A 144,179-nucleotide genomic window follows, 5' to 3' on the forward strand; every position below is an offset into this window, starting at 1 on the left:
GACTGGGCCAAGTGGACCCAAAGGCCGGATAGGCCTTAGCCCAAGTTGCTTTGGCCCATCCGGCCGGGTGATGCAGGGAACGACCTTCTTATAAAAAGCCTCCTGGATTTTTAGAAAATTGAGCCACATAATTACTGTTTCTACATTATATGCTATAATTTAATATTTAGGCCCTCAACCTATAAATTAATCGTACTTTCAATTATTTCACTCATATAAACTTATGTGTGAGACCCTCACCACTTAGCATATAGTTAAGTACATTTTATTACACATCTTTGTTCTATCTGACGATGAGAACGTGACACATCAATTATGAAAACGTCTTTAAATAGTACAAACAATGTACATGAAATTAGTAAAACACAAGTAGTTATATTAGATAGTAGATGGAATTTTTCCTTTTAACACTTCAATAAAAAAAAATTCCACTGCCACTCTTCTGATAATACTTGTTTTTCAAATATTAAAGTAATTTATGTAAATAGAAACATATGTATCCATTTCTATTCAACCAAACCAACAAAGGAGACATATGTATCAAGCTATTCAACCAAACCAACAAAGGAGACATATGTATCAAGAGTACCCCATTAATACACATTGTATCGGACAGATTTTTATGTAAACAGAAACATATGTATCCAGTTCTATTCAAACAAACCAACAAAGGAGGCATATGTATCAGAAGTACCCTATTAATACACAATGTATCGGACAGATTCTCAACGAGAAACCCAATATATGGGGCTACCATGCTATAATTACAAGTGACATGATATTTCTGAGAAATCAAGTTCACATCAGATTCTGTTAATTTTAGAAAAGCAAACCAAGAGAACTATAAGCCCGGTACCTCCAACCATATGAATAGGAATTTTTAAAATAAACAGGCTATCCATCAGACCTAACGATATAGGACTATCCGTTCCACAATAATTTTTTTTCAGTTCTGCCGTCAACACAAGATATCTTTATAATTAAAGCCACATATTAATTTTTCCATGGTCAGTGCAGAAAATATCCATGAAAAATCCGCGGTTTCATGCTGTCGGGTCGGAGCAGAAAACAGCGGGGTTGCAGGCCTGGCCCAAGGTTGCATTTGGGCTTGGGTCTTCGGCTATTGCAAATTAACCAGCCCCAATCAAAAAAATTCAAAGGAAATTAAGCTCGCATCGAACAAACTTCATTTTCTACTTAAATCTTGCAAATCAAAACAAATGGAGATAACTGCAGTCCTCCATGGTCTTAGAGCTACCTTTGATTTGGGTATTGGAAATATTATTGTTAAAGTGGATGAGCTGATGGTGACACAAGCGCTGCGCTGCTCTCTTCAACCTTTGATGGTTATTGTTGGGATCGAAGTTTCAAACAAAGTGGACCTTCGCTTATGGAAAATGTCGAAGGGTTCCTGAGATGACATGTGCTTGAGGTAAAACTGTTCTTCGATTCCTCGCTCGGATACAGTATGGTCCTATTTATAGCCCGTACTCAACCACTCCACGTGTGGTTTACAGTTTATACCCTCTTACCTGTTACATTCTTGGAATATTTGAGGGCATTATGGTACAATCAAACATATTTACATAATCACAATTCTGCCCCGGGCAGCTAAAGTGGGCCCCGCTATCCAGTCATGGTCTTCGGTCCTCTGAAATCCGCCGAAGGGTTCTCCACTCCCGCGCCACGAGCTGGTCTTCAGCTCCAGGTCGAAGACACACCGCTATCTTCACCCACTCCAGTCAACAAAACCGCTGGTGTAGCCTTTGGCTTTCGGCCGAAGGCTCGCCACCGCCTTCGCCGACGCAGGAAGCCAGGACTGCGGGCACGCCTACAACCTTCGATCGAGAGTACTTCGCGATCTTCGCTACCTTCACCTGCAGTCTCTGAAACAAACATGCAGTGACAAGAGTGCGAAGCCTCCGGCAGACTTCGAGCTGTCCTCCAAAGGGGGGGGGGGTGAGAGATCATCCCCAACAGCAGCCCCTACGGGTAAGGTTCATCTTTGATGGCCCAAACCTGTAGTCTTCAAGATGCATCTCAACGCCGTCCCCTTCGGCCCGTCGAAGACTTGCGGGGGCGGATGCACTTCGGCGATTTGCTTAATTAATTATTTTTTACAGTATGGCCATGCAGCCCCTGAGTAGCTATTTTTTTGACACGCATTTAATGCCTTCGATGTGTACCCAAACGTCATCTCCTTCGCCGATTCAAATTCCGATGTGCCTCGTTTTAACCGCTGCCCTCTTTGCTATAAATACCGGCCCACGGTTGTTTTTTTTACCACGCGTCCCTACTCAAGCTATCGCTCTCGTACAAAGCCCCTCACTTTCCTCCAAATCTCTCCCCGTCCAAGGCTTATCTGTTCATCCCAGTGGCACCGAAGGCCAAGTCTACTCGCCCAAAGACATACTGGATTGGGCAGTCTAAGGTGGACGACGAAGTGCTGGTTAGCCTCGTGAAAGAGGGATTGATCAGCGATGTATCAAAAGTCAGGCTCCCCGGGAATCAGGAGACACCGGAGCCTTTTGACGACGAAGCGGTTGTATTTGTTCATTATTTTCGAGCAAGTCTTCGCTTGCCATGCGATGACATGGTTGTTAAGGTGCTGAAATTATTCGAAGTTTACCTTCACCAGCTCACGCCCAATGCTATTGTAAGGATGGGACTTCTTGCGTGGGCCGCTTGGTCTGAGGGAGCAAAGGCGTCTGCCAGGGCCTTCGTTGCTGCTCATTGGCTTTATCACCAGCCAAAGCCAGTGTTCACCCGTGGCGTCCAGGGCGAGGCGAATTATGGTTGCCTGAACTTTGCTTACTGCGCTGGGTTATTCACACCTGTCGTTGTGTACAAAAACAAATGGCCGAACGACTGGACACAGTGGTGGTTCTACCACAAAGTAGATCCAGAAGAATTTCTTATTTCAAAATGCAAGGAAGTAAAGGGAAATCACACTCCAGACGTGCGCTTGAAAGCGTCCCAGCGGACAGCTCTCGAGGCATTCACCAGGTGTGCGAAGTATTTATCCACTTATGACCTCGTAGAGGAGTTTGTAGTCGCTGGAGTGTCCAGTGCTGGGACACCTTCCAGCACCTCCAGGTTTGGGCAGCGGAGAATCCTAATCTTTTGCAACCTGGAGAGACCGCTGATCCTCTTGAGCATGGGGTAGTTGAACACGTCAAGAGCCACAACCGAAGGGAAGTTCTCCACATATGTTAGGTTGATGAAGTTGTACAGCTTCAGTTCTCTGAGAGCATGCCTCTTTTTACCATTGGTGAGCCCCGGGGGAAGGCGACTCAATTTGCAGTTACGGATCATGATAATCTCGAGAGCAGGCATGGCCATGGAGTCTACAGTCACATCCTCCCAGACCCACTCCTTCCATTCACTCAAGCCATCCAGTTGCAGTTCCCTCAGTTTAGGAAAAGCTGCTGATGTAGCATTGATGACACCTCCTTCACCCACGGCCAAGGAGGTGGAGCCCAGGAATTCAGGTCCAACACTCTTGATGGCTGGTCCACTTTTAATGATCAACAGTTCCAAACTGGGGAGCTGACACAAACCACTAGGGAGATGGGTGCAGCAAGGTAAGTCCTCCAGTCCCAAGTACCTCAAGCTCTTAAAGGCAGTTGTTGCCGACGCCATCATCCAATTTGGTAGCTGGCGACCAAAGTATCCTTCTAGCATACCTAGATTCTCTATGCAGGATGGAGGGCAGAGGTTATCGAACACCTCCTTGATTGCTCGCTGCCGCTGCTGCTTCTCGATCTCATCCCTCGACCCCATGTATTTGTCTCTGCTGCAATGCAACTCCAAATAGCTAAGGCGTCCCTTGCTGCTGATTGTGGCCTTTTCAGCCAATGAGCTAGGAGACACATTTTCTAGACCACATAAAGTAAGATCCCTAAGCAGAGAAAGAGGCGCTATCTCCTCCAAGCTGCACCAACTGGCCCTATCCATGTCCATGTCCATGTGTACCAGGAACCAATAAAGTGACCTCAAATTGGTTAGCCTACCAAACCCTTTAGGTACAACTTTGACATTCGAGTCAGTCATGCGAAGAGTTCTTAGATGCACAAGTTGTATAATGTCTCTAGGAAGATGGTCCAAATTCCAACAGTAGGCAATTATAATGTGCTGCAGGAACTTCATCCTATAAATATCGTCTGGCAGCCTAGATATATCTGTACCCTCTATGGAAAGGTATCTTAGGTGCCTCAACTCACACAGAGAGTCAATCAACCTATCACAATCTGTACCCCCTATGGAAAGTACTCTTAAGTTAGACAAACTACTCAATGAATCACCAGGCTTAATGTTGATTCTGCACTTTATAATTAAAGTTCTTACTGACTTTTGCTTTTGTAGAATGTCCCATTCTAGTACTGATTTGGTCGATCCTATAGAGAGGTGACGTACAAGGCTATAGCTACTACCACCAATAGCAGCAGCTTGTTCATCTTGGACCACCACCAGTGATTCTTCTCTAGCCATAAATTCAGCAAAGGAGCGGACGACATCGTGCATGGTGCATTCGTATCCAGTCATAGATGCCGCATATGTAGGTTCTATAAGATTCCTCGTGATTACCTCCCGGTAGCATTCGGTTGCAACTTCTTCGAGTCGATCGTCATCCTGAGGTTGAGGTTGGATGAATCCCTCACTGATCCACATGGGAATAACATCAATCTGGTGAATACTTGTACCTTTTGGGAAAAGTGAGCAGTATAGGAAGCACTGCTTGAGCTGGGGAGACAAGTCCTCGTAGCTCAAGTAGAGCCGATTGTCCAGTTCCTTAGGCAATCCAGCTACTGACCATGCAGGATTGTCCAGAATAGCCTCCCACTCCCGTTCACTGGGATATCTGGTGCTTAAGAGTCCTCCCATCACTTTGATAGCAAGCGGTAAACCACCACATTTTCTGATAATTTTCATCCCAACATCTTTCAGTTGATCTACCTGCCAACAACATTCAAGACTAGTTATTGACAAATAATTTATTCATTTTCATTTAACACAATTATGAAACATAATTAATGAGTGCTTGCATTATGAAATAATGATACATAATTAATTAGTGTGGTAATATAAATGTGGGCACTGTGCCAAGTTAAACTTTCAATTTTGCAGTATGAATTAAATGGCGTACTAGGTCTAGGAGTGTTTTCAGCTTTCAAATAGTTATCATTTTCAGCTTCATAGGCATTATTTTTCACAAAATATAGGTGAATGTAATACTCAACCAAATCGATTTGTTATTTATCAAAAAGAAATTAATATCATTTATGTGCACAGACCACTGTATGTGGAGGGGAGTACTATTGAATGAATTAAAGCGGTAGAGTTAATCGATCGATTGCTTAATCACAAAGAATAAAATAAAAGTCTAACATGGTTATGAGACTAACCTGATCAGACGGCGGTGGCAGCTGTTTCTTGAGCAAGGACCAAGCGTCCTCTTCGTCGAGTGGGCTAACGTGGTGTTGGTGGAAGGAGGCTCACATCTGTTGAGCCAGGTCTTCTTTTCTTGTAGTGATTAGGACCCGACTCCCCGGTTGATTATGTGAAAGTGCATCTAGGTCTCCTAAGTGGGTTTTGGTTTATTGATGATAAAATGATTAAGGATCTAATATATTTATCTAAGTCATAAACAAGTCTTAGTCTAAATTGAGAAGACTTATGACGATTGGCGACCTTTGAAAAGAAAAGAGAAGTAACGAGGAGTACTCAATAGGATTTAAATTTTTCTATCTTTGAAATTGAGTCTAGGATAAGCGCTCTATTAAGAGGGTTGCATTTGATTGCTTATTTAGTATCTCAATGCTCAAAATATCCTTTAGAACCAATAAGTTGAGAGACACACTCACCCACGGACACTGGGAAGTTAGACAGAAGTTCACTGAGTCTGGAGTATCCGGTGAGGAGTCTCCGGTACTCAGTATTTAGGCCGGAGTCTCCGAGATAGACTCTGACAGAAGGTGCTCGGTTCTGAATTTCTTTTTGCCCGGAGTCTCCGGTGTTCACCAGATACTCCGGTGTTGGTGAGTTTTTAGGCCAGAGTCTCCGAGGGCGACTCCGCCAGAGGTCGCTCGGTTAGGCATTTATTTTTGTTGAAAAAGACCGGAGTCTCCGGTGTTCACCGGATACTCCGGTAGGAGAAAATATTTTTACCGGAGCCTCCGAGGGAGACTACGGTAAGGGTGGCTCGGTTAATATTTATTCTTTTGTTAAAAAGACCGGAGTCTCCGGTGTTCACCGAATACTCCGGTACCTGGAGAAGTCGGAGGGTCCGGCAAGTCTCCAGACTTTGTCTGAGTGGTAGCCCTGTCAGGACCGGAGACTCTGGTGTTCACCGGAGACTCCGGCAACATAACAGAACCGTAACGACTAGTTCTGATATAGTTCTGTGACCGTTCTGACGCCGTTTTGGATTTTAGACCGGATACTCCGGTGTTCACCGGATACTCCGGGTTAGGTGTGTCAGAACAGTAACGGCTAGTTTTTGAAAGATGGCTATATATACTTCCACACCCCATGGTATTAAGGGCTTGCTGTTGCTGCTGAGTTCTACACTCATAAAGCATTCCAAGAGCATTCAAAGTCCCTCCAACTATCTCTAGTGCCTAGTTTTGTGCAAATTTAGTGAGTTTGGGTTTGGAGTGAGAGTAAGACACTTGAGCATTGGGTTCTTCATCAAGCTTTCGCTGTGATCATTTCTCTTGGAGCTTGTGCTCCTAAACGGCAAGGCGTCGCCCGTAGAGCACCCAATCTTTGTGGAGTGCCACGGAAAGTTTGTAATCGACATTAAATTGAGTAAGAAAATTCTAGCTTGATCTTTGTGATCGCTAGAAGAGGATAGGGTTGGAAAAGATCCGGCTCTTTGTGAGCCCCTCAACGGAGACATAGGCACTTCTTTGTGAGGTGGCCGAACTCCGGGATAACCCCTTGTGTCCTCATTTGTGCAATTTACTTAATTGTGTAGCTTTGAGATTTTTCCATATAATTAGTCCTAGTGATCATCTAGCTAGTATTTATTGTTGTTTAAGCTTTGTGATATCTAGTAGATTTAGTATCAACTTTAGATTCTAACTGTTCGCGTTAATTCTTAGTTATTCTCGAAATCCTGTATAGACCGGAGACTCTAGACTAGACCGGATACTCCGGACAGACCGGAGTATCCGACCTTCACCGGAGTATCCGGCATCTATTTAATCCGCTGTTTAGTTTTAATTTTCAAAAAAGCCTATTCACCCCCTCTAGGCACTTTCATTATGGCTAGCATTCATGATTGGGACACTAAGCACATCGTTCCATGCATTCTCACTCCACACATCATCCATGACCAGGAGAAACCTACCCTTGGACAGGATGTCGGTGAGGGTCCGTGTGAGGAGCGACTTGTCTTGCTCCCCACCATGTTGTCTCCCAGCATGCTTGATTGCTGTCCTCAGCAGATCAGCATCGTCGAAGTGCTGGGTGATGCTTAGCCATATCTTCATTTTGAAATGCTCTTGGATGGTTGTCTCTTTGAAGATCTTCTAGGCAAGGGTGGTCTTTCTCATGCCGTCCATGGCCACGATGGACACCACCTTGATGGTGTGGTTGTCATCGGTGATCAGCACCTGGGCAAGCTCCTTTGTATCCTTCTCGATTTTCTCACCAACGATGCCCGATTCAATGAACTCTGGTGTCATTTTCTGGCCACTAGAATTCAGCATTAGTGGGCTTCATGGAACCAAGGTTGGTAATGAAGTTGAACTTGACAGACTCATTGTGGATGTCGTCCAGTCGCTGATTTAGCTCCTTGATGCGGCTGCCAATCTTGTGTGCGAACACAGGATTCCACAGGCAGAAGAGCAATGGCTTGAAGCAACCAGGCACCTTCTCCTCCATGCTGCCGCAATTAGACTCCCTTCTCTTGTTCGCCTCGAGTTGACACAGGTCTAGGATGTCTGTGGTGTCGTACATGGTGTCCTTGAGCTTCCCCACCCATCCTTGCACGCTCTGGTCGGTGATGCGCCTCCTCTCAGCATCAGCAAGGAAGTCCTTGAGGCTTTCCATGTTTCCCTCCAGCTTCTTGATCTCGCCGGAGATGTCCAACAGCACACGCACCTCTTCTTCAGCCATGTCAGCGATCAACTTCTTCATGTAGGGTGCCAAGGCATCCAGGACGACCGCCATGGCTCCGGCTTACGTCCTACGTAAACAAGAAGTAAATCATATATCACATCTGAATTACTCCAAGCTCAATTAGTCAACTGCTATCACTCATAATCGACAACAGTCAAGATAGCACTAAATCACCTTAAACTAGTAAATCATAAGAATTTGGATTGTCATCGATCACTCTATATATCCAAACTGGATCTAATAAGCGATGTATGAAGTATGATGCAGAAGCATCGGAGACCACCGCCATTAGCTTCAGCCTTGGTTCTTGCCGTCACAAAGTTAAACCAATCAAAATAATTGCCGTCGTTAAATTTAGCTAAAGATTTTTACCAGTGCGCTAAATTGGAATTTCTTGTCACCAATTAGGAAAGAACAATACTAATCAATTTACTAGAAGCTGCCTCTCTATTATTTTGACGGAAAGGCTAGCATTGCTAACAGGAGAAACAGAGTTACACTGTGCATGTAAAATTGCTAAGCCGGTCAGACAAACATCAACACGAAGATGCGAAAAAAAAGGGGGAAAGAAGGGCATAGTCGTTGCTTTGTACCTTGAAATCTTTTCGCCTTAAAGGATGTTATCAAGTAGTACTAGGAACAAACGAGGCGGCGAGCAGAGGAGCCTAAAGGGTTACTGTGCGCGCAGGAGCAGGTAATCGTGAGAAGAAGCTCTCCCGTCCTTGTCTTAATTATTAGGCTGGCCAGGCCAGGCCAGTCTTCACCTACCCCTGTTGCCGCTAGAATTAAAGAAACGGCTAACGCCATAATGCAATGCATTGTACTATTGTATTAGTAGTGCAGTACAACTACTTGGCATTAGTAAGTGAAAGACCAGGACCAGATCTACATTAGCTATTGTGCATGTACTTACAAGTTAATTATTAATTAGAATTCTATGGAGGTATTAAGCATTTTTTAATTACTCCCTGAGACCAACGGGCCAGCTAATGCCACCACCAAGTTATCATTCTCCAGTTGTGCCCGCGATTAGCGCAGTGCACTCGGAAATGGATCCTCTTACTGACACGAGGGAAGCGGAGAGCTACAGTAAAATAAACAGTGTTCTGTTCGTGTATAAACAGTGATTTGTAGTAAAACACTGTGGGCGGGTGATGAGCTACTGTTTTACTGTAGCAGTGCTATGCATACTGCCCACATTACTGTACTAAAGAAAGTCATCGTTAATAGCTCTCTGACATAGCTCATGTAAGTCAGAGGATCCATTTCCAGTGCACTTGTGTGGCAGTGTGGGCTCTCTGCTCTACTTCAGGCTCATGTCTCGTCTGTCGTCTATGCACACCAGTCGCCTTTGGGACAGTAAGTCAAGTCGTGGCCTGTCAGGAGAAGGAACATTTTTATATGTGCATGTGCACATATGACTTTTGCATTTCACACCCTTGGGAGCGAGCTATTGGCCTTCGCGTGAGGCCGCGCATGCATCCATGTGGTGCGTGGATCACTCTCACTTCATACGACCGACCGACCTCCTCGTCGCGATTTGATTTTCTTCTAATTCAAAAGTACACATGGATCTAAGCTATTGCCGGTCCGTGGTGGCTTGCACATGGGTGTAGGAGGTTGAACCATATCGGTACGTCGACAACCGATTAAGACTGTACTAATAAGGTCTAAGTAAAGTTTGGGATAGAGATGTTTGGAATAGCGGGTTATACTTGATCTATGAGCTACACTATGATTTATAAAGTTCGATCTTAATTGAAAAAATGAAAATCTCGACGAAGAATTTTTATTAAAAATAGAATACCAACAATATGGTCAGAAAAACAGTAAAACTGTTTTCATTCTATTTTCATATAAATTTTGAAAATCTAAAACCAGTTAGAAAAAATAGGTAAATAGTAAATAGCGAGCACAGATAGGTGAGGGACGGATAGTGAATAGTAAATAGGAATCAGGTGAGGCACTGCTCGCTATTTACTATTCACTGTTTTTCCTTTTTCTTTTTCTTTTCTTTTTTTTTGATTTCGGGATGTTACAGCAGCTCAGTGAGGGTCTTTTGACCGTTAGGAGAAGAGCAGCGGCAGCGTGCAGGATCGATGCAAAAGCATCCAAGACCACCACATTGCTTCAGCCATGGTTCTTGCCGTAACAAAGTTAATTAAACCAATCAAAATAATTTCCGTCGTTAACTTTAGCTAAAGGTTTTAACTAGACGCTGCTAAAATGGAATTTCTTGCTACCAATTAGAAAAGATTAATACTAATCAATTTACTAGAAGCTGCCTCCCTATTCTTTTGATGGAAAGGCTAGCATTGCTATCAGGAGAGACAGAGCTACATGCACTACACATGTAAAATTGCATGCTAAGCCGGTCAGACAAATTTCAACACGAAGATCGATGGCAAACAGTAAAAAAAAAAAAGGAAAAGAAGAGCATGGTCGTTGCTTGGTACTTGAAATCTTTCCTGTTGAGAGCCTCAAAGGATGTTATCAGGTAGTACTAGGAACCAACGAGGCGGCGAGCAGCAGGGTTCGAAAATTTATTGGTAACGGATTAAAATGTGCGATAACCGGTATCCCTGATAAAAATTCTAAAATCTTATGTGAAAAAACTAGAATTTGATAACCGAATTTGAATTAAAAAATTTATTGTAACCGAATTTGAATTAAAAAATTTGAAAAATAAAAAAATAAAAAAATCATAAAAAAACTAGACACAATTCTTAAGACTTTCTATGAATTTTTTTTTCAAATATAACGTCGTTTGCATCATATTCTATAGGGAGGAAGTTAAAAAAAAACAAAAAAAGTTGAAGCGTGCGGCTCAGTTATTAACTCATATTAAGAAAAAGCTTAACATGCAAACACATATTTTTATTATTTAGAACGTATCTTAAGATGATCTTTAAAATTGATTTCATTTTATTTAGAGTTTTATTAATTTCTCTATAATTTTTACAAAGTTCACAAGTATAAAGTGAATATGTTAAGAAACAGCACTGTAATTAACTTTTTTATATCTACTATTATTTTTCTTAAGTAAATCATAGTATAAATAAACTAATAAAAGTAGTTTCACTAATTTTTGAGGTGTGATGGGTCAATTATGAATTAATCTAGTTGCAACATATTTACACAATCATGCATATTACAATAACTAATTCATGAGTTCATGTATTTTTAAAAGACATAGGATCATGTAAGAAGACTAACAAAATTAGTTTCATGATTTTTGGATTAGCAAAGAGTAAACTATGCATTTAACTGGGTTTAACAAATACATTTTCTCACAGAAAATTTTGAACTTTTTTATGAGTATAAATACTTTTATCATGTAGATTATGTTGCAAGGAAACCAACAAAATTTGTTTCACTTAATTTGAAGGTCAGATGAATTAGTTATTGATTTTACAAGATTGAGATAATTTTTGAGGTTTTTGTTGAACTTCACTGAAAATCGAGAAAACCGCTCGATAAATCGAGAAAACCGAGTGGTTACCAACAATACGGAAAATTCGAGAAAACTGCTCGATAAATCGAGAAAATCTCTCGGTAACTGGTCCAATTCGACCGGTTACCGAGAGGTCAATTTCACGAATTTTTTCCAAATTTTAAATTTTATCAAACGAATTTTATCTGAATTTTATTCAAATTTCGAGCGGTTATCGTGAATTTTCGGTAACCACTGTAGCTCGATAACCGTTGGGCTATCGGTAAGTTCAACCTTGGCGAGCAGAGGGAGCCTTAAAACGAAGATGAGGGACTCGCGAGTGAGAAACCTTATGTGGTCGTTGGGATATGATTGCTGCTGTCCGGTGAGCAGTGATGGATTAAGTGGTGGCCTCGTTCTTTTCTGGTGTTCATCTTTTGGTGTACCTATTCGCTGCTACTCTTCTAATTTTATTGATGTGGAAGTGAGACCTTCTGCTGGAACAACGTGGCGTGCCATGTTGGTTTATGGAGAACCTAAAAGAGAGCTCAGGCATGTGTTTTGGAATCGTCTATGGTTCCTTCGGGCCCAATGGAATGGGCTGTGGATTTGCGTTGGCGATTTCAACAAAACACTGTTTGTTGATGAACATCTTGGTATCCGAATTAGAGGAGAACATCAAATGGATCAATTCCGTGACTGTCTTCATGACTGTGAACTTGCTTATTTGGGATACAGAGGACCTCGGTTTACATGGTCCAACAAACAGGAGGGTGATGGCCATATTAAGGTCCGATTGGATCGTGCTGTTGCAAATGGGGCGTCCTGTCAAATCTTTAACAACTTCGGTGTGGACAACATCATCACCACTACTTCGGATCATTATGCTGTGTTAGTATCTCTCAACTGTGAAGGTGCTCCTGAGCCTATGCATGCCATGCAACAATCTTTCAAATTTGAGGCTGCGTGGCTCCGCGCACCTGATTATATGAATACTGTTAATCAGGCTTGGGAGAAAAATAGGAGCCCGGCTCAGTCTCTTACAGCAACTTGGGATAATTTGTTGAAGCTTTCTAAGACCCTACAGAATTGGAATCGTGATTCCTTTGGCTCTGTTCGGAAGGAGATTAAAGAGCTCGAGAAGAAACTTGCCTATTTTCGTAGGCGCGACCCTCTCGGCACAATTTCAGAACAAGAGAAAATCACTGAACGTCACTTATGTGAATTGTTCGAGCGAGAAGAAATCTTGGCCAGACAACATTCTAGGGTTGATTGGCTCCGGGAGGGTGACCAGAATACATCTTTTTTTCATGCCTGGGCATCTGCAAGACGCCGAACAAATAAGATAAAGCTCCTGCTCCGTGATGATGGAAGCATTTGTGCTGATCATGAAGCCTTGAAAACTATGGCTTATGAGTTTTATGAACAATTGTTTACCACTGAAACCTATGAGTCTCTACATGATGTGTTGGATGCCATTCCACTAAGAGTCCATTCCACTAAGAGTGAATGCAAAAGCTAATGCTACTCTTTGTGAGGATTACTCTAATGAGGAGATCAAATCAGCACTATTCCAGATGGGACCAACCAAGGCGCCGGGGCCTGATGGTTTTCTGGCACTTTTCTATCACAAGCACTGGGAGCTACTTCACACTGATATTTGTGCTGCAATTTGTGGGTTCTTGTTTGGTTCGACCATCCCTGAAGGTTTTTGTGACTCCACCATTGTGCTTATACCTAAGGTGAATAATCCTGAAAGACTTACAAATTATCGGCCAATTAGTCTATGTAATATCATCTATAAAATTGCTTCCAAAGTTCTATCAAAGAGGCTCAAGACTCTTTTGCCACATATAGTTTCAGAACAACAAAGTGCATTTGTCCCTGGTAGATTGATCACGGATAATGTATTGATTGCCTATGAATGCTTACAGTCTATTCGCAAGCAGAAATCGAAGACCCCTTACTTTTCTTTGAAAATTGATATGATGAAGGCTTATGATCGGGTGGAATGGTGCTACCTTGAGGGTGTTTTGCTAAAACTTGGTTTTGCTTCACAATGGGTTACTTCTGGGATGAGATGTGTTACTTCAGTTAGATATGCAGTCTGGGTAAATGGAGATCTATCGGCCCCCTTTGTACCCTCCAGAGGAATTCGTCAAGGGGATCCGATAAGCCCTTACTTATTTCTCCTATGCGCGGAAGGCCTGTCATGTATGTTGCAGCAAAAAGATTCGCAAGGCACTCTACATGGTATAAGAAATGGAAGAAATGGTCCTCCAATTAACCATCTGTTATTTGCTGATAACAGCGTGTTCTTTGCCCAAAGTGATGACAGAACCATCTCTGCCCTCCATTCTACATTGCAGACTTACTGTAAAGGGTCTGGATAGACAATAAACATAAGTAAATCTTCCTTTTTTTTTGGGCAGTCTTGCGATGAGCAGGTAAAAGAAAGGGTCAAGAACAGATTGGGTGTTCATAATAAGACACTTCGGACTACATATCTGGGAATGCCAGCTTGGGTGGGCCGTTCTCCTACTACCTCTTTCAATTTCCTCACCGGAATACTATGGAAACGACTTAACGGATGGTCTGATAGGCCTATCTCCCGGGCAGGCAAGGAAGTGTTAATTAAGGCTGTGGCGTAGGCCATCCCAACGTATGTAATGGGCTGCTTTCATATTCCAGTGGCAATCTGTGAAAAGATGAGAAGACCCATCTCAAACTTCTGGTGGGGATTTGAGGAAGGCAAGAAAATAATGCACTGGAAATCTTGGGATTGGATGTCCACACCAAAAAGCTTAGGAGGCATGGGTTTTCGTGATATGGTGATTTTCAATCAGGCAATGTTAGCTAAGCAAAGTTGGCGACTACTCACTAATCCGGATTCACTGTGTGCTCGGGTCTTGAAAGGAAGGTACTTTCCTAACACTGACTTCTGGAATGCTACATGTCCTAGGGTGGCATCGTATACCTGGCGTAGCATTATGCATGGTCGGGATTTGCTGCGTTCAGGTGTCATTGGAGGGTTGGAAAGGGAAAAAGTATTTCCCTAACACAAGACAATTGGATTCCTAACACACCTATCCATATTATTTTCCCTGTGAATCCATTGCCAGATAGTCAACATGTTGATTTCCTTTTGTCTGATAACAGATATGCTTGGGATAAGGAAAAAGTCTATACCTTTTTTGACCTAAGAGATGCTGAGAAGATTCTATCAATTCCCATCAGCTCTGAAGACTGTCTAGATTTTGCTTCTTGGCCTCATACAAAGAATGGTATCTTTACAGTTAAGTCTGCTTATAACTATGCTCGGGTCTCTAAATTTTGGTCGGACAATAGCACAAATGGCAGGGGTTCATCTTCAGCCATCAATATCACTGGAGCAGGATGGAAGAAATTATGGGCTGTGCAGTGCCCCAACAAAATGAAGATCATTCTTTGGCGGCTTGTGCATGACTGCCTGCCATCAGGTGCACAGATACAGCATCGTTTCATCCCAGCCTCTTATGCATGCTATTTCTGCAATCGGTTTGAGCAAATTGAACATACCGTGTTACTATGTCCATTTGCAATAGATGTTTGGAAAGAAATCAAATCTTGCTTTGCTGTCAGACTGAAACTTAAGAGCTTCACTAATATCAGACAATGGACTTTGGATTGGCTGACTTCTGCTACATCAATTGAAGCTACAATTTTTGCTATTACAATATGGCATATTTGGGCTGCCAGGAACTCTGTCCGAAATGGAGAGCCTGCTCAGCACCTCGTCAAGTCGCAGAGAAGATAAAAATATATGTTGAAATGATTTTGCAGCATTCTTCTATCAAGCCTCCCACCAGGTGTGACTCCATTCGATCAGCTCCTAATTGGAATCCACCGTCGGTAGGCTTGGCCATGCTCAATGTTGATGCTGCCATTTTTTCGGAAATTAACAGTATGGGTGCAGGCTTTGTGCTTCGTAATGATCTCGGTGTGGTATTGCTGGCAAAGTCTATCTTCATCGATCACACCTCTGATCTTGAGGTGGCTGAAACCTTAGCTACAAGATATGCTCTCCAAAGCTCTCACAATGTTGGTTATCTGAGCCTGGTCGTTGCTTCAGATTGTCTAAATCTCATTGCACGAATCAACTCATCTGCTGCTGACCGATCTGTAATAGGTGCTATCGTCTACGACATAAAAACAATGGCTTCAGGCTTCTCTTTTATCAAGTTTATACATGTTACTAGATCTTGCAATAGGGCAGCTCATGTTCTAGCTCGATCGGCGGTGAATGGTGCCGAGTCAGTGTGCTGTAATGAGGTCCCGAATCTTATTCGGACCATAATCTATACTGACTGTTCTTGTTTGGTTTAATAAAGCGCCACCTTTTACCTTAAAAAAAAAGATATTGTGCACACAGCATGCAGGTTATGGTCTAGGTGGTCTGGTACTCTGGTGGTGGAGAAGAAGCTCTACTGTCATCGTCTTAGGTACTTTACTACTACAGTTGGAACGAATTAGTCGTAGGCCGGCCAGTCTTCACCTATCGCTTGCATTGTACTGTAGGTGTGGTGAGGATCGAAGGGAGACCATTCACATTGAGTCAGGATAACTAGGAACCGCATTCTAATCTGCTCGCGTTCGAAGGGCTGGACGATCACGCAGCTCCTGGAGAGTTCCATCCCCTCTCTACAGTAGAAAAGGTGACAGCGAAGGCGACATCGTTTCCGGCATTGTATAGACTCGTGATGTATACCTCTTATATGCAGCATCTACCTATATTGTTGAAGACGCTCTTAGTAGCCAGCCAGCTAGTGCATGCGTGCATTATTTAGACACACAAAATCATTTTGTATACTAGTATATAATATTAATATATACAATTGATGTTATTATCATTTCCTTTTGACCACCTTAATTAATTTTATGAGGCAAGCATCATCCCCTCTCTCCGCTGATACTAGCTAGCTGTCTATATTATTAGCTACTGTTGATATGTATAATATATATATATATATATATATATATATATATATATATATATATATATATATAATATCTATCTATAATGTTAGATACATTCTCAGTAGCCAACCAGCTAGCTGGTGCATCCTTCAAAACACACTATAAAAAATTATTTTTAAAAGTGGGTGGTAACTCGTTTTTATAGGTGTTTAGCGCACCTTCCTGTGATCGAATTCTTATGGAAATAGACGATTTTTATAGGTGCAAAAGAGACCGTTTGTGAAAACCGATTTTCACTGGCTGTTCCTTAAGTGTACCACCTGTGATAATCGATCTCCGAATCGATATTTTTTGTCCGAATTTTTTTTTTGATTGACCAGGCTCGAATAGGTTTTCACAGACGGTTCACATAAGGAACCGTCTGTGGAAACAGAGGTAGTTCACATAAGGAGCCGCCTCTAAAAATAGATGACATATTATCTTAAAAAATTTATAATTTTTTCATACGAACTCGGATTGGGACAAACTTTATATGAAAATTCCTTGATGAGATATACAACTTTATATTTAATTTTTTTTATTTAAGTCATTTAGATATTGAAATAATCGTTTGAAGTTTTAGACATAAGATATCGATCAAAAGAAGTGCATATATTATTGTTATCACTAGTACTTATGTAAGTCAAGTCTTGTTGTTGATAGTGGAGGTCTTTGATCTTCTTTTTATTGATCTTGTTGGAGATGCTGGAATTAGTAGTATTCTTTTTCTTCTTCTTGTTCTTGAGTTTACTTGCATTAATAGGACTTGTGGTAACAATAGCATATGAAACTTATGTGTGAAACTTCAACTGATTATTTGGATACCTAAATAACTTCAAATAAAAAAAGTTTTCAACTGTAAAGTTGTAGATCTCATCGAGGGCTACAATTTTCATATAAAGTCTGTCTCTATCCGAATTCGTATAGAAAAGTTATGAAATTTTTAAGATTACCTGTCATCTATTTTCAGAGGTGGTTCACATAAGGAACCACCTCTGAAAATGGCCCTCCATTTCTACAAGCGGTTCTTATGTGAACCGTATCTGAAAATAACTATTACCACAGACGGTTCCTTATATGAACCGCCTATATTAATCATTTGTAGCATCTAGATCCTTAGGTAAGTGATAAGTGTTTTGGTGATCAATGTCAACCGTATTATTGTAATTAATAATTTGTTTTAAAGGGAATCAAAAATTTACTTCAGAATGATCATTAGGTATTCTTGGTCCCTAAAATGATTATGTGGACAATCAAAGGACATGTATATCTAGATTAAGGATCTTATAGTTCTAAGTGTCACAAAGGAGATAAAGGACACTTAGAGTAGTATATATCTTTTTTTTCTTAGTTTTTTGACCGTACTATAAAGATGGGCTAAGAGTAGTAGCTTGATCTAACGAGTCTAGACTTGGTTTGATGTACACTTGTAAAATTCTAGTACTAGGTAGCTCAGAGAAGCCTATGGTTGAGATGTCGAGAAGTTAGAGCTCAAGAAAATTTGAATTGGATGAGCTCAGAATATTTTTAGTTCATCGGATGATCCGGTCTTGTGAAGAAGGAACCCACCGGATCATGTTTGTTTATTAAGTTAGAAAACACACTTCATACACATGATGGTCCGGTGATAAAAGATGTGGAATCACCGAATTCTTTTCTGGGTGACACATGTCCAAAAATATTAGAAGTGTTACACCGGATGGTCCGATGATAGTTTGGTCAGAGCATCGGACTAATTTCAACAGAGGTGGAATTACCCAGGAAAAATAAAGTTGAACTCACTGGATTATCCGGTGATGCAATGATGAAATCACCGGACTATTTATTCCAGAGACGATTCCAAGTGATGAAGTATGAAGCTCAATTCACCGGATGGTCCGGTGATCATGGTGTGTACACCAGATCAATTCTTGCAGAGAACATTTTCTGGTGGCAGAAGAAAGTTCACTCACTAGATGGTTCGGTGAAGGCAAGGAAGGAACACCGGATCAATATTTCTAGAGAGGGTTGTTTCGGGTGATTTGAAGGAGTTCTACTCACCGGATAGTCCGGTGATAAATAAATATGTACACCAGAGAATTTCCTACAGAGAAGTTTTTGAGGGCAGAAGAAGCTTAACCCACCAGATAGTCCGGTGATGGTAATGAAGGTATCATCGGACCATTATTTCTAGAGAAGGTTGCAGTGGGTAGTTTTGCTAGGTTGTACTCACAGGATGGTCCGGTGTTAAGTGTGTGCTCGCCGGATGATAATACTGGTCTATTTCTCAGCAGTAATGGCTAATGACAGCTGGCCTAGTGGGGATTGAAGTTTGTACTCACCGGATTATCCGGTGTGAGTAAGAAGGTACTCACCGGATCATCCGGTGTTAACAGAAAAAGTGGGTGGTTAGGCAATAGTTAAATTTGGATCTCTAGCCTATAAATACCTCCTCACTTGATCTCATATGGCTCTCTTGCAACCCAGAGAAGTTCATACACTGTGTGTGCCATCAAGAAGCAAGAGAGAGTATTTAAGTTGATTTTCAAGTCCCTAATTGAAGATTAAGGATATCATTAGTGTTTGAAGAGTAGCAAGTGTGCATCTAATTTTAGTCTAGGTTTGATCGTGATCAAGGGAAGCTGTTGGCTTGTTACTCTTGATGATTGCCAATACCTAGCCGGTCTTTGATGATTGGAGGTATCTCGGTAAGCTCTTGGAGTTCTTATGGGAGTCCCGGGAAGATCTATATGCTTAGTTTGATGCTCACCAATTCGGAGATGGAGAAGTGGTAATCATGAGGGAGAACTTGAGTCTTGGTGACTCAAGGTGGAGCGATATCTTTAGTGAATGCTCCAACGAGGACTAGGGTGAGTGTCAACTCCTTGATACATCGGAAAAAATCTGGTGTTTTCTTGACCATCTCCTTACTATTCCACAATTTAATTTGAGCATTTACATTCTCGCAAGCTTTCAATTCCGTATTTTCTTAGTATCTTTGTTTATTTGTTTTGTTATCTTCTCCTAGCTTGTTTGTGTAGTCGTATTTTCTTTCTTCTAGGCTAAAGTTGCTATTTGTTCTAGATTTCGGTAGAAGTTTTATTTGTCCAATTCACTCCCATCTTAGGCCATTCGATTCTTTCATTATCCCATTTCTAGAGGCAATTCACAGAAAGAATCACATATGAAAATGATAATTTTTAGATACAGTTTCTTATGTGAATCGTCTGTGGTACCATTACCGCATATGTTTCATGTAAAGAATAGCCTGTGAAAATAACCTTTACACATGTGACTTCTTATATCGTCCGCCTTAGAAATCGCCCATACAATTTGTTATATGACCTGTATGTAGAAAGACAACATGTCTTAAAAAAATAGTTTTTTACAGTGACATGCCCTATCTAAACATATAGCTTTGTATGCATTTATGATCAAAGTTAAATAAATAAGCGTCCTATGAGTGTGAGTGGAGGAAGCAGATACACTACAATGGACATGAACACTGGTTGAGTTTGTCGTGGTACAAGATGGATAGGAAAGAATGGACAAAGGAAAAGATAACAAATTTGCTATTTCACAAGTAATCGCTGAAAAAGTTTCCTGCTGTGCTGGTGCCCGCTTCCTAGTTGATCCTCTATTTTTCCATTTTCACACCGAATCAATGCCTCAACAAAGCCAAGTAAATTTACACCAATTATTACCACTGAATAATCATATCAATTAAATAGTGCTATATGTAAAAAATTATGTATACGTCCATGGAGATCAAAACATTCTTTACTAGAGTTATATATATAAAGTGCATAATCGTTGCAAAAGAAACTAATCAAATACAAGTATCATCACTTAAACATTTAGTCGAACATCTCACCTACTCGTTATTTAGGAATATTTTAGGATGAATAATTATTGGAAACAATAAAATTGGTTCTATACCATCAGAGAACAGTTTTCATCTAAACATATCATATGTAAAAAATTGATCTTACCATCAAACTTCTCAATATCAAATTTAGCGGATGATATGGTGGAGAAAATTCCATATCAAAAATATACTAGGTTTTCAAAAAAAAAAAAACCTCCGGTACATTGTTATATGTGCGTCTAGCAATTCTCATAAGCCTGCGACTACGTAACGTCAGTAGTGACGTCAGAGACCAGATCAGGACTGAGGACCGGATCTTCAGTGGCGCTGATCTTTTGTGGCTGACTGATGACGTCAGCGATGACATAAGCACGCCCGGATCTTCTGTGGCTGAGCGCAGATCTTCTGTGGCGCGCCGGATCTGCTGTGGTGAGGATGGAAGTGCTCGCTGTGTGCGTACCGTATGCTGAGAAGATAAGGCTAGCCAACCTACCATGCATTTCATTTGTATACGCAGGAGAAAAGATATATATATATATATATATATTATATGAGAGTAGTGAAAGATATATATAGGAGAGTAGCCAGGAAAATAGGGACAAGGACTCGAGTGGGGAATATCTTAATTTAAAGCATGATTGGTAGGAGTACATACAAACAACTGCTAGTGACAAGTGTGGCCATGCAGAGTTATAATTAGTGTCAATTGCGAATCTTGGTAGGGAATGCGCGCGTATGTGCTTTTTCCTTCTGGATCGCACTAAAAAAGGCTAGATCATGATGGGTCCAGCAGACCGACGGAGCAGCAACGTCGATTACTCCAATCAGGTTCCGTGGCGAATTTCATGGCTTGACTGATGAATGGGGAATATTTTAAAGCATGAAGGATAGCAAGATTTAAAGCCACTCCCAATGTTTTGTTTCTGTCAAACGGGCACGTTGTTTGACTTTCCGTCCTCTTGCTACAAGCAAGCTAAAAGTGTTGTAATTACATCGTCGTCTCACACGCGGAAGCAACCCCAAAAAATCACATGTGCACATGCACGCTTCACGTAGAAGCAAGCAATTGAGAAAAAGAGATGCAGATGCCAAGTGAAAACCGATTGAAATCGCAATGATGCCACCTTCTTGATTTCATAATTCGATTACCTCCCTTAAGTAGCTTCAAAAAAGTCTAGGACCTACATGGCAAAATTGATCTTATATATTTATGTTAACTATCTATCATCTTGCAATGAGAGTCGAAAATTTTTATAAGATAATCTACGGAGGTGTGTGCCTGATGTAACGCACGGAGAATTTTGGGCGGTGTACTGTAGCACTGTAGCACTGGATTCTGCAAATTTGAAACCACTGCTGGAGTTGGCCTTATATTGCGTGCTTTTTCTTTGACCGCAACATGAAAAGCTGGTCTCTGTATTGAGCTGGAAAAATTAACACCAAGAATGAGATCAGTCTATTAGCAGGGTTAGTCAGAATAAAACTGTAAATTGTTGACGAAACTAAAGAAAAAGTATCCCCATCCCTTCAACATTGCAGTGGAACCCATCACACACGATATGCCTGCAATGCATGACTGTTTATTTCGTGCAAGTCGGCAGAGCTCACCATCATCTTTGTAACGTTCTTCAACAGCAGCGTTGAGCATATTGCGGACCAAATCAAACTCTTGGGCATCACCGCAAGGCTGGTCATCAGGCGTGCAAAATGATATGGCTGCAGTTCCAGTGCTTGAAAAGACACTTATCTTTACAGGAATCTATAAAACAAAATCATCGTGACTACCTGTCAAGCCTTGTGATTTGGATTGGGTCCGAGTCTACATAACTTTCAGCTGACTTTGGTTGTACAACTTTCAATCCATTGTTATATGCAATACGCCTGTTAACTTGTATAGGAACCTATGGATGAACAGAACAAATTGGAATAAGTACCATAAACATCAATTGAGCAATAGAACACAAATAACTTCTGCAACTTCTTTGATCATACTCTATTTCCAAAAAGAAAAAGGAATTCCTGTACTCATGATTCATGAATGGGAAAGATGCAACCCCCCCCCCCCCCCAAAAAAAGTCACTTGCATTTTGACTTCCCCCCCCCCCCCTCCCAAAAATTGTTCTGTTGCAAAAAAACCTCTAAAGGTTTGATTTTGTTAAAAAACATCCCAAAAATTCAAAAAAATTTAAAACAAATCACAAAAAATTCTAAAAAAAACTAGAGACAATTCTAAGACCTTTTGTGAATTTTTTTTCAAAAATAATATCCTTTGCGTCATATTTCATGGAGAGTAAGTTTGAAAAAAAAAGAAAAACATGCAACTCATATATTAATTCAAGTTAAATGCATAGTTAATTATTTACTAATCCAAAAATCATGAAACAAATTTTTTTAGTCTTATTACATGATCCTCTATCTTCTAAAAATACATGAAAAATCTTGAAATAAATACATGAAAAATCTTGAAATAGTTATTGTAACGTGCAGGATTGAGTAAATGTGTTGCAGATAGATTAATTCATAACTAATCCATAACACACCCAAAATTAGTGAAACTATTTTTATTAGTTTACTTAAAAAATTATTTGTGTAGAAAAAATAATGGTAGATATGAAAAAGTTAAAATAAAATGAGTTAATAAATGAGCTGCACATTTTTCTTTTTTTTTCCAAACTTTCTCTCTATGAAATATGATGCAAAGGATATTATTTTTGAAAACAAATTTCACAGAAGTTCTTAGAATTGTCTCTAGTTGTTTTTAGAATTTTTTTTGTGATTTTTTTATTTTTTGAATTTTTGGGGGGTTTTTTGCAACAAAATCAAACTTTTGAGGGGTTTTTTTGCAACAAAACAACTTTTGTGGGGGAGGTCAAAATCCAAGTGACTTTTGAGGGGGTTTTTGCATTTTTCCCTTCGTGAATCAATGTACTGTTGCTTTCTTGACAAATCATAGGAGTTTTGTTGCTCTGATTTTCTAATTGAGTGGGGTGCACTCGTACGGAATATATATAATAAAACCCACCACGCCAAAAAAGATTAAAAAAAACCCTTCAATATTAGCAATGGCTATTGTTGGACACAAATATTGTCAGCAGTTACAGAGAAAACACAGGAGGCAAATGCACATCTTGCACCAGAAAGCAATGTTAATAGCATCTGATGGCTGGAGGTCAAAACTAATAGTTTCTTCTTCATTCACAATCTGAGCATCACGATGCCACACTTCAGAGTTCAGACTGATAGAAGAATTTTTTATGTGATAGATAATTTACTTTGAAGTGGTGTTACCTTTGCAAGATACAATCGCGAATAGTATGCGTCATGGACTATTTCTGTAATTCACACCAAACGTACCTGAAAAGGAGAGTACATATCCGAAGTGATCAGTGAGACAACATATTGTTAGTGTTCCACGGAAGCCGAAATTTAGTCTGTCCAATTGGACATGTTAGAGAAAAGAGGCGTGTATTGTTGGGGTGCATGATTCAAAAACAGTAAATATGAAAGTAGTAATGCACATGAAAATTCATAAACACCTTTAGAATACATAATTCACAAAAACACTAAACATGTGACTAAACTTTGAACTCACATGAAATTAGGAAAGCAGATTAAATCAGTTCATAAGATTTCATCTTAAACTCACCTCCCATCGTTTCAGTCATCTCCTTTACCACATTGTAAATAGTTGGCCTTGGCTGGAAAGACATAATGTTGGTGCAGTTCAGATACAACAAAATCATTCAAACCCGGAAGCACGTGGATGCTTATTAACATCGAAAGAATTGTTTTGCAACTAAGTCCAGCTCTTACAATTCGAATGTTCCGAAGTGCAGCCAGCAACATAATACTTGGTGTTTCCACTGGACGAAGTAGCATAGACATATAACACAATTAGAAAAGTATCTGCAGAAGTGGAAAGTGCACCCAAGCAAGAACTGATACATGCTGACTATAATCGGGAGCAGAAGGTCGCTTCCATCTTCCATCTTCAGCACAATAGCACGGTGCGGTGCAGAGTCCTACAGTTTTAGTACGCGAGGATTGTTTTGGACACATCTCAGGTGTTTGTCGTCGCGCATTTTATCACAAAACCATCGGATACACTTCTGAGCTCAACAGCAAGGACAAGTTAAACAAGCCATTTAATCATCAGACATGAACAACAATAGCTTGGTATGAGTGACATGTAGCTAATGCTGATCTAGCAAAAGTAGCTTGGATTTTGACTTTCTCCCTAACAACCCCAAAAGTCACTTGGATTTTGACTTTCCCCTAAAAATTATTTTGTTGTAAAAAACCCCCAAAAGTTTTACTTTGTTGCAAAACCCTCCCAAAAATTCAAAAAAATAAAAAAATCACAACAAAATTCTAAAAAAACTAGAGATAATTCTAAGACCTTTTGTGAAATTTATTTTCAAAAATAATATCCTTTGCATTATATTTTATGAAGAGGAAGTTTGAAAAAAAAAAGAAAAATGTGCAGCTCATTTATTAACTCATATTATTTTAACTTTGTCATGTCTACCATTATTTTTTCTACACAAATAATTATTTAAGTAAACTAATAAAAGTGGTTTCACTAATTTTGGAGGTGTTATGGATTAATTATGAATTAATCTATCTGCAACACATTTACTCAATCTACACGTTACAATAACTATTTCAAAATTTCATGTATTTTTACAAGATAGAGGATCATGTAAGAAAACTAAAAAAATTATTTTATGGTTTTTGGATTAGTAAATGATTAACTATGCATTTAACTCGAATTAATAAATGAACTGCATGTTTTTTTTTTCAAACTTACTCTCTATGAAATATGATGCAGAGGATATTATTTTTTAAAAAAAATCACAAAAGATCTTAGAATTGTATTTAGTTTTTTTTTAGAATTTTTTGTGATTTTTTTTAAAAAAATTGAATTTTTGAGGATGTTTTTTTTAACAAAATCAAACTTTTGAAGGATTTTACAACAAAAACAACTTTTGAGATGAAGTCAAAATACGAATGACTTTTGATAGGTTTTGTATTTTTCCCTTCTTTTTGGCAGACAACTTCAGAGTGCGCATACTCTGAAATCTCGTTCAGGGTGACGCTGACATGAAGTTGCTCCAACGATCCAGCGACATTAAGAATAAACAATAACGCAAGAAATTACCAGCCTCGATGACACTGGAGTCGACGAACTCCTCGCCGCTGGCATCGAAGTTCGCAGCCGCGGCGCCGTCACCGTCTCCCGTGCCGCTGGGACGGGGGACCAGAGAACCTACACGTCACGCCGTCGCAGTCCGCCTGCAGCCCGCACGCCCTTCTCCTCAGGCGCACGCGCCCGAGCAGCTGGAGATGGCCGCTGAACCTCGCGTCGGAGGTGAGAACGCCCTTCGTGGGGGCCGCATAGCGCGGGTGAACCGCCCTGGTGATGATCTCCATCCATTGGAATTTTTCACCGCGAAACCTCAGAAAGCAGCGTGAAAGCATAAAAAACAACCGAATCGAACAAATGGCTACGAATCGATATGATCAGCGAAACAAGTTAGCGATCCACTCAGTCTGGAAGGCGGAGCGCGGCGGCCGGGCTCCGACAAACGGCGACAGGAGCAGGAGGACCGACGAGTGGGCCGGTGCGCGATGGCAGCAAGAGATCTCCAGCGACGGGCCGGAGTCGACGGCCGGCGCTTGAAGTCGGAGACGACGGGCGGCGCGCTCATGAACAGGCGTGGATCCGGCCCGCCGCGCTGCGCCACGGATTCGTCTTCTCGAGCTCGGATTCTGGTCGCCGTTTGCCATTGCGTCATGGAGGCTCGTTCGGCGGGGGAGACGGCGTCGACGGCCGAAGGGCATTGACGGCGCCGCCGCTCTGTTTCCGGTCCGCGGCGGAGGACTCACCGGAGACTCGCCGGAATAGGCTTCCCGGCGACCATTGGCGACGGCGAGGGCACCAGGAGGATGCTGCGGAAGGGGGCACCAACTTCGCCGCCGCGCCCTTTTCTGCCGCTGACCCGATGGATGCGCTCGAGGAGGCAGCCCCGCCGGAGGCGACGATGACTGGGATCTTGGGGGGGGGGGGTGCTCGAGGCAACCACAGGGCAGCGGCCATGGCGGCCGACGGCCAGGCTCGGCAGATCCATCACGGCGGCATGAAAAAAGAGGTTACACTGGGCATCGGTGAGGCGGGCACGACGCCATCTTGGACTCCTTTGGAGCGACGTCTTCTCGTCGACGTGGTGGCGGCCGTCCTGCGAGGGCAGGGGGCGGACGAAGGATCGAACGATGAAGCGGTGTTGCGGGTGGGCGAACGAGTTCAGACAGACGACGTGCGGGCGGTCGACCGAGAAAGACAGACAAGAGAACGGGCGGGTAGAGGAATCGGCAGAGGAACATTTTGGTGGACGGAACATAGTTTACGCCTTTTTTTAGAGAGAAGAGATCAAGAGAAGAAGCTCTCACGTTCCCTCTCAAGGTCTGAAAATAACCATATTAATCAGAAAAAAATCTACATATACATATTTATAAATTATCCACCATTATCATTAGAAAAAACAAACCTTAAATACCCTGCTTCCTAGTTACCAACATCTGTCATCTAGTATCTTAGTAATTGAAGCCACCACTTATTTTTACAGGAAATCTAATTGGTATGTAAAGAAACGATAATGCATCGATGCCATCTATTATAATGACGTTGCTAGCCTCTATCCTCTTTATACACCGAGAATGATGACTAAAGTAGGTGAATAGACGTTGTTGGTGTATCAGGAACCGAGGATCCCTGAGTCCCGAGGTCAGGTCAGCCGTCCGCCACGTGTCACCATCCCGCGACGTCCCTCCTGCGGGATGAGAAGAGATGAAGTCACGGAAGAAAGTGCTCGGGGCCACAGTCAGTGGTCCCCGAGCGCCTCAGTTCCTCGATGATCTCGGAATCCCTGCGACAGGAGTTAATCCTCTGACAGCTGACGCGCCAGGTAGGGGGAACATCCCTGAATCTGTTCGTTTGTTTTCTTCCGCAGAAAAAAAATGGCCGGAGGACACCGTCTCCAGCGTTCCGGCTCCACTTCCAGTGAGGAAATGCGGCCCGACGTCCAGGAGGCCCTAGTCGCTGCTGCGTTCCAGCAGCAGCCGTTATCTGCACGCGCGGCTTTCCCCTCCCAAGGGGACCAGGGCGCTGGGCCCAGCAGGGCCGCCGCCGCCGCCACCGGTGCGCCGTCCGACCCCCAGCAGGTAGTCGAAACCCCGGCCGCCAGGTCCGCCTCTGGACAGCGCCGGGTGCCTCTGCGGCGTAGGCTCGCCTTCGGCGAGGCTGGCCCCGGAAGTGCGCTACTTGCGGCGCACGCTCTCAGGCATCCGCCTGTCCAAGCAACACCGAACACTCCGGAATGCCGCTGGATCCAAGACGTCGCCACCCTGATCGGCACTGCTCGCCGCCAAGTGCTGACCGGGAGTTCTCGCGCCACCACCCAGCGTGGCGCTGCCAGAACTGGCTCATCAACGGGCAACGTTCGCACGGGCCGGGGGGCCTCCAGGCGGAGCGCCCACCCTAGCCGCGTCCGAAGCCCAGGACCTCCGCTCGCGCCTTAATGAGCGGAGGGGCCACGAAGATGCGCGTGTCACCCTCGAGCGCCAGCGGGAAACCCGGCAGGAGGCCGAGGCAGAGGATCAGGCTTCCTCCTTCCCGATCCACGATCGCCAGGAACCCCCGGCTCGCCGGCATTCGCCTCCAAGGACTGCCACCCGCACCACGGGGTACGGCACTGGTTGCCATGCCTTCACCACTGAGCTCCGTTGGGTCAAATGGCCCTCCAAGTTCCACCCTGAGCTGCCGGAGAAGTACGACGGGTCCATCGATCCCGTCGAGTTCCTCCAGATCTACACTACGGCCGTCCAAGCAGCTGGGGGCAGTGAAAAGGTGATGGCAAATTATTTCCATATTGCCTTGAGGGGCTCTGCCCGTTCTTGGCTCATGAACTTACCCCCAGGATCTATTATCTCCTGGGATGACCTCTGCCACCAGTTTGTGGCTAATTTTTAGGGCACATTCACGCGCCCCGGTTTGGAGTGCGACCTCCACGCCGTCAAGCAACAGGAGGGGGAGACGCTGCGGCGCTTTATTCAGCGTTTCAGCCAGGTCCGCAACGCCATCCCGCGGATAGCCCCCCACGCTGTCATCGTCACCTTCCGGCAGGGCGTCCGCGACGAGCGGATGCTCAAAAAGCTAAGTACGCACGAAATCGAAACCACTGCGGAGCTCTTCGTGCTGGCCGACAAGTGCGCCAAGGCGGCGAAGGCCTGGGCGTGGCATGCTCCGCGCCCCACCGCCGACCAGCCAAGTTCTTCCTGTTCTGACAGGCGGGAAAAGAAGAAGAGAAGAAGGCGCGAGGCCGCTCCTGTCGAACCGACCCAGGGCCCCGCCCGTAGGCCGGCCAAGAGCCTGACCGCCGGCAAGAACGCCGGGTGGCCGCCGACAGACGGCCCGCGCCCGCAAGGGCCCCGGCCAGGGCCCCTCCTCGGGCCCCGACCCCTGCGAGGGCCCCGGCACCAGCTAGGGCACCGGCTCCCGCAAGAGCCCCGGCACCCGGCCGGGCTCCTGGTCCAGCGAGGGTCCCCGCTCCCTCGGGGCCTGAGCTAGGCAAATGGTGCCCCATACACCAGACCAGATGGCACGATCTCACGGAGTGTCGTACGGTCAAAGGTCTCGTCGAGCAACGCCAGAGGGAGCGCGACGAGTCCCGCGGGGGAGGCGATGCTGAGGCCGCCCCCGGCAACACCGAGCTCGGCTTCTAGGAGTCCGAGCATACCGTCGCTTTCATCGACGGAAGCGCCTACATGCCTTCCTCGCGCCGTGGCATTAAGGTCATGCGGCGTGAGGTGTGCTCGGCGACCCCGAGCGAGGAGGCCGCCAGGCCCCTGAGGTGGTCGGACGCCCCGATCACGTTCAGCGTGGCCGATCACCCCGCGAGTACTGCGGCCGTGGGGCGACTACCCCTGGTAGTGTCCCCCACCATCTGCAATGTCAAGGTCGGCAGATTGCTGATCGATGGGGGTGCAGGCCTCAACCTCCTATCCAAGGAGGCCTTCGAAAAGTTGCAGTTTTGATCATGTTGTTTAATTATCTAAAAGATATCACCACAAAAGTATCACAGTTTCATGATCAATGCAAAGATTAGAGAAACTAGTGTTATGTTAAGTTCAAACTAGGCAACCAAGTTCAACCCGACGGGCTATGCAAACACCCATATATCAATCCAAGCCTTAGTTTGATAACATAAAAAGAACATTCTTAGCACATTAAAAGACACAAAAGTTAACTTTCTCATTTGATCATTTAACTATCCTCAAGTGAGTTTTAAGCAACCATTGGTTCATTTCTTTAGCAAATCACATGAAGCTTTAAGCCACCGTATTGGATTCAATTTTAGCTCAAAACTTGATCATTCATTTTATTAACTCAATATAGAATTTAAGATATACAATTTTTCATAAAGCCAAACCAAGTTGTGCCTTTGCGACACAAAAGAGCACATGCTCTCCCAAGGGTTAATCATGGGCTAAACATTTACATAGACAAAGGTCAAAGACCCCCAATCCGTTGAACTGAATAAAGCGGCCTAGCACAAGTTTTTAACAGAACTAGTCCTAATTTAAGCACTGATTAAGTTAAAGCAAATACTCAAGGATGACAACAAATTATGTTCGCATTTCAAGTTCATTCTTTAGAAAAGACAAGCTTGCTCAACAGATTTTATACCATGTTTCAATAAGAGCCTAAGCTTGCACAGATTGTTATATATCCACTACACTTAGCATAAATTCACAACTAGTACAAAAAAGTACAAAGAACATATAAATGAAATTTGCTAACATGATTATACTACAAAATGCTATGCAATGCAAATGCAATAAAAGAAGGATAGAGTATGTACAAAGGCAACTCCTATCCACACAATATCATAGAGATGGCACACACCAAGCTCACCCCTCAGAAAGGCAAACCTTGTTACATCCAGAGGCTTGGTAAAGATATCGACTAGCTAGTGTTGGGTATCTATATAGCTTAACTCAATGTCTCCCTTCGCATTATGGTCTCTTAGGAAGTGTAATCTCACATCTATGTGTCTGGTTTTGAAGTGTTGAACTAAGTTATTGGCTAAGCTTATAGCACTGATGTTGTCACACAAAAGTGGCACATTCCTGAAATCTTACCTAAAATCCCTCAAGGTAGCAATCATCCACAAAATCTGTGAGCAACAGCTAACAACATCTACATATTCAGCTTCAGCAGTAGACTGCGCAACGCTAAATTACTTGCGAGAAGACTAACACACAAGAGAAGTACCTAAGAAATGATAAGTACTAGAGGTACTCTTCATGTCAATTTTACAGCCAGCAAAATCCGCATCCAAAAAACCTCAAAGAGAAAGCGAAGAGCAAGCAGAAAACCAAAGCCTATACTCAAGAGTGTGCTTGGGATACCTCAGAATGCGCTTCACCGCCAAGCAGATGGCGAAGTGGATGTTGGGTTTTATCACCGTCAGGTACAGAAGGGAGCCAATCATGCTCCTGTACTCCCGCTGGTCCACCTCCTCACCATCTTCATTCGGATCAAGCACGGTTGAGGTAGCCATCGGTGACGCCAATGACTTTGCATCGCTCATGTCGAACTTCTTTAGCAAATCCTTGGTGTACTTTGTCTGGTGGACGAATGTATCTTGCTTGTATTGCTTGATTTGCAGCCTAAGGAAAAAGTTGAGCTCGCCCATCATCGACATCTCGAATTCCCTGCTCATAGTTTCTGCAAATTTGACCACAAGTGCATGAGAAGAACCAAAAAAATAATATCATCCACGTAAATCTGAACAAGTAAGAAATCATTACCATGCTTAAGAGTGAACAAAATTTTATCAGCTGACCCCATCACATACCCATATCCTAGCAAGAAAGATCTAAACTTATCATACCAAGCCCTATATGCCTTCTTAAGTCCATACAAAGCTTTCTGAAATTTGTATACTCTATGTTGACCGCCAAGTTACATCTATCACCTGTATACTATAAGACAAGCAAACACATATCTCTAACTCTAATTCCAATTAGTCCATAATTAATATGTTCAAATGGTATCTTAAATCAATTCAAATCACATCAAAGCCCAAACAAAATCGAAAATCATTAAACCAAATAAATAATAATCTTAATCACTTATCACAAATAAATCAAGACACGTTTAACTTGATTTCTCGTTTTCGATCGTGAAGGTAGCATCGTGAGCGTGCTAATGAATCCGTCGCCCACGTGCGTGACGAGGTGCATTAGCACGTCACACACGTGCCCCCTCGAGCATCATGAGGCCAGCGACGAAGCTAGAACGCGTGTAATCTGATTGATCGATGGATGGATCCATCAATCAGATGGGGATAGCGTGATCTATGAATGTGTCCATGTAAAGGAAAGGAACTTGGGAGGGAGTCCTGGAGTTCTCGCTGGAAGTTGTCGCAGAACCTTGCGCCTCTCTGTTTGAGTCGAGCTCCTCGCCACAACACTCAGACGACGCGGCATCCGATCGAGCTCCCTACCACAAATCGAGGTGCCTACTGTCGATTCAGTGCCCCGCCACTAGATCGAGGTGCGCTGTCGCCAATGGGCTTCAGTGCCGCCGCCGCCGCCGTGTTGGTCTTCCGTGCTTCAGAGACGCCCACGCCATGGCCCATCTCGAGTGGAGGTCGCGAGGTCGCTGCCATGTCATGCATGGTTTACGCGCTCCGTCGCGACCAGCCGGCCACAGACTTCGATGACAAGGATTCCAAGCCCACCTCCCGCTACAGGAGGCCGCACGCCCACGAGGAGGATTGGCAGCCGCGGCAGCGGCCTGGACATAGCGGCGTGAGGCGCTGCGCAAGATACGGTACCTGGGGATGCCGTGATTGACAGATACGAGGACGAGCTGGTGATCAAACAAGGATCGAGGATGAGCAATAATCCTATATGTGTATGCAGGCATGCACAAATCTGTATCCGAGAGAGCTTCAAAGCAAAAGGCAACAGCAAGGAGCCAACAGGAAAGAAGCATGAAAATTAATGACTACGTGCGCATGCAGCCATGCGTGTTCTTCATACGAGACTTGGTGTTTTACAGGCAAGAAATCAATAAAAAAAAGGGGCACGAAAGCAATTTAGCCACACCCAAAACATCGCGAGTAGCGGTGGCGTTATTACCAATACCGAGCAATCCGAGGATAGCGACAGTCGGAAGTCGCGGTGTGCGTCGTGGAGGGGCACAATATATGGTTCGTCGTGCTGCCCATGGCCTTGGGCTACCTGAGGAGGCAGTGTTCCAGGAAACCCCATGAAGAGCAGCATAGCCAACTACATGCAGCGGTAGCATGGGGATGAACCAACGGTGCCGGAAAAAAAAAAAGATGAAATAGCATACGAGCACGAGAAGCTCAGGGTCAACCGGTCAGGGTTCATGCCAAGCAAAAGCAGCTATTAGCCAAAATCTTCCAAGCTTTACACTATGATGAGCCTATGATTGAGTTCTGATATACTTAAAAAAAACTATTTTTCGAAACATCTAAGATATCTTTTCACAGATGGTTTATTTAAAAAATCGTTTGGACAGTTGACGAGAGCCTTCTGCGGTTACAAACCGTTTGTGAAAATAAATTTTCACAGACGGATCCTTATGTGAACCGTTTGTGATAATATATCTATTACAGGCGGTTCACATAAGGATTCGTCTGTGAAAATGACCACCTCTAGAAATAATCATCCATTAAAAAATTTATAATTTTTTCATATCAAGTCGGACGAGGAAAAACTCTATATAAAAATTGTAGCCTTCAACGAGATCTACAACCTTGCAGTTGATATTTTTTTTTATTTGAAGTCATTTAGAGGTCCAAATAATCGTTTTAAGTTTCAAACGATTATTTGGATATCTAAATGATTACAAATGAAAACAATTTCAACTACAAAGTTTTAGATCTCGTCGAGGGCTATAATTTTCATATAGAGTTTGTCCTCATCTGATTTTGTATGAAAAAATTATGAATTTTTTAAAATAAGTTGTTACTTATTTCTACAGGCGGTTCCTTATACGAACCGTCTGTAATAATTAATGGTCATTTCTATAGGCGGTTAATTAGGTGAACTGCCTGTAAAAATAGGTGACAGTTTATCTTAAAAATTTTCATAACTTTTTTCATACGAAATCGAACGAGGACAAAATTTATATGAAAATTATAGCTCTTGACGAGATCTACAACTTTATAGTTGAAAAGTTTTTCATTTAAAGTTATTTAGATGCTAAATAATCATTTAAAGTTTTGGATTGAAAATATCAAAAGAATTACATATGTTAATATGGTCAGTAGTAGTTCTGTGGTGGGATGATAAGGAGGGTTCGCGCGAGCTGAGAGGTTTTGAGTTCGAGTGCCAAAAACCATGTAGCGCATGCATTTCGCACGAAAAAACACTTGACTTGTGACTTGCGACCGCGGGAGGTGCCTGATCGGTAATTATTTTTTTTTGCTTTTTTTTCAGTCAAAAAATATCGATTCGGGGACCGATTATCACAGGCGGATCGCTTAAGGAACCGCCTGTAGAAATAAAATTTTCACAGGTGGTTCGCTTAAGGAACCGCCTTTGAAAACTTATTTTCACAGACGGTTTTTTAAGTGAACAGCCTGTAAAAATCGTTCATTTTTATAAGCATTCGATCATAGGTGAGTGCGTTAAATGTCTGTGAAAACGAGTTACCATCCGCCTCTAGAAATAGTTTTTGTAGTAGTGGATTTCAATATTATTTAGCATGGATGTCAAGTCCGCCGACATCCTTGAAGAAGGCAGTATTGAGTTGCTATTGTGTAGCCCAAATAACTTTCATGTCCTTTGGAATAGTTGGTGAATAAATATGCTTAAATAGGCCATTCGGGCTAGCCCAGCACGGGCCCAGTTCGGTACGGTCCGGCTACAGTACGGCCCGCGGGTCGTGCAATGCCGACCCGCGTGCCTCCCTCTCGGCCCACGGCACGACCCGTCGGTGACTGTGCCGTGCCGGGCCAGCCCGAGCATGATTTTGGTCCGGCGGGCTGGTTGGCCTGACCGGCCAAAATAGATAAAAAAATATATAGAAAATAAAAAAATATAAAAAATATAAAAAATATAAAAATAGCTACAAAATTAAAAATATATTTAAAAAATAAAAAATAACAAGACATTTGCGTGCCGGACCAGATCGTGCCGGGCCGTGCCGATCTGGGCTGGTCGTGCTTGTGCCGGTCCGACTCGGCCGGGCCGTGCCATACCGGCCCGTCGTGCCGCGCGCTCGACCCAGAAACGACCCGTGGCCTCGTACTTTGCTGGTCCGACCCGTCTCGACTCGAACCGTGCCTACAGCGAACCGGCTCAACAGACACAGCCTATTTAAACATCTTTAATGGTGAATATGTAGGTGGTGCCTTCTGCTGACATGAAAGGAGTTACCTCCTCCTCGACACCTCTGCAATCGTCATGCTCCAGAACCATTCTTCTTCTTCAGGAGTTCATGAGAGTGAGCATGGATGTCCAATAAAATAATCCGCGACCATCGTAGAGTTAATTAGGATTTGGTTACGGCCTCCAAATTAATTAGTTGTGCAACATATGAATGTCTATTTATTTGATACTAGTAGGCTTCAAGTATACAGGATTCACATGAGCAAAAAATTGTTACATAACTTGAAACAAAAGTAGTTGCTCTAGATGAATCCTAAAAAATGATCATCCCTTATGTAGCCTTCAGCATGTAACTATATTAGATAGCTCAAGTGAGTCTTTAACCACGGATCCCAAGTAAAAGATGTCGCTTTTTTTTTTGGTTCATATGCTTAGTGGCTTCTTCAACTATGAGACGTAAGAAGACTTAATAATCTTAAAAAGTACTACTGTGGCAGTTATAATGTGCTGCTAGCCGCGTGGGCCACCTTACTAGTTTACATGATGAGGCAATTGTTGGGGTCGTATTCATGCGCCGCCAGCACGTGCACGGGCTGGTGATACGGCAGCATTACCACGGGCACGGGCTTCTCCGGCTTGCTGCACCTGCAATATCTCGGCGTGCCCAATCTTCCTGCGGAGGCTGCTGACCAGGCCGACCACATCAACGCAGTCGCCGGCCACCTCCAGCCGGTCCCGGCCGTCACCAGTGATCGTCACGGAGATCACCCCTGCACATACGGCACCCGCAGAGGCAATGTTAGTACTGACCAATACTCCAACACTAATAGGAGGGGAAGAACATGGTAGAACGCATGCGTACCTTCTGCTCTGGCGGCCAGCCTCATGGCCTGTGACCGGCTCTTTTCGTACGGCATGCTCACCTTGATCACGATCTTTTGCTGCAAAAACGAGAAAGAAGAAGAAACAAGAAACATAATCAGTTTCCGTGCTGATCAACGCGCTGTCCGCCAAGTCTGATGTGTACAGCTACGGCATGACGCTCCTCAGAGCTCGTCGGCTGGCGCCCATACTTGGAGCCCGCAAACGCCATGTCCGCCAAACCAGACCACCGGTGGATAGCAATAAATGAATGAGAGAAAAAATAGAAATGAACACTGATACTTTGACTTGACCTACTAGATACACATAATAATTAGTTTGCCGTGGCCTTTGTTTCCAGCCCTGCCCCTACGATACTACTAATGATATTCATGATACGGGTGGGATGAATAGTAGGGTGTATTGTAGTTGGGTTCAGTTGTAGTTACGAAGTTCAGAATAATAACTCAGAAAACTCAAGATTGAATGTGGCCTATGTATTTGTGAACCACTAAAGGAGCGAAGGAACAGAGGTATAAGAAAATAAGAACTAACCACTCATTGCCAGTGCTTTTGACAGTGAAAAAAAAACAAAGCTTCCGTAGCAACAAGCTAGCCAGAAAATAAAATTTGCGCCCAATCAATATTCGGTTAACATGTGTCATTTTTTAGACAGCTATGCAAAGTGGTGGGAAATAAATAGCATGGCACTCATTCTAGCTTTTTTATTTGGAAGCATTTCTATAAATTGCCCTATTTCACAGCTCTTCTGTCAATTAGTTTCAGTTACCTTTTCTATCACATTGAAAGTTGGAAACCCAGTGGCTACATGATGAAGGAAAAGTCATGTTCTCAGTTTTGTTTTCAGACATTTGAGTTCAAAAAGATCTATTGTATTGCCTTCCTGACCTACAGCAGGATTTGTGAAACTTATCGGCCAGTTCCAGAAATATCTGACGCTCAAAATACTTTACGGGAGAACTCACCATAAAGCCTGCGTCTCCTGGTACATTGCCAGCCTTTTCTGCCTGCTTAACAATCAACGACTTCACATAACGATCCAGAGCAACCAAAATGAAAATTGCGATGTGCAGAAGTTAAAAAAAAGTTAGTGGAAGCATGCTACTTGCCATGAGTAAGCTTACCTCTGCTACTGTAAAGACACTCATACCCTTCTTGATAAGCTCGTCCCTACGTCCAGTTTCAACAAGCATCTCGATTATGCGCTGTGTATCTGGCCTCTTTGCTGGGTCCTCAACCATGCAAGCTATGCTTATCTCAGCGCATACTCTTACTTGTTCCAAGAGTGTGTCTGCCGAAGATGTTGGCAGTCTGTTCCTCCAGCTTTCAAGTACCTGCAAAACCACAGTACTTAGGATTTAAGCAGAGTATACAAGCCACATATATACCGATACTAGTAGATTTGCTCCCTATACTAAATTAGATATACTCTTGCAGGCGGAATCTTCATCTTGGCAGGGTCACATAAATTGTTCTTACATTATCAATTGGAGAACATCCTTTTTGTCCTGTTAGTATCTCTCTGATTATAACCCCAAAACTATATATGTCTGACTTGACTGAGATAATTCCACAACGGGATTCCGGTGCCAAATATTCCCTGCATGAAAATTCATATATTCCAAGTGAACAAATTTAATACCTAACAAAAGAAAAAGAAGAGGCATCAAGAGCTTACATCGATCCAACCAAATGCTTTTGCATATCCAATAATACTTCAAATGGTGGAGAAATTTTTGGTACCATGTTATCATCCAGCAGTATATTGGAAGGTTTGAGATCTAAGTGTAAGAAATGCTTTCCATGAAGATAACGTAAGCCCTCACAAATTCCCATGATTAATTCATACCGCACTCTCCATTCAAGTCCACAAGATGCATCTGTAAAGGCAATAGAAGAGAGGGGGCGGGTGTGTTAGTTTTCAAATATTTTATAAAATCTTTTCTTGTATCATTAAAAGATGATGAAATAAAGGAAGTAACTCATCATACGGAAATGCAGCTCTAGACCTACGCTTATGTAGGTACCACCAAGTTTGTTTTATCATACCAGAAAGATAGTCGTCAAGGCTTCCGTGGCTTAAATATTCGAAACAGAGCAGTCTTTCGCATTTGCCAGCCATGACAGATATTCCATCTTTTTCAGATGGCCTTTCCTCATTATAAGAACAGTAGCCTAAAAACCGTACGATATTTTGGTGCTGAGCCATAGTCTTGCCTTTAACGTCCTGATGAAACACGTGATCATCGACATGGTGGTCCCTGGAAATTAGTCTCTGTACAGTAACACTCCGCAGGATGCCCTGTCAAATTTCACAAGGCTTGTTAGCACGGAGCCACACATAAAGTTCCGCTTTGCAGCGAGGAAACTTGAAGGAGCGGTGCAAACAAAATTACCTTGTATATTTCTGGGTATCGATTAGTACCAATCTTTCGCTCATCAGAAAAATTTTCAGTGATGAACTGTAAAAGTCGATATGACAGATTACTCGGCTTCTTGCTTCCCTCAAGTATACACTCCAGGACATTAAGTTCCACAAATATATCATCAAGTCTGAGTTAACAATGTATTTTCAAAGATATTAGAGCAATGAAAAAGTGGCATGCTTCCTGAATAGAGCAAAGTTTCAAGAATAAACTGGGAGAACACTTAGCTTGGATTACATTAACCTTTTTTCTCAGGAAAATACTTAAAGGCCCGCATAAGTTATTTGGTTTCTTAGTTGGCCCCATAGCTCGTTTTTGTTTATTGGCACCCATAGTGGCATAGTACTAGATTGTTAAAAAACAAGCTCTTTAGTCACCCTAGCTCTCTATTTCCACATAAATACTATTTATTGTGTGTTTTTAAAGCAACAATGTTAAATTGGGTGCAGTAAAGAACCCATTACCACTACAAAATAATTAACAACCGTCGAATGTTTCAATTCTAAATAACTGATGGTGTAGTACATTTGCTTCAAACTTTTTTGAATACCAAAAGTTCTTGTTCTTTACACCTCTCAATTGGGTATAACTGTAGTATGTGAACATGTGCATACACACGCCTACCCCTCACATATGCACACACGCTCATACCCCATGCACACATCCTAGACCTACAGACTACACACAGTTAGACAAACACGTCCCTAGTGAGATCGACGGAACCATCCAAGGCTCCACAGGCAACAACCACCGCAGTCCCTTGTGGCTTCACACATGAGAAGCAATGATTTTTATTTTGGTTCTTTCCAAACTCATTGACTCAACATTTTTTTTCAAGAAATGTTGCTTTAATATATTTTAATTGACTCAACATTTTTTATGTATCCATCATTTTCTTGAATCAACATTTTATGTAAGTGTTTATTCAACATTTTTTTAGAAATATTGATTCAACATTTGCAAAAATGATGATTAAACATTTTCAGAAATGATGATTAAACATTTTTTTTCAACATTTCTTATTTCTTAGCTTAGTTTTTAACTTTTTTGTTGATTCAACATTTCTTGAGAATGTTGATTCAACATTTCTATTTTTGAGTTAGTTCAACTTTTTTTTGTTGATCCAACATTCCCCAAAAATACTGAATTAATATTTTTGAAAAATGTTGGTTCAACATTTATCTAAACTGTTGATCAGTTTTCTATCAATAATTTTCATGTCCTTTGTCGATCAAAGATTTTTTGTTTATCCACCATTTCTTTTTCATCTTCTTCATTCTCATCATTTTCCTTTATTCTTCTTTTTCCCCTTTTTCTTCTGTGTTATTCCTTTCTTCATCAACCTTTTTCTTTCTCCTTTTTTGACACATATAGAAAGTAGTGTCTCAACATTTCCTAGGATACATGTCAATTAAACATTTCTTTTGCGGATTCAACATTTTTTTTGGGAAAATTAGCAAAATACCATCGCAAAAGAGCTCGAGTTGCAAAATACCATCGCAAAAGTCCTGGGTTGGAAAATACCATCGCAAAATGGGGTGGCTGCCGGTAAATACCATCGCCGTTCATTTGGACGCCCAGGAGCTCTGTTAGTGACGTGAAAAGACGATGGTGCCCTTCTGCATATTTTATAAATTCAAAAGGTGAACTTCTGGAGCTCCTAAAATCACACTGATTTTCGTGCTCATAGAATAAATAACAGAGAACCCATTTTAACTAGTTCCAACCAAAAATCTCTTACAAATTTTAAACGAAAATTCCCTAAATTTGACTGTTTTTGTACTTCGCTTGAATTTTAAGGGCATAAATTTAATTTCCAAAATTCAGGAAAAATTCATGAATATTCATACTAACTAATTTACTAATTTCTAAAATTATTGACAACCCATTTTGAAACCTAGCTTCAAAATGAATTTTATCCGGTAAGGATCTCTATGTCCCCATACACTCTGAACATTTGAGGTCTAACAGTGCCCCACTTTTTGTTAAGTCAATTTCCCTCCTTATTGGGTCAGTTGTGAATCCTGACGTGTGCGTGTTTGAATTAATGTTAATCCAACAATGATTAAGAACAACGAAACAGCCGAACATATCAAGGACAGGCACGTTGTTGATCCATAGAACATGTCATATGATACTTTATTCCCTCTTTTTATTTCTTGCACACAGGACAATTGTCAGCCCCTTCTCGGTGCCAGCTAGGTTTCAGAATTTCTTATATGTAAACACTTTTGCATGCTTATCCAAAAACGCAATCCCAAATAAGTTTCAATTAAAATTTTATTGAATCAGGGGGTCTAACAAAAAAAAGGGGAAATTAGGAAAATACCATTGCAAAAGAGCTCGAGTTGTAAAATACCATCGCAAAAGTCTTGGGTTGGAAAATACCATCGGAAACAGGGTGGCTGCTGGTAACTTAGGGTTGTCAATAATTTTAGAAATTAGTAAATTAGTTAGTATGAATATTCATGAATTTTTCCTGAATTTTGGAAATTAAATTTATGCCCTTAAAATTCAAGCGAAGTACAAAAATAGTCAAATTTAGGGAATTTTCGTTTAAAATTTGTAAGTGATTTTTGGTTGGAACTAGTTAAAATGGGTTCTCTGTTATTTATTCTATGAGCACGAAAATCAGTGTGAATTTAGGAGCTCCAGAAGTTCACCTTTTAAATTTATAAAATATGCAGAAGGGCACCATCGTCTTTTCACGTCACTAACGGAGCTCCTGGGCGTCCAAATGAACGGCGATGATATTCATAAGTTACACAAGACACATGGGTATAACTATGGCACCTTAGTCCTAGCATTCTACCTCCCCTTAGTAAGCATGCAAGCAAACTTTCTGTTTTTGGATAAGAGAAGTTTTCTATTTTGGGATGACCACTAGCTAGTTGGCTACCTAGTGGCTCACAAGGAAATAGAAGCCCCCCTCTTGGGCCTTTTTTTGGGGGGGGGGGGGGCGTAGATAGTATGTATACCTGCTGTGGGCGTGTCAAATGAGTTACGTAAGGGGATAGGGAGGGTAAACTGAAAACTGGTGACTTAAGGGGGATTTATGGGGGAAAAAAATTCCCCTTTATTTCTTACTATAGCAAGCCTATTGGAAAAGGTGAATGTGAGTTTGGAGAGCAATTTTGGGAAGACTGTGCATGGAAACTATCTTTAGTCCACATTCTTTGTTTGCCAAGATGGGGAATTGATTTATTATTTACATGACATGCTAACTTAAATGAACATTTAGGGCTGAGACCCATCCATCTTTCTTTAAATACTAGTTTTCTTCCTGTTACCATTCTTTTCCGTGTGTTTGAATGATAGATTGGATCCTGGACTTCTAGTCCATTAATCGTTGAATTTCTTCACAAATAACCAAAAAAGGAACTTAATACATTTAGCGCTTGTTTAGATTTGGGGTATTTCATTGGAAATTTAAGGATCTTGTTCCAATTTGAGCTAAGTACAAATCTTGTCAACAAAATACTCCTAATGCAAATTCCAAACCCTAAATTTACCATTCCATCTAATCAATTACCCCAAAAAAATCAAGCTTTAGGTATCCATGGCGTAGAAACGAGAAAGTGAGGCGATACACGAGTGAACCACATGAAGACATGCCAGGATAGTGTAGCTCATAAAATCGGAGCTCAAAAGGCTAGATGATGGCGGAGTTTCTAAATTGACCTGGGGTCCTCGGCTGAAACAAGAAATGAAACCAGCATGTCATGTGCTTTGTTCTGTTGGAGAGGACTGAAGGAGAGAGGAGGGAGGAGGGCCACTGGCCTAGTTCTAGCCGGCCCTAGGCGTGTGGGAGAGGGAGGGCGGCGAAGGGGCACAATCTGCGCTAGAGAGCTAGGGTTGAACCCTTTTACTTCTTGCTTTATTTGCAATGGGTACAGGGGGCCTTCATATATAAAGGAGACTCGACTTGACCTAACTTAAGGGCTAAGTAACCTAATGATAAGGAAGGGGTGGAGGTGGCGGCGGCTTGACCTAGCCGCGACGCGAGGGTACTGTTCAAGCGTGCTACAGTAACTTTGCCTACATGGGCCACCTGTTGGGCCTGTCCGCATATGGTTGATAACATAGCAACGGGTGTGAACAAAGATAAAATCTTCCACTTGCTTCACGTAAAACAAAAAGAAAATGAATGGACAATATTAAATTCTTAAAACGAAGGGTAGAACACCATAACGAAAAAATATAATTAGTTGTGGAAACGGGGACTGCGTTTGGTCAATCCATAAATTCATATACGAAATGGGGACTACTTCAGATCCTTCAAAAACATAGAACAAGCAAGTGTACCTGGAATTTTCGCGAAGAGTTTGTATGGACAATGCCTGAAATCGTTGCACATCCTGAAACGAAAAATATAAAACATAACTCCTAGGGAATATTTTCAAATTGAATTTAAAATACAAGAAAGGTAAATCAAAATAAACATTTTATGTAACTTCTATAAGCAGTATAGGGTGTCAACATTTGTATGGCAGCGCCGGTGACTTCTACAAGTAACATTTGTATTGCAGTATAGCTTGTCAATAGTATGGCAGAGGTGTCAAGAACAGTACCTGTGGAAAATAATTCAGGCTTTTATTTAACGTGAGATTTCAAAATTTAACACTCAATCCACAAGCTTCACTTACATGACACTTAATCCGCACACCTTTCAAAATATAATATTGGCCCGGAGAATTCTTCTATTATGTACCACTCCTTTTTTATCCCTTTTATTTTCTTTTCCATCCGAAGGGACCAAAATGTCCCTGTCGAGCCATCTTCTTCACCTTGATTTGAGCCCCAAGTAAGAAAAATAGCGAATTGTTCCAATAGCCAATAGGCAACTGAACCACAAGTCCACGACGAACAGGAGTGCCAATCCGGCTGTAGGCAGGCGGCTCCGATAGAACAGCTTGGGCATGCAAAGATCCACCATGGATGCCATCCACCGGTATTTGATGTCACGAGCACGGTGCCTCTGGAGCCGTGCAACATGACGAAAGCGCACATCCTAGGCCTTGACTTCGATGCCAATACCTTTTCCTACTGGAAAATTCATATATCTATGTATCTTGAGTCTATTGACATCGGAATATGGATCGCCGCTAAGGATGGGTATCCTGGAGTGCTCACCAAACAACAGCTAAGTGGAACGCTAAGGTTAGAAACATCATTTTTGAGGTCATTAGCAAGGAGGTTTTTGGTAGAGTTTGTAATTGTACCGATGCTCATAGGATATGGGTCACTCTTGAAGAAATTCATTAGGGGTCCAAAGATGTGCGTGAGGAGTGCTATCATTCTATTCAATTGAAGCTTAAGAAACTTGAAATGTTTCCTCATGAAAATGCTAATGACATGTATTCTCATTTGAATGCTCTAGTGGAAGAATCAAATTCTTTTGGATGATGGTGAAGTTGTGCAGAAGATTCAAGTTCTTCCAAGCCCCAAATATGACAATATCATCACTAGTCTACATCAACAAGATCTTGATGAGATGCCTATCTCCAAGGCTTTGGGCAAGATCATCGCCAACGAAGCCTTGTTGAGTAGATATGAGAAGATCTCTTTATCCTCCAAGAACATCACCCTCAAGGTAAGTGTTGATGAGAAGAAGAAGAAGAAGAAGAAGAAGAAGAAAAAGAAGAAGGTGGTGAAAGAAGAGCCAAGTGATGATGAAAAAGATGATTAAGAAGATAATGCAAAGCTTGCACTTCTCATGAAGAAAACTACAAGGATGCTCAAGAAATTGAACAAGGGCTTCATATTTGATGAAGAAAGTGATGATGAAGAAAAAGTCAGCTATCTCGAAAAGAAGAAGAATGATGATCGAAAAGCTCTTATTGTTGACAGGGCCAATCTTCGAAGAAAGCTCAAGTAGTTCATCCTCAAGTGATGAAGAAGATGAAGAAGCCTCCACAGTTGCCCTCAAGTAATCTCTTCTACCACTTCCTCCGTCATCTTGATGCCTTATTGCTAAAGGTAACAATAAGGTGAACTACAAGTCCGACGAACATCATTGGGTGCTTGATAGTGGTTGCACCCAACACATGACGGGAAACGTCTGAATGTTCACCTCTCTTGAAGAAGAAAATGGTGATCATGAAAGAGTCACATTTGGTGACAACTCCAAAGGGAAGGTTCAAGGTTTGGGTAAAATTGCTATATCTATTGATCTCTCAATATCTAATGTGCTACTAGTTGAATCTCTTAGCTTCAATCTCTTATACGTAGATTAACTTTGTGATCTTGGCTTCACATGCTTATTTAGTGATAATGATGTTATTATTAACAAGGATAACCATGATTTAGTGTTTAAAGGTTTTAGGCATGCAATCCCTATCTCGTTGACTTCACTTCAAATGAGGCTAGCTTGGTCACATGCCTATTCACCAAGATCACCTTGGGTAGGCTTTGGCATAGAAGACTTCCTCACATTGATATGAGTCAACTTAAGAAAGCATTCAAGAAGAGTATGGTTGTTGGATTGAAGAATGTGGTGTTTGAAAAGGACAAATTGTGTAGCGCTTGTCAAGCTAGAAAACAAGTTGTAAGCTCTCATCGTTACAAGACCGTCATGTCAACCTCAAGACCATTGAAGTTATTGCACATGGATCTCTTTGGACCAACAACCTACAAGAGTCGTGGGGGAAATCTATAGTCTTGTGGTGGCGGATGATTACTCAAGGTATTCATGGGTTTTCTTTCTCGAAGACAAGTCCGATGCCACTCGCACCTTCAAGATCTTTGCAAAGTGAGCTCAAAATGAATTTGAAGTTTCAATCAAGAAGTTCCGAAGCGACTATGGTACGGAACTCAAGAACACCAACATTGAGGCTTAGTGTGAGGATATAGGCATCAAGCACGAATTCTCATCCACCTACACTCCTCAACAAAATGGTATAGTTGAAAGAAAAAACCGGACCTTGATCACATTGGTAAAGGCAATGTTGGATGAGTATGGTACATTGGAGCGACTTTGGGTAGAAGCAATCAATACCACATGTTATGCATCCAACCGACTCTACATTCACAGTCTATTGAAGAAGACACCATATGAGTTGCTCAATTGGGGGGGGGGGGAGACTCAATATCTCCTACTTCCGAGTGTTTGGTTGCAAGTGATATATCTTCAAGAAGAGGAAACATTTTGGGATATTTGAAAGGTGCACTGACACTAAATTTATGGTTGGGTATGCACCAAAGTCAAAGGCATATAAAGTATACAATAATACTACCAGTCTTGTTGAAGAAACTTATGATATGGAATTGGATGAATCCAATGAATCTCATGGAGTACATGAAAACCTTGATGATGTATGTGATGAGCCATTGAGAGAAGCAATGAAGAATATGCATATTGGAGACATCAAGTCTAAAGAGGATGATCAAGATGTGCAAGATATACCTTCAAGATCAATGGCATCTCAAGTTAGTGATGATGAGAAGATTAACAATCAAGCTCCTATTCCACCTCAAGAAACTAAAGCTTGACCCCAAGCTCAACCTTCTTCACCTCAAGATTCTTCTTCTTAAGAAAATCAAGATACTCAAGATAATCAAATTCTTCCATCACATGAAACTCATATCTCTCAACAACAAGCTCAGGCTCAAGATATTGGTCCACCTCAACCCGTGCATCAAGAGCCACAAAGGAAGCACAACCCTCGAATTCAAGCACATCCAATCGACTTGGTGATTGGTAGTCCATTAAATGGTATTCGTACATGTTGTAATCAATATAGTGCTTCTTTTTTGTGAACATTACTTTTTTGGAACCTTGAAATGTAGATGAAGCTCTTAACTATCCAGATAAGGTGATGGCCTTGCAAAAGGAGCTCAATAACTTTATTCGCAATGAAGTACGGGGACTTGAAGAAAAGATTTAAGACAAGCATGTGACTGGTACCAAGTGGGTGTTTTGAAACAAGCAAGATGAGAATAAAGTAGTGATGCACAACAAGACTAGACTTGTTGCCAAAGGCTTCTCACAAATTGAATGATTGGACTTTGGGAAGACCTTTGCACCGATGACAAGACTTGAAACCATACATATCTTTCTTTCATATGCTTCTCATCATAAATTAAGCTTTATCAAATAGATGTTAAAAGTGCATTCTTGAATGTTTTCATAAATGAGCTAGTCTATGTTGAGCAATCTCCCGAGTTTGAGGACCCTAGACATCTCAATAATGTCTATAGGTTGAACAAGGCTCTCTACGGTCTCAAGTAAGCTCTAAGGGCGTGGTATGAGAGGCTTAGAAACTTCCTTCTCGAGGAGGAGTTTAAGATTGAAAGGATGGACACCACCTTGTTCACTAAGAAGATTGATGATGATATTTTCATTTGCCAAATCTACATTGATGATATCATTTTTGAATCCACTAATGATTATTTTTGCAAAGAATCGGAAACATTATGTTCAAGGAATTTGAGACGTCAATGATCGGAGAACTAAACTTCTTCCTCGAATTTCAAATCAAGCAACTAAAGGAAAAGCTCTTCATCCATCAAGTGAAATATACTAAAGATGTTCTTAAGAGGTTCAAGATGGATGATTGCAAACCAATCAAGACTTCAATACCTACCAATGGAAATCTTAACTTGGATGAGGAAGGTAAACCGGTTGATAAAAAACTTTACCACTCTATGATTGGTAGTTTGCTTTATGTTACCGCATCTAGACTCGATATTATGTTTAGTGTATGCATGTGTGCTCGATTTCAAGCAAACCCTAAGGAATCGCATTTATGTGCAGTCAAAAGAATCCTTAAGTATCTCAAGCACACTCCAAGTATAGGACTTTGGTATCCTAAAGGTGCACAATTCGTGTTGCTTGGCTATTCCGATTTGGATTTTGCTAGGTGTAAAGTAAGCCATAAAAGCATCTCGAGGGGATGTCATATGCTTGGGCGCTCACTAGTTGCATGGTGCTCTAAGAAGCAAAACTCTGTAACCTTATCCACCGTGGAAGTAGAGTACATTGCGACCGGTGCATGTTGTGCTCAAATTCTCTATACGAAGCAAACCTTACTAGATTACGATGTAAAGTTTAATGAGGCTTTTCTCCTAAAATTGCAAAAATCTCGTCCAACACTCTCGTACAAAGCACATAGATATCTGTCATTACTTTCATAGAGATCATGTTAACAAAGGTGATATCTTGCTTAAGAATGTTAGGTCGGAGGATCAATTGGCGGATATCTTAAGAAAACCCTTGGATGAGGCAACCTTTTGTAGGTTGATGCATCTAACATCAAGTGATTATACTATGTCATGTTTGTTGCATTTCATGTGTATATTTACTACATTTGTATATTATGCCATGTGTAGATGCAATGTCTAATCTTCATAAGATAGTGGTGGATATGGGTTAGAGCTGAAGCCGGTGGTCCTTTGGTTTGCTCAAAGCAAGGGTATAGTCCACCATGAAGAAGCTTGAGAAGGGATCAAATTTGACTTGCTTAGATTCTCTCTTGTGCAATGTTGTTAAATTCTTGCATGCTTCATATGTGATATATCATGTTTAATATCTTGCATTGTATCATATACTTGCATTGCATATGCATTGCGGTAGCTAATCACAAAGGAAAATATCACATTTAGGGGAGTAATTCATTCTAAATATGAACATACATCCCAATAAATGTGTTTAAATTGACATAAATGCTTAACGCCTATTGAACCATGTCCTAGCGAATTTAAAACCTTAATCTTTGAATTTATAGGCAATGTGGTTCAAACATTTTCTTGGTGATCTTGGTTCCCTCAGTGGCTTTCTCCATCATATGGTAGGTTGCTTGTGTTATATTAATGCCAGAATAAATCTTGTTGTAGCAGCCATCATTAGTGGTGATTTTACTCTTTTTTAAAGCCATTAGGGCCATTAAGGTCATCAAAGCCATTAGGGCCATTAAAGCTAGTTTAAGACCATGTTTTAGAGTTGATTTCTTGCTGTTATATAAGAGGAACAGAGTAGAAAAGCTGCTGCAAATTCTTGTGTGTTTCCACCGTGTCTGCGTGTGTTCATCAAGGTTGAGTCCAATATTTAGTACCAGAGCCTGTGTTGTTGATCCAGGTGCAGCTATGTCGTCGTGGGCTCCTGGGGGCGTGAAGCAAAGGCGAGCATCATTCCCCAAGCTGGCAAAGTATCACGCGGAGCACATTCTCCACCTTGTGCACGGTGACCTCTGCGGGCCGATCACGCCAACGACGCCAAGCGACAACCGCTACTTCCTATTGCTGGTGGATGACTTGAGCCGCTACATATGGCTCAGTCTCCTCGCGAGCAAAGACCAAGCTCCAGCGGCAATCAGGCGGTTCCAAGCCATGGCGGAGGTGGAGTCGGGAAGGAAGCTCAAAGTACTCTGCACCGATCGCGGTGGCGAGTTCACGTCGGTGGAGTTTGGAGACTACTGCGCCGAGCATGGTGTTCAGCGGCAGCTCACGGCCCTCTATTCTCCACAACAGAATGGGGTCATTGAGCGTCGTAATCAGACAGTGGTCGCCATGGCCCGAAGTAGGCTGAAGGCAAAGGGCCTCCCCAGAACATTCTGGGGTGAGGCCGTCTCCACCACTGTCTTCATCCTCAATCGTGCACCGACTCGAAGCGTCGATGGCAAGACTCCGTACAAGGCCTGGCATGACGTGCGGCCAGCAGTGCACTTCCTCCGCACCTTTGACTACATCGCGCATGTCAAGAATGTGCAGCCTCACCTGAAGAAGCTCGATGACTGCTGCACTCCAATGATCTTTGTCGGTTACGAGAGCGGGTCCAAGGCATACCGAGTGTACGACCCCATCGCCAGGCGCATGCATGTGACGCGCGACGTCGTGTTCGATGAATTGACGCAATGGAAATGGAGCTCAGAGGAGGAACACGAGGTGAACGATGACGACCCCTTCACCGTAGAGTACGTGATCACTAGGGAGCCAGTGCGCGACACGCGTATGAGCTCCCCGGACCATGGCCGAACATCTTTTCCAGCAACACCTACGGCAACGACAAATCGAACTCCAGTGGCGATCGAACACGTCACGTCACCCACGCACGACTCCAGGCTTGATGCGGCTGCTGAGCAAGATGATCCCCAGTGCTACCGCACTGTCGACAACATCCTCGGTCCGACAACGCCACGAGGGTACGCACTGTGCCAACTCGACCTCGACGAGCTTCACATGGTGAGCGCTGAGGAACCAAGCAGCTTTGCTGAAGCAGAGCAAAGCGACAGCTGGCGGAAGGCAATGCGGGAGATGGACTCCATTACTGGCAATAAGACATGGAGCCTTGTTGATCTCCCTGCAGGTCACCGCGCGATCAGCCTAAAGTGGGTGTACAAAGTAAAGCGCGAAGACGATGGAGACATTGTGAAGCACAAGGCACGTCTTGTCGCCAAGGGCTACGTCCAGCAACAGGGGGTGGACTTCGATGAGGTCTTTGCTCCTGTTACCCGTTTGGAGACGGTGCGGCTCCTACTCGCCATCGCTGCGCATCAATCTTGGAAGGTTCACCATATGGATGTCAAGTCGGCATTCTTGAATGGTGATCTCCGGGAGGTGTACATCGCGTAGCCGCCCGGCTTCATCGACAACAAGCACAAAAACAAGGTGCTACGTCTCCACAAGGCGCTCTACAGTCTCCGCCAAGCGCCGTGCGCCTAGAACGAGAAGTTGGACGCCACTTTGCTCACGCTCGGGTTTCATCGCAGCAGCTCCGAACTCGGAGTGTACACGCGAGGTGAAAGTGGTAGTCGGCTGATTGTGGGCGTCTACGTCGATGACTTAATCATCACCGGCAACAACACCATCGGCATCCACGAGTTCAAGGGGGGGATGAAGAACTTATTCTGGATGAGCGATTTGGGAGCGCTCAAGTACTACCTCGGCATCGAGGTGCACCAGAGCCCAGACGGCATCAAGCTCGGGCAATCTGCCTACGCGTTGAAGATTCTGGAGAAGGCTGGGCTGGTGGACTGTAACCTCTGTCAGACTCCAATGGAGGTACGTCTCAAGCTCAACAAGTCGAGCTCATCCCCGCTGGTCGATGCTACTCTCTACCGGAGTCTAGTCGGGAGCCTCCGGTATCTCGTCCACACCCGACCGGACCTGGCCTACTTAGTAGGCTACGTCAGTCGCTTCATGGAGGCGCCATGTGAAGAGCACCTCATCGCCGTCAAGCGCATACTGCGCTATGTTGCAGGGACAAGAACATTGGGTGTTCTCTATACGGCCGGGAAGAAGAGCGTGTGGCCGTGTCTGTTGGGCTACAGCGACAGTGACATGGTCGACGACTTTGATGATAGGAAGAGCACCTTCGAGATGATCTTCTTCCTCGACGGCAACCCCATCACCTGATAGTCGTCCAAGCAGAAGGTGGTGGCACTGTCGTCCTGCGAGGTAGAATATATCGTCGCGGCCTCCGCAGTGTGCCAGGGCATTTGGCTGGCACGACTTTTGATTGACATGATCAGCTCAGAGCCCACCATGCCGGTCCTGAAGGTGGACAACAAGTCCACAATCTCTTTAGTCAAAAATCCAGTGCATCACGATCGAAGTAAGCACATCAACGCACGTTATCATTATATTCCGGAGTGTGCAGATCAAGGCTTGATCGACGTTGTGTTCATCCACACGGAGGAGCAACTCGGGGACATCTTCAAGAAGCCGCTCGGCCGCGTCAGATTCCATGAACTTCGTTCTAAGATCGGTCTCCATGAAGCTCAATAAGGTGCAGCAAGATTTAGGAGGAGAATAATGCCAGAATAAATCTTGCTGTAACAGCCACCATTACTGGTGTTTTTACTCCTTGTTTAGTGGTGATTTTACTCCTTTTTAAAGCCATTAGGGCCATTAAGGTCATCAAAGCTATTAGGGCCATTAAAACTAGTTTAAGACCATATTTTAGAGTTGATTTCTTGCTGTTATATAAGAGGAACAGAGCAGAAAAGCTGATGCAGCGTTGCAGCACAAAAAATTCCTGTGTGTTTTCACCGTGTCCACGTGTGTTCATCAAGGTTGAGTCCAACATATATCTTATCCTTGGGAAATCTACATGTTTTAACTAGTATAAGTTAGTTTGCGGCTTATGTGTGTTATTTCATATCTTTTATATGCTATGAGTCCAAAATATAGGGAATATTCCCCAATTATCTTTCATGACAATGTGTACATTTCTCACAAGTTATTTAATTACTTGTATGCACAATTTTAGAGGAAACATATCCTATGTTTTGTGATTTTGAGACTAACATGTTTGCTAGCCTATTCTTGTAGTCACTTGGAAATCTCCAAAGGTATGCTATGCTAAATCTTTCTTTGGGACATATCTTTGATACCTTGCTACCTTCCATGATATAACTTCTTCTCCCTATCCCAAAACCCTTTGTAAGAGTGCATAAATTTTGTCTTCAATCCTATATATGCACGCCTCTAGGGGGGGTTTAGTTTATGTCATGGTGCTACAAGTATGATTCACATGCATTTCATATTCAAAGAATCATGCATTGTATCTCCCCTTTATTCCTTTTACGTGTCTTCCTTTCATGGTGTTTGATGACAAAAGGGGAGAAGGTTTACCAAAGAGAGTTGATCAAGAAGATCAAGATCAAGATCAAGATGAGAGAGATCAAGATAGATCAAGATGAGAGAGTCGATCAAGGAAGTTCAAGATCAAAAAGATCAAGATTGAGATGAGAAGATCTAGAAATGATTGTCATGAAGTACACGTCCATTATCAAGAAAAAGACCATGAAGGTGATTACAGTGAGGGGGAGTCTCATGAACAACTAAGGTATGGTAAGTTGAAGCAAAAAATGTAAGAAAAAAGCAAGAACGGTATTATCTATATCTGATTCTATGTCTCTATGCTATGCCTTGTTATTGACATAATTTTAGTTCATACCTATACTATGCCTTATGTTACATGTCATGTGCTCTTATTCATACTCTATAACATGACATATTCCCTTGTTGACATGTGCTTATTCCATATCTATATCATGTGATTGTTTCATGTCATGTGCTCTCATTTATATTCTATACCATGACATGTTGATCATGCCATGATATTATTAGTGTATATGTGCTTCACTCATATCCTTTATAATATACTCATTTAGAATATGATCATATGCTTTATTCTTTAAGGGGTTGTTTGGTTGGTGACCCTAAATGGCCAGGCCAAAATTTGGTCATGCCCAAGAAATTTGACCTTCATTTGATTTAAGGCCAAAATTTGGCTAGCCAAGGAAATTTTGGCCTGCCCAACTCATTACTTCACATAACCTGGGCAAGATCTAGGCGCCCGTTTTTTTTTTTGCACGAGCTTCCCTGGGCAGCCAACGCCCATGCCAGGCTAACGTGGCAGGAGTAGAGAGGGTGAGTTGCTTTGTCTTGCATGGCATTAATTGTTGGATGAAAAACCTTGAAACGATTATATATCTTAAACCGTGGTTCCGTTTCTTAATCTGTTTGAACTTTCGTGCTCCTTATAATTAAACCTACAAATCAAGACCCATATTGACTATGTTTTAGTATTAAAATTTTTGTTGCCATGTAGGGCCCACATCTCATACTCACACCAACATATTTTGACATAGTTACAATCCAAATACATCCTACTTTACCAAAATTTGGCCATACCCTCGTTTGGTCATAGCCAAATTTTGGCTTGGCACACTAGAGTGCTAAACAAAACAACCCCTAATATACTATGTCATATTCATTGTCGAAGCATGTTTTATGTATTTACATATACTTCTATCCTTTGTATACACTTGCTTCATGTTGTGTTGTCATCCATCAACAAAAAAGGAGGAGATTATGAGCATTTAGGCCCCTCATCAAGGATGGTAAGTTTTGGTGATCAATGATAACGTGGTCGTTGTGACTAAGGTGTGTTTTGTAGGAACAATTGGGAGTTAGGTCACAATGGTTTTCTTTGGGTTTCTTAGTGTCTACAGACTTTGTATTTATGGATGGCTCTTCTATGCGACCACTTATACAGAGACCGCAAGTCCATGAACCTGGAGATTGCCTCACGCCTAGGAAACAATGAGCTTATTCGGTGGGTCTCGCCCTACCAACCATTGTTAGCCACCTTAGTAACCTTACTTAGGAGCTATTCTTTATATCCAACGCCTGAAATTAATTTCCAAAAATATGATACTTACTCACTTTCCTTTCGATGCCCACTTTCAAATAAGTAAAAAGGATGAAGCGACTGGAGTGAAACTATAGGTAGGCAGAGGTATATTGATATTAATGGTAACAGTGCAAAGGATATGCATGAAGATTAAGAACTAAACTAGTTCCAAGTGTCATTTGAAGTTGGAAGACACTTAGAGTAGCATAGAACATTCTTTTACCTTTGGACGTACTATAAAGAGAGGTCAAAAACATTAGCTTGACCTAGTTAGAGCTTGAGAGGTGTTTGTGATGCACACTTGATGAGTCGAGAGCGCTAGGTAGCTAAATGAAAGCCCGAAGTGTTGAAGAAGCGAAGCCGGGACAAAGTTTGGTTAAATTGGATCAAGTCCCTATTTTTTAGAGTAGACCGAATCTTCCGGTGAGCACCAGAGGATTTTTCCCGAAGACTTGAAGTTTGGAGATGTCAAGTGATGATATGCACCGGATGATTGAACTTGAGGATTGAAGCCATCCAACGGCTAGTTTTCTGATATCAGTAATTTACACACTAGATCTTCTGGTGGTGTAAGTGAAGGTACCACCAGATCTTCCAGTGTGTACAATTTTCTGAGTGGGGATGGCCTATAAATACCACCCCACCTGTTGAGACACATATTTGAGAGTCAAAAGCCCCAAGAGATACAAAGAGTGATTAGCAAGTGCTTAATTGAAGATTAAGAACTTCATTAGTGTCTAGAGAGTAATCAAGTGTGCATCTATCTACCTCTTTGGTCCTAGCTAGGTCAAGTGAGGTTCTTAGCTTGTTATACTTGGTGATTGGCGTCATCTAGATGGCTTGGTGGCATTGATGTCTTGGTGAGCTTCTTGAAGGATATTGTGGAAGCCCCAAGATGATGATGTAATGGTTTGAAGTCCACCGATCCGAAGCAGACAAGGACTACCACTAGAGAGCAATTGATCCCTGCGTGGATCAAGGGGGAGCAATATCCTTGCGCAGGTGCTCCAACGAGGATTAGGGGAAGCACCAACTTCCCGATACCTTGGCAAAAAAATTGAGTGTCCCTAACCCTCTCTTTCAATTCCGTATTTACTTTCTTGCAATCCATTTTTAGTACTTCAATTTTGATTTACATTCCCAGAAATACTTTGCTAGAAGATAGGGTTTGGAACTAGGTTGCAAAATTATAGGATACTTTTGAGTTGAGAAAATCCCAATTCATCCCTCCCCCCTCCCTCTCTTGGGCATCTAGATTTTTACAACAATCCTCTCCGAGTCCTGGCGGTAGTTCTAGTTAGTCGAGCTCTCATCATGTGTCTGCCGCAGAGCAAGAGGTCCTCGCACTGTTCCACCACCACATAACTACAGCTTCTACTTCAGCACACAGGACTACATAGGACTACTGCTCAGGCTTCTGGTTCCACACCTCCTTCCCACCCAGGTACATCATCCCAATGGTTTCTTGATTTCGGTGCCTCTTTTCACATGGCTCTAGATTCGACTCGTCTGTCTTCCATGTCATCTCTTATTTCAGCCTTCATAGTCAGGGTTGTACCTGAGAATTCAGAGGCCCTATGCTAAATATAAAATCATACCCTCGATTGAAAAAAATCTCAATGGAAAATATTTTCCCCCAATAATTGTCATTGTAAGCTAGAATTTTCTTAAAATACTAGTAATTAATAACATATTGATGCTCAAAGGATGTTGTCAAACAAGCCACAAACCTCGACACAACATACTCTGCACACCTCAACAGAGCAACCGGGTAAAGGGTCCAAAACCATTTAGGATTTGTGAACCAGCACTACACAGCTACCACAATCAATTAATAAATCTAGAGATTATTGTAACAACATAAGATGAATAAAAAATATGCAACTTTGTGAAAAATACAAAGAATAAGTAGAAGAGAGGGATGAACGGATAAACTATCATTTACGTGATTATTTTGGAGAAATAGTGAGTACTAATTGGTAGGAACATAATTGAGGAATTAATTTTATGTTGAACAAGGAGTTATGTGGTAGCAAAGCAATGTGATTCAGCGGGGAGAGACGGAGAGACGCAAGAGCATAGAGAGAGAGATGGTAAAATGCTTGGCTACATGGGATTAATTGGGAATAGGCCGATGGGAGTAGATTTCAACTCTGAGAGTAAATGTTGCTGTTGTGCAGCTTCACATGACCCATCATGCTGCTGATTGAAATCAAACCTATGTACTAATTACACATTAGAAACTGCAAATTGGGGTCTCTGATTTTGGGGGCCCTGTGCGGTCACCCATGTTAGACATGCCAAGATACAGGCCTGCTCATAGTTCAGACAGGAGATGGCACCTCCCTTCCTGTTGCACGACGGGGCACTCTCTCTACTTCCTCCTTTTATATTCCTACTGTCTCATGTTCCTGAACTCATAATGCAACTTTTGTCTATCAATCACAATGCAGCTTTTGTCTGTCGATCACAATGCAGCTTTTGTCTGCTGATCAAATCACTGGTCATGGGTTTTGTAACATTCTTGAGGCTGATTCTTGTTGTGTTCAGGATCTTCCTACTAGGTTTCTAGTGGGGATAGGTCCTAGGCATCATGACTCAATGCCTTCGGTAGCTTCATTGGATACGTCTTCCTTCGGCTGCTTCGGACAACCAGTTATCTAGTTCTCTCGCCTCCATGTTAGCTGCTTCCACTAGCGCCACTTTTGCATATTGGCATCATCGTCTAGGCCATCTCTCAGGTTCTTGACTTTCCAGTTTGGTGGGCAGAGGTGTCTTAGGTCCTATTTTTGGTTACTTATGTTGTTGTTCATTGTACAGGTTGTAAGTTTGGCAAATAGCTGCACTCCCTTATTCTTCTAGTAATTTCGTGTCATGGTGTCTCTTTGATCCTGTACACTCTGATGTATGGGGACATGCTCCCTTTATTTCGAAAGGGGGTCACTCATATTATGCGATCTTTATTGATGATTATTTGAGATTTATATGGGTTTACCTCATGTCATCTCGTGGTCAGTTCCTTTCTATTTACTAGCAGTTTGCCGCTGTGATTCGCACTCATTTTGGCTCTTACATTCTAGCTTTTCGTGTCAACTCCGCTGGTGAGTACATCTCGGAAGCACATCGTTACTATCTAGTTGACCATGGCACTCTTGCTAAGTCTCAGCCTTGGTGCCCATGGTTAGAGTGGTGTCTCTAAGCACAAACATCATCAATTTCTTGAGACTTCTCGTGCTCTTCTGATTTCTTCTGATCTTTCACCTCACTTCTAGGCCAAGGCTGTCTCCACAGCTATTTTTGTCATTAACAGGTAGCCATTCTCTATTCTTCAAGGATGTACTCCTTATGAGCGCCTCTAAAACATACCTCCTAGCTACAATCACCTTCAGTCATGAGCGCACTAAGCTCATTGTTCGGTCAGTTGAGTGTGTCTTCCTTTGATATAGGCCTTGTTTGGTTGGACTTTTCCTGGCTTCTGTTTCTCAGAAGTCAAAAACCCAACCAAATAGGCTGCTGAGAAGCTGGCTTTTGAAAAGTTGGTTTCTGATGAAATGAACTAAAAGCTAAAAACTAGTTGAAATGAGCTTTTCTGGCTTTTGGTGTGCTAAAAAGCTAAAAATTTATTGCAAAAGCCAATAGCAAAAAGCCATCAGCCAGAAGCTAACTTTTCAACCCAAAAGTCAAAAACCTCAGCCCAACCAAACACAGCCATAGTACAGAGCACAAGGATTATTGTTGATATGAACTTGTTGCCCCTCGGATTAGGATTTCTCAGGATGTCACCTTTAACAAATCCCGTTCTTACTATCCTCATTCTTCCACCAGTATTCCCTTCACCACAGCTGAGTCTCTCTTTCCAAACTCTTCCTAGTTCGTATTTTCCGTTGTCACTATCACATCTTCCGCTGCTGTCACATTCCACACATGCGGAGGAAAAGAAAACAGATGGAGATGGGCATTTTGGTCCCTCTAGGTGCAAAAGAAAATAAAAAGGATGGAAAATGGTGAGTGGCACGGGATACAAGAATTATGAAAAGATGTGCGGATCGACTGTCATATAGAGCGAAACATGCGGATTTACTGTTAAATTCAGAAATTTTCCCTTATTCAACGCCCTTCTAATCACCTAGTACCATGCTATTGTGAGTTTAATTGAACTACTGCCTCTCCGTGTTTGATCGCAATCATATTGTTGGCTTAGTATCTAAATCTATACTAGCATCATCAACAATCTCATAGAACATCAAGTAGTATTTACTCGGGACCTTGTGTATCTCGAGTTTTCAGTAACCCATAGGAAGTTTTCTTGTGGGATACACAGATGCACCGAAAGAATGGCATACAAACTAGATAAATCCCTAATATGTAACATCTACATAAAAATAATAATATGATTGCATATTTTGGCTTGAATGATAATACCTGGTATAGTGAAGACTCAGGGTCATTTCTCGGCTCTCTAATAATTGGAGGATCCTTTTGAAACATTGTTTCTGTCTCATTCTGCTTATGAATTATCTCAGTCATAGTAGGCCTGTTATGTGGATCACTGTCAACACAAATTTGTGCTAATTCAATGCATCTCTTCATTTGTGGGCAGTCTACATCTATGGTTTCCTGCCACTAACATATAGTAATGATGAGAGCATGTATATGATGCTAACACATAAAGCAAAACTCAATACATGTTAGGCTCTTCAAGTTAAATCTCGATAACTGGTTCTGTAATTTTCTTTACAATGTATTCGTAAACGCCAGAAGAGTAGGGTCAGTTATTATCGAAAAGTGTCACATTACAATGTCTCCAGTCAAACTGTACTAACTTTGACAGGATATATAATCTAGAATGTATAGGTTAGAGGTGCTAGAATGATGCGAGTAAATTTGTGATGGAATGTACGTTCATCATATAATTACATGACTCAGAATGACTGCCATCTTATGAAAATTGTTTATCAGCTTTTTTCAGGACTACGACACGCCATGGGCAAAATGGATCAAAAGGTGGCACAATCCATTTGGTGCTTATTGCCGATCTATGGGGAAGAAGACTAAGAGCCAGATTCCCTTGTACTGTATTGGGTTATAACTACACTGTTCAGTTGAAAAATAGGGGACCAATTTTGTTCCTAATTCCAGGGCATCCTGAATAATCACTCATACTGCAGTGATCTCGAACTCCTCAAGGACATGCTTAAAGCTAATAACATTACTGGCTTGCTCCCAACACCCAAAATTTGCACCATGCTGCTGAATATACACAACCTGCTTTGCTCATCTAATAGAATAGCAAAAATCACTAAGATTTAAACTTTTTATAAATTAGAACCAAACTACATTTAAATTACATTGGGCAAAGTATCCCAAACTCACTCGGGATTTAAATCTTTCAAATTAAAATTCAAACCATGCACAAAATACCCATGCTGCAATTTGGTTTTAATCTGATTTTGATGGAGTTTTGTGTGAGGATACGAATTTGAATCTAATTCATAATCACAATCATAATCTATACTCTCTAAAATATTTTCTTTTCTTGAAATGAACAAGCAGAAGATCCGCCTATTATATTAAAAAAGATTTGAGCCCAAAAGGGCAGTAAGCCGATCCCAAGGGGATACATCGCCACATACAGCACCACCCTCAAACCACACTTGGGGGAAACCTCAAACGACACCAAACTAGATGAACTACCACTTAGACAGGATGCAAGGGGCTAAGGGAACTACAACCACCATAACTACAAAAACAACATGACAATTTGAAGGAGCACCTAACAAGCCATCATCGAAACACCAACAATGAGGTCCTGCAAAGGTACTACAAAGGTTTGGTAAATTATACTTACATTTTCAATAATACCCCCGTTACGCCCCGTTAATATATTTATCATTGTAACGCCCAAACTGAATATATCTGACTTGAAAGATATTTGTTTCTTCTCTATGAATTCTGGTGCAACATAGCCCCTGCAGGCAATAAGATGGTTTGAAGAATCACGGCATAAAGCTAATTTCACATATTTGATTTCAAGGTCTCAAAGAGATGAACTTACCGTGTTCCAAAAAAGTTTTCAGTGACCATCATGGACTGTTCTTCATCAATGCACCGTGACACGCCAAAATCCGTTATTTTTGGCTCCATGTGAGCACCCAGCAGCACATTTGCAGGTTTGAGATCCAAATGATAAATGCATTTTTTATGAAGATAATGCAAACCTTGACAAATTCCATTAATAATTTGATAACGCACATTCCATTCATATCCATGAGTTTTTTCTGCATTAGTGAATAGAAGAGCACAAAAATGTTTAATGCGTTCATATTCAAGAAAGTTTTGATATTCATAATGTTTGGATGGTAAACACTACCAAGTAATTTTAGTTAGTTTCTACTTTCTAATATATTAGTGACCCTTTAAGAGATGATGCGAGTAACAGTATACATAATATGCCCATTGCAGCATGATAGTTCGAAATTCAAAACCCAGGTATATAAGATGATTTGAGTACATGCTCAAATATTCTAAGAAACTGTTCCAAAGGGTTAGTGTGCATATTTAGGGCACGATAAAACTTTGAAATTTGACATCTCACATGATCAGGTGAATGGATAGCTGAAATCTTGAGGTACTTCTTTTATTACAGATGGGGATGAATAATGTAGCAAACTTTATAATGAATAATGTAGCAAACTTTATACCTTTAAGATAATGGTGGAGGCTTCCATTAGGTACATACTCAAAGCAGAGTAACCTTTGATGTACCTCAACAATCCTAAGCTTTCCTTCTACCTCCATCACTTCACCTTGTGCATCTGCACAATAGCCTAGAAATCTTGCAATGTTTTTGTGATTTACCCTCTTTAGACAGGAGACTTCGTCCAAAAATAGCTTATCAGAAAAATCCTTCAATATGTCAAGCTTCTTCACAGCAACCATCCCATTTTGAAGACCTCCCTGTTTCACATGCCCGTTTAGCATTGACATCAACATTGTGCCTGATTCAGGCAATTGTATGAAAAATTAAAATTTGCAAAGCAATCAAGAACTAAGCATACCAGGTAAACCACTCCAAACCCACCATCACCAATCACTTGGGCAAAGTTTTTTGTAATCTGTTTTATAGCTGCATATGATATCTTGATTGGCTCTGCAGTTGCATCAACAAATATGCGCTCCAGGTCTTCAACATCACTTGTTTGATCACTCATTTCTGTAAGTCACAAAATCATGTCGAATAAGACTGACTACAAATTTTCCTTCCCATACAAAGGATGTACTCTCTCTAAAGAATACATGACTTTTCCAACTAGACACGATCTCTAATAAATAACTTTAATCATGGTTAGCAATATGTTAGTCAAGCACCTTCTCACTTGGATCGAACTCTTTCCCGCTGGATCTAGTTCCATGCAGATTTTAGATTACGTTACTGCTTTAACCAAGATTAGATATCTTACAGCCTAGTAGTACACCAGAAAGAGGGGGAAAAACTTGAAAAAGAAAGGAGCTATGCAAGCTTAAAATCTGCAAGTAGAAAAACGATAGGGAAAAAGGAGCATGGGCTTGCATCACGATTAATAACAAGCTCATTCGAGTTCTATTCAGAACCTTGAATGGTCCAAACAAGTTGATAGGAAAAAAAGAAACAATAGAAAAGGGGGATTGTGCTCTCACCTTGCTACACCAGATCGGCGAAACAAGCGCTCGTGGAAGCCCAAATTGCTGATTGTTGCAGAAGAGGATTGAGGGGATTGACAAGGAAGATCCTGTGGCTATAATTTATCTATAGCTGAATCCTTGTGCTTATGCAGTACAAAGGAACGGATATACTGCTGGGTCCACTGGTCACACTCATCTTCCCACCGCTTCACTAAGTCCACACAGCAATAGATGGTTATTTTTAGGAATAATCTAAGATTTGCCACTGAATAAGTGTCTATTTTACGATATGTCATCAGTGTGTCAATAATACGTAGATCCAGGATAGCATATCGTAAAATAGGTAACTTATTCAGTGGTAAATAGTAGAATCTCCCTTATTCCTATTGGCTTCAATGGCTGAATCTTACTGCTACGGCACATCTTATTGATGCCATGCTCGATTTAGTTGGCTGGCTCCCCCATCCCACCCCACCTCCTCGAATCGCGCCGCACCCCGCCACCGCGCTCCCCAAACTACACAGAGTGGTTACTGATGTTGAAAGTGATGCTGCAAGCCTGCAACCTCTGGGATATGGTAGAGCTTGGCGACGCTGATGTTCAAGAGGACAGGATGGCTATGGAAGCTATCTTGCGCGTAGTTCCCGCCGAGATGATTCCGACCCTCGCCACCAAGAACACCGTGAAGGATGCCAAGAACAACATGGTAAATTTGCTACAGTAAAAGATAGTGACTAGTAAAAAAACAGGGAGCAGAAGGAAGAACCGTTATCACTAACATTTGAAAAAAGATCTCACCAAAAAAGAAAGTTACAGTCAAGTCCAACAAGATATTCTTCTCCACCGTAACTGTGACCACTCCATGCTGCTCCCCATTGTCGTCAACATTGCTGCTGGTAGAAGAAACGAAATCCAGAGAGCCAAGCAAGATCCGAAAGAACCCCAATCGCATAGTGGCTTTTGAGAAACCCAACAGTCGCCCATCTCCGAGAACCGAACCATAACTTCACTTGAGAAACATTGGTGGGGACGCGCCCCGGGCTCGTACCTGATCTGCTCTCCTGCCACCATCCACCAATGCAACATCATCCCTGCAAACCCCAGACCAATCATCGCTCCTCCGCTCGCTTCATGTCAATGACAGATAAGTTTTAATCACCTTAGATATTTACCATGGTTGTTCTAAAAGCTAAAACTAGCTTAGATTTGAAGCAACCTGAGCTGTCCAGGTTGAGTAGTCAAAACCAAACACTACTCTTGTAGCTTAGTTATGAACAGATAAGGAGGGTTGAACCTATCCTAAATCAGCAGCAAAAGTCCTTTAGAATACTAGCTCTTGTACACTATAAATATGTGTTAACAGAAAAGTTGTAAGTTCTGCAGCACCAAAACCACCTTGTCTGTGATATCTTTCTCTGTGTGTGTGCAGCCCAGTTTTGCAGCAAGAGCAGAACCAAATATCACTTTGTGTTTCTGTGTTCCAGCAATAACAGTAAGGTAGAGCTGTTTTGTGCTTGCTTATGCAGTAGGGGAGGTGCTGTCCGTGAGGTGCAGGGAGAGTTTCGCTAACATTTGGTATTCAGGGCTGGGTTACAGAAGATCTTGAGCCATGGCGTCAAGGTCTGCACCACGCGGAGAGGCGTCAAGGACGCCGCCACGCCATGAGCGTCGAGGCTCGCCTTCACCAGTTTCATGCAAACCACGGCGTCGTGACGACGATGTGCGTGAGGTTATCGTGCAACGGACCATGAGGGAGCTCGGTGGCTCGGCAACCTTTCCCACTCTCATGCGCACAAACTACACAGAGTGGTCACTGATGTTGAAAGTGATGCTGCAAGCCTGCAACCTCTGGGATGCGGTAGAGCTTGGTGACGCTGATGTCCAAGAGGACAGGATGGCTATGGAAGCCATCTTGCGCGTAGTTCCCGCCAAGATGATCCCGATCCTCGCCACCAAGAACACTGTGAAGGACGCCTGGGACACCATCAAGATGATGCGCGTCGGCATGGACTGCGTGAGGAAGGTGAAGGCGCAGCAGATGTAGAAGGATTTTGAGTCAATCTCGTTCCGCGATGGCGAGATGATCGACGACTTCGCGTTGCGGCTTACTAGCATCGTTGGCTCCCTTGGTACGCTCGGTGAGAGCATCGACGAGCAGAAGGTAGTGGAGAAGTTCCTCCGCGTTGTCCCGCCCCGGTTTACACAAATTGCGCTGTCGATCGAGACGCTCATCGACATCTTGACCTTGTCGATCGAGGAGGTCACCGGGCTGCTCAAGGCAGCGGAGGATAGACTTGAGCCCACTGCTACGCAAGGCGCAAGCGGCCAATTGCTTCTCACTGAGGAGCAGTGGCAAGCGCGCGCATGAGCGACAGACCACCGAATCTTCGTCGATAGCTGACAAAGGCGGCAGCGGGGGACTCCGTCACACGCGCAAAACTCAGAGGAGGTATGATAGCAACAGAGGCGGCGGCAGCGGCCACGGCAGGGATGCTGTGCGCGATGCCCTACGCTATGCCACCCGCGACGACAAGTGTTGCAACTGTGGCAAAGCCGGACATTGGGCGAGGGACTACCGCCAACCCAAGTAGGAGTGCGCCAACCTTGCACGAGGACAAGGCGGCGACGATGATGAGCCTGCGCTGCTTATGGCGCAGGCTTGCACACTCACGGAGATGGAGACACAAGTACCGAGCCTTGTCCACTTCGACGAGCCACATGCCCAAGTGCACCTCGGCACCGAGGATAAGGCGAGGAACATTAGAATTGGTGGTACCTGGACACAGGCACCACCAATCACATGACAGGGCGGAGTGAGGACTTCTCAGAGCTGGACAAGGGTGTCATCGGCACTATCCGGTTCGAAGATGGCTCTGTTGTCGACATCCGAGGCTACGACATTGTGCTCTTCGCCGGCTGGAATGGTGAGCACAAGGCGCTAAACGACGTGTACTTCATCCCACGCTTGAAAACTAACATCGTCAGCTTGGGCCAGCTCGACGAGCACGGCTCTAAGGTGCTCATCGAGGATGGGGTGTTGAGGATTTGGGATCGGCAGTGTTGCCTGCTCGCCCGGGTCGCGCGTGGGCGCAACCTCCTCTACGTTCTGCATCTGAACTTGGCGCGCCCAGTGTGCCTCACCGCACAGCGTGACGACGACGCCTGGAGGTGGCATGCTAGGTATGGGCACATAAGCTTCGATGCGCTCTTCTGGCTGGCGTGACTAGACCACATTGAGCAACTCTGCGATGCCTGCATCACCATGAAGTAGCGCCACACTCCATTTCCTGCGCAGGCCAAGTATCGAGCAGACAGCCTCCTTGACTTGGTTCATGGTGACCTGTGCGGACCCATTTCGCCAGCGATGCCAGGTGGTCGACGCTATTTCCTACTGCTAGTCGACGACTGCAGCGAAACATGTGGCTTGTGTTGCTGGGATCGAAGGATGACGCACCGATGGCAATCAAGGGATTTCAGGCGACGATCGAGCTGGAGAGTGGACGGCGGCTCCGAGTCCTACACACTGATCACGGCTGCGAATTCACAAGCGTGGAGTTCGCCAAGTACTGCACGGATCGGGGAGTGCAGCGCCACTTCTCCACGCCCTATTCACCTCAGCAAAACAGTGTTGTTGAGCGTCGAAACCAGACAATCCTCGCCACAGCCCGCAGCCTGCTAAAGCAGAGGAAGATAAAAACGGAATTTTGGGGGGAGGCCATTACAACTGCGGTCTTCCTCCTCAACTGCGCCCCTACCAAGAGTCTCGATGGCATTACCCCGTACGAAGCGTGGTGACCGCAAGCCGGATGTCAGCTTCTTATGCACCTTCGTATGCATCGTGTACGTGAAGGATGTGCGCCCGCACTTGAAGAAATTGGACGACCGGAGCGCCGCTATGGTCTTCATTAGCTATGCAGGACGGTGCCAAAAGCATACCATGTCTACGACTCGCGAACACAGCGTGTCCAAGTGATGTGTGATGCGATGTTCGACGTGGATGCATGCTGGAGCTGGGAGGTAGAGGATGGCGGAAATCCCGCACTATCGAGCGACTTCACAGTTGAGTACTTGATACAGGAGCCCCTGCAGCCACCATTGGCCAGAGCATGGGGTGCACCGGAGTTGCATCCACCACCAAGCCCGCCGACGTCCATCGTGCCGCAAGCCACTCTAGCTGCAGCGGCCTCCGACTCTGTTCTAGAGTTTGTTTCTCCACCGTCTCATGACTCTGCCACTTTCGACGCAAGCCACGGTGATAGTCTCATCTGCTTTCGGACGGTGGACAACATCCTCGGCAACGATGATATACCGACCGGATACACACCACGGGTGCTCGACGGTGACCTCAATTTGGTGAGTGGCTAGGAGCCAAGCTGCTACACCGAAGCAGAGCAGGACGAGGCATGGCAAGCAGCGATGCAGGAGGAGATGCGCACCATCGAGGACAATGTCACCTGGAAGCTGGCGGAGCTGCCTCCAGGGTGCCGACCCATTGGACTCAAGTGGGTCTACAAGCTAAAGAAGAATGAGCTCGGTGAGGTCGTCAAACATAAAGCCCGGCTAGTTACCAGAGGTTATGTGCAGCGGGCAGGGGTAGATTTTGACGAGGTCTTTGCGCCCGTCGCTCGAATTGAATCAATCCACCTTCTTCTAGCACTTGCAGCTGATGAAGGGTGGCCTATCCACCACATGGACATCATGTCCGCCTTCCTCAACGGTGACCTACGTGAAGAAGTATACATGACGCAGTCACCAGGATTCTTGATCGCCGGCGAGGAGAGGAAGGTGCTACGGCTGCACAAAGCCCTCTAGGGATTGCGTCAAGCACCACACGCATGGAACGAGAAGTTGCATAGCACGCTGGAGTCCATCAGCTTTGAGCAGAGCGCTAACGAGCACGCCATCTACGGTCGAGGCTCGCAGGACGCGCGACTGCTTGTTGGTGTCTATGTCGATGACCTCATCATCATAGGAGGAGACTCAGAAGAGATCGAGTGGTTCAAAAGCGAAATGCAAGCTCAATTCAAGATGAGCGACCTTGATCGGCTCTCCTTCTACCTCAGAATCGAGGTTCAACAGCACGACGACGGTGACATCTCTCTCAACTAGTCGCATTACGCTCGGCCGATCCTGTATTCGGCTGGGATGATGGACTGCAATCCATGCGCCACTCCGATGGAAGAGAGGCTCAAACTGAGCCGTGACAGCACGTCTTCTCCTGTCGACGCGGCTGAGTACTGGAGACTCATCGGCAGCCTCCGCTACCTCGTCAATACATGGCCGGAACTGGCTTTCTCAGTCGGGTTCGTGAGCCGCTTTATGGAGCAGCCTACCTCCGAGCATATGACGGCCGTGAAGCGCATCCTCCGTTATATTGCGGGAACAAGTTCTTTCAGCTTCCACTACAAGAAGAGAACAGGGAAAGCGAAAGCTCGGTTGATCGGCTACAGCGATAGCGATCACGTCGGCGACGTCGACACACGCAAGGGCACTTCTGGCATCCTCTTCTTTCTCGGCAAGAGCCTGGTCAGTTGGCAGTCACTCAAGCAACGCATTGTGGCGCTGAGCTCTTGTGAAGCAGAGTACATTGCTGCTACGACGGCAACCAGTCAAGGCGTTTGGCTGGCTCGATTGCTTGGAGAGCTCAAAGGAAGGGAAGCTGACACCACGGAACTAGGGATGGACAACAAGTCCGCCTTGGCGCTGAGTAAGAACCCCGTTTTCCATGAAAGAAGCAAGCACATTCAGACTCGCTACCACTACATCAGAGAGTGTGTGGAGAACGGGAGCATTTGTGCTAGTTTTGTCAGCACAAAAGATCAGCTCGCGGACATCTTGACAAAGGCTTTAGGACGAGTCAGATTCCAAGAGCTACGTACGAGGATTGGCATGGTCCAAATCAATGTCAAGCCTTAGGGGGTGATTGACAGACAAATCTTGATCACCTTAGATATTTACCATGGTTGTTCTAGAAACCAAAGCTAGCTTATGTTTTAAGTAACCTGAGCTGTCTAGGTTGAGTAGTCAAAACCAAATAGAACAATACTCTTGTAGCTCAGTTATAAGCAGATAAGGAGGACTGAACCTATCCTGTATCAGCAGCAAAAGTCCTTTAGGATACTTAGCTCTTGTATACTATAAATATGGGTGTATACATAACAGAAAAGCTGTAAGTTCTGCAGCATCAAAACCACCTTATCTGTGATTTCTTTTCATGTGTGTGTGCTGCCCAGTTCTGCAGCAAGAGCAGAATTAAATATCACTTTGTGTTTTTATGTTCCAGCAATAGCAGTAAGGTAAAGCTATGTTATGCTTGCTTGTGCAGTAGGAGAGTGTTGTCTGTAAGATACAGGGAGAGTTTAGCTAACAGCCAGGCCGCTCTACTGTGAGACTCGGCTAAAGCACCGGACGTCGCACACATGAATAGAATCCACCAAGATCAAGGCTTCAGCTAAAATTACAGATCTGACTAATTCCCACCTCACAAGCCCCTTGTTGGTGCTAGATGCCCCGGTCATAAATACAAATACTTGACATTTAGGACAGGACACAGTCCACAACGTGTAGCTTTGACCAAGATTTTGTAACTAGAATACATTTACGAAATTCAAAAAAATTATCACACCATGAAAAGTATATGCTAAAACCAACCTATACACATGATATTTATGTTTGAAAATTAAATATTTTGAAAACTATTGATAATCAAGTTCTAAGAGTTTAACCGGATGTTGTCTCGTCATATATTTATAATTGGAGAGAATATTTCTGTAGTTAGCATAATTAGGAGATATGATCATCGTCAAAATTGTGCGACCTAAGATGGCAACAGCTTCGCATAAAAGGTGATAAAAAATTGCTTGATGGCCATTGATCGGTACTCCACCTATCCAGCTGGTCAGTCGTCCGTTATTATAGGCCTTAACGCCTGTAATTTTGTTTTTGTTTATAATTTCTTTCTGTAATTGGCTTCTTTTTTTCGAGGATGGAATTGCCGCCCCCAACTAACTATTTGTTTTACTAGTTAAATTCTTATGCGTTGTAACGGGATTCGAATATTTTCAGACAATATTAATGATTGGTTAAAACATGTGATGTTTTTTCTTTATGGGAGCGTGTGCATGTTGTATATGTGTGAATCAGTTAAGGAAGCCATGAGAAAGGAAAAATAGGATACAACAAATAAAAGGAAAGAATTAAGCGGTCAGAGTATCAGAGTCCAAAAATTTTCCACTGTCACGTGGAGTTTACTTAGCCGAACCTGGCACAGGGCAGTTGTATGAAGTTTTGGGAGTCTGTGTGTATGTCATTTGGGACGCCCAATTTCCTCATCATATCATGAAATTGCATGAGCTTACGAAATCCACGGATGCCTAACTCATTTTGGCAAGAAGTTATACGACTGTAAACACAGTCATGTGCTAATGATGCATTGACACCATAAAAATAATTTGTAGTTCCAGGGAATAATGATCTTCTAAAGGTAATCAAAGAGAATTCACATGGCCTTTATATAAACCAATAACAGCACATGATTATCTCTGTGACAATAACCGGTAACATATTCAAGGTACATGTTTCAATTGAACTCGCTAAAAGTGGAAAAAAAAGAAATTTAACATAAATAATTCTCTACTACTTAAAAAATATATAGTGATCGTCGTTCCAAAACAAGTAGGATGTTCTGCCCTCCCACCTCAGTCACGCATCCTGCCTACTCCCGTATGGGCCAGCGCCTCCACCTGAGCTGGCCCCACATGGACCACGCGCACCAGCTCCATCTCGCGACCACATGGGCCATGAACCGAACAACTGGGCTGCCTGAGTCTCACGCCCCCATGCGCCAGGCTGCACTGGGCCAAGGCCGATTCCAATACAGTAGCTTTGCCTTTTCTTTTCTCCTATCCGAACAGCATTTGGGCAGTACCCCAATAGTTATACACACATACATACATGAGCTCCTCAGCCACCTACATATAGCTCCATCTTTTTTATTCTTTTTCCTTTTATTCCATAGCGCGCACACACGTATTGTCCATGAAATACTTCCTCACGTCACACGTCTCGTGACGCAATCCTATATGAGGTTATTGTGTGCAAATTTTTAACTTCTGTTGCAACGCACCGGTATTCAACTAGTAAGCCTAAAAGTGAAAAATAATTTACAATTTTAACTGAACTCGCTAAAAGTGAAAAATAAGGATGGTTTCCTTCTCAGCACTCAGGGATCAAACAATACATTTGAAACGAGGCGCGGTAAAAGTACATATTTCTGTGGTTCCAATATATTTTAAATAAAACCGAGGGAGGTAAATAAATTGATTCGGACCAAATGAAATTACAGCTACCATGAGGATGCTAGAATGCAGGATGCTACATGATTCCAAAATTGCTTTGTCCAGTGCATCTACCAAATTAAAAGGTTACAATGGTGCAATAATAATAAGGATGGTTTCCTCCTCAGCACTTAGGGATCAAACAATACATTTGAGAAGAGGAAGGAACAAAAAATTTAAGTTTGACATAACTAATTGAGCCTTTCTATAAACATTCCATTTCAATTCTATAAACAAGCTTGGCGAAACATTAGTGGCTATCACAAATATATGGATAATGAGCTTGGTGAAACACACCTCAGGTAGTGTTTGGGTCCGATTACTAAGCAAACCATGCAGTTTGGAAGATCAAGCTTGTCAGAGATCTCTTTCGAGAGGATGCGATTACGTGTACCTTCTTTCGAGGCGCCAACTTTGGAGGGTCAAGAATCACAAAGTCCCACAGCTCATTTTTCGAGATAGCTCCTTACATGAATGTAGTTGCATCTCCTTTTACGAATGAGATTGTTCCAGGATTTAGCCCATTGAGAACGATATTCTCATTGGCAAGGTCTAGTGCTGATCCCGATGAATCAATGCCTGAAAATGGTTACGCTGGTTGAAATATTTTGTACCATAAAACCAGTAGAATATTACAAGTAGATACTAAAGATGATATCCTAGTGTGAAATTTCCAAATTAATGATGCTATTCAGACACAATGCGCAATTGTAAGTAACTTGAAAAGCATATGAACAGATGGACTAAAAGTATAAATGGTCTCCTAGCTTACTGGATTTTTCCAGTGACATTTGAAGCGCCACCCTTTGCTGCATTTAGAGCGAAACCAACACTGTAGCAGCAAAGGTCAAGGACCCTTTGGTCCTTTGAGAGTAATGATATGAAATGGCGGTTCTCTTAATTGTTGATCTACATAAAACCTTGTCTTCTGACCCTCCAATGAGACTAAGTAGACAATGCCATTTTCCATGACCTAAAAGTAACAATAAAAATCAGCTAGTGTTGGAACCATGAGTGATACAACATTGCAGGAACAATATGTGCTACAATCTGAAAACTCAAACTAATTGCAATACTGAGCACACATGCATCAGTCTCTTTACATACTTGCTAGCTTAATGAGTACGGTAAGGTGCTATTAGAACTACAAATGTTGGAACTAAAACTAAGTTATATTTAACATGAACTATCAAAACTAATGGATATTGAATCATAAACTTGTCTTAGTTGTCTAAGTCAACAGGTTCACATCTGCAAGGAGAAAGAGGAATGCGGGGGTTTCAATGGTTGCCGGCGATCCAGGCAGCACGCCGGAATCAGAAGGCGGTGGCTGCTGAGGTTCTGCGAGAAAAGAGGATGGTGGAGGAGGATCAACAACGTCTCATGTCTGATCATCTGAATCAAGCTTTGAAGGTTGGGCAATTCCGCTCGGCAAGGGCGACAGACCGTGGAACGGCTACAGTGGCTGCCGATGATGTTCCATACACTGGCCACGTTGTGGATCATATCATGCATGCTGGGGGCACAACAATGGAGTTCGCCGGAAACGTGGATGGTCCAGCTCCGGCGATCGAGGGTGTGCGGCAAGGGGCTTCGCGAAAGCCTTGGATTGGGCCGCTGCCCAAGCCTCGTCTCACCCCGCCGAGTTTGCTCAGCGATTTTTTGCTGGGGCATCTAGTCTGGCGGGGAGGGCTGGCCGACGAGGCTCCATCGGCGACCCCAGATCCTGGAATCACGCGATTTCAAAATTCGAAAAGCGAAGCTGGGCTGGCTTTGGTTAATGGGCTCGCTGCTACGTGGGCTCGTCGCTTTCCTGATTTGGCTCGCCTTAGATTTTGCGTGCGATGGTCACCGTCTAAAAACCCTAATTCATTTTTCCTTGCAGACCTCTTCGACAGTCAAGCGATCATACGCAGCGGTGGTTCGGCTAGGCATGGCTGGCAGAGGTCGAGGTTTCGGTGGTGAGGGCGGCGGCAGGGGCTCCGGCCATGGGAACGAGAGCTTCCGGAATCCCCGTTTCCCAAGGTCTGGAACTCATGTTGGACATGCTCATGGTGGTGGATAGGTTCATGATCCGAGTCACCGGGGTCGTGGCTATGGTGCTGGCCGCGCCTCTAGTTTTGGTGGCCGTGGCACAGGTGGAGGTCATGGCGTAGGTGCTGGCTGAGGTGGTGGCCACACTTCTGGACGTGCCTCTAGTAGAGCTGGCCATGGGAATTCTTTTGTTCCACCACCGCCGGCTCAGAATCAGGTGGAAACGACGACATCTGCTACTGCGGGCGATGCTGCAGGGCAGGAAGCCCCTCGGGAGGACAATAGCAAGAAGCGTCATGTAGATGTGGCTGAAGCAAGCGGACTCAACAAGGGCGCTGTTGGGAAGAAGGCCAAAGGGGTTCTATGTTGTTGCATTTGTGATGAGGGACATCTGACTCCTGCATGCCCTCTGTTATGAGCTCCAAAACCGCCTGCGACATTCTGCGGCTTCGCCGGTGATCATCTTGGCTTCTTTCAGATACCTATGGAAGGTGCCTCGGTAAGCAAAATTCCGAAGAAAGACAGTGCAACAGCCTTGATCCGCATCGAAGAAGGTGTAGTACCAGTTGACCTCATAAAGTCTGAGCTGGCACGTCTCATTCCGGTTAAGTGGTAGTGGATCATATAGGAACATGGAGATGGATTTATCGTTCAGTTTCCATGTAAAGTGGAGCTACAACGGATGGTTGCCATCAAGGAGGTGAGGACTGAACATGGGGAGGGGGTGATGACTTTCAAAGAATGGGAGAATAAGATTGAGCCACGACAGTACCTCCAGAAGGTGTGGGTGAATGTGTATGGTGTCCCACACGAGATTCGCTCTTTTCTGCCACTTTGGGCAGTTGGATCTATACTCGGGGCTACTTTGAAGGTGGATATGAAGTACACGAAGAAAATGGGAGTGGTTCGCATCCTAGTTGCTGTCCTGGACATTAAAGGTATCCCGGAGGCCACCGATATAGTGGTGGAGGACGCTGTCTATGAAATTTTCTTCACGGTTGACAAGATCTTAAATGATGGGAAATGGGAAGATCACAATGCGGATGGTAATGAGGATGAGGATCAACAGATGGAGGAGGATGAAAATATGGAGGACCGAGATAGCAAGAGGCCAAAGAATGACACAGAAGGGGACAAGGCAAACACTTCTGATAACACCAATATGAATGATGCTATGCAGGAGGATAGGTCGAATGCCGGGCATGCCAAAAAGATGATGAACAAGTTAGAACAATGGCTGAAGAAATAATGGACAAGGCTGTTGTAAGTTACTTTATGAGCTAGTTGACATGATCATTGCTGAAGATGACACGATGGCTGTAGATAGGAGAAAGATGCTTGAGTCAGGTAGTTCTGAGGTTCCCTTTGGTGCTGTTGCTAATCCAAAAGAGCTCCTTGTTTCTGAACCTGAACAATTCGCTGACGAGCTGGAATGGGGGTGGGAGATGCAGGATATGCGCATGGGTGTTCCGGGAGAAGAATCTGCTGTTGATCTTGCTGGCGGTGTGATCATCAGTACGAAGGTGGAGGAATCTGAGTCTGTTCCTAAGGCGCCGAAATGTCCGATTCATCTTACGGAAATTCCAGACTCTCTTGAACCACAGGTCCCGGGACTGCCATGTGACATCCTGGTCATGGCCGCCGGTGGCATGGTTGCGCCCATGCTAGGTGCTTCTACCGTGCTCTCAGTGCCTGCGGATGTGCTGGCGCCCGAGGTAGTAGCGGCTCTGGCCAGAGTGTTGGAGGAGACCGGTGCAGAGCTCTTGGCAGACGATCTGGGTGCTAGCTCCAGCAGGTTTTCAGTTCGAGCGGCACAGATGACGGCAGTGGATGTGGAGACTTCCGATGTTGCGGGTGCTGAACTGGTCACCACCGACTGCATGGGTGTGTCGGGCGGTTCCATGCGTGGAGTGGCAGCTATTTCTGCTGGGCTCCCGGTGGATGCAGTCTATCCAGTTCTGAGTGCTGATAATCTGGTGCCTGCAACAGGTGTTTTTTCGGATGTGGTAACAGCATCTCAGGCCAGGAGTTTGGAGGTGTCTGGTGATGATAAAGTCTCTGACATGCAGCTCTCTGTTCAAGAGGAAGACACGATGGCTGTGGCGTATGTGGCCTCGGCAGGGCAGGAAAGTGAACTTCCAGTGCTCGAAGATATGGACACGATTTCTTTGGGTGGCAAATCTACACCCTCTGAGTCAGTTAAGATGAATCCTCAAGCAGTACCGGATCTCAGTAAAATTCCTCGCTGGAGGCTGCAGGCTCTTTGCAAGAATAATGGGGTCAAGGCTAATTTGTCTAACAAGGCAATGGCAGCTGCACTTCAGGACCTTCCTCTCATTAATGGATTGGAGATAATTCTTGCTATGACTAACAAAGGGTGGAAGGATAGAGATGCAAACTGCACAGATGAAAAGTCTATCTTCACCATCCTGGATGATAACAAGGGTGGTGTGCGGTCAAGCAACAGAACTGTGGGCGATGAAGGCACCATGATCAAAGCTAAGCGATTGGCAGCAAAAAGTAATCTAGAGGAAGGTACGCATAATTCATCTTTCCTTTCTTTGCCTTTGTCAGTTATTTCCTCCAATGTTATGAACCTAGGAGTTACTATGGGTAGAGATGATAGAACCATCAATCAATATGTTATCTCTATTAAAAACATAGAAGTTGATAGATTATCTGTTTCGGCTAAAACTCCTAGCTCTAAGATTAAAAAGAAATATAAGGGTCTATCACCACCCTCTCATAATCTTGAGGATGATGATATGGACAAAGTGGATGCGACTCTCAGTCACTACCATGATTTATGTGAGTCCCTCGATGAAGAGGGTTTGGATCGATTATGCTGCGATCTAAATGTGGTGACTAGAAAGAAAAAGTACAGTAATAGTAATAGTAAGGGGAAGGTTAATCGCCTTCTTAAGAAGCCAAACACTCCATCCAAAGTAGTTTTATAATGAAAGAATTTTTTTAGAATAGCAGAGGTCTAGGAGACTTGGCTAAACATAATTATATATCGAACTTAGCTAAAGAACAACACCTTGATTTTATTGCAATCATGGAATTAGGTAGAAGCACTTTCTCTACTTCTACTCTTAATCATTTATGTGGAGGTATGGATTATCTGTGGCACACTATGCCTCCAAGAGGTAGATCAGGTGGCATGATTATGGGGGTCAATGCATCGGTTTTTGATATTAGTTCCATTGTTGAGGGAGATTATTACTTAAAATGTCTCTTAAAAAACAAGGACGATGGTTTCACTTGGGCATTGTACGTGGTCTAAGGACCGGCCCAAGATGAATATAAGGCTGTTTTTCTTACGGAGATGGCTCATGTGTGTAGTTTGGAAACTAACCCAATGATCATAGGGGGGATTTCAATATCATGAGACGACCAGAGGATAAGAATAATAATAATTTCAATCCTAGATGGCCCCAGTCATTCAATGCAATCATCGATGCATTGGATCTTCGGGAAATCGAAATGACTGGGAGACAATATACATGGGCAAATGATTTAGTACCACCAACTTTTGAAAAGTTGGATTGTGTCCTAATGAGTATAGAGTGGGAGTTGAAATATCCCAAGGTTATGGTTGAGGCGCTTGATAGGTCCCGATCTGATCACACTCCATTATTACTCAATGCGGGGGTTGCCTTCCACCACGGTAAGCAACTACTCTTTAAATTTGAATTGGGATGGTTGATCCGTGATGGATTTCGTGAAATGGTAACCAATATTTGGCAATCAGAGCAGCGAGGTAATAATTCTATCGAAAATTGGCAAAACAAAATCAGAGCGCTGCGGCAATATTTCAGGGGTTGGGCTAACCATACATCATGCATTTTAAAAAAGGAGAAGAAACAGCTAATAATGAAAATTGATGAGCTTGATAAGAAGGCAGAGCATAATCCTTTAATGCCTAATGAGATAGCTTTCAAACATTATCTTAATGAAAGGCTAGCTCACATTCTTAGAGAAGAAGAGCTCAAATGGTATGAACGAGCCAAGGTCCAAGAGCTACTAGGGGGAGATGATAATACTAAATATTTCCAATTGGTAGCTAGTGGGAAACATAGGAAGAAGAAAATCTATAAACTGGAACAAGAGGAGGGTGCTATTATTGGAGATGCCAACCTCAAGAAATATATCACTAAGTATTATAAAGGTTTGTTTGGCAAACCTGAACATAATAATTTTGCAATGGACGAGTCGATAAGGAATAATATTCCTCAAGTGAGTGATAGTGAAAATGAGATACTGATGGCTTCTTTAGAGGAGGAAGAAATAAGAAGGGCAATCTTCCAAATGGAGCATAATAAAGCTCCTGGCTCAGATGGTTTCCCAGCTGAATTTTACCAAGTTTTTTGGGAAGTCATTAAATATGATCTTTTGGATATGTTTAGAGACTTTCACGTTGGAGATTTCTCTCTCTTTAGCTTGAATTTTGGCGTGATTACGCTACTTCCCAAAAAAATTACTGCTTTGAAAATACTAGTGTACCGTCCAATATGCCTCCTTAATGTCAGCTTTAAAATATTTACTAAAGTTGTCACTAATCGAATAAATATGGTGGTTGCAAAAATAATCCGTCCTACGTAAACAGTCTTCATGACTGTCTGTAATATAATGGAAGGTGTCATAATACTCCATGAGACCATCCATGAATTGCATAGGAAAAAGCAAAATAGGGTGATTTTTAAGATCAATTTTGAAAAGGCTTATGATAAAGTCAAATGGTCATTTCTCCAACAAACTTTGAGAATGAAAGGATTTTCAGAGAAGTGGTGTGACTGGATCCAAAATATTGTGTCTGGGGGACATGTAGGAATTAAGGTCAACGATGAAGTTGCACCTTATTTTCAAACTCACAAAGGACTTAGACAGGGTGATCCCCTATCGCCTATTCTCTTCAATATTGTCGCTGATATGCTTGCAATACTAATAGCAAGAGCAAAAGAGGATGGGCAGATCGATGGAGTTGTTCTACACCTTGTGGATGATGGTTTATCAATTCTGCAATATGCAGATGATACTATCATCTTCATGGATCATGATCTCGAAAAGGCTAAAAATATGAAGCTCATACTTTGTGTTTTTGAACAACTCTCGGGTCTAAAGATAAACTTTCATAAAAGTGAACTATTCTGTTATGGTGACGCTAAAGAATGGGAGGCCCAATACGCACAATTATTTGGTTGTAATATTGGACAAGTACCTTTTTGATACCTCGGTGTTCCAATGATACATAAGAAACTAAGGAATACGGATTGGAGAGAGGTTGAAGAAAGGTTCGAAAAGAAATTAAGCATTTGGAAGGGGAAACTTATGTCTGTTGGGGGCAGACTAGTGCTCATTAACTCAGTCTTAAGCTGTCTTCCTTTATTCATGATGTCATTCTTTGAGATCCCCCGAGGTGTGCTTAAAAGATTGGACTATCTTAGATCCAGATTCTTTTGGCAAGGGGATAACCACAAGAAAAAATATTTGCTAGATGGAACATTCTATGCCAGCCAAAAGACCATGGAGGTCTTGGCATTGTTGACCTCTCGATTAAGAATATATGCCTCCTTAGCAAGTGGCTTTATCGAGTACTTAATGAGGATGGGGTTTGGCAAAGAATGCTTAGAAACAAGTATCTCAGTGGTAAAACTTTAACCCAGGTAGAAGGGAAACTAGGTGATTCTCATTTCTGGTCAGGGCTTATGAAAGTAAAAAATGAATTCCTCAAATGGGGTTCCTTCCATGTCAAAAATGGATGCCAGACTAGGTTCTGGAATGATAGATGGCTAGACGATAATCCTCTCAGTGTGCAATATCTAACACTTTATAATGTGGTTCGAAGGAGTCAAGCCACAGTGGCTGATGTTATGCAATCTTCATCACTGAACCTCGCCTTTCGCAGACCCATTGTAGGGGATAAATTAGTTGCTTGGAACCATATGGTGTCAAAAATTGCTTCAGTTTGATTAGGTAATGAACAAGACATTTTTAGGTGGGATTTGCATGCACATAGAATATTCTCAGTTCAATCCATGTACAAGCAAATGATATCTCAACCGACAATGAGCAATGCCGAATGTCTGTGGAAACTCAAGATTCCGCTAAAGATTAAGGTTTTCTTGTTGTACTTAGGTAAAGGCGTTCTTTTGACCAAGGATAATCTGATCATAAGGAACTGGGATGGAAACCAAAAGTGCTATTTTTGCAATCAAAATGAAACCATTAATCACCTTTTCTTTCAATGTCCCTTTGCTAGATCCTATTGGCAAATAATCTCGATTGCCTTAGGTATTAAAAAACCTAGCAGTACAGGTCACATTATAGATGGTTGGTTAAGAGAAATGGGAATGAAAACTAAGAACAAGATGCTAGTTGGGGTAGCAGCCATCTTTTGGTCAATATGGCTATGCTGAAATGATATAATTTTTAATCATACTCCTAATATATGCTTAATGCAAGCAATTTTCAGGGGAACCTATTGGTTGCGGTTCTGGAGGTTGCTACAGAGGGAGGATTAAAGGGAAGACTTCTTGAGGGCATCCCATGCATTGGAGGTGGTGGCTATGGATATGTTCGCCAAGCATGGGTGGCTGCTTAATTATAGATTATGCGGATAATTCTTATAATGAGACTATGTAATAACGAACAAGAGTCTATTTGCTTTGTAGGATGCAAATATTTTCCTTTTGGTCCTTTAATCGTTCAGATCGAGACTTTGTAATAAATATTATGGGGCTCTATGCATCGGAAGATGCAAAAGGCCAGAAATATTTCCTTTATCTAAAAAAACAGGTTCACCTTCACAGTTGCGCATGATGAAGAAGTAGGCTCCTTTTGTTCTAATATATCTAATCCTTTTTCTTTCAAAATATCTGCTGACGACCTCCACTTTATGTTGTTGACACTGTCAACTTTGCTAACAAGAAACTGGATTTCTTGCCTATATTTTTCAACCCATGCAACAGATGAAGCAATCAAGGCAACATCAATAAAGATGTCCACTATTAAACCAGACAATCTGCGGTTCAAAATTAGTGACTGGAAATTTTAGATACACTTCCAAGAAAACTGTGAGTCAAGAATGAGATAAAAACATTGGAATTCCTATGAAAATGTATTAAAACTAATTATTTGCTGTTGATCAGCATTCAGTGCTCTAGCAGGAGAATTCAAGGAACACTAATAACAATTTATTCTTCGTCTAAAGATTTTAGCTTACGATATTTATTGTTCTATTGGAAAGTAAATGTATACTCTACAAAATAAATAAAAAGTGCTGAATAAATTATACTTCTTTTGATGATTTGAGCATGGTTCCAACTTCCCTTGGTAACTAAAACTTAACATGTACCTATCCCCTTCACTGTCATCAAAAGTGGGATATCTGAAAAGAAAAAAGATAAGTAATATGTCAGCTTGAGCTCAGTGGCGGATCCACCGGGGGGGCTATGGGGGCTCAAGCCCCCCCTACGCTGTGCTGCCCCTGAGGAGGAGAGGAAGAAAGAAGGGGAGCTGGAGGAGGAAGGAGGAGGGCTGGAGGAGGAAGAAGGAGATCAGCCCCCCCTTCCACTCAGACCTGGCTCCGCCACTGCTTGAGCTACTAGAATGTCAGTGAGTGTAAAACTGGTACCTATGATTGTGTCACCTTCTTGCTTCTTCTTCTAGCTGCATCAGCCGAATACAAAACATGGACACAGAGTTATAGAGATCCATCCGATAGGTTTCTCTGTCCCATCAGCTACCAGAACAACATCACCGGATTTCGGAGGAGGTCGACCGATTATTCTATCAACGGCACCTCCCCACGCCATTGTGCTCCCATCTCGGAATATTTGGGCCTTGCCCTTCTTTAACACAACTTTTGCCACACCTAGAAAATAAAATGTTAAAAATCTAGTGTTTACTCTAATTCAAGGAAAAAATGCTTCCAAATGCACCCATCTCAAAATGCTAGGAACAATTTTCCAAGTTTCCAGGTGAGATTGTTCGACAGAATCACAAGTGAATTAAATGGACTAAAACCCAATGGTAATCCCTAAAAAGGTATCGCAAAAGCTAATAAACTTAAGAGAGTATTTGGATGCCAAAGGCAACTGTCTCCCACTTGACAAGTGGGAATCATGCCTAGTCACACGTACTCAAGAGTTCAGCTTGAAAGCATGTAATTAAGTTCAAACTCGAATTCTAGTTTTCCTAAGATCCATTGAGGCGATCTTTCAAAACATATAAGGTGGCTGCAAATGATTTTTTTTTTTTTGCATAACAAAAATGCTTGTGCAGCTGCATCTTGAGTTTAGCAGAACTTTGGATCTGACTGGTCTTTATGCATTGTACTATTTTGCAAGATAAAGCAAGTCATCTTAGTGACTTAGCCTCAACAATGACAGATTCAGTATGACCTGAGTGTTTCGCGGATTCAAAACTCTCGTTCGAATTTGTATTGTAGCTTTGTATGTATGTGGTATTGCAGGCGTGCCAGTATACAGAGTATACGAAAGACAGGAGAATGTAATAATCGAAACATGTAACTTTATTCTTTCAGATCGAAATCATAAAGTACAGCTTCTCTCATATACATTTTTACTCCGCAACGCACACGCTATCTGACTATCTTCACGATCTCGCGATTGCTTTGTCTTGGTTCCCGTGGCCTTGTGAGGCTCTCCGGTTAATTACGCCCGTCTTCGGGCTACCTCCGATTAATTGTGCTGGCGGTCGTCATACCGAGGTCATCTCTGAGTCTGCAAGGCTATAGTCACACGCAACAAAGACCAAGCAAAGTAAGCATTAGCAATAAAATGCAGTAAAATACGGGACAATAGTCTGGCATAAGCTTTTTTAGACTGTTTATATATCCCTGGTCATCATCGGCCACGTAGGCCTCAGAATTGTGTTTGTGTGAAGAGGTGAGCTAGGAGCATGGCACGACGCATAGCTTCTACTGGAAGCGGCAGCATGGCCACCACCAGGAGCTCCGACGCCGTGCCTGACTCACTAACTCCCTCTTCGGGGCCTTGGACTTGTCTTCATCGGCCGTCTTCGAAGGCAACATGACACAAAGGTGAAAGCCACACAGGCGTAGCCACAAAGGCGAGGGTTATCACAGTTGAGCCACGAAGGCTCCTACTACAATGGCACTCTATTATTTGTGATCCGACAGCCACATAGGTGGGCCACACAGGCACTATGCCACAAAGGCGAGAGGGAGATCACCATGAGCCACAAGGGCACCAGATTTCTTTTTTTCTTTATTTGCAATCACAACAACATGGAGGTACAAAGACATCGCCATCAGTTTTCATATTCTATAATCAGCAATCAGCACCATGACCTACTAGAGATAGCATCAGAGTTTGAGTAGAGGAATGCCAAGCCACAAGTGAAGAACTGCTCATCATTAGGTCAATAACTAATCATCAGCAAAAGAACAAAAATAGCCACTAGCCCACCGGCCATAGACCCAGATGGAACCAACAAGGCTAGCGGCAAAACTCCTGGTGAACAACCTACAACAAGAGTCTAGTGACGTAGCAACGTAATCCTCATCCGCTTATGGCAACATAACCAAGTGACAGGGCAAGCTTACAACTAGCCATAGATCAACAGCGACAACAGACATATGGTTTGGCAACAACCAGCCTCAACAGACAACAATCGAGAATCAAACCATATACTCCGGAATCAACTATCAATGAACATTGGAATTAATGAGGCTATAGGAGAATAGCCCACACTCGTCTGGTAATCAAGATAGCAATAGCAACCAGCAGACATATGGCACCAATAGAGGGATTGAAACAACACTAGACAGCCAACAACGAAGGCACTGGGTAAGCAAAAGCAAACCTCAGCAGAGACTGGAGCCAACTCATGGGAAGCCTCACAGCCGGCTGGCCGAACACAGACAGCAATGTGCGGTAGCACACCGACGCGAAGGCTGGGACAAGCGTACGCGAGACAGCAGCATGGCACGATGGCCGACACTGGCATTAACCCCCACGGTGCGATGGCCGGGCTATCACAGAGCAGAGGGGGGGAAGCACAACGGCGCGGTCAGAGCACCGGCTACAACGGCACGGCCGTGCATGAGCACAAAGAGGGGAGGTAGGAACAATCATGCTAGGGCTCACCTCACGGTACAACGATGGTGGGGAAGATTCGGCCTGGGTCCCGAGGCCAGGACAGCACTGTGCCACGTGGCGTCGACCCTCGGGGACCATCCCCCCCGAGGACCCGAGAAGAGCCAAGTCTGGGAAGGGGTGCTCGGGGCTAAGAACAGTTGGCCCCCGAGTACCTAGAGTTCCCCGAGGACCCGAGAAGAGCTAAGTCCGGGAGGGGGTGCTCGGGGCCAAGAACAGTTGGTCCCCGAGTACCCAGAGTTCCCCGAGGACTCGAGGAGAGCCATGTCCGGGAGGGGGTGCTCGGGGCCAAGAACTGTTGGTCCCCGAGTACCCAGAGTTCCTCGAGAACCCGAGAAGAACCAGGCCCGGGAGGTGGTGCTCGGGGCCAAGGACAGCTGGTCCCCGAGTATCTAGAGTTCCCCGAGGGCCTGAGAAGCCCCTTGCCGGTGGACCCCGCAAGGGCTCCACGGTGAGGTGTCAATCGGTGGGAAGCCCGATACTGTATTTAAGGGGGAGCGTGGCTGGTCACATCTAATCACTCCCCCACACCTGTTGTACTGAGTACGTCAGTCCCTGCCACCGCCTGGCAGGAAAGCGTGGGGACAATTAATGCGACAGGTCCCATTGCACGTCACGCCATGGGGCCCATAAAGGAAGACGGCTTGAGGATATTGTCGATGGGCTCAAGGCGTATCGCCTATCGCCCTGCCGCGTCAGACCATGTTAGATCTACTCTGACCAGACGAGCATGCGGGGATATTCAACTGCTGGCCGGTGGGCCCCCCTGCACCTGCTAAAGTTGGGGCGCAATGACCGACGGGACCAACCGAAGGGCGCATTTTCAACCCCTGTAACATCAAACTGTAGACCCATAATGGTTGCTTTCTATTTATGGTTTACAGGAACTTGTGCCCCCGTTCTGGGCATGCGGAGCCTCCCTCCCGGTAGAATAAAAGGTGGGGAGCACTTCGTAGAAGGGACAAGTTGATCGAAGCTCACCTCCACACAAGTTCAGAGAGACCGGCACTTGAAGACTGAAGCTCAAGACTTGTTAGATCGACCAAAAAATCTTGTAACACAGGGATCCAGAGAAAGGCATTCCAAGAGCATTAATAGCACATCAGACACACAGGAGTAGGGTATTACGCCTCCGTGCGACCCGAACCTGTCTAAATCCCTTGTGCATTTACTCCTACTAGCCGACGATCATCCGTCCCACCTAGACCCCATACATTCACATTAATCCCACGTACGAGGTAGATCCAGAATCAGCCCTCGGCCGAATCTCAAAGGGGGTCCCTCAAGATCCCTGCTTGCGGTGTTCATCCACCGATACAGGGCTTCACCGAGGCCTCCCAAAAAAACTCCCCCTCTCCCGGGCACGCCCCTCCCTGCCTTTATAGGGGCGGCCTAGGGTTCCCACGAGAGATAAGGATCATTTAATCGAAGATATCAAGCCCAATCCATTAGGGTTCGGTTGGGATTTGGAGATGGTTGCGGCTGCCGAACTCCAATTCAAACAAATCCAAACCAAATCAAGTTAGGGATAGAAGGGGGAAGTGGTGCTCGGCTCGGCCAGAAAAAAAAATGGCTCAGTGAGCTCGGCCAGAGAGGGAGCGGCACAGCGAGTAGAGGGAGAGCAGATGGCGGAGGCGGCTCGGGCTCCTTGTGGTGGCACCCGCTCGAGGAAGAAGAGGAGCAGGGCCAAGCCCCTGCACCCCCATGCTGGCTTGGGTGAGGAGAAGGAGAGAGCGAAGGGAGGAGAGTGCAGTTCTGACATGCGCATAAGCGGCTCAGGCTGGCTCGGCGTGGTGTGGGAGGCAGCGCGCGCGAGAGAGGCGGCGGGGAGAAGATGAACAGGCGCTAGGCTTTGGGGCACTCGGGTGGAGAGGATAAGGAGGCGGGGGCACTCGGGCTAGGCCGGAGGCTGGAGAAAAAGTGGGAAGAAGATCGGGCCAGCCCAAAAGGCAGAAGGCTGGTCGCGCTGCCCCTTTTTCTTCTTCTTCTTTTTTCTTCTTTTTTTTCTCTTTTTTTCTTCTTTTTTTATGTATATGTACATGTATATAGGTGCAAATATACACCAAAATGGAATCGTACAAATGCTCCCCACGAAGTTGAGCTCGCACGAGAGCAAGGAGCGAGGGCTCGACTAGGTGCTCCTAAACTTGAAGCAAAGAACAGCTGTTGAGTATCACCTCGGAGCTTTTCACTGCATTCGCTTTGTGGAGCCAGCCAGCGATGATCATTTTTTTTTGACTTGTGGTGGACAGACGCACCACTCCTCAAAGGAAATAAAAAACTCTACTGCGGCCTTGGGAGGCACCAGCCAGTATCGTTGAAAAGGATTTAACTCCGCAGCGACCTTGGGAGGTGCTTGCTAGCGTTGTCATAAAAGACAGAGGACTCCACTGTGACCTTGGGAGGTGCCAGCCAATGAAGGACCTCTTGAAAGATTCTATCAACGCTATTGCGACCATGTAGCAGCCACGGTGCCAGCCAATAGGGTTAAAGGGTGTCACAGCTCCACGTGAACCGCACTGGCACGCTTCACTGCTCCCGATAATCCTCAGTTGCGACGAAACTCAGCGCCACTTCCGAGGGGATCCTCGATTCCACTGCGACCTTGGGAGGTGCCAGCCAGTGAAGGTGAGGAATGATAAATGGCTCCACTGTGACCTTGGGAGGTGCCAGCTAGTGAGGGTATAAAATAAATATAAAACTCCACTGCGACCTTGGGAGGTGCCATCCAGTGAAGGCATCAAATAAATATAAAACTCCACTGCGACCTTGGGAGGTGCCAGCTAGTGAAGGTGAGGAATGATAAATCTGTAAACACAAAGATGGTATACTTCTCTGCTTCATCAAGCTGCAATAGCTATGAAAACATGGCTAAATGATAATAAAAATGGAAATGCATACTAACAGGCCCGTTTGATGCATTTGATGTTTTGAAATATGGGCTTTTCTTGTGTCACCGAGCTATGATGTGACCCCAAGATACAGCCACAAGAGACTCTTTCTTCAGGAGACGACGAAGAGTCGTGACAGTTGCATTTAATTCTACGACACATCAGTGTATGTGTGAAGAACACATGTCTGAAAGTGCTTCTGAAAACGATGTGGGTTCCCCAAAATTGCCTCCTCGGCTAGAGCACGGTGACAATCATGTACTCCCTGGAGGCTATATCTGTGTGTAGTAGAGATTGAAAATGAATGGAAAGCAAGCTACAACATTGTTGCCTCCATTTTCTGCGAGCCTGGTGAACAATGGTCACTCTCTGGCATTCGCAGTCTTCATATCACCCATTGATGGTGACTTTACTTGCACATTGCTGGTACTTCTCCCTTAAATTTGGGAGCGCTTTGACTGGATGACACATTCAAATGCGTGTTTTGAACATTGGTTGACCTTTGTTGGGCCTTTGAATTTGCTTGTACTTGAGCTTGATCTTGGGATTGTGAATGCCTTTGAGATCCCATCATCCATGCTCTGTGGTACTAAACCTCGCGGGCAACTTTTGGTGTAACAAGGCCCTTGTTTTGATCACACCGGGGTGGCAAGAAGCTGCACACATACCCACGACTTGTGTTGAGAAGGTAGCCCCCTCTTGCTCTTTTCCTATAGTTGTCCCCGGGTGAATTGATGACAGGGTAGAAGAGTACATGATTAACAATGGCTAGTCGCTTCGGAGGCAGAATGAGTCAGCCTTGACGTCCAAGCGTAAACAAAGGAACACGTGTCTTTTGTGCAGTGTGTGTTTATTATCACAGCTTAAAACTGCCATGACACCTCATACATCTCTAGAGGTGAGTCCTGTAAGTAGCCATACCCTGAAATCGCAACTCAGCGACAGGTAGAAAGGCAATGATTATTGTTGGGTGGATCGACACCCTTTATTCTACAAAACTTGTACTGAGCCTCATAATTCTCCCTTTTCAATGTTGATCCAAGGGGAACGGAGGACGGCTTTAAGCGAAATACTTTTTAAGAAAGCGACCATTAATAGGGGGCATTGGACGAACGCCCTCCTGGTTGATGAGTTGGTAGGCACCTCCATCATAGACTTGTTCTACAACGTAAGGCCCTTCCCATTTTGGCTCAAATTTGCCTTTGCTTTTGCCGGTGAGTATAATCGGGCACCTCAAAACAAGTACTAGCTCGCCCTTCCTGAATACGTGAGGTTTGACAAGCTTGTCATACGCTCGGATCATGTTTTGTCGATAGAACTGTAAGTTTTGGAGAGCGCTGAGACATTTTTGTTCAAGGGTGTCCAGTTCTTGGAGCCGAAGGCGAACTCTTTTGTCTTGTGTGATTTCATTGTGTATGGCAACCCAGAGCGCGGGAAGCTGTAGCACCAGTGGTATAAACAGCCTCGTGCCGAAGACAAGTGAGTAAGGCATCGATTGTGTGGGGGTACGGACGGTGACCCGATACGTCCATAATGCTTGGAAGAGACGGTCATGCCAATCCCTCTTGTGTTTTGTGACTGTCTTTTTCAGAATGCCCACGAGGGTCTTATTAAAAGCTTCAGCCAAGTCGTTGGCCTAAGGGTAATAACCTGTGGAATAGTTCCATTGAATCTTGTATTTTTCAGCAAACTTGTAGATCTTACTTGACTTGAAAGACAGTCCGTTGTCGGAGGTGATGCGATGAGGAACTCCGAAACGGTATATGATGTTACGCTCGAGGAAGTTGATGACTTTGTCGGATTTCACCTCCCTCAAAGGAACTGCTTCCGCCCACCTGGAGAAGTAATCAGTGGTGGCGAGAATGAATTGATGCCCTTTAGAAGAGGGCGGCTCAATTTTTTCAATTATGTTAATACCCCAGGCGTCAAACGGCAAAGAAGGTATAGTCGGGTGTAGTGGAACTGGGGGACGATGCTTGAAGTCCCTGTGTATTTGGCAGTCATAGCAAGACCTTGCCACTTGAATGCAATCAGTCATCATACCGGGCCAATAGCCTCCTAAAAGCTTTAGGCTATGGTACATCTTTTGCCCGCTCTGACGTCCACCACAAACACCTGCGTGCACCTCTTTCAGGGCTTTATCTGACTCGCTTTGGGACATGCATCGAAGAGGCATCTCATGCCCATAAGAGCGTCGATACAGGACTCCCGCTTTGTATATGTATGAGTGGAATCACCTTTGCAATTGACGTCTTGGGACGGGGTCACTTGGCAGACTGCCGTGCTTAAAATAATCTAAGAAAGGCTTGCGCCAATCTTGTTTATCAACTTTGGTAGTCACCACAGTGTTCACTTCGTGGTCTTCGGGGATGAGCTCGAGCATGGCCGGTGGAAGCCATCTCTCTTCGATCTTCACTTCCACTTGCCCATCGGGTAATACGAGGGCTGCGGCTAGCTTCCCAAGAGCATCTGCTGAAGCGTTCTTGCTTCGAGGGACATGTCTGATGTATGAGTGCAAATTTCTCCATGAGTTTGTCAGTGGCTTCCCAATATGGGACCAACTCAGGTTTGCGCACTTCATAGACTCCATTAACCTGTCTCACAATGAGCTGAGAATCTCCGTACGCGTGAAGAATATGTATCTCTATGGATAGTGCAAGAAGAAGCCCAAAGATGAGGGCCTTGTACTCGGCTTCATTATTGGAACATTCCTCCTTAAGCAAGGAAAAGGAATGGTATAAAGTTTCTCCTTTGGGGTTCTTGAACACAATTCCCGCACCGGCTCTTCTACGAGGAGTCCCATCGGGGTCGGACTCCATGCGTGAAGCACCGTCGAAGTAGAGTTCCCATGGAGCCTCCATGTCGACTGTGAATACTTCTTTGTCGGGCAATTCTGTGACTAAGGTTGAATCATCTGGAATAGGATGCACCGCTAGGAAGTCAGCAAGAGCTCGCCCTTTGACGGCTTTCTGCGAAACGTACATGATGTCGTACTCCATCATTAACAATGCCCATTTTCCGACCGTGCCTACAAGGGCGGGTTGAGACAGATTGTAGCTTTGTATGTATGTTGTATTGCGGGTGTGCTAGTATACAGAGTATACAAAAGACAGGAGAATGTAATAATCAAAACATGTAACTTTATTCATTCAGGTCGAAATCATAAAGTACAGCTTCTCTCATATACATTTTTACTCCGTAACGCACACGCTATCTGACTATCTTCACGATCTGGTGATTGCTTTGTCTTGGTTCCTGTGGCCTTATGAGACTCTCTGGTTAATTACGCTCATCTTCGGGCTACCTCTGATTAATTGTGCTGGCGGTCATCATACCGAGGTCGTCTCCGAGTCTGCAAGGCTATATTCACACGCAACAAAGACCAAGCAAAGTAAGCGTTAGCAATAAAATGCGGTAAAGTACGGGACAACAGTCTGGCATAAGCTTTTTGGACTGTTTATGTATCCCGGGTCATCATCGGCCACTAGGCCTCAAAATTGTGTTTGTGTGAAGAGGTGAGCAGGCGCGTGGCACAACGCATAGCTTCTACCGGAAGCGGCAGCATGGCCACCACCAGGAACTCCGACGCCGTGCCTGACTCACTAACTCCCTCTTCAGGGCCTCGGACTTGTCCTCATCGGCTGTCTTGGAAGGCAACATGACACGAAGGTGAAAGCCACACAGGCGTAGCCACAAAGGCAAGGGTTATCACAGTTGGGCCACGAAGGCTCCTGCCGCAATGGCACTCTGTAATTTGTGATCCGACAGCCACATAGGCGGGCCACACAAGCACTATTCCACAAAGGCGAGAAGGAGATCACCATGAGCCACAAGGGCATCAGATTTCTTTTTTTTTTCTTTGCAATCACAGCAACATGGAGGTACAAAGACATCGCCATCAGTTTTCATATTCTATACTCAGCTATCAGCACCATGACCTACTAGAGATAGCATCAGAGTTTGAGTAGAGGAATGCCAAGCCACAAGTGAAGAATTGCTCATCATCAGGTCAATAACTGATCATTAGCAAAAGAACAAAAATAGCCACTAGCCCACCGGCCATAGACCTAGATGGAACCAACAAGGCTAGCGGCAAAACTCCTGGTGAACAACCTACAACAAGAGTCTAGTGAAGTAGCAACGTAATCCTCATCCGCTTATGGCAACATAACCAAGTGACAGGGCAAGCTTACAACTAGCCACATATCAACAACGACAACAGACATATGGTTCGGCAACAGCCAGCCTCAACAGACAACAATCGAGAATCAAACCATATACTCCGGAATCAACTATCAATGAACATTGGAATTAATGAGGCTATAGGAGAATAGCCCACACTCGTCCGGTAATCAAGATAGCAATAGCAACCAGCAGACATATGGCACCAATAGAGGGATTGAAACAACACTAGACAGCCAACAATGAAGGCACTGGGTAAGCAAAAGCAAACCTCAGCAGAGACTGGAGCCAACTCATGGGAAGCCTCACAGCCGGCTGGCCGAACACAGACAGCAATGTGCGGTAGCACACCGACGCGAAGGCCGGGACAAGCGTACGCGAGACAGCAGCATGGCACGATGGCCGACACTGGCATTAACCCCCACGGTGGGATGGCCGGGCTATCATAGAGCAGAGGGGGGAAGCACAACGGCGCGGTCGGAGCACCGGCTACAACGGCACGGCCGTGCATGAGCACAAAGAGGGGAGGTAGGAACAATCATGCTAGGGCTCACCTCGCGGTACAACGGTGGTGGGGAAGATTCGGCCAGGGCTCGTCATCGAGGTGACGGAGTGGTGGTCGGCGACAGAGACACCGGTGTAGTCCGGCGGCGGTGACTTAGAGACGATGGTGTGGGCAGCGGCGAGTCACGGCTGTGGCAGGGCTTCACTGAGGCCTCCCAAAAAAACTCCCCCTCTCCCGGGCACCCCCCTCCTTGCCTTTATAGGGGCGGCCTAGGGTTCCCACGAGAGATAAGGATCCTCTAATCGAAGAGATCAAGCCCAATCCGTTAGGGTTCGGTTGGGATTTGGAGAAGGTTGCGGCTGTCGGACTCCGATTCAAACATATCCGAACCAAATTAAGTTAGGGATAGAAGGGGGAAGTGGTGCTCGGCTCGGCCAGAAAAAAATGGCTCGGTGAGCTCGGCCAGAGATGGAGCGGCGTAGCGAGTAGAGGGAGAGCAGGTGGCGGAGGCGGCTTGGGCTCCTTGTGGCGGCGCCCGCTCAAGGAAGAAGAGGAGCAGGGCCAAGCCCCCACACCCTCAGGACGGCTTGGGTGAGGGGAAGGAGAGAGCGAAGGGAGGAGAGTGCAGTTCCGGCGCGCGCATATGCGGCTCAGGCCAGCTCGGCATGGTGCGGGAGGCGACGCGTGCGAGAGAGGCGGCGGGGAGAAGATGAACAGGATCCAGGCTTTGGGGCACTCGGGCGGAGAGGATAAGGAGGCGGGGGCACTCGGGCTAGGCCGGAGGCTGGAGAAAAAGTGGGAAGAAGGTTGGGCCGGCCCAAAAGGCAGAAGGCTAGCCGCGCTGCCCCTTTTTGTTCTTATTCTTTTTGTTTCTTCTTTTTTATGTATATGTACACGTATACATGTGCAAATATATGCCAAAATGGCATCGTACACTGAGAATAGCAAAAATATGGCCATTATAATTTTAACCTATTACAAGCTGTTAATGCATAATTGCATTCAGGGGTTTGACCTCACCAGACACATTGCATGTTGAAGTGTTACCTCGCAGGATTACAATTTCCCTGTGCTTCCTTGCACACGATATCATTTTTGCTGCATTTTTGGGGCTAATTTGAAAAGAAGCGGCCACTAGGGATGGATCAAGTTACTTCTCTTAATATTGATTTCCGTGCAACCCAGAAGCAACTCTAGGGCCTGGTGCTCTCTTGGGACTTTGGGACAAACAATGTAACAGTTCTCAACCATTCATCTCAACCTCATTTTTTATCTATGAACAGTGATTAAGCCCTAGGCTCGCGAACAACAATAGCACCATCGCTCGACTTCTACCGAGGACCTAAACATTGCTAAGCATTTCGAATAAACTTTGAAGCTAGACACCAACTATATCATCAAGGCTACAAGGATAAGGATTCATCAATAAATCAAGGTAGAGATAATGCATCAACATAGGTTCTACCCATATCAGCCCGACACTGGACTCAGCACATGCAAACATACATAAAGCATAATTTATCAATTTAGACTCCATTTCATTTGAACAAAGGGTGCAGTATGCTTAGATGATTGCCTTGCTGTTATGGGGTTTGCCCGATACTTCCCGAGCAGAACTCGCAGAAGTGGCGTGCCTTAGTGTCACCCTCGATCACATTCGCATCACGCTCCGGACCTTCGTTCACTAATGAAGAACGCATGCAATGATGAGCATGAATGATGTGCAAAGACGGATGCTCCACAGTGTATGATGACAGAGGAGATGTAATGCCTCATGACAAGAGTTTAAAGCATCAAATATTTCTTGATTTGGATTCATTATTAAACATTTTATACTTTTCTGGATTTATTTAGATTAAATCTAAGATTAGCCCTAAATAGACAATCAGTTCATACTTAACATGAGGGTGATTATTTTTAATGAGCAGGGAATCAATCAATAAGAATTACAAAATTGATTTAATTTTGGAGCTACCAATAATTGATTATGGATTAATGGAGCTCAAACCTATTTTATTAACCCATGTAATTTAAATACATATTTCATAGCTCCCAGTATTTTTAACATATAGATAATGATCATATAAACCTAACAAAATTGGTTTCCTGACTTTTGGAGCTATATACAATTTTCTAGGCATTTTACAAAGGTTCGAGTGATTTATTAGTTGTACACTAAATCCATTTTGTATTTTTCAGAATATACGGATTAAAAAGGGCCCCAAATCTTTTTGCACCCAGGCCGAGCTAGCCATAGAGACAAAAGGTGGGGTCAGGCTTTTGACCTCGGTCCAAATCGGCCTGGAGGCCATGGCGCGCGGTGTGCTGGCAGGCCGGCCGGCCGGCTCGACCAACGCCTCGCCGGTGGCGAGCGGCTGCCATCAGCACGACTGAGGGCACCAAGAGATGGAGCGCGCCACCGGGAGTCCTTTCGAGGCACTCATGGCCAGTGAGCCCGACCGGAGCTGGGCCGACGACGGGCGACAGTAGAAGGCGGCGCTCGGTACGCGCGGACGACCACGCCGGCGATGGGCCGGAGAAGAACTAGTGTGTGCACTAGACTCTATAGGGGACGAGGAGCTCACTGAGGGGGTCGGTTAATGTGAAGGAGCGATGGGGAGGCAACTCGACGTTGAGGGGCGGAGCAAGCCGGCCGGCGCCGAAGAAGAAGCGGCGACGCACCAAAATTTGGCCGGGAGGGGATGGAATTCGGCGGGGAAAGGCCCGGGGAAGCTTCGGACAGCTCCCTTTGTGCTCCTAGGCGCACGGGCATGATGGATTTGCATGGTGGCGCGAGGTTTTGCTGACGGCGCGCGGGTTGCTGTGCTCTGAGCTCTGCTTGGACTCGGCCTAACGAGAGAGTGGGAGAGAGAGAAGAGAGTAGCGAAGGGGGGGGGGAGATAATGACAACAGCCAAGCTCTAGTCAACAAAGACTGCACTGACATCATGGGTGGCCGGCCGGTGGCTGCAAAAGTCCACAACTGCGACCGACCAGAGAGCACTAGGGGTGAAAACGTAACGGAAATTCCCGATTTACCGTGGGCCGTTTTTGAAAACTGCCGACTGTCTCTTTCGAAATCGGTAATTTTCAGAATCGGTATCGGTAAAATATCCTGAAAACGGTAGCGGAATCGGTTTGGGCCACTTCTGACCGTTTAGTCGGTTTACCGATTTTTATCAGAAATTACTGGTCTGGGCCTTCGGTATTTACCGAAATATATCAGCCCGTCAGCCCACTTCACTTCAGCACCTCACCCGGCGTTTCACCGGTTGGGCCTTCGGTAATTGGGTCCGGGCGTCCGGCCGTTGCTCAATGCCTCAATCCACAATCCGTCATGCCCGGCGCCCTGCTCCTCGATCCAGTTTGTGCTGGCGTCTCCTCCGCACGGCGCAGCTTCTAGCTGACGTCTCCTTCGTCCGGCATCGCTTCCAGCCGGCGCCGCCTCCACCTGACACCTCCACCTGCCTCCACCTCCTCCTCCCGGCGCGCCTCCACCCGGCGCCTCCTCCGCCTGGCACAAAGGAGGAACGGGTGATGAACAGTAGCCGACTGAAGAAAATATCCCCGCCACTTTTCGAATTCATTTGTAGGTCTTCCTGTGGTCCAAAATTCATGGGACAAATTTTGTGTGAAACTATAATTCAGGTGCAACCCATTTTAACTGGTTTGACCCATAATGCCTGAGCCAATTTCAATCTAGAATTCTCCAAAATGCAAGATTTTCTAACTTGTGGTAATTTTTATGCCTTCAAAATCATTCCCAAAAATTTAGGAAAAATCACTAATATTCCTAATTTAACATGGACTAATTTCTAAAATTGTTTCCAACCTTATGTTTCGTAGCAATATTGTGAGTTGCTTCACAAAGCACCACTTAACATTAATTTGCACATTTTATGTTTAATTGAATTTGTATGTTAATAATTGTTCAAAACAAATAAACATGATGCTAATGATGCTCAAGCCATTTGGGCTATCACAGGTTCTTTGCAGACTTTTACCCAGCCTGCATATTTGACCAACGTGCGGGTTTGAACCACGGTTCACAAATGCGTCGGTAACTACTCAAAAATCACGGTTACCGACCTTCTCGGTCCGGTCCGGTTTCAGAAACCGAATGGTAACCGAAAATTGAATTCAAAAAATTCAAAAAAATAATTCAAAAATTCAAAAAAAAATCTTAAAAAAACTAGACACAATTCTAAGACCTTCTTTGAATTTTTTTTTCAAAAATAATGTCGTTTGCATCATATTCTATAGGGAGAAAGTTTGAAAAAAATGAAAAAAATTGAAGCGTGCGGCTCAGTTATTAACTCATGTTAAGGAAAAATGTAACATGCAAACACATATTTTTCTTGTGTAAAACGTATTTTAATAGAATCTTTAAAATTGGTTTCACTTTATTTAGAGTTTTATTAAATTCTCTATGATTTTTACAAAGTTCACAATCATAAAGTGAATATGTTAAGAAACAGCACTGAAATTAACCTTTTCATGTCTACTATTATTTTTCCTACGTAAATCATAATATAAATAAGCTAATGAATGTGGTTTCACTAATTTTTGAGGTGTGATGGGTCAGTTATGAATTAATCTAGTCGCAACACATTTACACAATCATGCATGTTACAATAACTAATTCATGATTTCATGTATTTTTAAAAGACATAGGATCATGTAAGAAGACTAACAAAACTAGTTTCATGATTTTTGGATTAGCAAAGTGTAAACTATGCATTTAACTTGGTTTAACAAATACAATTTCTCACAGAAACTTTTGAACTTTTTTATGAGTATAAATACTTTTATCATGAATATCATATTACAAGGAAACCAACAAAATTTGTTTCACTTGATTTGAAGCTCAGATGAATTAGTTATTGATTTTACAAGGTTGAGCTCTTTTTTGGGTTTTTTTTGTTGAACTGCGCTGAAATTCGATAAAACCGCTCGATAAATCGAGAAAACCGAACGGTTACCGACCCAAACCGCTCGGTAACCGACCAATTCAAAAATGCGAGAAAATCGCTTGGTAACCGAGCGGTTACCGAATGGCTAAAATCGCGATTTTTTTTCCAAATTTCAAATTTTGCCAAATGAATTTTCTCCGATTTTTTTTTTGAATTTTTGACCGGTAACCGCGATTATCGCGCATTTTCGGTTACCGCCAGAGCTCGGTAACCGAGCTCCGGTCGGTAACTTCAACCCTGGTTTGAACTCGATAGAGAGCACATAATGGACCGACTTAGAACTTTCAGAACTTTGTTAGCCGTTAGGTGTGAGATGTCTGACAATCTCTTGTGCCGTTATGCTTTATGAGGTGTAATTTTCCATCATCGACCCAACACATATCTATGTTGGTTTTATCCCATGTAGTCATTGCACAACTAGGTAAATTTTTGTGAAAAATATGTATTTACATAATTTTTATGGTAATATGATGTAGCCCCTGACTCTCTGGTCGAGGAGAAAAATTTCTTGATTAGGGAGTAATACAGAACATACCTGTACTAGATTAAGAATAAAATATGTAGTCCATGGCTCCATGCTCGATAACTTAATCGAGTGAAGAATAAAGCTATAGCATCGAAAGTATACGATGTAGCCCTTGATTCTTTGTTTGATGCGATAATCAAAAATAGAGAGTAGAGCTGTAGCATAAAAAAATGTCTGATGTGACCCCTGGCTCTTCACTCAATTACTGGATCGAGCGGAGAGCAGAGCATAAGCATCGACTCGTTACTCTTGGCCATACACTCGAAAGCATCGACCTCCGAGCATATGGTTAGAATTACGCCGTAGTCATTGAGTGAATCCGAATAGCCGGGTAGGTGAGCATTAAAAACACACTCTCGATCATGCTCGTTCTCACCGCAACCTCTGACTTGACATGTCATAATGACGCGACATCCCTCTGCGTAGAGATTGGATGCACCTTAATATCTGGATGACGTCTCAGCTTCCGCCAACCATGTCGGCTTTGAATCACTGCAAACTCGAGGTGGTCTTGGAATTTCAACCGTTGTTATCGGATCTTGATGGTTCCTAACCTTTCCGTTCGACCTACTTCCGTGACTATAAATATGGGGCATCTGAATCCGTTAGTTTTCATCTCTATTACGCTCCTCTGCATACTACTCGGTTCTTGCTTATAGAACTTGAACTCATGGCGTCCACTTTATCATCGTCTTCCGAGCAATCTCTAAGCACCGAAGAAGTTGGGTCCCTCACCCCTCGTCCTCTTGCTATGGTTCCACCAGGGGTCATCATCATTTCCTCCGATGATGAGGAAGCGAGTGAGAGGCCCAAGAGTAAAGGGAACAAGATGTCTGCCAGAGCTCGTTGACCCTTCACCCGGCACCTCCAGCGCTTCCTTGACACAGATGCCACGGAGCGAGCAGCACAGGAATCGGTGACGCGTGCTGCCCAAGAAGAAGATAATGACGATGGCAATCTTGACAAGATCATCAACGGGGTCGCCGATGTGGTTTTTGGCAATAAAGCCCCTGAGCCTCCGATGACGAAAAAGGCTCAGTCGTCTTCTCCGTCGACAGTCACCAGATCATCTACATGTTCCTCAGAGGGTCACTCGGCTTCGCCGGTGCCAGTCAGCAGCTCCAGCAGGGTCTTCGCCTCGGCCACTATCCCTGGCCCTTATGCTGGTCAGCGGTCGGTTCCTGGGGCAATAAGTTGCCACACCAAGGAGTACAAGAGGTTCCTCGACTCGTTCAAGGGCAAGTAGGGGTCCACATACTTTCGAACTCTTGGAGGTGGTGGATCTTCACTATTTGCAAGAGCTATGCGAATCCTTTCTATCACTTTGCACTAGCCACGCAGGCCAGAAAGAAAAACTATGTAATAAGTAGATCAGAATGTAATTGTCTTACCTCTACTTTTACCTTATCTATGAACAAAACTATCGGACTTGATCGATGTTCCACAAGTTTTCGAGTACCTCACCATTTGGAGTAGATAGTTGTACTGATCCAAGTCGAGTGACTTCGACTACTATAGGATCCTTCCCACTTAGGTGATAACTTATGGCGCTTAGCCTGTTTTTGCACCTTTTGTAGAACAAGATCCCGAGTAGTGAGTTTCCTGGGCTGGATTTTTTCACTGTGATATCTATACAATGCTTGTTGATACTTAAATGCTCGTATATACGCTCGATCATGGTACTCCTCGAGTAAATTGATATCGTTCACTCATAATTGCTCTTGAGCCTCTTCCGAGTAACTTTCCACTCGCGGTGACCCAAACTGTAGTTCAATCGGAAGCACTGCTTCTGCTCTATAGACTAAAAAGAAAGGGGTTTCACCTGTGGCCCTGTTAGTCGAGGTTCAAACGACCCATAGTACCGAGGGAAGTTCCTTCACCCAGTGTTTCGAGTAAGCTTTTAGTTTGTCGAAGACCCGAGTTTTGATACCCTGCAAGACTATACTATTGGCGTGTTCAAGTTGATCGTTACTTTGAGGGTGAGCTACTGAGGCGATACAAGTTTTAATGCCAAATTCTTCGTAGAATGCAATAAAGGTCCCGCTTCTGAACTGGCTACTGTTATCTATAATTATCCAATGCGGGATGCCGTATCGAGTAACTATGCTCCTCATGAACTTCTTAGCCGCTTTTGCAGTTATCTTTCCCATGGGTTTGGTCTCGATTCACTTAGTGAATGTGTCGATAGCCGTGATTGGGAATTTGAAACCACCTTGGGACCTTGGGAACAGTCCTAGGATATCCAAGCCCCAGACAGAGAAAGTTCAAGAAAGAGAAATTGTTTGCAGAGCTTGAGCTGGTCGAGTGGTCTGCCTTCCAAAAAATTGGCAGCTCTCGCACTTTTTGACCAGCTCGGAAGCATCCTGTAGGGCAATCAGCCAATAGAATCCTTGGCGGAAAACTTTTCAGACCAAGGTGCGATAAGACAGATAATTACCACACGTGCCTCCATGGATATCGAGCAATATTTTATTGCCCTATTCTTGAGTGATGCACTTTATCAAGATTCTGTTACTCCCTTCTCGGTAGAGCTTGCCGTCTACCAAAGCGTATAGTTTAGACTTACGAGCAATTTTCTCTATAGACGTATCATCGTCAGGGACCTCTCAACCTTCGAGATAGGCTCGGAATGGAGTCATCCAAGTAGATTCGCAATTGAGTAGTGCAACATCTGTGTCTACGGGTTCTGCCTCACCGACCCGACTAGACTGTTGGTCGAGTTGGGTAGCATCCGTACGCTGAACTTTTGGGACAGATGGTTTGAGAAGTTTCTCAACGAAAACTATAGCAGGTGTTGGTGAGTGAGACAAAGAGAGCTTGGAGAGTTCATCGGCAGTGGAGTTGTCGCACCTCCATATATGCGTAACCTCCAGCCCTTCAAACTTTTATTGAGTTTTTGTACCTCACACAAATAAGCTGTCATGTTGTCGTCTGAGCACTGATACTCATTTTGCACTTAATCGCCTGATTCCAAGTGACACAGCTATGCAGAGTCCGTTTACCAATCCTTTGTATTTTGCAACATTTTTGGAAGCTTTAAAAATCTAAATTACTGGCTTACCTGTGTTCGTCGACCGTTGGAGATTTGAGTATGATGCCAGCCCCCGAACCTTGAAGCGTGAGCGATCCATCAAAGAAGAGCATCCAGTAGTCCTCGACCGGTGTTTGTTTCGCTTCTTCTGTGTTTGTCCATTTGGCAATGAATTCTGCTAGCAATCCCAACTTGACACTTGTGCGTGGGATGTAGTTCACGCCGAACTCGTTGAGCTCGACCACCCATTGTGCGATCCATCCGGTAGCCTCCCTATTGCCTGTAACATCCTTCAGCGGATACGTTGTCGTGACGATTATCTTGTGCACTTGGAAATAATATCTTAGCTCCCAGAAAGTCATCAGGGCTGCATATAGCAACTTCTGTACTTGTGGGTATCGTAGCTTAGCATCATGTAGTACTTCGCTCACGTAGTAAACCAGCTTCTGGATCTTGGCCTTCTTGTCGGGATATTCCCGTTCGACCACCAGGACCATGCTTATGACTTGTGAGGTAGCTGCAACGTACAAAAAGAGCTCCTCTTTTTCATTAGGCGGGGTTAGAATTAATGGAGATGATAAATACCTTTTTAAGTCCTGGAAGGCATTCTCCGCTTCTTCAGTCCACTCGAATCGGTCATGCTTCTTCAACAGCTTGAACAAGGACATCCCTCGCTCGCCCATCTTGGAAATGAATCGACTAAGGGCAACTATGCATCATGTCAGTTTTTGAAATTCCTTTAGTGTTCAAGGTGACCGCATCTGGTCAAGAGCCTCAATTTTTCCAGGATTGGCCTCAATGCCTCGAACTGACACTAGGAAACCGAGAAGCTTGCCGAACGGGACGCCAAACATGCACTTCTCAGGGTTAAGCATCATATGATATTGCCTAAGGTTGCCGAAAGTCTCATTGAGATTGTCAATCAATGCATCATCGGTTCTGGATTTGACTACAATATCATTGACATAAGCTTCAATATTGCACCTGATTTGGGGCTGTAGGCAGTTCTGAATACACCATTGATACGTAGAACCAACATTCTTCAAACCAAAAGGTATCTTTATATAACAAAATACACCAAAAGGAGTAATAAAAGCGGTTTTTCCTCATCCTCTAACCTCATGCAAATTTGATGATACCCCGAATAGGCATCTAGAAAACACAGCAATGTGCAACCTGTCGTAGAGTTGACAATCTGGTCGATGCCAGGAAAAGAGAAGGGATCCTTGGGGCAAGCTTTGTTGAGGTTGGTGAAGTCGACACATATTCTCCACTTGCTATTTGCTTTCTTTACGAGGACAGGATTCACGAACCACGTAGGATGACGAACCTCTCGGATGAAGCCCACCTTTAGGAGTTTGCCGACCTCCTCCTGGATGGCTTAGTTTCTGTCCTCCGTGACTATTCGTTGCTTCTGCTCCATAGGTTTGGCGTCGGGTTTTACAGCTAGTTGATGCTCGATCACCTCCCTAGGGACCCCGGGCATGTCGGACGGTTGTCATGCAAACACATCTTAGTTTATCAGGAGGAAAGTGATAAGCTCGAGTTCTTATTTGGGATCAAGGTTGACCCCTATATTGACCGTCTTGGTGGGTTCAGACGGGTCGAGGGGTACTACCTTAACGCCACCACTAGTCTTCTTGTCCTTAGTGCCATCATTAGTCTCACCCTTGGTGGCGTCGTTGGACTTCGAGGCATCAGTGAGGCTTGCAAGCTTGGTTTCTTTGACATTGGTGGCAACTCGATGCTTCTGGCACTTAGATTCCATGCCTTTTGAGGTGGTTGTCGTTCGGTAGAAGTGCTCAACCATATCCAGACTCTGCTTATCGCACTTGACCGCTGCACATTGATCTCCCTTGATGGTTATGACCCCATTAGGGCCTGGGATCTTGAGCACCTGGTATGCGTAGTGCACTATGGCCATGAACCTTCCTAGCATTGGGTGGCCTAATTTCACATTGTAGGTCGTCTCAAAATCCGCAACATCGAAAGTCAGCTTCTCTATGCGAAAGTTGTCAGGCTCGCCAAATGTGACCGACAACTCAAGGAATTGACCGTGGAAAGGCTCGGCTCCGGCCTTGAGCTCAGATCTTTGGATTCCCATCTTGTCTAGCGTTTTGGCGAAGATGAGGTTGAGTGAGCTACCTCCATCGACCAACGTTCTGTGTATCGTGATATTTAGGATAGCAGGTTGGACCGGGGTGTGGGATCCAACTCAGGGAAGGATGTCAGAATCATATGAGCCCCCTAGACATTTGCTTCCGGAGTATTGAAGATACTGCTACCCAGGCTTGGCTGTGGTCAAGCCGATGTCGTTCCAACCGCTATGTTGAAGGAGTTCGTCCCTTGACCTTGGAATCGGTGCGGATGCAGGCATCACCAGAACAGCAGGCGTTCCCAAGCCATGTTGACGTCAAACATCAGGGTTCCCCTGAGTCTTCGCCGCCCACCGATGATGAGCGATATCGGGAGCTTGCAAGTTTCCAGCTGCTGACGTCCCTAGCGGTATTCCTTTGGCGACATGATACCATGGGCAGCGGCTACCGCTACTAGATCTCCATGGATCTCTTCGCCGTTATTCATCACGATATCCAGATCCTCCCCATTTTGCTCGATGGGTGCGCCGTCGGCCCCCGTCATAAACACGAATCGATCTGTTCAGCTGCTCCGGCCTTCGATGGAGCTGTCATTGCCACTTTACTAACTCTCCCCATCGCTATCGGTGTCCATAAACTGAAGAACACTAGGCTCCTTGGGATCCCACTCGAGGTGTCCCACCTCACGGCATGCTTCCAATAGGCTGGACTCAATGATACCGATGTGGATCAGTTCACCCTAATCGTCCCAATGATATGCCATGGTTTCTAAAGTGATCTTCGATCCAGTAGAAATCGATGTAAAGATAATCGCCGCCGACTCAAAGTGGTCGTAGAAGTCCAACATGAACGTGCACTTGAGACATGATCGATCCTGGAAAATAGATGAATGCCCCTACCTGGCACACCAACTGTCAAAGATTTGTTCATAACAATGTGCCCATAATTGACTGGGGTACCTTCGAGGTTAGGAGTCGATCACAAAACAAGACGCACGTTATATACAGGTTTGGGCCTCCGATGCGAAGTAATACACTACGTCATGTGTGGATGATTCTATATATGGATTGTCTCGAGTACAAGTAAGGTGGCTAGTCCTATTATAGTGGAGTAGATTAGATCTAATCTAGTCTAAGGTTGAAGTCACTGAGTATCTCCAATCGCCAGGGTCTTGATGCTTGCATCGAGTTGTGTATGTGTTCTCTGTTGTCTCGGAAAAAAAGAATCTCTCCTGGGGGATCTGGGTCCCCGCCTTATACAGGGGTCTTGATGCTGCCTTGAATCCGGCCGTAATCGATCAGGAGTCTTCCACCCCGCCAGTCGAGATAAGACAACTGAATCCAGCATGGATACTAGTCGTACTCGAGTCGAACAATTTGATCGAGACCTTCCTAGTATAGACCTTCATGATCTCCAAGTATACCGGGTCCCACAGATTTGGGTCCGCGATATACGGAATTACTAAACATGCGTACGATATACTCTGTCAGTATACGGTATACTTCTTATGCGGATATACTCCAAAGTTAGATATTCAACAGATCGGGTACTGAAATAAGTCAGATCTATTTTGGGTTTTCAGTTTCAATCGTGAGGGCCCACGGGTCCAAAATCCAGTCTCACGGCCCAACCCAACTCACCCATCAAATGCACCCAACTCATGCACGGGCTTCGTTCAACAGCAGCAACTCACGCACAACCCGCCGCGCTGCCCGGCCTCCCTGCCCCCCACCCTGCCTCCCCGCACAAACAGCCTGCACCGCATGCTCTGCGACCCAACGGCGCATTGACGCTCTCACTCGCGTGCAGCCCCCACCCCGCGGTGGCGCTTCCTCCCCCCCCCCCCCCTCCCCCCCGGTGCTTCCCAGTTTGCCCCTCCCCTCCCGCTCCACTCCACCGGGCACCCCTGCCTCTGCCTCCATCTCCCGGCCACCGCCATCGCGGCCACTTCACCTCCGGAGGCACAGGCCTTGGCGGCGGCAGAGGCAGATGGAGAGGAGCAGGGGGAGAAGCGGTGGAAGTTGTACATGTCCAATCTACCATGGTCGTCCTTACCCGCACCGGAGGTCGAGAACCTCTTCACGCAGTACGACTCTGTCAAGGAAGTTGAGGTGAGAGGCATGGATAATACTCTATCACAACAAGGTGCGGCGCTTTCTCTCTCACAAGGAGCAGCATGCCTCTTTTCCCCTTCACATTTTACTCTCTGAACAACACAGCAGCATCAACTCTGCCATCAATCCATCGTCTCTGAGCCGCTCAAGCCTGCCCAGAGCTCGCATCGCATAAGCTCGGCCACGGACACCTCCACCGGTTCCCCTCCTCTTCGCATTGATCCCCCAACCGGATGAGACTCCGTGAGCCCATCTTCCACAACTCCAGCGATCACTCCTCCGCCCTCACCGTCGACCAGCGCCTTCTCGAGCTACTCCCAGCCGACGAACACCTCGGTGAGCTCCCTTGAGCTCTAGTGAAGCTCTCCTGCCGCCTTCTTTCTTTCCCCGAGCCTCCCCTTGCTCCCTCTGCGTGGCCGCAGATCCGATCTCCTCCGCCCTCGTTTGTCAGCGAAGCTCCCAAACTCGACCAACACTCAAAACCTGACAGGCACGGGTGCAGGTTCGGGTGTTATTTTTCGCCTATTTGTCATTTCAGCTCTGATCGGATTGAGATTGGCAGGTTTCGGGTCGGGTATGATTTTACTCCACGCGGCTCTGACCCCACCTATTGCCATCCTATCGAAAGGAGACCATTCACATTGAGTCAGGATAACTAGGAACCGTGTGTTAAAGACAAGGCTAGGTAGCCTACCAAGTAGAAAAATTGCACTAGCCTTTGCACACGCATTTCATTTGTATATATAGGAGTATATGGGAAAAGAGACCTACGACAGTGAAACACAAGAGAGTCGCCATGAAAAGGGAAAAAAACAAGATTAGATAATATACACGACCGTATTTACCGAAATAGACAATATATCGTCGTATTTATAATTTTAGCATTCGTATTCGACACCTTATTTACCAAAAATTGACTTTCGATACACCGTACATCAAAAATACCGTATTCGGCACACGGTGTGCCAAAATAGTACTGTAGCACCGTATTAAGCACACGATACGCCGAAAATGAACAGTACCAGCAGTGCATTTTAATTTCGCTTCTCTCTTTTTCAAAATAGTGGTTTTCTGTAAATCCAAAAAATTTAAAACTTTTTTACGTGTTCTATAATCCATGTGTAACCCATTTTAATTAGATTCACCGAAAAGTCCTTTGTATATTTAAAACTAAAATTCTTCCAAAAAAAAAGACTATTTTTATAAGTTGTAATAATTGTTAGTGTCTCAAATAATTTCCAAAAATCTACGAAAATTCACTAATATTCTTCTTATGGGATTGAATAATTTCTAAAATTATTTCCGGCCCTAATTTATATGATGGAAAAGTGAGTTCCTTTGTAATGCTTCGTTTACATGAAATTCATGTAAACGAAGCATTACAGAGGAACTCACTTTTCCATCATATAAATTAGGGCTAAAAATAATTTTAGAAATTATTCCATCACATAAGAAGAATATTAGTGAATTTTACAAGATTTTTTAGAATTTATCTGAGACACTAACAATTATTACAAATTATAAAAGTAGTTTTTTTTTAGAATTTTAGTTTTAAATATATAAAGGATTTTTCGGTGAATCTAATTAAAATGGGTTGCACATGGATTATGTAATACGTAAAAAAAAGTTTTAACATTTTTGGAGTAACAAAAGACCACCGTTTTGAAAAAGAGGGAAAACAAAATTCAAACGTACTGCTATTACTGTTCATACTTGGTACTGTTTATTTCAGTGTGTCGAAAATGTCATTGTAGTCTATTTTCGGCATACCGTGTGTTGAATACGGTGCTACAGTGCTATTTTCGTCAGACTGTGTGCCGAATATGATATTTTTGGTGTACGGTGTACCGAAAGTTAATTTTCGTTAAACGAGGTGCCGAATACGAATGCTAAAATTGTAAATATGACGATATGTTATCTATTTCGGTAAATACGGTCATGTATATTATCTAATTTTATATTTTAGCCCAGAAAATAGGGACAGGGACATGCGTAGAGAAAGAGAAATTTTCAAATATGCATATGCATCTATAGTTTATTAAGATTATTTATTTATATTGAGATTTTTATTGGAGAAGTGGATAAAAAATTATAGGATAATGAGAAGAATCAAATGATGGCCGGTTGATGAGAAGAATGAAAAGACGGATGACTATGAGGTAGAAGGGACAAGACATCAAGTAGAAATACGTGCGCACAGCATGGTAAGGTCGTCTGGTGGAGAAGAATCTCTACCGTCCCGTCTTAATTAATTACTAGCAAGTTGCATGGTACGAATTAGTCTTAGGCAGGCCAGTCTTAATTACTAGCAAGTTGGCACGAATTATTAGACTATCTCCAACCATATTCCCTTCATTTCGTTCCCTTCCCCGTTCCCATTCTCTTTATTTTCTCTCATCTCCAACAGCTTCCCTTCGAGGGGAATCGCGAAGGGAACGGAGAGAGAATCCCGTCCTGAAGGGAATGACACTGGGAATCCCGTCGTGAAGGAAACCGTGAAGGGAATCCGTTGGGAGCGCTGAAAGGAACGGAAATCCCTTCACGACGAGAATCTGCCCATGAAGGGATTCCCTTGGACATGATCTTAGACCGGCCATGCCAGTCTTCATCTGTCGTTTTGCCACCTACAGTATAGGTATTGTGTACTCTCTGTTAGAAAATAAATTGACCACTCTCTAACAAATTTAAGCTTTAATTATGCATTAAAAGTAGTTAGATAAGTCTAGCGGATAACCAAGCTTTGCAGTCTCGGGTTGTCCACCGTGGTTCGCTCTAGCAGATTATCATGATCAGTGGCTCAGTGTCCAATGTGAAGGAAGAAAATAGCTTGCTAATTAACTATCGTCTCTCTCGCACGATCAAGTTCCTCCATTTCCGTCAGAGACAGCTTTAAAAATTGTTGAAGAAGAGCTGGGGGCATCTGTAAATAAGATATTTGATTGATTTGATTTTGAACCAATAGCTGCTGCTAGCCTCGAAAATAAAATTGCGGAGATACACTTGTGAAAATGGACTAGAACGAAGCGATTTTAGTAAGCAACTTGACATCCAAATTAAATATTTTCATGCTACAGTTCCATAAAATATATTTTTTGCTAAAAATATAATTTTGGTACAGTTCCAAATGGAATATATCTATCTACAGTAAAAGGTATTTTCCAGCTACAGTTCACGAAAATTAATTTTCTCACTTCCAAATAGCGAATATATTTTTCGCTATTTGGAAGTGAAAAATTCTTTTTTCGCTGAATCGACCCCATGAAAATAGATATTTTTGCCATTCCAATATGCGAAAATTGATTTTTACTAAACCATCGCACGATTAGGTTATATTTTTGTATTTTTGTGATTTTTTACAATATTTTTGAAATTACCGTAAAAAGTAATATTAAAAAAATTCCCTAGTTATCTATCATTCTCAAGTTGTGCAAGTGAGCACATCGGGTTTGCAACATTGCATATATTTATTTATTTCAACATAATTAAATTTCAACACCACACCTTCTAACTCCATTAACACCAACTTAAAGACATTGCAATGTTGCAAAGATGCGGTTACACATGATATGAACATCAAGAGCTCTATGGACAAACATCAAGCTCTTGTGCAAACTCCATAATACTGGTACAAGGTTGCAGCTAATTATGACAACCAGGCATTTTCCTCCATATCAATGTATATGTAATGACAAGGATACAACCATGATGCACGGTTCTGCAACAAACGAATCTGATCAAAGAACCGGCCACGCTGCAAGGTCTAGATGAGAGAGGAGCACCGCATATACCTTCTGGGAGGGTGAGCGGTGTACACATCGTAGTCGCACACAAGGCATATAGTGTTTCATGCATGTAGAATTAATTCAAGATATAGTAATTCGAAAAAATAAAATAATATAGTGCACCAAAAGAAGGCCTATGTGCAAATATTTAGTAGCTAGAGGGTTTATGTGCAAATGGCGGACTGGCAGATGGTGACTTTCCCTGTTATAGGAGAGAGAGGGTATGGGGACGAACTGAATAGGGAATATTTAATTTAAAGCATGAATGATATATTATGTACTCCATTCGTTTAGAAATAGTAGATATATTTTTTTTTAAAGTCAAACTTTGTGTATTTTAACTAACATTTAATCAAATTATAAGAATGTCTGGTGTATAAAAATTATATAACTAGATTCATAATTCAAAATAATTTCATATTATATAGGTTTTGTAGCTATAAATGTTATATTTTGTGAAAAAACTTTAGTTAAAATTCAATTTTGAAAACCGAGTCTAAAATTACACTACGTACGTACTTACTCTGGTTGCAAATATAGGTCGTTTTAGTCTCCTCAACTATTCTCTAAATATAAGTCATTCTCGAACTTCTATGCATTGTTTTCTCTTTTATTCCCGTCTTTTCCTTGTTTAATAAATGCTATCACTCTCACAAATGAATGAGTTATCTTTTCCAATACAGAATAAATGAAGGGCAACAAGGTCATTTGATCTACTTTCTTAATCATTATACACAAGTCTAAAACGACCTACATTTACCATCAGAGGGAGTATATACCGGTGGCAAGTGTGGTCACGCAGAGCTATAATTCGCATCATTTGGGGAATTTTGGTCGGGAATGCGCGTGTATGTGCTTTTAATTTCCTTCTGGATCGCACTGAAAAAAGCAACATAAATTACTCGAATGGAATCAACGGAGCAGCAACATCAATTCCTCGAACCGAATCAGCTGCCGGGCGGTACCTAACCTACCAGCCACTACATGATCTTTCGTTTTATCTTCAGGATCTCTCGTTTTGCCATGGAATGATGGTGCCAAAAATAAGAGGTGCAAATGTTGGAAAGCTCATATTCGGTGGCCCTGCATGTCATGCGCATATCTTGTCTATCATTAAAGTTGGTCCACAGATAATTTGATTAAAATTAAGTAACTGCTTAGGGCCTAACGTTCGTGTATTATTATACGAAGTCTAGTTTCTCAAAGTCTAGTTTGGCCCTGTGTGAACAACACCAAAGCAGAAAGCAACCAGCAGGCTATTTTTATACTCCTACATAATTCACTAGTTACGGTAGATTTAGACGATTTTCACTATCCACCCGTATTGATCAAACGATCATCGTGCAAAGTTAAATTCAAGATACTATCAAGTACTCATTATTTACCTTTCATACTAGACGTCTCCTTACATCTGATAATTTATCTCCTTCCACTTTAATTGAAATACGATTGTCTCGTGATAATCGCTTTGAGCTGCTGCACCATGCCTCCGATCTCGACGAGTGACCAGGCGGCCACGCCCGGGAGGTCGACGCCCCAGTTTGTCGCACAGTGCACGTTCTATGGCTCACCGTTTCACCAAGAGGTGTAAATTCCCTCTCCCTTTGTCAATGCAAATGAAGCTAGAAGGAATTCGTAGAACCACATCTAACACATCAGGATTATTTCCTGTTCTTTGATCAGGGCAAGAAGAAGACGCCTCGGGTCATGCTGGTGTTCTTCTGTGTCCCGGTTGCTCCTGGGAGGAGTAGGGTTATTAATTGAGCTCTTTTACGGTGTTCCATACTACCTAGAGGTAAGAGGTAGTATAAATCTAATCCGACGATCTATATAATTGGATATTTTGGTAATTGTGGCAATTTTGTTAAAATTAACTACCATGCTTTTGCTAATAGAAAAATTGACGCAGCAAACATCGGATCGCTAACCCTAGCCGATGGGTAGCAAATGAACTCTTATGCCGAAGACAGATTAAAATGTTAAAATAACAATGAAATATTACTCTATTTAGAGACACATAACTGCAGTTAATTAGTTTTATGCAACGTATTTTTCTTCCCAAAATAACCCTAATACTACTATACTACTCACATATACTACCTATACTACTAGTAGAAAATGAGTAGTATTCTGACTAATCTGGATCGTTGGACTCTAAAAATAGATGGCTCATATTAATTTTGGACAACCGTAAAATTTCTCTATTAATTTGGGCGTTCCCGAGGAACGTTGGGGTTTGGCTCCACAAGATCACACCGTGGTGGTTCTACCACATCGGTCAGAATCTTATACTGGATTCAAGCATTTACCTCCTCCACGTTGAGGTAACTGAAAGGGAAATGTGCATCACAACATGTCAGGCACAACGTGTTGAAAACTATAGCTTTGGAGAAGCTCCAACATCCAAATTCTTCTCTAAAGCTTAGTGATTCAAAAACATTCTGCTCTAAAGCTTAGTGATTCAGGATATGTGTAAATGCATGAATGGAGTCATTATATTTTTTCCATCTTCATTCTTCCTTTCGAATCCTTTTTCAGGAGCGCAAATTTGCCGCGGCAGGCCTTGATAACTGGCAGAAAGCTTACTATGTGCCTACATCGTCAGACATCATGGTCATCGCCTTCAGAATGTGGTTCAGAAAATTCTGTAAGAATCAGGTTGGCTGGGCAACCCCACAGGTCGGTCAGCTGCCACCAACCCCTACCAAGGATAAGCTCTTGGAAAGGTAACCTACCACCAATATTCACACTGCCCAGAATTATCAAATGCCAGAGAATTCAGTAACACATTGTGAATTTTCTGATGCCATCGACAGGTACTGGTCGCACGTCGCGCAGTGCCCGAGTTGCAGCGCCGCCCTCAAGGCCATGAAGGCGCTCGCGGTTGCCCTGCAGGTCGCCTCCATCGCCGTCGTTGGGTTCCTCACCGTCGCCAAGGTGGCCAATTTTACCAAAAAGTCATTTCCTTCATACTTCGTCGGTTGGTACTGTTCTTTATCTGAAAACAGCTATCCCGGCTGTATAAGTACCACCCCTGTCCTCTATTTGTGTTGTGCAATTGCCAACCAACCTACGCCATGCTACTTCAATCTTTTAGTTGTTAGGTGATCAGGTGGACTAATCTTCTGAGGCAATATAATATAATGTTATAGTTATTATGAACTCAGAGAATACTCAAATGTCTGATAATTTGAGGTCCCTTTGTAATGGCCTATACAGGGTATGGCTGGATATGGTCCTTCAGATATGAAGGTTTCTCGAGTTGTTCTTGGCGTGTGGGCCGGAGTTCAGGGAAGGGTCTTGCGGTGTCATGTGGACAAGTTTTATTTTGATGGTTGGTACAGTGTTGTTGCTATACGTCATCATGTTCTTGGGCACAACTACTTTCGTGTTACCGTCGATATGATTGGACGAATTGTGAATGTGGCATGTTATATTGAGAACGTTAATACTTTGCAAGGGCAACACTTCAGGTGGTGGGGGAGAAGGTTTAATTCTCCCGTGTGCATCATCTGAGCATGTACCACAACAATCCTGATGAGCTTGGAGTAGTTACCGGGATGCATTAGGTACCTCCATGCTATGTTGTGCCTACAATGCGAATAATAAGTCTATTTCCGTCCTCTAGCATTTTATTATTCCACTTTTATTATTTTCAATGTCTACTTTTGATTAGGATAGATAGAAAAAAATTATTATTCACAATATAAAAAGCATATGTCTCTCGATTAAGTAATATTGTTTCGCAACAATTTTTTGCTCCCGGGTGCTCTTGGTTCAATATTCATAATTGTTAATAAAAGTTTCACAAATTGTTCAATCAAATTCTAAACTGAGTTTTCTTCCAAATATGGGGTTGTAAAGCTACACGTGTGTCACACGTGCACGCTTATTAGTATGTAGTAAGGGATCGAGACGATTCACATTGAGTTAGGATAACAAAATTTTTATTTGTATAGGAGAAAAGAAAGCTACTCCCTCCATTCAGAAATAGTAGGCGTATTTTTTTTGGACTCGGTTTTTAAAGCTGAATTTTGACAAAAGTTGTTTCAAAAAATATAACATTTATAGCTACAAAACCAATATAATGTGAAATTATTTTGAATTGTGAATCTAGTTGTATAATTTTTATACACTAGCCATTCCTATAATTTGATTAAATGTTAGTCAAAGTAAAAAAAAAATTGATTTTTTCAAAAAGAAATATGCCTACTATTTCTAAATGGATGGAGTATATATGTGTAAGCACCTCCGGTTACCGGAATCTCTTGTGTCTCCAGTATCAATCCCTGGATTACGTAGCTGATACGCACAGTATAACAGTCGTAGTATCAAAGTCAAACTTCATACATCATAGAAAGGTTCAGAATTCAAAAGGTTACAACCCGCATTGCATATTACAAGCTTGGCCTAGCGGCTATCAAAATACACAACAGAACAAAAGCCCAAGCCACAAGCAGCGAGGGTGCGAACGTGACATTAGAGACTACTCTTCATCCCCGGCTTCACCTCCAGCAAAGTCAGCATCGGCTTCTTCATCTGAATGATAACAATAGTGAGTATGAAAGGTACTCATCAAGCCCTATACTACTTCAAAGTGTTGATAGATGCATAAAAAGGTATTTCAAGGACAAGACTTTATGGTTTTAGTTTAGCGTAAAACAGTTTTATGTAGGTGGTCAGTGGTATCATCAGCTAATAACTTTAAAACAGTTCAAGTAGTTCATAAACCAGTAACAAGCTGTATATGGGGTTTCTTGGCCCTGGGAGGGGCTACACCTCACTTTGCAATCCATTTTATCACAGCTGATGTATCTCTAGTACCACACAGCTTCTGGCGGATTAAGCCATGAACCTCATCACACAGACATCTAGTCCACACACTCACTCATCAAGACACACGCACCCTGAGTCTATTTAAGCGTGACCATGCCTTCGCATGTCTATGACTGTGGACACAGCTATTCGAATAGATTTACATTATGCAGAGGTTGTACAGTTTTACCCACGCGATATGCTCAGCCTCCAACCGTAGGCAGCGAAGGAGCGAATCATACCGAGACCCTTCAAACACCTTTCCTACCGGGCTTTTCCATGAGACACGTCAAGTACCAGAGCTGCATGTTCTGAAGGCCAGCTTCCCTTTTTAAGCTGAGGTCGGTTCTTGAAACCTCCAAACAACAGGACATATGGACTCTTGGCTGCTAGCTGCTCTCAGCCTCTTGGTATGATACCAAACTCAATCCGGTGAAGGAAAAGTCAAGTCCTACCCATACAGGACGCATGGTTGCACGGGGGTGGCTAAGCATGACGGTATAAGACTCGGTCCTTAAGCAGCCAGGCCAGGCATCTTCATTGGCAATGAATACCACCAGGTAACTCAAGCCCCCAAGAGCATCCTCCCCGAAGGACCACTCTACCTGCCGGCGCCAAAACAGTTTTCACCTATTTTTACACATCACCCTCCGTATCCCACACGACATCAAGGATTTCACAACCATCACAAAATTCACAACCATCAAGGATTCATGGTATACGAGTTAACATTGATAACGATGAAGTGATATCTCCGAAGAGACATATTTCCAAAAGTGACGTCTCCGAGGAGACGTATTCAATCCTAAGCATGCTAGATATCATGGCGTTGTCCGACGTTAATATAGATAACGACAACTAATCCTAGGGTGATATGTATTTTGCATGATAATATTCGAGACATGGTATGTGTTTGATAGGATTAACTATTGCAAGTAGTTTGTAAAAGGCGCAATACATAGCACATGTGATAATAAGTTTGGTTTTTGTTGATCATGTATATTACTTGAAAACCATAGGTTCAATATGATCAAGGAATTAGGACTTGCCTTCCCCAGAGTTTTCCTCGAAGTCTTGGTTGAAATCAGGGTCTTCCTCGCTTCTGACACTTCCTGCGCAGAACTCGCAGAAGTTGTGCTTTTCTGCAATTATAACTACGATCAACAACGAGCTATACTAGAGAATAATCAAATAACACCAAATAGAAAACCAAACAAGCTCTAATAGATATCACAATATGACAGATGAGAAGATCTCAATTTTAGATGAATTTTTGCGAAAGAATCGTTGAAATCAGAGCTAGAACGGAGAAGTCATGGCTCCGAAAGATTTAATCTAAATTAAATCAGAAAATTACCAAATGTTACTATTCATGGTGGGGCCCATGAGTGGGACCCACGTGAATAGTAAATGGGCACACTGAATAGTAACCTGGTGGGGCCCACATGAACAGTGACCATATGGACCAAGTTGGGCTTAATGTGGGCCTGGATGGGCCAGGCTTGGGTTTGGATGGCCTAGGCTCCACAGTGCCGGGCCCGCACAGTGCAGGCCTGCTCGAGTCTCTGGCTGGTGGCTAACAGGCTAAGGAAGCTGGGCTGGCCCACGGACATACGACCTTTGGCAGTTGGGTCAGCCTGGCAGGCCAGCCGGCCACTGGGCCGAGCCATGGCCCAATCGGCCAGGCAGAGACACAGCCTGGGACTGCTTCAAGCGCACGCGCGGGCGCTGGCACCGGGCAAGCGGTGGAGGGGAGGGGGAAGTCGGCCGACGGTGAGGAATCAACGGCGACGCGCGCTGGGAAGTTCGCTGGAGAAGTGTTCCGGCTAGGGTTTCACGAGGACGAATGCATGCTGGCCTACTACGCGATATGGCGGACTCGGCTGGGACCTCGTCTACAGCTGACGGTGAGAACAGCACCAGATCACAACCGGAGAGGGGGCAATGATGCGGGGAAAAATGGGTGGCACCTCCCCTGCAAGGGAGGGGCCAACTTGTAGAAAAAAGAGGCCTAGCGCCTCTAGGCATCACGGCACGATGGCCAGATCACATCACAGAGCAGAAACACTCCAGTGGCAAGCGCAAGCACGGCGACGGAGACAATCACACGGCGGCGCGCGGCAACAAGCTAAGTGGGAGCCCAGGGAATGCCTACATGCTATCCATGCGGACACGAGGGGGGACTGGGAGGCTCATCGGCATCTGGGTCGAAGGAACAGGAAGGCAGCCGGTGGCGAGAAGTACCAGCGGCGACAGCGTTGGCTTGGCTCCATGTGCGGACGGCTCCCGTCGGGCTTCCGACGGACAAGCGGCGGCATAGGGATGGCGATGGCTCCCCGGTGTTCCTCTGTAGCATGTCGACAGCGGGTCGATGACGGTGAAGTCACAGCGGCGATAATGGCGATGGCGGCATCATTGTGGCCTGGCGAAAGGGAGATAGAGGGAGAGAGAGAGACTAGGGTTCTATTTATAGAGGGGAGAGAGATGGAGAGAGACGGTGCGGCTCGCTGTCGTCACGCGATGTCGGCGGTGAGGTGGCGACCGGCACCCACCCTTTTTCCTGGGGCATGGGCTGCCTGCGCCGGCCAAGCGTGGGCGTGGGCATGGAAGTCTCGCGTGTAGGGTATGGGAGGAGAGAGAGAGAGAGAGAGAGAGAGAGAGAGAGAGAGAGCGGAGAAGCGGAGGCTGGTTGGGGCACGCGGGATATTTCCTGGAGAGGGGAAACGACGACCAGCGACGGACGTGGGCGAGCATGTGTGGGCACGGCCGGGCCGCCAGCAAGGCGAGCTGGGCCGTGTGCGGCGCGCGGGGAGAAAGAAAGGGAAAGGAGAAAGGGCCAGGCCAAGAAAGAGGGAGGGAAAAGAAAATCGGCCAAGGGAGAAATAGAAGGAGAAAAGAAAGAGAGAAAGAAAAAGGTTTTGGAATAATTCAAATTGGAGAATTTGAATTTGGTTTCTACTTTCGATTCAGATCAACTTCATTTGGAATATTTGAACTTGGATCTCGAGACCTTCTAAGATGATTTGAATCAAAGGATTTGAACTCGAATTTGGATTTGTGCTGAATAGAATCTATGAGTAGATTTGAAATGATATTCAATTTCAAATCTCCACACAAAGAACCACAAAAATCTCAACTAATGCATATGATCCATCTTAATGCAGTGATAATTTTGAAATTGATTCTAGTGCATTTTGGGAATACCTATTCAACTTGATACCTATACATTCATATACATACACATATACTTCCTTGACTTTAATTATCTTAATTAATCATAAAAAGATTTAATTTGGAGTGAATTTTGAAATTAATCAACATGCTTAAACTCAAGATGTTACAAACCTACCCCACTTAAATAGAATCTCGACCCCGAGATTCGGAAAGCTCATCGAAGAGATTTGGAAACTCCTTCTTCTGATCCTCTTCTCGTTCCCATGTAGCTTCAGCTTCTGTATGATTGCTACACTGTACTCAGCCGAACCTGACTGTTGTTCTCCTGGTTTGACGAGTTACCACATCCAAGATTCGGATGGGTCTTTCCTCATACTGAAGATCTTGCTGTAGTTCCATGATTTCTAAGGGAACTTGTTCCTCTGGAACCCTCAAATATTTCTTTAACTATGACACATGAAACACATTGTGCACATCGGACATCTCTTCTGGAAGTGCCAGCTTGTAAGCCACTGTTCCAATCTTTTTGAGTATCTCATAAGGTCCCATATATCTAGGTGCTAGCTTTCCATGAACCTGAAACCTCTGAGTGCCTCTTATTGGGGACACCTTGAGGTAGACATAGTCCCCTACTTCAAAGGTTAGGTCTCTCCTTCGGTTATCCGTATACCCTTTTTGTCTGCTCTGAGCTGCTCTCAAGTTCTCCCTGTTCTTAGCCACTTGTTCTTCTGTGTCTTTGATTAACGTTGGTCCGAAGAGCATACTCTCTCCAACTTCTGACCATAGCAAAGGTGTTCTACATTTTCTCCCATACAATGCCTCAAAGGGCGACATCTTCAGACTAGCTTGATAACTATTATTGTAGGAGAACTCTACAAACGATAGTCTTTTCTCCCAGTCTTTTCCATAGGTTATCACACAAGCTCTCAGAAGATCTTCCAAGATCTGGTTTACTCTTTCAGTCTGACCAACTGTCTGTAGGTGGTAAGCAGAACTGAAATCTAGTCTAGTCCCCAAAGCGGTATGTAGGCTTTTCCAAAACCTTGATGTGAACTGGGGTCCTCGGTCAGAGACGATCCTGCTAGGAACTCCATGTAGTCTCAGAATATGGTCGATATACAAGTCTGCCAGCTTGTCTCCTCTATAGGTGGTCTTGACTGGTATGAAGTGGGCTACTTTTGTCAGGCGATCTACTATAACCCATATGGAGTCGTTACCCTTCTGTGTTCTAGGTAACCCAACTACAAAATCCACACCAATTTCATCCTACTTCCAAGTCGGGACCTGTAACAGTTGCAGCAATCTTGTCGGTCTTTGGTGCTCTGCTTTGACCCTTTGACATGTGTCACATCGAGCGATGAGCCCTGCTATGTCAAACTTCATTCCTGTCCACCAATACTTGATCCTTAGATCCGTGAACATCTTGGTGCACCCAGGATGAATGGAATAGGGAGAGTTGTGGGCTTCATCTATGATTGATTCTCTAAGATTTTCCCGATCTGGTACACACAACCTATCCTTATACCATACAGTTCCTTGTTGATCTATTCGGAATCCAGGTGCTTTATTTACCCCGAGATTCTTCTTGACTTCCAGAATCTCTTCATCTTCTGACTGGGCCTTATGAATCTTATCCTCTAGTGTTGGATGCACTACCAGAGTGTGAACTTGTTCTCGCGTTATGTGCAGGTTCAGATGTTGCATTTCTGTAATGAGTTTTGGCCTTAATTCCTGCACTTGTAGGTCATGACTGTAGACTTTCCTACTCAGGGCATCCGCCACGACATTAGCTTTGCCTGAGTGATATTGGATACTCAGATTGTAATCCTTTACCAACTCTAACCATCTTCGTTGTCTAAGGTTCAACTCGGACTGAGTGAAAATATACTTCAGACTCTTGTGATCCGTATAGATCTCGCACTTATTTCCAAGAAGATAATATCTCCATATCTTAAGTGTATGTACCACTGCTGCTAATTCTTGATCATGGGTTGTGTAATTCTCTTCATGCATCTTCAGTTGTCAGGATGCATAAGCCACAACCTTGCCATCTTGCATCAGCACACAGCCTAAACCCTGGCATGAGGCATCACAATATACTACAAAGTCATTCTGGATATCTGGCAATTTCAACATTGGAGCTGTAGTCAGTCTCTTCTTGAGCTCTTGAAAACTCTCCTCGCAGGCTTCATCCCACTCGAACTTAGCGTCTTTCTGGAGAAGCTTGGTCATGGGTTTAGCCATCCTCGAGAAGCCCTCAATAAACTTCCGGTAGTAACCTACCAATCCAAGAAAACTTCTGATTTCTGAGACATTGATTGGTTGAATCTAGTCAACTACTGCCTCAACCTTTGAAGGGTCCACTGATATTCCTTCTGTCGTTAGGACATGTCCAAGAAATGCCACTTCTTGAAGCCAAAACTCACACTTGCTGAATTTGGTGTAGAGCTGATGTACTCTTAGCCTTTCCATGACCACTCGCAGATGTTGTTTGTGCTCTTCTGCACTCCTTGAGTAGACGAGAATATCATCAATGAATACTATCACAAAGTTATCCAGTCCTCCATGAACACCTTATTCATCAGATTCATGAAGTACGCCGGGGCATTTGTCAATCCAAAGGACATGACTGTGAACTCAAATAATCCATACCTTGTTACAAAGGCAGACTTTTGAATGTCACTTTTCCTGATCTTCATTTGATAGTATCCCGATCTCAAATCTATCTTTGAGAAATATCTGGCTCCTCTGAGCTGATCGAACAAATCATCGATCCTTGGTAGTGGATACTTGTTCTTGATGTTTACCTCATTCAAGGAACGGTAATCAACACACAATCTTTGACTTCCATCTTTCTTTTCCACAAAAAGAACTGACGATCTCCAAGGTGAAGAAGTAGGTCCGATAAAACCACTTGCTAGAAATTCTCTAATCTGCTCCTTCAACAACTCCAGTTCATTGACTGCCATCCTATAAGGTCTCTTAGCAATTGGGGCCGTCCAGATAAGAGGTCAATAACGAACTCTATGTCACGGTCTGATGGCATAACAGGTAATTCCTCTGGGAATACATCTGGGTACTTTCATATCACTGGCACATCCTCTATTGACTGGATGGACAAGTTGCATACCATTGGGTCAGACTTGGGTCCTTTGGGTTCAAACTCTACCTCGATTCCTTTATGATTGACCAGGGTAACTCTTCTACTAGCACATGCTATATTGCCTTTATGCTTGGTTAACCAGTCCATTCCCAGGATGACATCTACTCCATTTGAATTCAGAATTACCAGATTTGCTAGGAACTCTACCCCACTTAAACAGAGTTTAACCTGGGGGCATCCTAGATGACATAGGATATTTCCCGCAAGAGATCGAACCAGCTTAGGATTCTTAAGTATCATAGTAGGTAACTTATGCAGTGCAGCAAACTTTGAAGAAACAAATGAATGCGAAGCTCCAGAATCAAATAAAACTATTGCAAGGGTTGAGTTGACGGGGAACTCACCGAGTACAACTTCCGGTGCTTCCTGGGCTTCCTGAGCATCAATGTGGTTGATGTGGCCTCATCTAAAGTTCCGTGATTGTCCTGCTAATCGATTACCTCCTCATCCTGCTCCTGCTGTTGGGGTTGAATGAGCTGGTGCATTGTTCTGATTGGCATTGGGGCAATCCTTCATGTAGTGTCCTGGCTGATAGCAGATGAAGCATGCCTTCTGTGTAGCTGCTAGAGTCTGAGCACTGCTCTGCTGAGACTGTCCTAGTTTGGAACTATGATGAGTAGATGTTGTTGCGCGGGATGTGGATCCCAGAGTTGGGTACTGCATGGTCTGCTGCTGCGGATACTGAATTTTCTGCCTTCGGTTGTAATTGGTCCCCTGGGACCTACTGCCCTGCTGCCTCCGATCAGCGAACTTTCTCTTTCTTTCCGCCTCTATGGGTGCATGGGCCTCTTCTAGTAGGAGGGTCCTGTTCATCATGGTATTGAAGTCAGGGTAGATAACAGGCACAAGCTGAACATACAAGCTGTGTTGTAGTCCCTTCTTGAAGCGATCTTGCCTCTTCTTATTCGTCGACACCTCTTTCGGTGCATAGCGGGAAAGGCGAATGAACTTCCGAATGTACTGGTTCACTGTCCTTGACCCTTGCTTTAGGTCACGGAACTTGTCAGCCTTCATCTCCATGATCCCTGTCGGTACATGGTATTTCCTGAATTATTCACAGAATTCTTCCCAAGAGATGGCATGGACATCTACTAATGCCTCGCAATAGTTCTCCCACCATTCGGCTGCTGAACCTGTGAGTTGATGGGCGGCAAGATTCACCCTGTCTCGGCCCTCACAATTGTTGACTTGGAGCTTCCTAGTGATTGCCCAGAGCCAGTCATCAGCCTCCAAGGGGTCGTCGGTACAATCAAAGGTTGGAGGTCTGATCCTCATAAATTCTGCCATCTTATTCTAAGGTCCATAATCTCTGTTGTTGATTCCTGCCTGAGCTATGGCTTCCAGTAGGTGGGTTTGATTGGTCATCACTGCCACTAGATCATTCTCTGGTGGTGGGGACAGTGGGGTTCTTTGACTGCTGCGGTGGCTCTGATGAACTTCATGACTGGGCTGAGAGTCATCACCCCTGTCTCTTCTTCTACCTTGGCCCTCAGAGTGCCTTCCTCGGGACCCTATTGTACTACCTGCTTGAGATCCCATCCTGTGGGCTTCATTGATAGGTACGATCTGGCGTTGTTGATGGTGGCAAGAGGACTCCCTGGATGATTCCATCTGTTCTCTGAAGATAAGAGAGGAAGCAAGAGCTGAGATACAACTATAAGATGAGGGCAAACAAGATAGGAGCAAGGACAATCCTTGTTAATCATGCAAACAAAGATACAAACAAAAAAGCAACACCATACAAGAGTACAAGAAACATGTATTAAACAAATCTAGGACTATCTCCACTAGGTCACTAGTACAAAAGTTTTCGATCTACAACGTTGAAAGCATGCTCGCAGAGCATCATGCTATAAGGCTATCTACAACAAAAGCTACAAAAGGATATACTGCTAATGCTAACTAGCCAAGACGCATTGTCCTCAGGCGTCGTCGGTGGACCTATCGGCAGTGTTGCCAATAGCTGACTCAACAGGTGAGAGAGTCCCTACTGGTATCGGGGTAGAAGCAGGGTCGGAGGTCCTGTCGACGACATCATCGTCGCGGTCACTAACGAACTCAACTCACTAGGGTCCTTCTCCTCCTTGGAGTCCTCTGTGGGTATCACCATATATCCGTCCTGGATCAGCTCAGCAGGCACTAAACCTCCAGTGGCTGCGGGAACTGGCGAGGGTCCAATCCGGCCATTTGCTATAGTTGCTACTATATGTGCTGGTAGGAGAGGGACACCTGCAAGGACGATGTGCTAGGTCCTACTCGTAGGGATACTGAAGGTGCTCTTCCTAGCAGTCGTCCTGGTCTGGGAGCCACTCATGGCATGCTGTCGGTTGAGATCCCTGTGATGGGCTCCCACTGCCTTCTGCCATCCTTTGCGGTTCTTTACCACTGTGTCCTCCGTAGTTGCCACATGGACTCTGGTCTTATCTAGCATCACACAGAGAGCTCTCTCCCGTGTCTCGGACTCCTCCGCCCTATAGCGAGCATCCTGGAACAGCTGATAGGTCTCATTGTGCATGTGCTCCAAGGCATGGAGATACTATGCTGTGACGGACACGGTGGTGTCGTCCTCCTCTTCCTCCTATCCTGCATCCTCCATGACGGTTAGGCGTGCACACAAAGCAGCTCGCTAGCCAGCGGCAGCTGGAAAGTGCATCATGGGAATGTGCACAATCTCTCTAACACGCCTCCCGCACAGGTGCTGAAGTGCCTCATAGGCCACCAACTGGTACGTGTCAGGGTACCGTACTTCGGTGGTACTGACCTGCCATGGTCGCCAGCTGGGGTGCCTCGGGTAGTCGAAGATCTATAGAAGAACTTGACACTTCTGGGATCTATTCTCGTCGTACTCACGCCTGGTGTACTCTGGGTGTTGGGTGTACCCCAAAGCGGCAACAAGCTTCCCACATCAACTCGAGAAAGCCCTTCACTTGTAGACATCGCACTGTGTTCCAATCCTCGTCTTCCATCTGCTAGGAAAAAGGGACAGCTTAGAACCAGCATATCAGTTTTCAAAGATAACAAGACAGAAGTTAAGTACAGAAGAGGTTTTGATAACATAGTTTTTGGAAATAAAAACACACAAGCTAGTCTATCCTAAGGTCACGTTCTATAGCCAAGGATGTTTCTGATAGCACTCCTGTAAGGACCCCTGATTACCGGGATCTCCTGTGCCTCCAGTATCAGTCCCTAGATTACGTAGCTGATACGCACAGTATAACAGTCGTAGTATCAAAGTCAAACTTCGTACATCATAGAAAGGTTCAGAATTCAAAAGGTTACAAACCGCATTGCATATTACAAGCTTGGCCTAGCGGCCATCAAAATACACACAAGAACAAAAGCCCAAGCCACAAGCAGCAAGGGTGCGAACGCGACATTAGAGACTACTCTTCATCCCCGGCTTCACCTCCGGCGAAGTCGGCATCGACTTCTTCATCTGAATGATAGCAAGAATGAGTACGAAAGATACTTAGCAAGCCCTATACTACTTCAAAGTGTTGATAGATGCATAAAGGGGTATTTCAAGGGCAAAGCTATATGGTTTTAGTTTTAGCGTAAAGCAGTTTTATGCAGGTGGTCAGTGGTATCATCAGCTAATGACTTTAAAACAGTTCAAGTAGTTCATAAACCAGTAACAAGTCGTATATGGGGTTTCTTGGTCTTGGGAGGGGCTACATCTCACTCCAAGTAAGGTGTGGGAGGTAAGGCCAGGAGGAATACACCTCAACTTGCAACGCTCGACAAGAAGCTCCTCCAAGTAAGTCATGGCTTGCACTTGCTCGTCCCACTCCCACTCCTCCGATTCCACCATTCTCGTGAAGAAGAGGTGGTGCAATCTGGGAAATGCAGCAGCCAACTAGGAAGGATGATGGTAGGGTTGCAGGGATTCTGGCCCAACACGCTTGATGGCCCAACTTCGCATTGGACCCACACGCCAGAGTAAACTAACCTGGGTAATGGGCCGTGCCGAGTTGGGCTTATGGTTAAGTTTGGCCCACTTGGCTCAAATACGGAGTTTTTTTATTTTTATATTTTTTCAATTAAAAATTTAAATAAATAGATTCCTCGTAATTTTTTTTGCAAAACTAGGCGCCTGCAGCCCCCTGAGAGGGCGATTAGGCCTCCTTACTGCCCCCTGAGAGGGCGGTTAGGGCCCTTGCCGCCCTCTTAGGGGACGGTAAGGTGGCTGCTCGCCCACCTCCCCCTCCCCCCTTCTCTATAAAAGGGCAAAAATTGAGGGTAAATCCTCATTTTAATTCGAAAAAAGAGAAAGCTCTGAAGAGGGAGAAGAGGAGAAGAGAGGAGAGGAGAGGAAGTGAGCACGGCGAAGCCCTGCTACATTTGATCTGCGGATTTGAAGATGACTTTCCGGTAAGTTCTTGTATACTTTTATTGTTGTTAATTAGTACAGTAGCACTGTATGACATAGGGTTTAGACATGTATGACCTAGGGTTTAGAAAATGCTGTATTTAGTAGAAAATTGTCAATATTACTTATGACATGGTAGGATAGCAATTAAATACAGAATACTATTTGTAGTATGGTAGTTTTGAATATGTAGATTGTACAGAGTAATAATTGTAGGGTAGCATTGTGTGATATAGGAATTAGCACTATATGATAACGGTATGATCTAGGATTTAGGGTTTAGAAAATGCTAGTATACTGTGAATATTAATTCCGACATGGTAGGATAGCTTTTAAATGTAGATTGTATAGAGTAATATTTGTAGGTAAGTTTGGTTAGGGGTATTATTGAAGAACCTATTGTTAGGTATGAATCGGTGTCGGTAAATTTTTTAGTTCAGATACTGAGAAATATAGTTCATCGGTCTTAACATTGGTTATATTTGCGGATGTTTCCAGGGATGGCAGATAAATTAATTTTTCAGATATATTATGGTGAGGGTGAAATTAGGTACGTTCCTAACGGTGTAGATCTGTCTGGATTTCGTCATGTCATGAAGGGTCTTAGTAAAGCTAATGAGAGGACCATTACGGGTGTGTGCAAGTGGCTGATGCGGTTTTTCCAACTGGATCCATAGCAACATGATCTTAAGCTGAAAGCTGTCCTCAGCCGTGCTAGTCAAGGATACTTTGGTGAGCTTGTTCCGATCGAAGCTACATCAACTTGAAGGCAGTATATAGATATATCTTGTGAATGTGTCCTGCCTCTGATTTTGTTAGCTGAGGCATACCTGAAAGATCAAACAGAGGTGAACTCTGCGGAAGCAGTAGCAGGACCAAGTGAGGCAGTGGAAGATGAATCAGACCCGGTAAATGTCGGGACCAGGACAGATGTTGGGGATATTCCTGAGATGTAACCGATGGGTGTAGCCGATGAGGGGGAACATATCCTTAGCATAATTGAAGAGATGGAGTTGGAGGATCAAGAGCTAGAGGAAGTTGTTACCGATGGGGATTCATCTGACGAGGAGGGTAATGCTCCAGTGCCTGCAGAGCGGAGGGATCATGCATTTTCAAAGCTGGTGGTTAGCGAGGCTGATCGGACACTGTGGCAGTACCATGAGAACAAGGTGTCTCAGGGTGCTATGTACCCTGCAAAGGAGGCTGTTATTGATGCAGTTAAATTCTGGTCGCTATCTTTTTGGACGTAGTTCAAGGTTGTTAAATCCAGTAAAAGGGAGTATGCTGTGAAATGTTTGGTGCCTCAATGTCCTTGGCGGGTGCACGTATTCAGAGGGAAATGGGTAGACTACTGGCAGTGCTCAATAGTCAATGAACATAATTGTCACATTGAGGAAATAGAGTTCGCCCACCGAAACCTGTCATCTGCCTTTATTGCTAATGTTATGTATGGGGAGATTGTGGACAACCTAAGATATGAGCCACGATCAATAATCCGTGCTATTGAACAAAGGTTCCAGTACACAATAAACTATATGAAGGCATGGAGGGCGAAACAGAAGGCTATTGAGATGAGGTTCGGAACATATGAAGATTCATATCACAATCTACCTCGTCAATTAGCCACAATATGTGGAAGAAACCCATGCAGTTACTATGATATCAAGCATTACCCCTCGATTGATGCGGAATACAGTGAGAAACGAGTATTGCAGCGTGCTTTCTTTGCATTCGCTGCAACCATCAAAGTATTTCGGTACTGTCAACCCATCATTTGCCTGGATGGGACATTCCTGATTGGAAAGTACAAAGGACAGATATTGTCTGCAATTGGAGTCGATGGTAACAACCAAGTCCTGCCACTGGGGTTTGCTTTCGTGGAAAGTGAGAATGGGGATAGCTGGTATTGGTTTCTTGAGCGGGTGAAACATACTATTGTTCTTGACCGGCCAGATGTGTGTCTGATTCATGATAAACATGCAGGGTTGTTGCAGGCTTTGCTGGATATGCAACATGGTAGTGTTCGATGGGGTGTAGTAGCACAATGGCCCGACCTGAAGAGCAGGTGGTGCATATGCTATATGGGTGTGAACTTCTACAGACAGTTCAAAAACAAAGAGTTGATGAAGCTTTTCAAAAAATTATGCAGTCAAAACTAGCAACGAAAGTTCCATGCCCTATGGGCAAGATTGGACGAACTAACTCTGAAACAGACAGCGGAGGCTGCACCCACTGGTGATGAACCGATAGCTCTTGGACCTCTCCCAACAGATACTCCGCAGATAGTAAGGAGGTCAGGATCAGCTATTAGGAGCTTTTCATAGTGGATACATAATGAGTCAAATGAAAAATGGGTTTTGCTGTACAACAGTGGTGGGGCAAGGTATGGAGTAATGACAATAAATCTTGCTGAGGTTTATAACTGAGTCATGCGAGGAATGAGGTCCCTCCCACTTGTTGAAATTGTAGAAGACATTTTGCATGGGACCTGTAAGTACTTTATTGATCGGTACGTATCTGCTAAAAATGTAATGGAGGATAATCGTATGCTTTATGGACGGATGCTATGTGAGTATATGGAGAAGGCCCACATGCATCGCGCTAATCAAGAGGGGACTGCAGAGCACAGGTTCAGTGTCTTATGCCGGGATAAGGGTCGGAGGGGTGGAAGACGTGAGCGGCATGTGCAAGAGTGCGTGCTTAGGAGTGGGATATGCATTTGTACTTGCCAGAAGCCACAATTACTCCACAAACCTTGTACACACATTATAGCTACGTGTGCGGAGCACAATATGCTTCCCAGATAATATGTTTTAAAGTATTTCATGAAGGATCAAATACTGAACACCTGGAATCATAAGTTGTATGGTTACGGTATTGTTGACACTTTTACAAGTAATCCAGGCCCTTCACGAATCTATGTGCCTAATTTGGAAAAGATGAAGAACGCACCAGGCCGTCGACAAACTCGTCGGATTCGCAACGATATGGATGAATCTGAGGTGGGTCCTAGGGTCAAGCGATGCAGTCAGTGCAATGAAACAGGTCACACGTACAAGTATTGTCCTAAAAATGCACCTGTTGTGTAGGTGAGTATTATGACACGTTCTAGTGTAACTGTATTTAGCCTAACTTGCTGTCTTAATTGTATTTCACTGTCTAGCATTTGAACCTTTCATTTGTAAGTACATGTCGCAATATATTCATGTTGCATATAGTTGTAAAGTGAATTTGCATTCAATTTATATTGTTCTTGTCTACATGTTGCAATGTATTAATGTACATATCGTTCAAATGCAGATATGGCGGACCATGCGACCCCTGAGTTTCTCGACCCTGCAGTGGACAAGAAGCATCGCAGCTTCTTGTCCGCTGAGAACCAGACGGAGTTAGGAGTGTTCCGACCACGTGGCCCTGGAGAGCTACTTATGATCGACGATCGGTGGAAGCACAGGTACTTCGATACTTTCATACGCATTTGCCATATCATTCATGTATTGCATTCCCTAGTTTATTTATATTCCCAATGGTGCAGGTTGGCAGCAATGGGACTCCTACCGCTTTGCCATTTGGTTGAGGCCCGATCGACGGAGAACCCCGAGGCAGTAGCGCGTCGTTTCTATTTTGACCGCTCGTTGATAGCAGCACTGGTTGACCGATGGAGGCCTGAGACACATACATTCCACCTCCCCTGCGGTGAGATGACCCCGACCTTGCAGGACGCAGACTACCTCTTAGGCTTACTTTGCGCGGGAGCTGCGGTTGGGGTCATCGACATGGATGCTGACTGGATCAATGTTATGCATCAACGCTTTGGCCCGGTTGAGCAGACAGCCGATGCACCCCCCTACGTGCCTGAGTTCTTGTCCGATGCACGAGAACCAACAAAGAAGTGGATCCTACAGTTCCAGGTACCGTACAATGCAACCTCTCATTTACCATTCGAGTATCTAGTTATGATCCTTATTACCACCTGTCATACTTGCAGCCGGCGTACATGCACTCGCAGGCCAATGCGTACTCGGTGTCCAGTCATTTGGAGGCCTATCTGCTTTGGCTGTTTGGCTGAGTTATGTTCACCAGCAGCCAAGGCCACCTGGTTGTGAGGACCCTTGTGCCGTACGCCAGGTTGATAGCGGATGCTGATGGCGAGGTACCGCAGTTCACTTGGGCATATGCTGTCCTTGCTACGACGTATCGGGCGCTGTGCGACGCGTACACAAAGAAGGAGCCACTTGCCACTTTTGCTGGGTGCCCACTTCTTCTGCAGCTGTGGTCCTACGAGCGGTTCGCCATAGGCCGGCCAGTGGTGGACCGCTCCCTGTACCCTAAGGAATGGTATGGCGAGCCTAAGGAGGACACGTCTACCATGGCCTCGCTTTGGTGTAGACGCCGGGTATGTACTTTTTTTAACACTTTAATTGGCACATGTTATTTCTAATGAATTCTAACGATGTTTGTCACACAGCCACACTAGGCGCATGAGCAGCCTCACAGTGCTTATGAGCATTTTCAGTCGCAGTTCGACCGGCTTCGTCTGGACGACGTGATATGGCAGCTATACAGCTTCTTGGCCGTCCAAGGATGTGCGAGTTTGGGTCTGTCGCTGTTGTGTACCCGAGACGAGGACTACTGGCTTACGAAGACACCGCTTGTCTTCGACATCTACGTCAAGGAGTACTCACCGCACCGCGTCATGCGGTAGTTTGGCCGCCACCAGGCTTTCCCTCTTGTCCACATTCGCACTGTTCCAGTGCACGTCCACAGGTACATATAAAGAATTCAATATTTCATAACATTCGTCTTACTGTCAATTATATTTAACATGGTTCACTTGCAGGTATACACGCAAGGGCTAGTCGACTGGCAACCTTTGGGTAGATCGCTTGGCCCCGTACGTCTCAGCATGGGCCCAAGCGCTTTAGGATGTCGTGGAGGAGGCGCGTCTCTTCGACGCGTGGAGCTTCGACAACTACCTACGGTGGTACGTGCCACGTACACGCACACGGGACATCGCAGGAGTGCCTCCCAGGTCTAGTGGGGTCCACGCCGAGTCGTCCAGGAGGTCTGATGTGCACCGCCGTTCATCGGTGTCGACACCCACACGACCCCTTTTACCACGCCATGCAGGCTCGGACCAAATAGGTACGGATTTTTTATTCTCACGACGTTTAAATATATTCGTTTCTTACTGGTGCATTGATTTTTAAACAAATATTAGGTGCACCTACACACGCCTCGACGCAACCACGTAGACCGAGCCCTGTGCCTCCACCCTCAGGTACTGGGTGACACTACATCCCCGTATTCAATATATTCAGCAATACATCTAATATTGTCCACAGGCTATTTCGGTGATGAGGCCGGCTTGTCTCCAGCTGCCCCGCGACTGATCCCACTAGCACCGTTCGAGCCCTACTACGGCACGCCAGCCTGGCCATCTTCTGCTGCACCGGCATACCACACAGGTACAATTGTGCATTTTGTACAACTACTTTCATTTCCACATTTTCCATATGTAATACAATTATTTGTTTGTAGGCCCCTCCAGCCAGTACACATGGATGCCAGCAGATCCTTCGCAGTCTTCGTACCCCAGTCAGGAGGATGAGGCTAGCCCGGACCCCGCGTACGACCTCGTTCGGGACTTCTTCGGGGGCATACTAGACTACGACGTCCTCCAGCGGTCCCAGGTACCTAGTGCTCCATTTCGGACACAACCCATGCAGGACGAGGCCTCGACACCGGTGCTCCCTACTAGGCCTACCAGGCAGGTCGGTCCACCTGACCCCCTCACCAACTCCAGGGGCCACGTGAGGGTCAACCAGCGGCAGCGGCAATGGTACCATGATGGGGGGAACGGCCGATGGCAGCAGGGGAGACAGCAGTAGGATTGCACATTTGTTTTTGTAACTTACATATGCATATTCGATTCGTGATGTACTTTTACGTATTCGGACGCATGTAATCTTTATGGTCCACTTACCATGTCGTAACTGCATTTCTTATTCCAATGTGATGGCACGCTAGTTGCATTTCTTAATCCAACATGACCACATGCTACTTTCTATCGTCATCACCCATGTATGAACCGTTCACAACAAACCTAGAAAAGTATATCTTACAAAGCTACTTATACACGAAGTGACCGCTCCATAACTCTGTCGGGAGTCTAACTTTAATCACGAAGTGACCACACTACTGAACTTCAACAATTAAACGACATCATCTCTTTCCTGGCGTAATCTATAGAAACAATATGACCGCTCAACTTTAACCATGAAATGGCAACACATGGCTCCTTGCGCAGGCTTTAGACAAGAAGTGACAACACGGGACAGCTTTTACCACAAAATAAATGACAACACATGTACCAATACACATGGAATCTCTGTCCAGCATCAATGCCACAACTTTCCCATTCTTCAAGATATGATCCAATGCTCCTGCCACCCTCTAAGCCTTTCCGCTCACTCCTTTCTTCAAGAGGGAATCCAATGCTCCTGCCTTCCCCCACCATAAATAGCCCAACCTCCATGCATTGATGCACCACTCATTTCTCAGATCTCTCAAGTGCAATGTCTTCCTCAGCTCCACCAAGCCCACCAAAGAAACATTGAGAGATTTTCATCCCTCAAGGGATCAAACCACCGATGTGCTTCTGTGGTGACCGTTGCAGGCTTCGCGAGTCGCAGGTCATCTCATACACCTATAGGTTGCGCTTCTTCATGTGTGTCAACTACCAATATGACAAGCCTCAACATGGAATATATGAGTATCCATTAGTATAGCAACAAATATCAGCCATATCTTTGCCGATTTCACACCCTGTTTTACTAACCTCTCATCTTGTTCTATTTGTTTAGTCCTCTCCACCGCTCTGTGATTTTATTCAATGGATCGACAATAAGCAAAATGAGGAACAGAAGTAGTGGGTCGACATGACCATGAGGTGGAAAAGGGAAGCTTACGCATGTCGGGAGTATGAGCAACAGCAAGAGGAACTTCACCTGAAGCGGCGGAAAGAAAAGCGTATGAGGAAGGAGACGCACGACCATACCGCGGCTCAGGCTCGGGAGGCTGAGAGGGCAAGGAAGCGGGAGAGAGCCCGCCGTGCTAAGGCGGCAGGTCCCGATGCCCTCCGAAAGGAAAAATATCCTAGATGCACTCAGTAGAGAGTATCTAATGTAATCTGACATATTTTCACTCCCTAAGACATGTTATGATTAGGAGCGGCGCACTAATAAGTAGGTCTTTGTGCGAACTGTACATGCCACCTTTTTTTCTTGTCGTGTCGTCGTGGTTACAGTCTCATGTAATATTTTTTGCCATATGTTTAATCTTATGTTTGTCGCCGTTCGCAACCTCGGACCCGCGTAATATGCTACGAATGCTTCACATATACAATTTGTTCACAAATATTGATTTTTTATCCTCCGAATATTACATAATCTACTCCAAATTCTCGCTTCCTTAGTATACCATTTTCAGTACTCTTCAACCTTTTTAATTCCAAATTTTGCAAAATCCCTATTTCAAATTTTGACCAAATACACTAAATTTTGCAACTTTTACAAAATAACATGCCATAACCGCCCCTTAGGGGGGCTGCAGGCTGCTACCGGCCTAGTTTTGCAATACGTCACTGATAATTAGTCATAAGTGATGGGTAAAGACCCGTCACCAATGAGGTCATTGATGACGGATCACAACTTAGCCCATTACTCATAACTAATGAACGGTTTTCGTGCTTTTTAGACACGAAAAAAACCAAAAAATATTTTTTTTCAACCGAACCAACATAACTCGTGGCCATTCACCACTCGTCACGTGCCGCAGATAATTTTTCACACTGTTTTTAAAGTTTGCATTCCTTAGGAATTGAACCGCGACCGACACTCACGCACGCAACCACCTTACCACCTTCCCATCATGCGCTTTCTGAAGGGAGACGGATAATTTATACTTTTAACCTTTAGCCGAAGGTCATAAGTGACCATTACTCATGTTCATTTTACAATAGTCACACAAACTAGTTGACTCGGAGTGTCTTCGGTAAAGCAAGCATAACTTTTGCATACGGACTCCGATTTCGATATTTTTTTGACTCTACAGACATCTACAGAAAAAGTTACATCCGTTGCCTCCGAAAGTTTCTACACCATTTTCAAAACGAGCGTTTGTGTCTATAACCGTCACCCCTTACATCAAATTTGAGTAGAAATATACAATGGTTCACATTCTAGTGCTTCTAAAGTGAGAAAAAATAAGAGAAAAATAAAAAGATTTTGTAATGTTCGGAGCATTTTCTGTATTTGTGAATAACATCATTAGTGACGGGTCATAATTTGATCCTTCACTTATGACTGACCTAGGAAACCTATCACTGATGAGTTAGTCATTGTTGATGGGTCAAAACTTGACCCGTCACTAATGACTCGCCTACGATGACCCGTGAGTGATGAGTCATTATTGGTGACTAACATTAGTGACGGGTCACAATTATTACCCGTCACTTTTATCGTAAGTGACGGGTCATATGTAATATCTTTTTTATCTGTTTTCCACATAGTGATTTATATTGTGAAACTGAGAAAATATATATTAAATCCTATATAAAAAAAACAACCGTTGGTGTTCAAGGCAAAAAAAAAACTAAAATGAGGAAAATCTGAGAAAAAAAGACAAAATACTGAAAACTATGATAAAAAAGCAACAGATCCGGCCCTGAAGCATCGGGCTCGTCTATTCGCATATATATATTTGAAGCTCCTGCAATGTGGGAAGATTAGCAATCCTATTCAGGTCGGTGTTCTCATTCACTTAGAGGCTGGAGCTGAACAAAGGAAGCAAAATTCTCCAGTGAGTTGAGGTGCTGAACCTCTTGTATATTTAACTTTTTCAGAGACCTCGCTCGACAAGAAGCTCCTCCAAGTAAGGCATGGCTTGCACTTGCTCGTCCCACTCCCACTGCTCCCATTCCACCATTCTCGTGAAGAAGAGGTGGTGCAATCTGGGAAACGCAGCAGCCATTCAGCCAACTGGGAAGGATGCTGGTAGGGTTGCAGGGATTCTGGCCCACTTGGCTATGGGATAATGGGCCGCGCCGAGTTGGGCTTATGGTTAGGTCTGGCCCACTTGGCTCAACTGCGTCTTCCAAGCAAACGGGATCGCGGTTGCGACTACGGTGCTGTATGAGCTTGCTTGGCGCTCCCCGAGACCCCGACGCCTTCGCCTGGCTGGCTGGCTCTCCCCGCCCGGCCGCGGCGGCGCCATCTTCCACTCCTGCTGCCCCGTGCAGGAGGAGCGGCGAGCTGCATGGCAAGAACGCCGGCGCCGCGGTCTTGTACAACTCCGACGACGCAGACATCACATGACGGATCGATTGCTCGGCGCCGCCGCCAAGGTCGATGAGGCGGACGGAATCGTTTACTTCCCGAAACGATCGCTAACAGCGGCGACTCGATCTGTTTTTCCCGTCACCCAGCCGGCTCGATCTGCGGCTTCATCGACTCGGAGCCGGTCGCGTTGCGTGCGGGAAAGGAAACAAAGCATCGAGCATCATACGTGGGACAGGTGGCATCAATCTACTCGGTGCTGCACCAGTCGGAGAAGGCGAGTCGGAGAAGGGATCCGACAGCGCCTAGGGTTGCGGGGTTATATATTGCGACGCCCTGGGCCGCTGGTCCAACACAACCGCAGCCGCCGCAGCCTCGCAAGTCGGAGGGGGCGACGATGGAGGCTACGCGCAAGATTGTGGTGGCTGAGGCAGGAGCAGCGGAGGAGGGCAAGGCCAAGCCGGCGGGGGCGAGGAGGACGAAGCTGGTGCTGGTGAAGCAGGAGTACATTGAGGCACTCATGGCGCGGCCGCCCAAGCCCTACGTCGGCCTCTCCGACGAGCGCATCGACAAGATTCTCGATCCTGAGCTGCGGGAGCAGATCCGCAGCGTGTTCGGCCGTGGTGCAGCCATGATGAAGGCAGTGCGCGACAAGGAGGCGGACATCCTGGAGCAGTACCTCGCCAAGGGCTACGCCGAGGAAGAGATCGAGGTCAGGGACGACGAGGAGGAGATGGGCATGGACGTAGTGTATTAGTTATCTCTCGTTTTTTATTATTTATCTACTGTGAGCAGCAGCCGTAGCTCTGTGTAAGCTTAAGTATGATGCAACTAATCCGACCTGGTGTTACTAAGTTATTATTGTTATGATCGTTCTGTTAGAATCTGTTGGGAAAATCGTTCTAGTCCTGAGATATTTAGATGATGCATTATAGTATTGTTATAGCAATCGTAGTATCCCAGTTACTACGTCACATGTAAAGGAGTGAAAAGCCACGAATACCCTCATATGCACATGATTGTAACATAATATCTTAAAATTAGAATGATAATTTCTCATACTCATTCTCTCTATAAATTAAGCCCTTAAAGGGCAGAGGAAGAAAAAAAACTTGGAACTTCTCCACCCATACAACAGACTCTCTTATTCTTCTCCTTTTGGTTTTCGGTTCATCTCTAAACTTGAGCCTCCTCGTTAAGAGAGACTCTCATCGTATTCTGTCCGGGACATGTTTTCATGCCCCAACATAATCCTCTTTAGGCTTTCTCAACTCTTTGTGTGAATTGGGAATTTCATTTGTTCTCAGCTTGTTAGCTCATGGAACCTCATCAAGTAGCAAAAACAGATGTGCTTGGCTTGTTAGCTCATGGAACGATGATATATTCTCAAACCTCGGTGTCGATTGGGGGCACCGCCATCGGCGCCACCCAGATGCACCCCTCCATTGTTTTCCTTCCTTCCCGAGAAGCTCAGCCGCGTCAGCTTGGGGCTGCTGCCTCCCATGTCAGACCACAATTTTTGAAGAAATATGTGACCTTTATAACCTGTCTCAAGCGAATACAAAGCGACAAAAACATTAAAAATGAAGCTTTACTTAAATACCTGATTCGAAATAGTAATAAAATCAGTGGATAAAGGACTTAAATACCTGATTCATAATAGTAACAAAATCAGTGGATAAAGGATAGGTCCTTAGAATATACACTCCCTCCAGTAAAAAAATATCAAATTTGTATGGGCATATTCGCTTGAAAAATAGCTTCTGCAATTCTTATATGATTATTCCCAGGAGTAGTAAATCAGGATAACAAGGTGATGGTATAGAAAACATAGTACTGACATAAAAAGAGATGTGCATATGGCATTAAAAGAGAGACAACTTGTTATATTTGGCATCGTCCTAATAACTGATCAGTTTGTAATTTCAATTTTTTTTTTACTTTGTATTGACTTGACTCGAATAAGTGGAGTTAGTGCAATTTTTTCTTTTAATGAACGGGCAAAATGTTTGTCTATTATATTAATAAAGGAGGAGAGTGCAAACGACGCTACCATGACCACGTTGAAGAAAGACAAAAACAGGCCCCCAAAGGCGAGCCAACAACATCAATGGTCTAGTCTACTGGGATACAAAATGCCATGCGCCTGTCGCCTGCAAAGGACCAAGTCCTCGCTTCCTCTTTAATTTTTGTCAGCAGCAGTTGGTACACGGGCGCATGATTGAGGCATATATGCTTTAATATCATGCAGTTCCCTTGCTCGCACGCTATCGCCGCGCCCTGACCCCTCGCTCCCTGCATGCGTCGTGCGTTTGCATGGGTCGTCGCTCAAATTTCGCCCACGCCCGGCGAGCTCCGTGATCACTCGCTCCTGCATCGCGCATTTGCATGCATCGTTCCACTTCTTTTACCCAAAAGAACATCTTCCCGTGGTCCAAAAATTATAGGACAATTTTTATGTGAAACGACCCAAAAGGCTTGAGCTCAATTTGAACTAAAATTCTTCAAATAGGTAGTCTTTTCTAACTTGTTGTAATTTTTATGCCTTCAAAATAATTCCCAAAAATTTAAAAAATTTATTTATATTCTTCATATGGTATGGAATAATTTATAAAATTATTTCCAACCCTATGTTACATAGCAAAAATGTCAGTTGCTTTACAAGACATCAATTACTATTATCTTTAACTATTTATGTTTAACCTTTGGTTGAATTATTTTCTTGCTCAAAACTATTAAACATGATGCTAATGATATTTATGAATGCTTAAACACGCTGTCGGTTAATCAGGAACCGGGGGTCCCCGAATCCCGAGGCTAGGTCAGCGATCCGCCGTGTGGTGCCATCCCGCGGGGTCACTTCCGCGAGGTAGAGAAGACTAAGTCCCGGGAGAGGACGCTCGGGGCCACAGTCAGTGGTCCCCGAGTACCCGGGTTCGCCGATGAACTACGAAGACTAAGTGGCCGGGAAGAAAGTGCTCGGGGAGGTGAACAGTAACCCCCGAGCACCCAAGTCCTCCAACGACCAGGAGAACTGAGTTCCGGGAGAGAGTGCTCGGGGCTGCGAGCAGCGGCCCCTGAGCACTCGGTTCCCTGAAGAATCCGTACAGTCAAGACCAGGAGAGAGTGCTCGAGGAGGTGAACAGTGGCCTCCGAGCACTCGGTTCCCCGAGGACCAAGAAAGGGTATTCTTGGGAGAGAATGCTCGGGGAGGTGAACAGTGTTCCCGAGCACTCGGTTCCCCAATGACCTAGGAAGCCCCTGACAGTGGCCCCCACAGGGGCCCAGAGATGAGGTGTCAGCTAGTGAAAAGTCCGAGGCCGCATTTAACAGTGCGCGTTGCCTGTCACCTCCAACTGCTCCCGCCACGCTCGGTGTCAGTTCCTGTCATATTCTAGCAGAAGGGCGTGGGAACATTAAATGCACAGGTCCCATCCCGTGCCATCCGGCGCGCCTCGGGATAACGTTGTGAGGCCCGCGCTGCTGTGGCAGGAGAACAAGACAGGGCAGGCACGCCGGGCCACTCGGCCACTGCCCGTTGGGCCCTCTCCACGGCGCCCGTTGCCAGCGCCATCATGACGCCTGCTAACCAGGCACGGGGCGCGTTTTCAACCCCCGTCGCTTCGCCAAGAGGCTATGATGACGCCCTTTCCATTTATGGTACATTGAAACTCGTGCCCTCCTCTTCGGGACATGCTACTGCCGGCGGGTATTTAAAGCAGCTGGCAGTACGAGCAAATCGGATCGGATCGGATCGAATCCGATCGAAATCGAAGAAAAAAGAGAGACAACGGTTGAGAGAAATGGGAAAATCTCTGAACAAGCAAAGACAAGCTCACACAGACCGAAGAACAAAGGGCCCCAGGCTCTAGGATAGACAGACATTCTTGTAACCAGCAACATCCTTGAGGGACATTCTCAGGATATTTATAGCATTCATACAGGAGTAGGGTGTTACGCCTCCGTGTGGCCCGAACCTGTCTAAACTCCCAGTGCATTTACTCTTCTCTGCATTGGATCATTCCACCCCCGCCAGCCATCGCATTCATATCTATTTATTTCTCCAGCAAACTTGTTCAGGATCATCCCTCCGGCCGAATCTCTAAAAAGGGGTCCCTCAGATCCCTGCGACAGGAGTTAATCCTCCGACACACATATTTAAGAATTTTGGACTATCATACTTTTCTTCTCACCTAATGAAATGCAGAGTCGTGGCTCAAAAATGATGGCGGCCTTGAGGGAATCCATGGCCTTGGACTTGGGCGGGCTGCCCCGGGGGTGCGGGGAGGACGGTTTGGGCAGCGGTGGCGATGCGTTAGGGTCCCGGGGCTTGGGTGGGTAGCCATGGCTGTGCTTTAGTGCCATGTCAGAGGCATCGCCGCAGAAGTAGTTGTTCTTGAGGAAGATGAGCTCGTTGGACTCCTTCATGCAGTGCTTGCGAATGGGGGTCGACCGGTCGGGGCTCAGTGGAGTTAGGTTTAGGTTTCCTCACTATGTGGGTTGTGGCTGGGCGAGGAGTAGGGGGACTAGGTCATGGAGGCTGGGCCTGCATGTAAGATTTCTGATGACCTATGGGCACCTATGGGCAAAACAAAAAACCCAAGCCCAACCAAACCCATTTCAAGTACCAGACCCATGGGTACAAAATAGAATCCAAACCCAGATCCGTCGGGGGCAGAACTTGTGAGTATCTGAACCCATAGATTCAATTGTCATCCTTAACTCTAAAGTTCCTAGAATAATTGTTCTAATTCTAGAACTTAAGTCAAACAAAAAAGGACTTGACAGTCTCACAGTGCAATTATTATTTTAGCGATAGTGTAGATGTAGAAATTTTCAGAAATTTTAGTAACAATGTACAACATAACCTCACTTATAGCGGCTAAATTTTTAAGAACTTTTCAAAACTGCTAAATAGGGGGTTTTGCCGAATTTGCAAAACATACAACTTTTAGTGTGTTTTTACCCGAGATGTATCTAGCCTTACGTATTCCAGCTCTATAGATAAAAAATAAAAGCTTGCTCATTAAAACTCATTACCAAGCTGAAGGAAAGTCAAGAGATTCCCATTTAAGAAAAACCTTACAAAGGTAAAAAATAATCTTTTTTTAGATGGTGCTTATTTTAAATCTAGAATGGAACTAGAATAAGATTGTATGAGGATACTTGGTTAGGTAATTATCGCTCTTTCTCAACTATGTCTGACTTTATTTAATATTATATGGAAAAAAATACCACAGTTGAGAAAGTGATGTATAATACACCGTCTTAGCCATTTCGAAGGGTATTAGCTAGTGGGGAAAAGTTACATACTTCGCAAGACTTAATTGGTGTCTACGATAATCAGGGTCCAATTATCAGGATAAAGGAGTATTTTTAAACAGGACTTATATAACAATGTACAACAGGAGGTAGCACACCTTGGTTAACCACAACACGTTCTTTTTTTCAAAAAAAAAAAACTTGCGTGAAAACTTGGACAACCCTAAAATAAAAAACTTCTCATGATATTTGCATAAAGTGTTAGTATTAACCAAGGATAATCTTGCTAATAGAAATTGGAGAGGCAGTTAAAAATGTTGTTTTCTAACAAAAATGAAAATGTCCAACATCTACTTTTTTAATTTCCAATCCGCTAGACCAATACTTGGGCGTATAGTTCAAAGCTCTAGGACTTAATTCTCCTAGTAATATTTCACATATGTTCGGTGGTTGGCTTTCGAGAGTGGGATCAAAAGAAAAGAAAAAAATCTTGGTTGGAATTGTAGCTCTATGTTGGTTAATATGGCTTCATCGTAACAATATTCGTTGGCAAATGAAAATAATACTACTTTTATGTGTGCTGTATTGAGGGGGACATATTGGTTGTGATGTTGGTCTATGCTGCAGCCAGAGGGGGGCTTTTGTGTTGCTGCCATAATAATATCCTACTCTGATCCATAATATATATGCGCTGGTTGCACATCTAAGTTTTCATTTCTTAGATATGGAGTAGCAGCAGTTACCAATTTTGATCGATTCATGCTTCTGTATAGGTATGAAAACGGTTTGAATATTTTTCGAATCGAATCCGAAAAAATGGATACGGATAATCTTATCCGGATATGAATATTTCTTATCCAGATAAGGATACGGATATGGAAAATAATTTTTAGGCCGGATATGAATACAAAAACGGATAATATCCGGATAATATTAGATTCAACCAGCTTATTAAAAAACAAGCTCTTCACCATCACCAACAGGGCAATAACCCGTCATGGCCCTAACTACTTAGAGTATATTATTATTTTTGTTGTTTATATACTTATAATTTATTTCTTTTATATGTGAAGTTATTTAATAATGTTTTAATAAATATAGAATAACAGTTTTAATGTTTAAATAAGTTTCTTAAATGTTTTTAATTCTGTAAAATTCATAAATAATTATGATAATTTAGAAAAGATTTTTTATTTAGTAAAATAATTTGTAATAATCTGTTAAATTCATCTTTGTGTTTATTTACTTTCTAAAAATCCTTTTTAATTCCTAAAATTGCTAAAAATATCTAGGAAAATCCCAAAAAATACTGGGAGCCTTAGAAAATTCCTACGCCCTTCTTTCACCCTTTCCAAATCATATCTCCACAGTTACAACTTTGCTCTAATCATTTTCTTATATTACATTATTATTTTTATACGTATAATTTAAGAGATCTTTATCATTTGATAGAGCAATTAGATACCTTTGGACCCACGGTCTATATCTCTATCTATGATTATCTCTTTAATCCTAGAGATGTACGGCTCACACCCCTCCGTCGACGCGTGTTCCGAAGCACTACACTGTTCTTCTGTTCCCCTCAGCAGTTGGATGGCTCTCTAGCTTCTACTTACTTCGCCCACGATATATATCCTCTCAGGCGCCCGGCCGTCGCCCCTTGGCTCACTTTCGATCCGGTCAGCCTGTGTCGTTCCCCATCGTCCTTGACGCCGCTCAAACCGCTCGTCTAGCCTCCCCACGCCGCACGCCGGCGTCCAGCTGCAGCCAGTCCACCGCACCTCCGCTGACCGGCTAGTCGTTTGTTCCCGCGCCTGCGCCCAGGATCGGAGGCGTGGCCACATCCGCTCTCCCTCGCCGGCGTCGCCAACGGCTCTCTCTCTCTGCCTCTGGCACTCTACACGTACACGCCAGGACCGTCACTGGCTTCAATTCGCCGACCTGAGTCTGAGTTACGTCCGGCCTAGGTTGGCCAACCTCAGTGGACGTGTAACTGCCCTTTGAGTGAGTACAATTCATTGTAATTTTAAGCCTTTTATGCTCTTATTCATGTATTAATAAATCTGGATACGAGTATTATTCCACACTCACAACACCACAGGACGGTACAGCCAAAAAGGAGAATGGATTACAGAAAAGTACACACACACCCCACTGAATGTCTGAGCATGTAACAGTGGTGAAGCTTTAAGGGGGGACAGATAAAAGAACGTACATGCGGCCATTACTTGATTACGGCAGGCTTTATTTAAAGAAGACAAGCAAGCACGTCCTGCACTCATCGAGTCGTCATGCATGCACGCATGCAACTACTTACCGTCGCCGGTGCTGCGCTGTGGCGGGTCTCCGGATTTCGTCGTTATTGTGTCCGCAGCGCCGTCGTCGCCGATGCCGTTCCTGGTGGAGGGGAAGATCATGAACACGAAGCTGGCGAGGAACCCAACCGCCAGCGGCAAGTTGGCGAGGAACTCCCTCCACTGGCGGGACTCCTTCGGGACCAGGCAGTTCTGCACGCCGGCGTCGCAGAAGGCGAGGGCCACGAACACGGCGGCGCTGAAGAGGGCGTGCAGGAAGTCCTGCGGCCTCCACTTCTTACTCTTCCTCAATTTATCGAGCTTCTTCTTCTTCTCCTTCTCGTCGAACAGGGGCAAGTCCTCCAGCTTGTGGTTGAAGAGCTTGAAGCCATGGGGGGTGGCCACCCCGTAGTAGGTGTTGCCGCCCTTGTCGGTGACGCTGTCGGTGAAGCAGAGGACCGCGCAGAGCAAGGTGAGGAAGCCGATGAGCCCCCAGGTGAAGGCGAAGTTGACGCGGTCGTGTTCGCAGTTGCCGCGGTTGGTGAAGGACGGCGCCATCGTCTGGAAGGCCAGCGTGGTGCCGGTAGGCAGGAGCTTCGACAGGTTCGCCGCTGTCCCCAGCGACTTGTCGAAGAGCCCTTTCTTCGGGCTCTGCTCAACCTTCTTCTCGGCGTCGGACGGACTTGGGGGGGCCTTCTGCTCACTCGTCGTCTTCTCGGCCTCGGGCTGGCTTCGAGCGTCCATGTCTCCCATGATGGATGTGTGTAAGCAGCAGGTCAGCATGCATGCCCTTTTATACACGGCGGCCTGCAACCTGCATGGTGGCAGAAACAGACTGGAACCAGATGCTGAAAGCTGGAAAGACCAAAGTGCACGCGATAATATATGCGCCTGGTATGTATTTCTGTTTACGTCGCTTGGGTATTAGGTTAAGTACCGGCCGGCAGCGAGGCACCACGTACAAGCACGTCGCCACCTGGACCCTAGCCCGCAGCGCACTGATGCCGGTTATGAACCGCGTCTGCACCATGCATTTAGTTTCCAGATCCCTCCAAATTGGCATCGTTACTATAAAAACTATTTTCTAACACTTTAGTATTTTTTTTACAGGTGATTTAAATGACAAACCATCACCTATGCAAATAGGATCATTAACACGGGCAATTCACATGAAGAATCGCCTGCGTAAAAGGTCATTTACAGATGCGGTTCCTTATGTGAACCGTATCTGAAAATAATATGATTATCACAGATGATTTCTTATGTGAACCGCCTATGTAAAAGATTATTTTTTCATCTGGTAATGAGCTGATAATAGGTTGCAAAAATTCATAACTTTTTTCTACGAAGTCGGATAGAGATAAACTTTATATAAAAACTGTAGCTCTTGACGAGATCTACAACTTTGTAGTTGAAATATTTTTCATTTGAAACCATTTAAATGTACAAATAATCGACATGCATTTCCTCGGGTGCAAAACAAAATCGCTTTTTTTGGGCCAAAATTATCAATTCTGGAAATTGATTACCAGGGGCGATCTGTTTAAGGAAACATCTGTGGAAATTAAATTACCAGATGCGGTCCACTTAAGAAACCACCTGTGAAAATCGATTAACACAATCGGTTTCTTAGAACCGCCTCTGGTAATAGGTTTCCACATGCGATCTCTTTTACACTTGTGAAATCGTCTATTTTTACAGGCCTTCGACCAGAGGCGGGTGGCTAAACGCCTGTGCAAATGGGTGTCACACCCTGTTTTAATGGACAAACCAGATGCGGCTTATGTGTACTCAGTATGTTCAACATACAAAAGGACGTCACAGGTGAAGTAACAAAAGCAATACTTTTATAGAAATAAACGTCAACTCTTACATCAATTGGTATATATTATCTTCTATATAGATATCTGCAGCAGAACAGAAGTACTGGTGCCCAACAACACTGTAAGCAACCGACCGGGAGACACGCACCTAGAACGTTACAACATCGTCTGGATAGTCTTCAACATCTCCACTCACTGAGCACCACTACACATGTCGCATGACATAGGGAAAACAGTAAGTGTGAGCACATGACGCACTCAACAAGTGTACAAGAGAATAATGATATGCAGACTTATATCAAGGACAAGCTGATACATGGTATATTTGCGTAAATGCAATTAAAGAAAAGATATTCAGACTCAAAAACATTAAGCAGTTATTAAGTGAATGTAACCCAAATGACCCAATAACTGTCACTCAAGGCTACACACATTGCAAACTATAACCATCTCATATCACCAGACCGTATCCACAACCATATCCATATCCATAACCATAACCACAACCAACTAATCATGTGATGATCAAAGTCTCTCATGACCGTAAGCACGGCTGATATACCAGATTTTACACTCTGCAGAGGTTGCACAACTTTCCCACAAGTCGTGATTTCATCACTTGCAAGCAGGTGACTAAAGTCTCCATGTTGCAGTGCTGGACAAGCACAATACACACTGCCTAAGGTGTGTTGTCAGGAGATCACTATGAAACCTTTACAAAGAATCCTCCCAGTATGTGTCACCATCAGTCTAGATTTCACCGCCAGGGTTTATGAAAGTGGACGTATCCCTCTCTACCTAGAATCCCCCTCTTGTGCCTTGCTGTTTCTAAGGTATGCTGCCTTCAATATACAATGCCTCCAACTGGCCCACACAGTACTGAAAAACTCTAATTAATCAGCTAAGCCTACCCATATCAGTCTAGTGTTTATACGGAATTTCTTGGGTTATCGCTCCACGAACCGGTCCTTACTTAGGTTACTTGAGCAAACACTAAACCAACAATATAACCATGACAAACCATAAACACCCCTTTGCTCAAGCCCTAAGTTTCCATGTTGCTATATCAAATTCATCACCATATTAACCATCATTGTTACATGTGTTCATTAGTGAAGTATATGATACTTCCCGATATTCCCGATAGCATGGCTAATCATTTCTACCCATAAAAAACACCTAACCATAAATCACTTAGGCTTCAAGGAATAATAAGGAAATATCTAGGTAAACTCTAACATAGATGACTACCCATCAAGTTAAGATTGCATACAATTTTGTAAAACAAAACAGTTTAAAACATAGGTTCAAAATGATTAAGAAGTACACTTGCCTTTTACCCAATGCTGCTCAGTGTTGTCAAAACCTTGGTCTTGAAGTCCCTTGAATGATTCCAAAATGCTATTGACTAATCACGGGAACTACCGACAAACAACACAAAGGAAACACTAAGAACATCATATCAAACATTATCAAAACACTTTAAAAACACTGTGGTTGGATAATTTATGATTTAAAAAAAAAATTAGATGCAAGAGTCACCTAAATCGGAGTTAAGGTGAAAGAGAATGGGCTTTTGTGAGACGGATTAGGCTGAAAAGGAAATGATGGTTTACCGAAATTATCTTCCTATAGGAAAACACTTTATTACGTAATCATTGTGTTAGGCTTGATAACATCATTGCGCAAGGTTCAAAAAATATTAGGCAGATCAGACTTTGCTGACTAGGTTAAGCAGAATGATATGATGCTGACTTGACTTGGCATGCCATGCAAACATCGACTTGGATTAAAGAAGGGATATGTTGAGGTCTAATTTTGACCACCCATGATGGATCAAATGGCTGGAGATTGCACTTTTGGTTAAGGATACTTTCGGCGACTCTACGTAGCAGCGGCAGCTTGGGTTTTGTCCGAGACGGCGATTGAGCACGTGGCCACTGACATCGACATTGAGCTTCAATGACATTTCAGCGAAATGAGGGAAGCATGGCATAGAATACGGAAAGGCTAACTCAGTAGTATGGTTGGTTTTGGAAGGGATACTCCGAGGTAGCGGCAAAATAGTGACGACTGCTACTAGGTTTGGTAGTGACCGCGAATAGACGCAGCAACAAAGATGCTCGCGTTCCCAGAGATAGGTTATGAAATTTGAGAAACCATCAAAACAGAGACATTTATATTTGCTGGGAACACAATTATATAGCACGGGTTTGGGAAGATCATCTCCTGAGAGGAAGAACAATCAGTAGAGATGAGATAGGTGACAACTACGACATGCTGCGGTTGGCAACCACGTTCCGGTCGTGTCGCTGCACAGGAGGTGAAGGACTCATAGGCCATGTAGAAGACTCTATGGGACACACCGTGACACAGATGGCACATCCATACAACTTTTGGATTGACGGAGAACACGAATGCAAATCTAATGCGCGCGCAGAACACGTCCAGACTGGAGCAGTGGTCACGGTGATCGCATTCCCATTGGTGTTAGTGCTTTAATAGCTAATCTAGTTGGTGAGGGCATGGGAAACATCCTGGGGCACATGCTAGACAAAGGGTATGGTGATTCAACCTCTAGTCGGTCGGGAGCGCCAATGCCAATCGGCGGCCACATGGCTGTCCACGACGGTGACGACTGTGGCGGTGCAAATCAGGCTTTGGCCCTAGTTAGGGCTTGGCTAGGGACTTAGAATGATGGTAAAACAAGAGTAAGTGAGGAGAAGGAGGGGTCCTCACCTTGCTTTGATGGTCGAGGAAGAAGGATTCGCGGAGACGATGACGTAGCGCATCACGGGTGGTGACGACGGTGGCATTGGCGAACGGCGGGTTACGGGAAAGGCAGCAGTGGTGACTAGGGCTTTGGGGCATGGAATAGGGGTAGGGGAGGGCGTGCAACTCCAATTCATAGGGCTGGGGGCGGCTAGCTGAGGTGGAGTCCAAATCGGACACGACTCGGGTTTGAGTTCAAGTTGGTTACGGTTTTCTTTTTTGCAGCCCTCTATTCCGATGATGATATCTCCACCGTTCAGACTCCAAATTGGATATTTCTAGACTCTATCTTATAGTACTCGAAAAGATATACAACTCTGGCTTTGATTAGAATTTCTGAAAATACCATCTTGATTTTCAAAAATACGTCATAAGATAAACTATTTGAACTTAGAGACATCTGTGCAGCATTGATTTTGGGGGCTATAACTCCTAGATCCATTATCCAAAAGGGGAATTCCATAGTTTCAAATCAAAGCGCGATGAGACCTACAACTTTGGTATTTTCAAAATTTGCATTTGAGGCTGTCTCAAACTCTGAAAGTGCATGGGAAGATGAGGCTGTTCAGGACTCTGCGAATATTTACAGATTTCATATATCCTTTTTGGTAGAGCTTCTAAGGACTTGTGTATTGGCTAAGAGCTTGGGCTTGGGTAGGATTGGGCCCAAGGACACTTTAGATATATATAGGGTTTTAGAATAGAAACTTTTGTAGAGAAATTTAAACAGGTTTGAATTTGAATTTGGATTTGGATAGAATTTGAGGAAAAGTAAAGATTGACTTTCAATAAGGATTTGGATAAGATTTGAATTGAACTAGAGAAGGATCACGTATGATCAAGAATTGAATAGATGATGAATTTAAGGATTTTGAATTTCAACCATTAAGGTCTTTAACTTATTCACTATTGAGTTTTGTAAAAATCTTTTCAAAATCTTTTTCACTCAAAATACCAAAGAGAAAGAAAAAAAAGAACTCTAATGTATTTACCTGGCTCCTAACAAAAATCAGCATGTAATGCACAAGAAATAATAATCTATATTGATTGATTGTTTATGAAAATAGGTTTTAAACCTATTCTACTAGCGAAGCTATTTAATAATCTTAAAAAATTTAAAAAAATTGCAAATTCTGAAAACCAGGGTGTTACAATGGGTTACCACCCGCCTCTGAAAATAATTTTTGTAGTAGTGCATGCATATACCCCACGTGTGCTATACAATTAATATCTTCATTACATAATCAAATATTGCTGTTGCATTGTGCGGGTGATTTGGCAAGATATATTGTGTTACCCTCTAAAAATTGAAATACGTACTTTCAACTTTTTAATGTACGTAAGAATAGTATACACCATAATGTTACTTGTTTTTTATTTCAACAAAAAATGCCAAATATATGGCTTTCAAATAATACTGATAATTTTGCACTAAAAATATACAAATAATAAAGTTCGAAATTTTTACCTTTTTATGCAAGCAATAATATAGAAACCAAATACATGCAATTTCAAATGAAAAAAATAAAGTTCAAAATTTGAACCTTTTTATGCATGTAAATACTGTAGAACCCAAGTGCATGCAAAGTTCACACACGGGATTGTGGGCCT

At 44.1% G+C, this 144,179-nt stretch overlaps 4 protein-coding genes and 3 pseudogenes across 7 annotated transcripts; 1 reads left to right on the forward strand and 6 right to left on the reverse strand.

The window, feature by feature from the left end:
* Window positions 1–7,076: 7,076 nt before the first annotated feature.
* On the reverse strand, window positions 7,077–8,165 carry LOC133887073 (disease resistance protein RGA2-like; annotated as a pseudogene).
* LOC133886553 (putative disease resistance protein At1g50180) lies at window positions 7,715–8,178 on the reverse strand. The gene is made up of 2 exons (XM_062326220.1): window positions 7,815–8,178; window positions 7,715–7,722 (listed from the first exon to the last, which is right to left on the reverse strand). Exons 1-2 carry the CDS (start codon window positions 8,176–8,178, stop codon window positions 7,715–7,717), a joined length of 372 nt encoding a protein of 123 aa, XP_062182204.1.
* A 12,809-nt stretch (window positions 8,179–20,987) lies between these two features.
* On the reverse strand, window positions 20,988–25,672 carry LOC133886023 (bifunctional nuclease-like; annotated as a pseudogene).
* A 9,351-nt stretch (window positions 25,673–35,023) lies between these two features.
* Window positions 35,024–61,111, reverse strand: LOC133886939 (uncharacterized). 4 transcript variants are annotated; one of them, XM_062326850.1, is made up of 15 exons: window positions 60,960–61,111; window positions 60,341–60,495; window positions 59,984–60,239; window positions 59,338–59,560; window positions 59,131–59,251; window positions 57,705–57,899; window positions 42,449–42,501; window positions 38,114–38,270; window positions 37,767–38,019; window positions 37,396–37,597; window positions 37,197–37,317; window positions 36,842–37,051; window positions 36,683–36,727; window positions 35,698–35,776; window positions 35,024–35,605 (listed from the first exon to the last, which is right to left on the reverse strand). In XM_062326850.1, the coding sequence occupies exons 2-15, from the start codon at window positions 60,491–60,493 to the stop codon at window positions 35,403–35,405; spliced, it is 2,271 nt and encodes a 756-aa protein (XP_062182834.1). In that variant the 5' UTR covers window positions 60,494–60,495; window positions 60,960–61,111; the 3' UTR covers window positions 35,024–35,402. The 4 variants fall into 4 exon arrangements, with proteins under 4 accessions (XP_062182834.1, XP_062182833.1, XP_062182832.1 ...); XM_062326849.1 differs by having other exon boundaries at window positions 36,683–36,724; window positions 57,705–57,905; window positions 60,960–61,110; XM_062326848.1 differs by having other exon boundaries at window positions 57,705–57,905; window positions 60,960–61,110.
* Window positions 61,112–66,119: 5,008 nt separating this feature from the next.
* Window positions 66,120–66,860, forward strand: LOC133886554 (secreted RxLR effector protein 161-like). The gene has a single exon (XM_062326221.1). The coding sequence runs from the start codon at window positions 66,120–66,122 to the stop codon at window positions 66,858–66,860; it is 741 nt and encodes a 246-aa protein (XP_062182205.1).
* Window positions 66,861–69,079: 2,219 nt separating this feature from the next.
* On the reverse strand, window positions 69,080–87,349 carry LOC133886555 (uncharacterized; annotated as a pseudogene).
* Window positions 87,350–137,923: 50,574 nt separating this feature from the next.
* Window positions 137,924–138,718, reverse strand: LOC133886057 (protein DMP10-like). Its single transcript, XM_062325788.1, has one exon. The coding sequence runs from the start codon at window positions 138,715–138,717 to the stop codon at window positions 137,989–137,991; it is 729 nt and encodes a 242-aa protein (XP_062181772.1). The 5' UTR covers window position 138,718; the 3' UTR covers window positions 137,924–137,988.
* Between the last annotated feature and the right edge of the window lie 5,461 nt (window positions 138,719–144,179).

This window comes from Phragmites australis, chromosome 12, assembly GCF_958298935.1.
Source record: "Phragmites australis chromosome 12, lpPhrAust1.1, whole genome shotgun sequence".
NCBI classification, from domain to species: Eukaryota; Viridiplantae; Streptophyta; class Magnoliopsida; order Poales; family Poaceae; genus Phragmites; species Phragmites australis.

Coding starts and splice junctions, on each gene's coding strand:
- LOC133886554 (XM_062326221.1), top strand. CDS start 66,120: ATGGAAGAGAGGCTCAAACTGAGCCGTGACAGCACGTCTTCTCCTGTC.
- LOC133886057 (XM_062325788.1), bottom strand. CDS start 138,717: ATGGACGCTCGAAGCCAGCCCGAGGCCGAGAAGACGACGAGTGAGCAG.
- LOC133886939 (XM_062326848.1), bottom strand. CDS start 60,493: ATGAGTGATCAAACAAGTGATGTTGAAGACCTGGAGCGCATATTTGTT. Junction 59,252..59,337: donor GAAAACTTTTTTGGAACACG/GTAAGTTCATCT, acceptor TATTGCCTGCAG/GGGCTATGTTGCACCAGAAT. Junction 38,271..42,448: donor ACTCTTCGCGAAAATTCCAG/GTACACTTGCTT, acceptor TTGTTAACTCAG/ACTTGATGATATATTTGTGG.
- LOC133886553 (XM_062326220.1), bottom strand. CDS start 8,178: ATGGCGGTCGTCCTGGATGCCTTGGCACCCTACATGAAGAAGTTGATC.